Source organism: Taurulus bubalis, assembly GCF_910589615.1.
Source record: "Taurulus bubalis genome assembly, chromosome: 7".
In the NCBI taxonomy this organism is placed as follows: domain Eukaryota; kingdom Metazoa; phylum Chordata; class Actinopteri; order Perciformes; family Cottidae; genus Taurulus; species Taurulus bubalis.
The window spans coordinates 528879-662500 of record NC_136595.1 but is presented as its reverse complement, the minus strand read 5'-3'; the positions used below and the strand labels follow the sequence as shown (position 1 = coordinate 662500).

Here is a 133622-nt window from a genome sequence, read left to right as displayed (position 1 = left end):
CAGGATGTCAGTAGTCTCAGTAGATAACTGTGTTACAGGATGTCAGTAGTCTCAGTAGATAACTGTGTTACAGGATGTCAGTAGTCTCAGTAGATAACTGTTACAGGATGTCAGTAGTCTCAGTAGATAACTGTGTTACAGGATGTCAGTAGTCTCAGTAGATAACTGTGTTACAGGATGTCAGTAGTCTCAGTAGATAACTGTTACAGGATGTCAGTAGTCTCAGTAGATAACTGTGTTACAGGATGTCAGTAGTCTCAGTAGATAACTGTTACAGGATGTCAGTAGTCTCAGTAGATAACTGTGTTACAGGATGTCAGTAGTCTCAGTAGATAACTGTGTTACAGGATGTCAGTAGTCTCAGTAGATAACTGTTACAGGATGTCAGTAGTCTCAGTAGATAACTGTGTTACAGGATGTCAGTAGTCTCAGTAGATAACTGTGTTACAGGATGTCAGTAGTCTCAGTAGATAACTGTGTTACAGGATGTCAGTAGTCTCAGTAGATAACTGTGTTACAGGATGTCAGTAGTCTCAGTAGATAACTGTTACAGGATGTCAGTAGTCTCAGTAGATAACTGTTACAGGATGTCAGTAGTCTCAGTAGATAACTGTTACAGGATGTCAGTAGTCTCAGTAGATAACTGTGTTACAGGATGTCAGTAGTCTCAGTAGATAACTGTGTTACAGCATGTCAGTAGTCTCAGTAGATAACTGTTACAGGATGTCAGTAGTCTCAGTAGATAACTGTTACAGGATGTCAGTAGTCTCAGTAGATAACTGTGTTACAGGATGTCAGTAGTCTCAGTAGATAACTGTGTTACAGGATGTCAGTAGTCTCAGTAGATAACTGTGTTACAGGATGTCAGTAGTCTCAGTAAATAACTGTTACAGGATGTCAGTAGTCTCAGTAGATAACTGTTACAGGATGTCAGTAGTCTCAGTAGATAACTGTGTTACAGGATGTCAGTAGTCTCAGTAGATAACTGTGTTACAGGATGTCAGTAGTCTCAGTAGATAACTGTGTTACAGCATGTCAGTAGTCTCAGTAGATAACTGTGTTACAGGATGTCAGTAGTCTCAGTAGATAACTGTGTTACAGGATGTCAGTAGTCTCAGTAGATAACTGTGTTACAGGATGTCAGTAGTCTCAGTAAATAACTGTTACAGGATGTCAGTAGTCTCAGTAGATAACTGTGTTACAGCATGTCAGTAGTCTCAGTAGATAACTGTGTTACAGGATGTCAGTAGTCTCAGTAAATAACTGTTACAGGATGTCAGTAGTCTCAGTAGATAACTGTGTTACAGCATGTCAGTAGTCTCAGTAGATAACTGTGTTACAGGATGTCAGTAGTCTCAGTAGATAACTGTTACAGGATGTCAGTAGTCTCAGTAGATAACTGTTACAGGATGTCAGTAGTCTCAGTAGATAACTGTTACAGGATGTCAGTAGTCTCAGTAGATAACTGTTACAGGATGTCAGTAGTCTCAGTAGATAACTGTTACAGGATGTCAGTAGTCTCAGTAGATAACTGTGTTACAGGATGTCAGTAGTCTCAGTAAATAACTGTTACAGGATGTCAGTAGTCTCAGTAGATAACTGTTACAGGATGTCAGTAGTCTCAGTAGATAACTGTGTTACAGGATGTCAGTAGTCTCAGTAGATAACTGTGTTACAGGATGTCAGTAGTCTCAGTAGATAACTGTGTTACAGGATGTCAGTAGTCTCAGTAGATAACTGTGTTACAGGATGTCAGTAGTCTCAGTAGATAACTGTGTTACAGGATGTCAGTAGTCTCAGTAGATAACTGTGTTACAGGATGTCAGTAGTCTCAGTAGATAACTGTTACAGGATGTCAGTAGTCTCAGTAGATAACAGTTACAGGATGTCAGTAGTCTCAGTAGATAACTGTTACAGGATGTCAGTAGTCTCAGTAGATAACTGTTACAGGATGTCAGTAGTCTCAGTAGATAACTGTTACAGGATGTCAGTAGTCTCAGTAGATAACTGTGTTACAGGATGGCAGTAGTCTCAGTAGATAACTGTGTTACAGCATGTCAGTAGTCTCAGTAGATAACTGTGTTACAGGATGTCAGTAGTCTCAGTAGATAACTGTTACAGGATGTCAGTAGTCTCAGTAGATAACGGTGTTACAGGATGTCAGTAGTCTCAGTAGATAACTGTGTTACAGGATGTCAGTAGTCTCAGTAGATAACTGTGTTACAGGATGTCAGTAGTCTCAGTAGATAACTGTTACAGGATGTCAGTAGTCTCAGTAGATAACTGTGTTACAGGATGTCAGTAGTCTCAGTAGATAACTGTTACAGGATGTCAGTAGTCTCAGTAGATAACTGTGTTACAGCATGTCAGTAGTCTCAGTAGATAACTGTGTTACAGGATGTCAGTAGTCTCAGTAGATAACTGTTACAGGATGTCAGTAGTCTCAGTAGATAACTGTTACAGGATGTCAGTAGTCTCAGTAGATAACTGTTACAGGATGTCAGTAGTCTCAGTAGATAACTGTTACAGGATGTCAGTAGTTGTGTTACAGGATGTCAGTAGTTGTGTTACAGGATGTCAGTAGTTGTGTTACAGGATGTCAGTAGTTGTGTTACAGGATGTCAGTAGTTGTGTTACAGGATGCTGGTTGCTGCATCAATGCTGTAACATTAAGCCTCCCAATGCAAGAAAACAAACATGCAGTTAATGCATGATGAAATGATTGTCGGTGTTAATGGATTGCTGCGTTAACGCATTTATAACGCGTTAGCGTGCCCAGCCCTAGTAAAAACATTTTACTCTTGGAATGTAACTGACGTGTGAAGGATGAAACTATCATCTCTTATCCACTTTCAAGTATTTAATAATGGCAACTAAAGCAAGTCAGGAAGTCTGTTGTGGCCAAAATGTAATCGCTGTACACAAAGCCCCCTGAAGTCTGTTGGATTTCCCGAAAACTTTGCAAGAACACTGGCGTCCAATCAAACGTGCTTTGGAACAAAATGCATACCATCCATGTTCATGCGTTCAGAGACGGCGGAGACAGCATCCCTGTGTGAACCTCTTCATAGATGTCCAGAGGACATTTTCTATAAATTGAACTTTTATAAATGAAGTGGGAGCTGCTTTGATTTTGCAGCGTTGAGCGTGACCGAGCAGATGTTGCACCAGGATGGAGGAGCATGCTCCTTTCTCTTGGTGTGATTTCCCATAGCAGTGGAGCCATTTCCAAAAATAAGTTTTGTTTTGTTTTTGTACACAGGCAGGATGGTTGTAAATGTGAGTGAATAGCACATTTATTTTAATTAACTAGTGCCATCCCTCTTATGTTTGAAAAACTGAACTTACGCCATATTTACAAGAATATCCTTCACTTCCACATGAAACTTTCCACATTATTTAGCGAAACACAAATGGCACAGAACCACAGACACCAGTAGCTGCTTTCACATTCTACGAGAGCTGAAGTACTACACAGCGGACACAGTGGCGCTCCAACAACAGACCAGAGTGTTAGCTTACAGTCACATACCAGCGCCCGTCCTGTATCAGTGTATCTGCTCACGGGAAGCTGTTTATGGGCATCTGCACATCCAACTCTGAAGCCTACTTTTTGGGGGGGGGTTGGGGTTGCTTCCGAATTATTCAGAATAATATTTTACAGCCAGGGAAATGGAAGGAAACAGAAAATGGTGCACGTTACTCCACCAGTACGGAGCACACACATGGTTTTAAGTCACAATACTTTTACACAGCCAGGGCATCTAGGTCCACCAGGACCAGTGGCAGCGTCGTTTGTGGACTACGTTTTGAATTGAGTTTATATTGTATAGCCCAGAATCACAAATGAAAATTATCCTCGGAGGGCTTTACAATCTGTACACATACGACATCCCTGTCCCAGGACCTCACATCAGATCAGGAGGAAACAGGGAGAAAAGGGGAGTTACAGCACATTCAGTGCATATGACAGAAGCCTCATGTTTTCTCAGAGCAAAAGCAGGAAAGGTCACGTCGGGTGGACGTAGGATTTCCACCATCACTGGGAACTGTCTTCATCGACATGTTTTACATCCTAAATTGTCCTTGAGAATACAAAAGACCAACCAGCCACAGCAGCTCTCCATATAACCAGACAATACTGAACAAACAAAGGATTCCCTTCTGTCTGTTGTAGGTCTTTAAAAGCAGCCAGAAGCCTGAATGATCTGTCTGATTGGAGGACTGTGTTAACGGCCCACAGCAGCGTTTCTAGTTTCTATGCCTGCCAAACTTTGCTGATCATTAGCACATTGTAGCTGCTCGCAGCTACAATGTGCTATATGTTTGCAGCATAACTCTTCCGGATACCACCCATCACTGCCCAGTTTTCCCACTAACTAACATTATGGTCTGTTCTAGAGAACTTCGCCTGGTGAAACCAAAGGTTGTCACTTCCCCGTAGAGTCTCTCCCACGAAACGACCCAATGGCCCGGTTCTATATGTTATACTTTGACCAAGAGGCTGATCTGTTCTCAGGCCGAGAGCCGATGGGATAAGAGATTTCTGCAAACCTCGGATGCCCCGAACATCAACGCTTCTGAACCCAAAATATGTTTCATGAATACATTTCATATCAGTCTCGTATCACGCTTGCAGAAATGCACAATGCCACATGGTTAACGCAGTGAAACCATTGGTTAGGTTTGGCAACCGAACTACTTGGTTCAGGTTGGAAAAGAGTTCATGGTTTGAGTTCAAAAAATAATGTAACAACTGTAGTGTTTTTTAAGCTTAGTTTGTCACATGTGGACTTGCACATCTATGTAAAATGAGTTGTTTATGTGTAGATTACAATGCATGAAATATGATAATTAATAAGGGATATTATTATGAAGGATTTGTGATTGTATGCATATTAAGGTCATTTTATTACTGTGTAATGATGTCCATGTGTACATTGCAATGCTTAAGATAGATTATTGTCGATCAGGTCACAGAGTCACTAGTTTGCTGAGGTCACATGAACTCTGTGCTGCAGAGTTCAGAGGTCATTTACACACAGACAGTGGTTGAGGGTTTTACAAAGGAGCATTTGGTCTTAAGGAACAAAGAGAATGGACCACCTGTGGTTTATGACACGAGATAAGGAACTGGAGGGGGATTCGAGCCAGTCGAGATGAAAGGTTTCTGGGGAAGGATGACTGTAGGCTCAAGTAAGATTCTCATAAGTTGTAACGTATAGAACTGAATAACAATTCCTTCTAGGTCAAATATTGCGTTAGCAAACACAGGAGGGCGGAGTGAGGACTTCAGGTACCGGAAAACATGAATGTTATGGAGCCATCTTCAAAACCTGCGCCAAAGAGAGACTCCGCCCCTGTGGGACTTTTAGCCAATCGCATGCCGTAGATTTGAACCAATGAGGCGAATGAGCTGGGATGTTAAAACCAGATTGTAGATTCCTGTTCGAGGTCTTTGAGCTGAAGCGAGACAGGAACGGTCTGTGGAGCGGAAGCTCGGAGACCCTCAGCTGAGTACATGTACTCTGTATCACCATTTGAACTTTAATTAAACCGTTAATCATAACTCTTTGATTTTCCTGTATTTCTTCTCTGCCATGAGCACACGGGGTTCTACGAATACTTTTCAATTGGTGACCCCGACGTGGACTTTGTTGCGGCTCATGGCAGGGGATAGCGATTTGGACAAGGCCGGACAAACTCAGGATTAGAGAAACACAATAAGGTGGAGCTGAGCAAACATAAGTTTGCAAAAGGACTACAGAAGTTGGTGAACTGAAGAAACGCTGGTCGTGGGAAAGAGAAAAAAGAAAAGAAGAAAAAAAGGGAAAAAACGTGGGGAGCACATGGAGAGAAGGAAAAGTAAGTAACACTTAGTCACTGAGGTAAAGTTAGGATACTACCACAGTTAGTCACTGAGGTAAAGTTAGGATACTACCACAGTTAGTCACTGAGGTAAAGTTAGGATACTACCACAGTTAGTCACTGAGGTAAAGTTAGGATACTACCACAGTTAGTCACTGAGGTAAAGTTAGGATACTACCACAGTTAGTCACTGAGGTAAAGTTAGGATACTACCACAGTTAGTCACTGAGGTAAAGTTAGGATACTACCACAGTTAGTCACTGAGGTAAAGTTAGGATACTACCATAGTTAGTCACTGAGGTAAAGTTAGGATACTACCATAGTTAGTCACTGAGGTAAAGTTAGGATACTACCACAGTTAGTCACTGAGGTAAAGTTAGGATACTACCACAGTTAGTCACTGAGGTAAAGTTAGGATACTACCATAGTTAGTCACTGAGGTAAAGTTAGGATACTACCACAGTTAGTCACTGAGGTAAAGTTAGGATACTACCATAGTTAGTCACTGAGGTAAAGTTAGGATACTACCACAGTTAGTCACTGAGGTAAAGTTAGGATACTACCACAGTTAGTTACTGAGGTAAAGTTAGGATACTACCACAGGTAGTTACTGAGGTAAAGTTAGGATACTACCACAGTTAGTCACTGAGGTAAAGTTAGGATACTACCATAGTTAGTCACTGAGGTAAAGTTAGGATACTACCACAGTTAGTCACTGAGGTAAAGTTAGGATACTACCATAGTTAGTCACTGAGGTAAAGTTAGGATACTACCACAGTTAGTCACTGAGGTAAAGTTAGGATACTACCACAGTTAGTTACTGAGGTAAAGTTAGGATACTACCACAGGTAGTTACTGAGGTAAAGTTAGGATACTACCACAGTTAGTCACTGAGGTAAAGTTAGGATACTACCACAGTTAGTCACTGAGGTTAGTTGGGGTATTACAATGACAAGAACTGACATTAAATTGTTTTCACACACACTTTTAAACACAGCATCCATAGTGAGATTACATTTTTTTTCACATTATATCATTGATGAAGAATAGACAGAGGATATTAATGATAGTTTGTATATTAATAACATTTTGGCAAATTAATATTTTTTTTCATTTTTAACAGAATTGTAGTTTCATAACTTCATTATACTAGCATGCATGAACATCCAGTTGCAGTGTGATATTGTGTTCCTTTTTGCCAGTTTTATCGCAGTGTGAGATTGTTTTTTCCTTTGTTCAGGTCGGTTGCAGTGGATTTGTTGTGTGAAGTATTTTCTCCCCATAACCTTAACCAACTGTATTCTTCCAATTACACCACATTTGCACGTTAGACACAGATGGTTTATTATTTTACTTCTACATTCACATTTCCTTATACAAGCCAAAGTTAGCACCTGATTCTTTCAAGATGTCTGGGCCAATGAGACAGGTTTCCAAGAAGGATGAGGTCTGACAATGGCACATGCACACACATTTTGCATTCAAACACGTACATGAGAGGGACATATTTAGAAATTACATAGTCACACGGAGCAGACTATGACCCACCATTCCAGGGTAGTCGAGAGAGCTAATCAGATGATGAAGTCCTTATTAGCTAAAATATCGAGCGAGATCAAACTCTGGGGAATTTTTTTAAATTAACCAATCGGGTTTGAGCTTTTTGTCTTACAGGAGCCAACCAGACACCAGCTGATGAGAACGTGTCATCAGTGGAACCAGGTGACTGGTAAGGTTGAGTGTTTGCACAAAAGAGGTTTGATATGATCTTGTAAATATTAATGGTAAATATGATGAGCTCTCTTGCGCTGAGTTCATATTGTGTAATATTATACACCACCTGACATGACACATTTTAGCATAAACACACGGGTCAACAAATGATTTGGGGTTAAAGTGGACACTGGAATAGGGCTGTTTGGAGTCGCTTCACACGCCCTCCAGAGAGGCCACAACAAATACCAAGTAATATCGTTTGACACATAATACTACTGATACTTTTGAGAAACACTTGTGCATATTTTTTAGGGTTGGGAAATGATGAGAAAGGAACTGTGAGAAGTGATTAATGAAGGACTGTATCAACATGTGATTGATTCCCTGAGCCAGAGATCCTGTGCAGCAGGACCAACCGCTGAGGGCGAATCTGACCAGGAGGGGACGGCGGCAGTTGGCAACGGTGCCGTTTGCACTAAACCCTGAAAATGATCCTGAGCGGTTCAGATGCATGCTTGGGCTGTTTAAGAACAAGCTCTGACCAGGGAGGACCAGCGGTTGATGATGCCGCTGATGGTTCCTGAGGTGGAAGTAGAGGAGCAGAGATCAGGTGTTACCTTGTTCCACTCAGCCTAACCCCCAGAGTATTATAAAATGATATCCTGTGAAGCGGAGCCCAGCTCGGAGACCTCTCCGTGCGTTTGAGTTCTTTCTACAGCCACACCGTCACTTCATCACCGACCTCCAGTATGAGAAGGCTTCACCGTCAGACCAGAGACTCCAGGTGTCACATCAGAGAGCTGCAACCCACTGGGAGCAGGTAGTATGAGGGAGTATCGTACCACTTTAGTAATAGAACAACACACTGAGGTTTGAGTTTAAATGATCATGATGCAGTGATTGAACCTGTTGTTCTGATCTGTTTTCGAGATAACTGGAGATGGAGACTGCCGGAGCTGGAGATGGTGGGAGCAAGAAACATGGAGTCAGATGAACGAGTCGACAGAGACCGGAGGGAGACGATGGAGAAGTGCGAGAGGGACTGACTGTAAGGAGAGACTAAAATTGGAGATGTCTGAAGAGGAGCGAAGGGTTTCAGGGCTTACATGACATGCACAGTGAGACATGCACCAACACCCCCGAGAACATTAGAGACACACACACACGTACACAGAGATGCAGACATAGAAGACACATAAATGTTCCTGATTTTAAGATTTTTGCCTGTGTGATGAATAGAACCACACTGATATATTTTGCGTTATTGAAACCGTATATTTTATTCGGTTTAGAGAGGGAGGGAATTTTTTCATCCACAGGTTTATGACACAAGAATGTATTAATATGTATGTTCTGTGGGAGATGAATAAAGAGTTGTTACAGATGTTTATACTATGGAATAGTATGAAGAGAGGGAATTGTAGTGTTTTTTAAGCTTAGTTTGTCACATGTGGACTTGCACATCTATGTAAAATGAGTTGTTTATGTGTAGATTACAATGCATGAAAGATGATAATTAATAAGGGATATTATTATGAAGGATTTGTGATTGTATGCATATTAAGGTCATTTTATTACTGTGTAATGATGTCCATGTGTACATTGCAATGCTTAAGATAGATTATTGTCGATCAGGTCACAGAGTCACTAGTTTGCTGAGGTCACATGAACTCTGTGCTGCAGAGTTCAGAGGTCATTTACACACAGACAGTGGTTGAGGGTTTTACAAAGGAGCATTTGGTCTTAAGGAACAAAGAGAATGGACCACCTGTGGTTTATGACACGAGATAAGGAACTGGAGGGGGATTCGAGCCAGTCGAGATGAAAGGTTTCTGGGGAAGGATGACTGTAGGCTCAAGTAAGATTCTCATAAGTTGTAACGTATAGAACTGAATAACAATTCCTTCTAGGTCAAATATTGCGTTAGCAAACACAGGAGGGCGGAGTGAGGACTTCAGGTACCGGAAAACATGAATGTTATGGAGCCATCTTCAAAACCTGTGCCAAAGAGAGACTCCGCCCCTGTGGGACTTTTAGCCAATCGCATGCCGTAGATTTGAACCAATGAGGCGAATGAGCTGGGATGTTAAAACCAGATTGTAGATTCCTGTTCGAGGTCTTTGAGCTGAAGCGAGACAGGAACGGTCTGTGGAGCGGAAGCTCGGAGACCCTCAGCTGAGTACATGTACTCTGTATCACCATTTGAACTTTAATTAAACCGTTAATCATAACTCTTTGATTTTCCTGTATTTCTTCTCTGCCATGAGCACACGGGGTTCTACGAATACTTTTCACAACGTAACAACCGTCACAACATCACTAGCGCAAATAAAGGAAAAAAGCCTGAGCAGACTTTAGTGTTACACTATGTACACTATGTAACATGTGTAACACTATGTAACATGTGTAACACTATGTAACATGTGTAACACTATGTAACATGTGTAACACTATGTAACATAGTATTACACATGTTACATAGTGTACATAGTGTTACACTATGTACACTATGTAACATAGTGTTACACATGTTACACATGTTACATAGTGTACATAGTGTAACACTATGTAACATGTGTAACACTATGTACACTATGTAACATAGTGTTACACATGTTACACATGTTACATAGTGTACATAGTGTAACACTATGTAACATGTGTAACACTATGTACACTATGTAACATGTGTAACATAGTGTAAAGTCAGAGTGGCCTTTTAGCTTCACACAGTCACTCACTCTGACTGAATGCAAAAACATACAATGCAGCATTGTTTCCTGGCGACTGGGCTGCTTGTAAGCACTTAAAGCAGCCTTGATGGTTTGATACCAACATAAACTGGGTATTTCCAGGTTCACTGTTCCAAATCAATTTCAATTGACGCTTCAGTCCTTAGTTCAGTAGACCTGACGTGGCTCAGTTTGCTGGACAGATGGAGCATTTAGCGGCGCTCCGACCGGCTCCAGCAGCGCTGTGACAGTTTGGTATTTCCACGACCTTGAGACTCTTTGTGGTATTTCAGAGCCGATGGTCTTTGAGCTGCTGTGTGTTGTTGGACACATGATGCAGAGTGGATTCATCACATGTGTTTGCTGCCAAAAGGAGCTTTAACTGTAATGCTTGTGTCATATATTTGCTGCGTATGAAACCAAAACAATGAACTAAAACACTGAAGGGATAAACAGCTCCTGGAAGTGCCTAGCTGGGAGCTCATATGAACCTGCTTAATAAACACATGGTATTCCATCATGCATTGATATTACAGTAGCATGTAGCATGTAGCATGTGTAGCCCTGCAGGACGGTCCACGCGTCCCTCTTGTAACCTCTGTCCACATGCAGCTTATCAGGTGAAAGCATGAAGTCACATTCCTCCCTGTGTAACACTCTTGGCCAAGAGATTGTGACTGTTAAACGTTGCCTCAACACATCGCAGCGCCTCCAATAGAGACTTGGACCAGCAGCTCAGCACATCAATGAGGTCCTCAGCCTGCTCCTTCATATCAGTATTCTCATCAATAAACTATATTTACAACATTCCCTAACACAACCAACAGATAACCGATAAGCGACATCATTGAATATTTCATCTCTGAATATGAGTAAAAAGAAGCAACGTGCTTGTCCCTCAGCTTTATGCTGTCAATATATATATATATATATATATATATATATATATATTATATTGTATGATATATATATATATATATATATTTATATACAATCATACAATATTATATATATTATATTGTATGATATTATATATATATATATATATATATATATAATAATAATATCATACATTATATATATAATAATATCATATAATAGTATATATATATATATATATATATATATATTATATTGTATGATATATATATATATATATTTATATACTATCATACAATATTATATATATTATATTGTATGATATTATATATATATATATATATATATATACAATAATAATATCATACATTATATATATAATAATATCATATAATAGTATATATATATATATATATATATATATATATATGTATATATATATATATATATATATATATATATATATATATATGGATATAGATATATAACAATAATATCATACAAAATCAAGAATGCTAGTGAGAAAAAAAACTATATCACTATATTATATTTAATAATTTGTACATTTGTAATTTTTTTTGCACACAGAATGATTTAACTGTACTTTTTAAAGACTAATACATAACCCACACATTGATAGCTCACGCACGCGCTCTACAGACTAATAACACAGCGTGAGCCAGACGGACATGTTGACTATTTCCTCCATAATTCTGTGTCTGTCCGTCATCAAAGTGAAGTCCTTTAAGTGATGAAGCCAACCCACAATGCAGCATACGTCTCCATGTCCGATGTGGACCTGGTCCCAGGTCAGAGCCTGTGGACCTGGTCCCAGGTGAGACCATAACTGTGGATCAGGGGACTCGTCCCGGCTTACCTCGGCCGCCGGGGCTCGCGCTCCCGGTCATGGACGCGCGTGAGGAGACGCCGGATAATCCACGCGCACTCGGGGAGGTCCGCGGAGCTGTGCGTCGGGTCCTCGTTACCTCCCGGGGAAAGGCGGCGCAGCGCCGGGCGCGGGGCTCCTCCTCCCGTCGGGAGCCATCACGAGAGGGGCGCAGACCTGGACCCGGAGCGGAGCGGACTACCGGTCTGTCAGAGAGGAGCCGAGCCGAGCCGAGCCGAGCCGAGCGTCCTGCTGCGGGACAGGTGTGGACCGACTGGAGCTTCACGTCCAGTGTGTGTGTGTGTGTGTGTGTGTGTGTGTGTGTGTGTGTGTGTGTGTGTCTCCCTACATGTTTACTTCAGTGAAGACAAAAGGACTTCTTAGACACCAGCATGATGGAACATTCATATCACTTTCATATCTTATTTCCCAAATGCTTCTTATAATAATTGCATAATAAGTTGATTGTATATGACTGTATAATTCGTTTTAATTCCCCAAAAACATGTGTGTAAATGTATTCAATATTTCAAGTCTTCTCATGCATAAGACGAAATGTGAGTAATAAAATGTGTTTTATGTCATTTTGAAGAAGATGCCTCCACTCTAAAATAAATATCTTATGTTTATGTTTCCTAAGATGTCTGACTTTCACCAAACTGACTTAATCTGTGTTCGTGTGCAAAAACAACATGTGTATAAATACATAATACTCTGTGACAAAGCAGACATAAGAGGCTCCATCCTGTGGGACTTATCAAGATGGGCTGGGACTCAAGTTAGACTCCCGTCCAGCCTTTAAACCCTCTGCTGGGTCTGGCCTTGCAGACAGGACCCCCCTCCTCCACTAAAGCACCCCACAGCCCCCCAAGCCAAGAACACAAGATGAAAGCCTCTGGAGGCTGCAGCTCCTTGTATGGGCTGCTGGAGCCCACGGACCCGCCACCCTCCACCGGCCAGGGAGTCCTCTCAGCTGGAACGGCTGTCCGATGGGTGGAGAGGTTGCAGGGGCAGCGGGGCGGGAGACAGCAGCTCAGAGGGGCACCGGGGGTGACCTGGACCCCCTGGACCTGGACCCCCTGGACCTGGACCCTCTGGACCTGGACCCCCTGGACCTGGACCCTCTGGACCTGGACCCTCTGGACCTGGACCCCCTGGACCTGGACCCCCTGGACCTGGACCCTCTGGACCTGGACCCCCTGGACCTGGACCCCCTGGACCTGGACCCTCTGGACCTGGACCCTCTGGAGCTTTGTCCAGGCCAACCTGCTCAGTGAGCTGCGTCTGCGGCAGGATGAACCAAACACACTTGGGAACAAAGCCGGGGAAACATAACCCAAACATACCCGACACCTCCTGACCTTTGACCTTCCGCCACGGTGGAGTTTCCTTCACATCACATCGGGGTCACCTTCATCCTCCTCGTCTTTTCAACAAGTTCTCTTCTCTCGTCTCCAACTATCTTTTTCAGGCACGTAACTTTTTCAAGACCTTTTTGGTGTTCATGAAGTTATGTGTCCATGTGAGGAGGAGGTGAAGGGACTGCTTCCTCATCTTATTCAGAGTATGAGACGTTTACATGAAACATAGCTTTCTGCTAGCATCTCTGTGTTAGCTTTCTGTTAGCATCTCTTGTGTTAGCATCTATTGTGTTATCTTTCTGTTAGCATCTCTTGTGTTAGCTTTCTGTTAGCATCTCTTGTGTTAGCATCTCTTGTGTTATCTTTCTGTTAGCATCTCTTGTGTTAGCTTTCTGTTAGCAACCCTTGTGTTAGCTTTCTGTTAGCATCTCTTGTGTTAGCTTTCAGTTAACATCTCTTGTGTTAGCGGGTCGGTTTTGACCAATGTCTTAAATCATCTGTAAAATACACTAAAAACTATTATCTATCATCCAATGTGTTTCTCATCTCTTGGTGACCTTGTTAGGCTTCCTTATCCATGAACATATTGTTTTAATATTTTTGGGCCTTTTCTTTGTCAGGATACCTCGATTTAAATTAAAGAAATGGTCAAATGAACTTCAAGAGAATCATATAAATAAATAAAAGGTTGTTGTGTTACCTGACTATTACTGAGGGGTATTAGAACACATCTCTTAAATACATCTGTTTTATTTATTTTTTCATTTTAATATTATTAACTATAGTAACATCTATGGTGTTACGGGTCAATTTTGATCCATATATATTTACTTCAAGAAAAATATTGTTTTCAACAATATAACTTTAATACAAACACAGAATGAAAAGCAGAACAAGTCATAACACAAAATATAGATTTGCAAGATAAAACAAACAACAAACAACAACCAAATCTTATTTTTATAACTGGGTCAAACCGACCCTAACAACACAAAGGTCATAATTTCAACCAGAGCATTTTATAATTTAGTGACATTTTTATTTTTTATTTTGTTGAAAATAACCTGACAAAGTCAGAAAGCCTTGATGCAATAAACACATATATGTGGTTCTTTTATGCATTTAAACCTAAAACGGGTCGACCCGAACACAAGAGGAAGGTTAAGACTTTGGCGAATCCAAGGTCACACTCTTTGTGTAACTCAAGTCAGTTTCTGTACTTGAATTGTCAAACTGAAGTGAAATAAATGGAAGCAGTGGTTGCTTGAATGGAAACACTGGTATACTTTGACCGGAGCTGGACCAGGAGCAGACAGCAGCAGCCACAGTGCCAAGAAGCCGGAGTCCCCCGGACCTCTGCTCTCCAGGAACATCCAGGTCTGGGCTGAGCAGCAGGGGCCGCGGCCCCCAGCGGGGGTCCCATTCTCAGCCGGGCAAAGCAGAGCCCACCTGCCCAAACCCGCCGGGCCGCGGAGGAAAACACCGGCCACCTGCTGAGGCAGGGAGGTCTGAAGGCCACAGCATTGTGATGTTCAAGGGGAAAGAAGTTTCAACATTTATAGATTTTCACGGAAAAATAATCCATAATAAAATGAGACTAGAGACCGTATGATCACACCCACTTCTTTTATTTTGTTTCCTCAGTAAACTTTGTAAACATGAGTACATGTCTCAAGTCTTCTTCCAGCATGATGTTCATTTAGTCCATGATGCTCCATCTGGAGTCCAAGGGCGGGATTACTGAGATTGACAGGTCGCTACCACGGCACTGTCCATCTTAGAGTTCTGTTTTTAGTTCATCAAAGTTAATTGTAACATTTAGGTCGCCTAAAAATGTCGTATTCAGCATTGGGTTGTTCTGATGCTGCGTTCACACCAGAGGGGTTGTGAAAGTGACGCGTGAGTAGATGACATGCAGAGTCAATGCACAGACGCCAGTGGTGGGAAAAAGCACATTTTCCAACTCGGACGTAAAATTCGCGAGGCGTAAGCCAATCAGCGTGGCTTATCTCCGTGGCTTATCTCCGTGGCTTATCTCCGTGGCTTATCTCCGCTCGCCACGGAGATAAGCCACGGAGATAAGCCACGGCCCCTTTCAGGCGCGAGTAACATTCGCAACGCGCTTGCTGTGAACGCAGCATAAGCTCCGCCCTCTGGTGGCCCAGGAGCCAGACGAGGCTTTACAGCGTCTACAAGCCGGCGTCACACGACCACGTTCAGTGAACGCTGACCCTATCTGACCTCTGGAAGGTTGAGCCTCTACCATTCCCATGAGTGAGACATCTCCATCAGCGGGGAGATCGCGTGAGAGGCTCGAAGGCCGGTAAGTAGACTCTGAGTTGAGATGGAGTCCTTCTGGGAACCTTCAGTCCGAGTCGTCCTTGGTTTCCTACTTTGGTTTGACCTCCTGTAGAAGGCTCTCTAACCGTGACCGTACCGACAGGAGAACCCTCCAGTGGGAGAGGCTGCTCTTCATCATTCAAGCTGACATAATGAGCAGATAATTACATCAAACCCTCGCCTCGGGCCCTTTGGATTCTTGAGAGCACAGTTCCTTTCAAGCCACATGTTTGTTCCTCCATCAGCGTGAGTGAGTTATACCTTCCGTCGTTACCCGACTGGACTCCTCATCCCGCGATGGGACTGACCGGCTGCACCTGATTATTTCCCCATAACTCTTTACCCAACGGAGAAGGACATCATCAATCCTTTCCTCCACACTTCCCAAAGGATGTCATTAACTTGTACTCGCTAGCAGAATGATGGGTTAACCCTTCATAAAGGAAATGATGGCTGAATTAATGTTTATTTCAGTACCCGTTTAAACTCAGTTTAGCCCCGGCGCTCTGATGTTTTTCAGGCGTACGGCCATCAGCTGCACAAACAGCGTGTGAGCGTGGGATGAATAATGCGGAGGACATGGGATCTGGGAAGAGGTCGCTCAAACCTGCGTGACCTCGCCTTCTATCAAAGTCAGAGGACGTCCACGCAGTCTTTGCTCCTAAGCCGCTACTCAACATGTGTTTTATGGAGCAAAGTGGATGAGTGAGTGGAGAAGCAAGCCGACTGCCAAACACGACATGCTTCTTCAGTCACGGCCAATTACTACTGGCAGCTGATGTTAGGGAGGGCAGGCACGGGCAGAAGCTCTGACAAGACAACCCTGATCACCACACGAGTCACCGGAACCCTGCAATCAGCACACACCCTGATCCGACCTCCCAGGATCTCTAATGGCCTCTCTGTCTGATGGAGACACGCCGCTGCTCAACCCTTCTGTCGGCCCCGGGGGGTCCATGAGGTCCGCGAGGTCCCAGGGGTCCTGGGTGGTCCCACCGGGTCCCACAGGGTCTGTGCTTGCATGCTGCCTGCATGCAGGTCAGGACATCTGCCCCTGCCGGCATTCCCAGATCTCAGTTGGAGGATTTTGGACATTATAAAATACAATGAAGCTTGTAGCTTTCACAGGTTCTGCTTTGGGTTTCCAGTATTCTCTACTTCTGGAATGGTGACAGGTGATGGTGACAGGTGATGGTACATGAGGCACGCTCAGGTCATCAGCAGTGCTGAGGTCAACCATGTGAGGTGGCATTACAGCACCTTGAGCTACAGTAAGCAGCATGCTAGCAGCAGCTGCACCTGCATGTGCGGTGCCCACTCTGTCACTAACTGGACTCTGAAGAAATAGGATCTATTTTTAGAAACACAAAAAACGATTTTAGAGAGAATCAGACAGGAGGGTGTTTAGGTTTGAGAGAAAAGAGGTTCAAACGATGAAGAAGCTGAAGCTACAGAGGACAACCACTCTGTTCCTGTAGGTCTTTATTCACTCTAACAATGGTCAACAAGCAAAAGCAGAATGTGTTTATATTCAGTCACAACATCCTTGAAAGCTCCAGCAACACAACGGCCCAGTTAGGCTCACACCACATACAGGAATGACTGAGCATGTTTTACTCAGACTCTGTACTGAAGATGCTCTCTGTGTTTAGCGGTGTGCTCGCACTGCAAACACAACTAACTCAAGCCAACGTAAGTAAACTGTTATCAGCTCATGTTTTCAGTGTGGAAGAACGAACCGCTAGAGGATTTCATACAGTCAGAAACATCAAACTAAACTCACCAAACATTTTGAAATACTTTTTTTCAAAGCAACTGCAGTTCTTTTCTTGCAGTAAGAACAGAAGATGCAGCCGCTCGTCATATTCCATATCGACATGCAGATTGTTCCGGTTCAGTCTGGACTCAGTCTGGACTTAGTCTAGACTCAGTCTGGACTCAGTCTGGTCCTTAAGGCCGTTCACTGGTGTGCTACATGTTCCAGGGGTTTCTTTGGTGTTTCATGGACACAGAGTCATTCATATACTAGCATACAGAAAACACCTGCTTTCAGCTCCACATGCAGACACAGAGATCCAGACAGAGGTCACTCATCAGTGCGTCTCTCTTGCTACCAAAGTTATGACATGTAGAAAACAGATGGCTGTTTCTAAACGTCAGACCAAAAACACGTTGGTTGAATAAAAGTTCGGACCGAGCTAGAACCTGAGCGAGCCGTTGGCTTCATCTTTGTCCTTGAGCGACACGAAGAAAGAAAAGACAGCTGGAGTCCAACAGACCTGCCATGAGACGGAGTTAAGGACTCAGCTGATCATCTCTCAGTGAAGCATGAAGCGTCACTGTTTCTCACCAAGACTCACTGGGCCGCATGCAAAGTGTTCCGAGTCGGACCCGGAAGCAAGCCTGCTTTAACTACTGTGAATGTGATTCAATTCAAAATGGCCTCTCTGTGTACGTGGTGGGGAACTGGAGCAGCTGAAGTGAAGGAACATGCGACTCACAGCTCCACCGCTAGTGTGAACCGTGGACGTCCACTTCGGCGTGGCTCAAACATATTCCAGTTAATAGAGATGGCGGCAAAACAAAACAATGAGAACAGCACACCCCTCAGAGATGTTTCTATGACAGACGCATGGCCTCCGTCTGCAGGAGCCCACATGGAGCGCAGGGCAGTCACTGGGGAGCTGCACTTCAGGGGGAATAAAGGAACGCAACCTGAGCCTGTGCAGCACTGCTTCCAGCTCCAGGATTAATTAAAGCTGAATGATGGTCTGGGACGATCCGACCCGGGTCAGGTTGCACAGATGAGTGAAGTGGAGCCGGCCGGTCCTGCAGCCTGGTATGTGGAGCGCTGCGCCGTTCCCATGTTGTCATACTCAGGCCACCTACACAGCAGTGAGGAGCTTCTGTTTGTGTGTACTCACCCAGTGACCCGCGCAGCTTGAGAAGACGTCTAGGTCAAGGAGCTCTTTTAATAGAGGCCACCTGCTCGTTCTGTTTGTGGTCTCACATTCTGAACCTGTTTGTGTCGCTGCTCTTCAGGCCTCCTGGACCTGCAACACAACCAGCTTCAAGCCTTGTGGTCTGAGAGAAACCCATGACACCTTGCTGTGCTCCTGCTCCCTGAGGATGCGTTGGCCTTCCCGGACTGACCCCAGTGCTTTTCCCCTCACTTCGGCTCCTGTGTCATCCTCTGCTCCGGATTCTGTTCTACCACCTGAGGAACATAGAACCCTGAAGAGATACAACCCTGGGAACAGAACCCTAAAGAGATACAACCCTGGGAACAGAACCCTGAAGAGATACAACCCTGGGAACAGAACCCTGGGAACAGAACCCTGAAGAGATACAACCCTGGGAACAGAACCCTGAAGAGATACAACCCTGGGAACAGAACCCTGGGAACAGAACCCTGAAGAGATACAACCCTGGGAACATAGAACCCTGAAGAGATACAACCCTGGGAACAGAACCCTGGGAACAGAACCCTGAAGAGATACAACCCTGGGAACAGAACCCTGAAGAGACACAACCCTGGGAACAGAACCCTGGGAACAGAACCCTGAAGAGATACAACCCTGGGAACAGAACCCTCTGACAGCCGGAGCCTCGGCTCCTGTGAAGGATCCTCTCGCCCGGGGCAAGAGCAGCGCAATCCTTTCAGACGCATGTTGGCTCACGTTCACATGCTGGTGGTGACAGGCTTGTTATAAAATACCATGCACAACACATACATGATGAAGGTAAATGTGGAGCTGTAAATCAGCTCTTCTCTGATTTTTAAATCATCAACGATGTTTAACATGTTTTAGCTTCACTGCCATGTTCTCCCTCTGCTAACATTCCTCTGTGTTAGTCACCGACTATCTCAAAGCTGGAAGTCACTGAAGTGTGTTTTTTAAGATTATTTTAATAATCAGCCTCCTCCCAGCAGGCAGGTAGTTCAAGGTCATGCTGGATTACATTCTGCACACGCAGTACCAACACGTGGGTCCAAACGGTGTTGATACTACACACATGCAGTGTATCCCCAACAGGAGAGCAGCCTCAAGAGGCTCTGTGCTCAGGCACAGCTAGCAGGGGGGATGTGAGGGGGGCAGGTCCAGGTACAGGTCCAGGTACAGGGTCCAGGTACAGGTCCAGATCCAGGGTCCAGGTCCAGGGTCCAGGGTCCAGGTCCAGGTCCAGGGTCCAGGTCCAGGTCTAGGTCCAGGTACAGGTCCAGGTCCAGGGTCCAGGTCCAGGTCCAGGGTCCAGGGTACAGGTCCAGGGTCCAGGGTCCAGGTCCAGGGTCCAGGTCCAGGTCCAGGGTCCAGGGTACAGGTCCAGGGTCCAGGTCCAGGTCCAGGGTCCAGGTCCAGGTCCAGGGTCCAGGGTCCAGGTCCAGGGTCCAGGTCCAGGGTCCAGGGTACAGGTCCAGGGTCCAGGTCCAGGTCCAGGTCCAGGGTCCAGGGTACAGGTCCAGGGTCCAGGTCCAGGTCCAGGGTCCAGGGTCCAGGTCCAGGGTCCAGGTCCAGGGTACAGCATCAACAACATTTGTTCTCTCTCTCCTCTCCATGTGCACATCTGTGCTCCTATTGGTCACCGTCACCAACCTGTTGGTGGTTCTTTAGGTCAGGGTGCCGTGAGGAGTCCAGGTTCTGGTCTCGGCCCTCAGTCCTTTATTGGGCTGACATTGTGTTGTCCCTGCTTCAGAGCTTTGAATAACATTGTTAACTCAAATCACATTGAGTTTTTAAAAAAAAACAAAGGCAGCTTGAGTAGATTACATTTCAAAGATTAAGTTCAGCAATCAACGTGTTATAAACGTCACCATCTAAACTGTAATTGCACATAAAAACACTTTCAATCAGGAGACCGGTGCTCGTTCCCCAAAGTGTTGTTGAGTTATCTTGAAGTTACGTGTTTTAAGTACTTAAGTTACGTTGTTGGCATTTTACTTTAGTTTTATACTTATTTTGAGCCCAAAATTATGTTTCCCTAAACATGAGACTATGGTCCTGACCTGGCCCTGACCAGGACCCCTGGTCCTGACCAAGGGTCCTGACCAGGGGTCCTGACCATCCAGCTCCACTATGTTCACCAGCTCATCAACTATGTTACTCTGTCTAAGGACCCATTAGGTCAGCGGTCGGGAACCTATGGCTCGCGAGCCATATATGGCTCTTCCGGTGACGGCATATGGCTCCCAGACAATTTTGAGTTGAAAAGAAAAAATCAGTTTGGAACTGATTTTAAAATGCTTGTGATATTTCTTAATAATACTGTGCAGTATTCATGACCAGTGTTCCCTCTAAGCTGCGGCGGCGCAGGCCAGTCGAAGTGGCCGCGCAATAGATTTTTCAGACCGCGCACATTTTTCAGACCGCACAAACGATTTTTTTTCAGGGGTTAAAAATCTTTTTTGCGCCAGTGTTTCTGAGATAGGAGTGAGCCATCTCCACAATAATAAGATCTTTGATGTGCCGTGTGGAGTCTTCTTGGCCAATCAGCGTCCCGTTTCTCGACATGCGCTCTCTGTACCTCTGCTAGCGCTCTGCCTCCGTTAGCACCCCTCCACCCCCGCTGTCCTCCTCCGGGCGCCAGGAGTGAAGCTCGCCCAGAGCGCCACATGAGCTCGGGCCGGCGCTGTTTAGGCTCCTCTTGGCGGGCCCAGCTCCAGCAGCTATAGGCTACCATGGAGAAAAGAAAGCAGAGCAGGCGCCCCAGAAAAAGGTCTGCCTAACATTCAAACATGTGTGGCTAGATGAAATAGTCCAAACTGACACAGGTAGGATGACACTTTCAGACATATTTAAATATGAAGAATATGAAGTTATTAAATTGTTTATATAGGCTACCTTTAGGAAAAATGACACCATGTCAATTTAATAGGCCTATAATTATTGTTAAGCACTGCATTAGCATTTTTCTTTCAATGAAGTTCCACTTAAATGTTGTACCTGCTGAGAAATGACCTTTTGATACTTTTATTTTTTATATATATCATTATCAGTCATAACCAGTGAACCAGTCATAACCTCCCGGTTTTGAAGTTCAACAAAGATCCTTTAAGTTCAACTAAACTGACACTAAACTAAACTGATGGTAAAACACCATCATTAAAATGTTCCCAAAGTCCAGCCATTATAAAGGATATTGAATAAATATCAACCTTGTATACATATTGATGCATTTGCTGTCATCTCAAAGCACCCGCAAAGTGCTCAACCTTACCAGTATGAACCAGACTACAAAGCCATCAGCAAAACCATGCAGAATTCGCATTAAAAGTAAGACATATTTAACTTCATTTTCATAACTTCAAGTCACTGCTCTTTTCATTGAGCTGATATTATTAGGCTATTCAAATAAGATTCCCCTGCCTACTATATCGCTCATTTACATTTCGTCTTGGAAACGATTTCCTAAACTGAAGAATTGCAGAATTTTGCCCCTTGATGTAAATTTGTGATGTGCTTAGTAAATATCTCCTCAGACAGATCAATGATAAGAGCTGCAGAGTGGTGCGCAATACTGACCTATTATTGTTATTATTATTTTCATTTCATTTGAAACTAAAGAACAAAGATTTCAGGACGATCTGATTGAATTTTACTCAAAAGCTTTAGAGGTTGTACCTCCAGACAGATTCATGTCTTGAAGTGAAATATGTGAAGACCGACTCCAGGTCAGTCACTATTAACAGATGGAGGGAGGTCTGGGTAAAACGACTCTAAAAGAGGTGAACATTATGTCTTTACCAACTCTTTGTTTCAAATGTTTCTTACTAAGCTCAGGAGGTTTCTCAGATATATTCCTCTCTGACATTCAGGCGCTGGGACGACAAAGACTAATGTGACAAAGACAAGTGCTTTCACTTAGCCTGTTTGTCTCCACTAAGTGGTCATTAAGAGCGCAGATGACTCCACTGTACTTGACTCAACACACAGTGACTCACGAGGCCTTCATGTTGACCTCCGTTCACTCATAAACATCTGACTCCTGCTTATGGAACAGCACCTGGAAGCTGACAAACATCCTCCTCTTACAGGCCAGAACAACATCCCTCTGCAAACTACAGGATGCCTTGAATGTCATGCAGGACGAGAGGAAACAGAGGGATCCACAAACAGAAGGCAGGTCTTATAAGACCGCTCGGTCCAGCTGAGTGTGGCATCAGGTCACATGACTGCTGGTTGAACACTATCTGCCGGCTGTCACCGTCAGCACACATTTATATGTTGATTAACACATTTATAAAGTACATTTAAAATGACTTTTGAATGTCTTTCCGGTTCTCCTTTTTCTCAAAAACATGATTTTACACTTTGAACGATTCTAATGCTGCAATGATGAAAAGAATAAAACGACAGACGTTAAGAATACAGCATCACTTACATCTTTATTCTTTAACACTTTCTTTTGCACAGCCTGCAATAAATATATGAATACTTTGGCTTGAGCATTTGACCAGCGTCCAGTCCATGAACACCTCCAGCGAGGCGAGTGCATGAAGCAACACACAGGTTTCACAATACAGGTGAGTAAATAAAGTGATAGATTCATAAAGCTCCATCCTGATTCAAGCCATTGAAGTCATTCAGCGCACCTGAAGTCATTTTGGATGGTTTTGGATGCAGCCTACATGTCATACATGCTGGCCCGTGTTCTAATAATAATAATAATAATAATAATAATAATAATACATCAGGTTTATATCGCGCTTTTCAAAGTTTGGTAAAGTGAAGGTCTTGACATGGATCAGTAGTGAAGGTCTTGACATGGATCAGTAGTGAAGGTCTTGACATGGGTCAGTAGTGAAGGTCTTGATATGGGTCAGTAGTGAAGGTCTTGACATGGATCAGTAGTGAAGGTCTTGACATGGATCAGTAGTGAAGGTCTTGACATGGATCAGTAGTGAAGGTCTTGATATGGGTCAGTAGTGAAGGTCTTGACATGGATCAGCAGTGAAGGTCTTGACATGGATCAGCAGTGAAGGTCTTGATATGGATCAGTAGTGATATGGATCAGTAGTGAAGGTCTTGACATGGATCAGTAGTGAAGGTCTTGACATGGATCAGTAGTGAAGGTCTTGACATGGATCAGTAGTGAAGGTCTTGACATGGATCAGTAGTGATATGGATCAGTAGTGAAGGTCTTGACATGGATCAGTAGTGAAGGTCTTGACATGGATCAGTAGTGAAGGTCTTGACATGGATCAGTAGTGAAGGTCTTGACATGGATCAGTAGTGAAGGTCTTGACATGGATCAGTAGTGAAGGTCTTGACATGGATCAGTAGTGAAGGTCTTGATATGGGTCAGTAGTGAAGGTCTTGACATGGATCAGCAGTGAAGGTCTTGACATGGATCAGCAGTGAAGGTCTTGATATGGATCAGTAGTGATATGGATCAGTAGTGAAGGTCTTGACATGGATCAGTAGTGAAGGTCTTGACATGGATCAGTAGTGAAGGTCTTGACATGGATCAGTAGTGAAGGTCTTGACATGGATCAGTAGTGAAGGTCTTGACATGGATCAGTAGTGAAGGTCTTGACATGGATCAGTAGTGAAGGTCTTGACATGGATCAGTAGTGAAGGTCTTGATATGGGTCAGTAGTGAAGGTCTTGACATGGATCAGTAGTGAAGGTCTTGATATGGATCAGTAGTGATATGGATCAGCAGTGACGGTCTTGATATGGATCAGTAGTGATATGGATCAGCAGTGACGGTCTTGATATGGATCAGTAGTGATATGGATCAGTAGTGAAGGTCTTGATATGGATCAGTAGTGATATGGATCAGCAGTGAAGGTCTTGACATGGATCAGTAGTGAAGGTCTTGATATGGATCAGTAGTGAAGGTCTTGACATGGATCAGTAGTGAAGGTCTTGACATGGATCAGTAGTGAAGGTCTTGATGTGGATCATTAGTGATATGGATCAGTAGTGAAGGTCTTGACATGGATCAGTAGTGAAGGTCTTGATATGGATCAGTAGTGAAGGTCTTGACATGGATCAGTAGTGAAGGTCTTGATATGGATCAGTAGTGAAGGTCTTGATATGGATCAGTAGTGATATGGATCAGTAGTGAAGGTCTTGACATGGATCAGTAGTGAAGGTCTTGATATGGATCAGTACTGAATGTCTTGATATGGATCAGCAGTGATATGGATCAGCAGTGATATGGATCAGTAGTTATCTGGATCATTAGTGAAGGTCTTGATATGGATCAGTAGTGATATGGATCAGCAGTGAAGGTCTTGAGATGGATCAGCAGTGTAAAGCTGAGTGTCATCAGCATAATAGCGGTGGAGGATCTGTCCATGTGGAAGCATGTGGAGGATAAAGAGAAGGGACCCAGCACTGAATCCTGGGGGACACCATGGGGACTTTGAGGGGTCAGAGACTAGAGAAACGCTATATAAACAGATCCCAACAGATCCTAATGATTTCATATAGCATCTGAATTGTAGTGATATGTTTCTGTTCATGACCATAATGATAAGTCATATCTCTAACATACTTCATGAGTCACAATGCAGCTCTAGCTGAAGGACTTGTTGCTGTCATTAATCCCTCAATCAAATCAAGCTAACCCTGTGTGATGGACAGGTGTGTGGTATGATTCACATGTTAGTCATGCAAGCAAATCATCTTCTTACTATTATAACATCTTCTTTGGGTGGAATGGGGTTAACACGGGCTGTTGAGAAGAAAACGTGATCATTCAATCCAAAAGATATGCCGGCCAAAAACTATGAGCATGTAGAGTGTGATTCACAACATGTGGCCAACAACAGTGACCCAGGGTCACTCATGAGAAAACTAACTTTTAAGACCCGTCAGGGTTTCCATTCCAGCTGACACCTTCACTGGAAGGGTTTGAGAAGGACAATGCTTGTTCCTTAACAAACATATTTCACTTATTGTTTCAGAGAATAAAGAACATAATGTCTGTTTATGACGGGGAACAGAAACAAACAAGAGAAACCGTTCAAAAGTTGTGAATCTCTTTCCCCAAAAGCGTGTTTGGGGAGTCAGATGAAGAGGACTGAACAAGGTCCAAAGAAAAACAAACAATAATAATGATCAAGGGCCACACTTTGCATTACAAACCCCGGTCCCAACAGCAGTCTCCTCCGTCCTGGACTAAAGTCACTTCATCTTTTGGGGCCAAAGCTACTTCAAATGTAAATCATACATTTAGTCTGAATTGTACGGCGCTTATCCGTTATACAAGTTATTATTGAAGGAAAGAAGAACAACATACATTTACCAGCTGTTTCCACACTTTAGAGCGACCGTGTATTTTAGGCCAAAGTCAGTAGCAAATGAAGTGCATCTTATCAACATGAGTGGAGCCACAAAGATGCTGCTGATGGTCGCATCGTGCTGCCTCGTGAACTACAGACGTGTGACTCTTCTGCATCGGTCTAGCAGTCAGTGTGTAACATGTTATCAATGTTATGGTTGTACTTTTACATTGTGTAAACAAACGGTGTTCATGCTGAGGCCTTCTGGCTGCATACTGACTGCTTGGTGACGGCCATGTGGCTCTGATGTAGGGGGTCTGGAACGGGGGTCTGGTCCAGGACGGTCACGCAGTGGGCTTTCACCCTGTTTAACATGAACTAAACTAAACTCAAACGATTGATGCAGACTACATTCAGAGGTGTGAGCAGAAGGACACTTGTAGAGGTAAACTTGGCACAGGCTCAATACTTAAACCAACATCGTTGTCCTCCCCTGCACAGTTCCAGGAGGAGGAGCCAGGACGTGCCCCATGGAGCCAGGGCACGTGGCCAAACCATGTAAATAAACACTAACCTGCAACTAGGACGAGCTAAATACAGAGGCTTGCAATATGACAATGTCCAACACTGCAGTGTGTTGTGGTCACTGAGGCTCATTGAAACACACGTGTGTGACCGCTGCTCTCTCTGGACCTCTGGAGCCTGGAGGTTCCCTCCTCAGGCGCTGGAGCCGCTGGAAGGTGAGCACAGTGCTGCATGCATCCCTCCATCCAGCGGGATGCTGAGCGAGGACCTTCAGCATCCTGAACCGCAGATCCCGTTGGTCAAGTCCTGGATGACTCCAGCCTTCACCAGCTTCAGCAGGAACTCCTTCTCTCTCGATATGTTGTGGGTCCAGGACTGCAGAGGGGACAGACACATGAGGACGGGACGGCAGGCCGTGGGATTTATTGCAGACGGCACAGAACTTTTTTATTTACACTTTCAGCAAACTAAGCATAGTACTAGTGGAATATCATCAAACAAAGTTTTCTGGCAGGGCTTGGGATGGTGATGCTGGTCGTTGATCTGTCTGCCGAAGGCTTTTTGTACCTTTACATAAAACAAACACTCGTAATGTTGGGGAACCAACAGGTGAGGAACCAACAGGCTTGGTTTGTCTCGGTTCGTCAGCTTTTGGGTTGAAAGGTTGTTTTATCCATGTTTCCATGAGCTAAAGTTGTGGATGCTACCTGGAGTCAAGACACTTCAGACCACTGATTGGTCAGGGAGAATTCATTTAGAAATAGCCATGCTAATGTTAAGATCTTTAGAAACTAAGCCGTGCAACTAACAAAGTCTGTTTGGTTTTCTTCTTTAGCAAAGTGTTAATTATTTAAGTCATATTTAAAATTGTCTCATTTAATTGAGCTTAAAGAAAGAAGATCAACATGGTGGTGTCTTGTTGGATCGGTCCATGTGGGTCTCATGATCCATGCCGGGCCGAGCCTCTGGGAGCTGAAACAAGGCCGAGGCAGTGGGTGAGACAGGATGAAGGGCTGCATGTCCGTCTCGGTGACCTGGCTAAGAGTGATTCATGAGCAGCTCCGCCGCTGCATGTAGTGCGCCGTGACCGCTCTCAAAAACTGGCACCCGGCAACGTTGCTGCACTTGAGATTTCATACACAATCCCGGGCTACTGCGCTGCATGCTGGGTAAATCCCTTATGAGAGGCCTTTCAGATGAGAGGAAAGGTCCCAGTAAACTGTTCCAGTTCAGCGTAAACCTTTCCAAAGCTAACAAATAGATGTTGGTTGACAGGTCGGTGAGAATGCTAACAAATCTAGAGGTTTTGATATCGTGTGGGAGGATTAAGTCTATTAAGAGTAAAACGAGCAGGAAATAGTGGGTCACACACCTGCGGTCGGAGGGGATGAATCATCGAGCTGAACTGTGAATTCACCACCCAGAATTCGTAAAGGTTTCAGGAGCTAATTTGCTGTGAAGAGGACACAGCCTTTTTTAGACTCATTGGACCATCTCATGCTGTGTTCACACTACCACCAACTCTGGTTGTATAGAATCCTATGCTTCATGTGTTAAAGCTGCATTCTCTCTCCTGACCACCAGGGGGCGACTCCTCTGGTTGTATAGAAGTCTATGCTGCATGTGTTAAAGCAGCATTCTCTCCTGACCACCAGGGGGTGACTCCTCTGTTTGTATAGAAGTCTATGCTTTATGTGTTAAAGCTGCATTCTCTCTACTGACCACCAGGGTGGCGACTCCTCTGGTTGTATAGAAGTCTATGCTTCATGTGTTAAAGCTGCATCCCTAAAGCGATCCAATCCACTCCGAGGATCTGAAAATGGGTTATGAATGGAAGATGTTTGTCTCCTTCTAGGAAAACTGATGAGGCATGAAGCTCAACGAGAAGACTGAAGATCCATATCTAGTGAACTGAAAAACACGTTTTTTGGACTGAATATGCTTCCTAACATGTCAATGCTTGTGTTTACTGTGATTATAATTGCAGATGTAGATGCTTTAGGTCATAATCCTTCTAAAGATGTGCAGTATTAGTCTGGGATGATGGGAAGGCACCGAACAACACAATTAAAAAACTCGGGGAGCAATGGAGGAATCATTTTTGGGGAATCTCTTGACTTTTGATCATATTTATGCTGAAAATAAGTTTATGAGTCTATGAGTTAGAGATCAAGACAATAGGGTCTGGTATTCACATCGTGGTCTATGAGTTAGAGATCAAGACAATAGGGTCTGGTATTCACATTGTGGTCTATGAGTTAGAGATCAAGACAATAGGGTCTGGTATTCACATCGTGGTCTATGAGTTAGAGATCAAGACAATAGGGTCTGGTATTCACATCGTGGTCTATGAGTTAGAGATCAAGACAATAGGGTCTGGTATTCACATCGTGGTCTATGAGTTAGGGATCTAAGACAATAGGGTCTGGTATTCACATCGTGGTCTATGAGTTACAGATCAAGACAATAGGGTCTGGTATTCACATCATGGTCTATGAGTTAGAGATCAAGACAATAGGGTCTGGTATTCACATTGTGGTCTATGAGTTAGAGATCAAGACAATAGGGTCTGGTATTCACATCGTGGTCTATGAGTTAGAGATCAAGACAATAGGGTCTGGTATTCACATCGTGGTCTATGAGTTAGAGATCAAGACAATAGGGTCTGGTATTCACATTGTGGTCTATGAGTTAGAGATCAAGACAATAGGGTCTGGTATTCACATTGTGGTCTATGAGTTAGAGATCAAGACAATAGGGTCTGGTATTCACATCATGGTCTATGAGTTAGAGATCAAGACAATAGGGTCTGGTATTCACATGGTGGTCTATGAGTTAGAGATCAAGACAATAGGGTCTGGTATTCACATCGTGGTCTATGAGTTAGAGATCAAGACAATAGGGTCTGGTATTCACATCATGGTCTATGAGTTAGAGATCAAGACAATAGGGTCTGGTATTCACATCATGGTCTATGAGTTAGAGATCAAGACAATAGGGTCTGGTATTCACATCGTGGTCTATGAGTTAGGGATCTAAGACAATAGGGTCTGGTATTCACATCGTGGTCTATGAGTTACAGATCAAGACAATAGGGTCTGGTATTCACATAGTGGTCTATGAGTTAGAGATCAAGACAATAGGGTCTGGTATTCACATCGTGGTCTATGAGTTAGAGATCAAGACAATAGGGTCTGGTATTCACATCGTGGTCTATGAGTTAGGGATCAAGACAATAGGGTCTGGTATTCACATCGTGGTCTATGAGTTAGAGATCAAGACAATAGGGTCTGGTATTCACATTGTGGTCTATGAGTTAGGGATCTAAGACAATGGGGTCTGGTATTCACATAGTGGTCTATGAGTTAGAGATCAAGACAATAGGGTCTGGTATTCACATCATGGTCTATGAGTTAGAGATCAAGACAATAGGGTCTGGTATTCACATGGTGGTCTATGAGTTAGAGATCAAGACAATAGGGTCTGGTATTCACATCGTGGTCTATGAGTTAGAGATCAAGACAATAGGGTCTGGTATTCACATCATGGTCTATGAGTTAGAGATCAAGACAATAGGGTCTGGTATTCACATCATGGTCTATGAGTTAGAGATCAAGACAATAGGGTCTGGTATTCACATCGTGGTCTATGAGTTAGGGATCTAAGACAATAGGGTCTGGTATTCACATCGTGGTCTATGAGTTACAGATCAAGACAATAGGGTCTGGTATTCACATAGTGGTCTATGAGTTAGAGATCAAGACAATAGGGTCTGGTATTCACATCGTGGTCTATGAGTTAGAGATCAAGACAATAGGGTCTGGTATTCACATCGTGGTCTATGAGTTAGGGATCAAGACAATAGGGTCTGGTATTCACATCGTGGTCTATGAGTTAGAGATCAAGACAATAGGGTCTGGTATTCACATTGTGGTCTATGAGTTAGGGATCTAAGACAATGGGGTCTGGTATTCACATAGTGGTCTATGAGTTAGAGATCAAGACAATAGGGTCTGGTATTCACATCGTGGTCTATGAGTTAGGGTCCCTAACTAACAAAAGACTCACCTGTACGGTAATGAGACCGTTGGATTGATTGAGAGAAGATGAGACTTCACAGAGACACCACTTACCTCTTTGATGGCCGCCATCCGGATCTTCTCGTAGTAGTGCAGGGGCGCGTACGGGGTGCTCATGTTGTAGCCGAAGCCGGCCACCGCCACTTCATCGCAGTTATGAAGGGCCATCGTTATGGCCACCGCCCCCAGGGTCGGGATATTCTGAAACACAGACATTATGCGGCTCAGAGAACACGTGGCGTCTGCAGAGACCGGCGTTATTTAAACGGTTATCGAGTGGAGATCTCACAGATGTGAAACCTGAAGAATGGTTCTATTTATAACAGCCTTATGGTTGCATGTTGTTTTAGGGCTGAAGCCTGCTGTGTGTCCACGGTAATGCAGACAGACAACCAGAGGCTCCGGGCCTGACTGTCAGCTCGCCGCCGGGTGAGAAGCGGCTGCTGCTGCCCCTCAACCTGAGAGGAAGGCGGCTGCCAGAGGACAGCAGGTCTCTCACCCCTCGGCCCATCTGGCCCTTGTTGTGAGGAAGACCGATGAGCTTGAAGGAGGCCTCCTGGATGAAGAACGGGTTCAGGATGCGCATGTCGCCCGGCTCTCTCGGAACGTACCGGGCCACCGACTTCCAGAAGCCATCAGTGCTGCGCTGAGACACAGAGAGCGAGGACATGTTCAGCGCTCACATTCACTGCTCACACTGAATGTTCAACATCACAAGAAATGAGTCATTTTAGGGCTGTGTGGTATACCGGTTTCACATTTCCATACGGTATGAATGTTTCATATACCGTCATACCGGTGCATAGCCGTAACGACTGTTGTCGCTCTTCAGTAGGCAGCAACATTTATTTTTCACAGCTAACCGCTGCGCCGGTCAGAGCTACTTGTATTACGTGTATTGAGACTGAGTCATGTTTATTACTTTAGTCATGTTATAACATTAGTAATCACATTAGTGATTAGTCAACATTTAGTAATGTTTATAACTTTAGTCATGTTATAACTTTAGTCATGGTTATAACTTTAGTCATGTTGTAACTTTAGTCATGGTTATAACTTTAGTCATGTTATGACTTTAGTCATGTTATAACTTTAGTCATGGTTATAACTTTAATCATGTTATAACTTTAGTCATGTTATAACTTTAGTCATGGTTATAACTTTAATCATGTTATAACTTTGGTCATGGTTATAACTTTAATCATGTTGTAACTTTAATCATGTTATAACTTTAGTCATAGTTGTAACTTTAGTCATGTTATGACTTTAGTCATGTTATGACTTTAATCATATTATAACTTTGGTCATGGTTATAACTTTAATCATGTCATAACTTTAATCATGTTATAACTTTAGTAATAGTTGTAACTTTAGTCATGTTATAACTTTAGTCATGTTCATAACTTTAGTCATGTTATAACTTTAGTCATGGTTATAACTTTAGTCATGGTTGTAACTTTAGTCATGTTATAACTTTAATCATGTTCATAACTTTAATCATGTTATAACTTTAGTCATAGTTGTAACTTTAGTCATGTTATAATTTTATTCATGTTATAACTTTATTCATGTTATAACTTTAGTCATGTTTATAACTTTAGTCATGTTGTAACTTTAGTCATGGTTGTAACTTTAGTCATGGTTATAACTTTAGTTATATTATAACTTTAGTCATGGTTATAACTTTAATCATGTTACAACTTTAGTCATGTTATAACTTTAGTCATGGTTATAACTTTAATCATGTTACAACTTTAGTCATGTTATAACTTTAGTCATAGTTGTAACTTTAGTCATGTTATAACTTTAGTCATGTTATGACTTTAGTCATGTTGTAACTTTAGTCATGTTATAACTTTAGTCATGCTATAACTTTAGTCATGGTTGTAACTTTAGTCATGGTTATAACTTTAATCATGTTATAACTTTAGTCATAGTTGTTACTTTAGTCATGTTATGACTTTAGTCATGTTATGACTTTAATCATGTTATAACTTTAGTCATGGTTATAACTGGTTATAACTTTAATCATGGTTATAACTTTAATCATGTTATAACTTTAATCATAGTTGTAACTTTAGTCATGTTATGACTTTAATCATGTTATAACTTTAGTCATGGTTATAACTTTAATCATGTTATAACTTTAGTCATAGTTGTAACTTTAGTCATGTTATAACTTTAGTCATGGTTATATCTTTAGTCATGGTTGTAACTTTAGTCATGTTATAACTTTAATCATGTTCATAACTTTAATCATGTTATAACTTTAGTCATAGTTGTAACTTTAGTCATGTTATAATTTTATTCATGTTATAACTTTATTCATGTTATAACTTTAGTCATGTTTATAACTTTAGTCATGTTGTAACTTTAGTCATGGTTGTAACTTTAGTCATGGTTATAACTTTAGTTATATTATAACTTTAGTCATGGTTATAACTTTAATCATGTTACAACTTTAGTCATGTTATAACTTTAGTCATGGTTATAACTTTAATCATGTTACAACTTTAGTCATGTTATAACTTTAGTCATAGTTGTAACTTTAGTCATGTTATAACTTTAGTCATGTTATGACTTTAGTCATGTTGTAACTTTGGTCATGGTTATAACTTTAATCATGTCATAACTTTAATCATGTTATAACTTTAGTCATAGTTGTAACTTTAGTCATGTTATAACTTTAGTCATGTTCATAACTTTAGTCATGTTATAACTTTAGTCATGGTTATAACTTTAGTCATGGTTGTAACTTTAGTCATGGTTATAACTTTAGTTATATTATAACTTTAGTCATGGTTATAACTTTAATCATGTTACAACTTTAGTCATGTTATAACTTTAGTCATGGTTATAACTTTAATCATGTTACAACTTTAGTCATGTTATAACTTTAGTCATAGTTGTAACTTTAGTCATGTTATAACTTTAGTCATGTTATGACTTTAGTCATGTTGTAACTTTAGTCATGTTATAACTTTAGTCATGCTATAACTTTAGTCATGGTTGTAACTTTAGTCATGGTTATAACTTTAATCATGTTATAACTTTAATCATGTTATAACTTTAGTCATAGTTGTTACTTTAGTCATGTTATGACTTTAGTCATGTTATGACTTTAATCATGTTATAACTTTAGTCATGGTTATAACTGGTTATAACTTTAATCATGGTTATAACTTTAATCATGTTATAACTTTAATCATAGTTGTAACTTTAGTCATGTTATGACTTTAATCATGTTATAACTTTAGTCATGGTTATAACTTTAATCATGTTATAACTTTAGTCATAGTTGTAACTTTAGTCATGTTATAACTTTAGTCATGGTTATATCTTTAGTCATGGTTGTAACTTTAGTCATGTTATAACTTTAGTCATGTTCATAACTTTAATCATGTTCATAACTTTAGTCATAGTTGTAACTTTAGTCATGTTATAACTTTAGTCATGTTATGACTTTAGTCATGGTTGTAACTTTAGTCATGTTATAACTTTAGTCATGTTGTAACTTTAGTTATGTTGTAACTTTAGTCCTGTTGTAACTTTAGTCATGTTGTAACTTTAGTCATGTTATAACTTTAGTCATGGTTATAACTTTAATCATTTTATAACTTTAGTCATGGTTATAACTTTAATCATGTTATAACTTTAGTCATGTTATAACTTTAATCATGGTTATAAATGTAATCATGTTGTAACTTTAGTCATGTTGTAACTTTAGTCACGTTGTAACTTTAGTCATGGTTAAAACTTTTGTCACGTTATAACTTTAGTCATGTTATAACTTTAGTCATGTTATAACTTCAGTTATGTTATAACTTTAGTCATGTTGTAACTTTAGTCATGTTGTAACTTTAGTCATGATTATAACTTTAGTAATAATAATAACCCACAACTAATGCTCTTTGACAGGTAAAACATCACAACACAACAGTTTGTGACACATAACCAATTTGTAACACCAATAATTGTACATTTATAAAATTACACCGCCAAACTGCATGCTGGGTAAAAGAAGAAACTCCGTCCTGTTTTTTTTTCACCTACATTCCCCTGGGTCCTAAGTCCCTCCATCTTTACTTCTTAACACCCTCTATGTACCAACGTACAAACAGCTTATATTTTGAGCTTCTTTCTTTTAAAAGCATATTAATTATTTCAAACTCAGCGTAAACGAACGTCATGAACACATGAATATAACACATTTACATGACTTTTACTAAACTTTGGGGATTAAATTTTTTTCAAGGACTTTTACCATTTTAAAATTCCATGACTTTTCCAGGTTTTCCATGACCGTAAGAACCCTGCAGTAAAACCTGCACAGCAAACACATTGGGAACGTCTGCTTTCCCAGTGAGGGACTAGCTGGTCGTCTAGTGGAGCATTCACAACTGAACAGGCAGATCTGTTGTGGAAGTTGGTGGAGCCTAAAGAGCTGAAAGCAGAGTGGACATTGGCTTGTTGCTGTGAGTAAAGAGGAACTGTTTGCGAACGTGTTTGCAATTAAAAGCTGATAATGTGTCGCATCACGACACATTAGTGTCCCAGCTGCCGCCCTGCCGCCCTGCAGGTTCCCTGCAGGTTCCCTGCAGGTTCCCTTCCAGTGTCCCGTTCCCCTCCAGGGTTCCCTCCAGTGTCCCGTTCCCCTCCAGGTTCCCTTCCAGTGTCCCGTTCCCCTCCAGGTTCCCTTCCAGTGTCCCGTTCCCCTCCAGGGTTCCCTCCAGTGTCCCGTTCCCCTCCAGTGTCCCCTCCAGTGTCCCGTTCCCCTCCAGGGTCCTCTCCAGTGTCCCGTTCCCCTCCAGGGTCCTCTCCAGTGTCCCGTTCCCCTCCAGGGTCCTCTCCAGTGTCCCGTTCCTCTCCAGTGTCCCGTTCCCCTCCAGTGTCCCGTTCCCCTCCAGGGTCCTCTCCAGTGTCCCGTTCCCCTCCAGTGTCCCGTTCCCCTCCAGTGTCTCGTTCCCCTCCAGGGTCCTCTCCAGTGTCCCGTTCCTCTCCAGTGTCCCGTTCCCCTCCAGGGTCCCGTTCCCCTCCAGGGTCCTCTCCAGTGTCCCGTTCCCCTCCAGGGTCCAGTTCCCCTCCAGGGTCCTCTCCAGTGTCCCGTTCCCCTCCAGGGTCCTCTCCAGTGTCCCGTTCCCCTCCAGTGTCCCGTTCCTCTCCAGGGTCCTCTCCAGTGTCCCGTTCCCCTCCAGTGTCCCGTTCCTCTCCAGTGTCCCGTTCCCCTCCAGTGTCCCGTTCCCCTCCAGGGTCCTCTCCAGTGTCCCGTTCCCCTCCAGTGTCCCGTTCCCCTCCAGGGTCCAGTTCCCCTCCAGGGTCCTCTCCAGTGTCCCGTTCCCCTCCAGGGTCCCGTTCCTCTCCAGTGTCCCGTTCCCCTCCAGTGTCCCGTTCCTCTCCAGGGTCCTCTCCAGTGTCCCGTTCCCCTCCAGTGTCCCGTTCCCCTCCAGTGTCCCGTTCCCCTCCAGGGTCCTCTCCAGTGTCCCGTTCCCCTCCAGTGTCCCGTTCCCCTCCAGGGTCCTCTCCAGGGTCCTCTCCAGTGTCCCGTTCCCCTCCAGTGTCTCGTTCCCCTCCAGGGTCCTCTCCAGTGTCCCGTTCCCCTCCAGGGTCCCGTTCCCCTCCAGGGTCCTCTCCAGTGTCCCGTTCCCCTCCAGGGTCCCGTTCCTCTCCAGTGTCCCGTTCCCCTCCAGGGTCCCGGTCCCCGTCAGGGTTCCCTCCAGTGTCCCGCTCTGATGGCCGTCCTCCTGGCCGCCGACCGGAGCGCGCCCTCCTGCCTGGTGGCCGTCCTTCGGCCCGCCCCCCGGACTGCTTCTGTCTCCTGGTCCCTCCTCCGTTGCCCCTCCACCCACCCTAGGGGACTACGTTTAGTTTTGGCTTGAGTTTTTGGTCCTCTGGAATCCGCCCTTTGAGGAGCGGGGGGGTACTGTAACGCCCTGTGGGTTGTCTTAATTGGTTGTGTGTATGTGTGTCTCTTGATTCCCTTCACCTGCCCTCAGCCACCCCCATGTGTGTCCTCTGATTGTGATTCCCTACACCTGTGTTTCACCTCTCCTATGTATACTCCCCCGCTTTCCCTTGCCCCCTGTCAGACTGTCTTTGTTCCTGTTGGTGTGTTCCATGTCATGTGCCACATTTTGTGCGGATACCAATAACTGTTTCATAAAGTAATACCAGCCAACGTATAGCCCCATAGCTCCTGGCCCCATTATCCATCACGGTCACTACTACTAGTTAATCACAGGATCTCATGGAATTTTAAAAAGATTTACAACTCTTGTCACCGGAGTTAACTTTATTTCCCTTTATTATTTTATTCATGTACAAAACTCTTAAACAAAAGAAACCATATGGTTATTGACAGACACATCCGTCACCATACGTGTTACTGATGAAAAACCTTCCTACATCGCCTGGCAGGATGGAACATACGATGAAAGCAATAGCTGAGCTGAAGTCAACGGCATTAAAACGATGATGAAAAACAAGCAGAGCAAACAAAGCCAGACTGAGAGGAAGTATCCGGATACCTGGGGCCATTACCCTAATGACCAGCAGCCTGGTGTCTATTTATCAGCAGTTACTGGGATACTGCCTCTCAGTTCAGGTGTGCTGCAGCGAAGGGAGCGATACGAGCTATTAGCTTTCTAGCATAGCGATGTTGCTGTTGGACTGAGCGATCAGGTGGTAATCCTGTCTGACTGAAACCCAACACCTGCTCTGCTGGCAGCACCGGTAGGACAGTGTGTGTGGAACCATCTGCCAGACGGTCCAGTGACAAGCCTCACGTCCTTCAACGAAGTCCACCTCCACTACAGACCATAGTGAACAAGTCCACCTACACTACAGACCGTAGTGAACAAGTCAACCTACAGTACAGACCGTAATGAACAAGTCAACCAACAGTACAGACCGTAGTGAACAAGTCAACCTACACTACAGACCATAGTGAACAAGTCAACCTACAGTACAGACCGTAATGAACAAGTCCACCTACAGTACAGACCGTAATGAACAAGTCAACCAACACTACAGACCGTAATGAACAAGTCAACCTACACTACAGACCGTAATGAACAAGTCCACCTACAGTACAGACCGTAGTGAACAAGTCAACCTACACTACAGACCGTAGTGAACAAGTCAACCTACACTACAGACCGTAATGAACAAGTCCACCTACAGTACAGACCGTAATGAACAAGTCAACCTACACTACAGACCGTAATGAACAAGTCCACCTACAGTACAGACCGTAGTGAACAAGTCAACCTACACTACAGACCATAGTGAACAAGTCAACCTACAGTACAGACCATAATGAACAAGTCAACTAACACTACAGACCGTAATGAACAAGTCAACCTACACTACAGACCGTAGTGAACAAGTCAACCTACAGTACAGACCGTAATGAACAAGTCCACCTACAGTACAGACCATAATGAACAAGTCAACCAACACTACAGACCGTAATGAACAAGTCAACCTACACTACAGACCGTAATGAACAAGTCCACCTACAGTACAGACCGTAGTGAACAAGTCAACCAACACTACAGACCGTAATAAACAAGTCAACCGACACTACAGACCGTAATGAACAAGTCCACCTACAGTACAGACCATAGTGAACAAGTCCACCTACACTACAGACCGTAGTGAACATGTCAACCTACACTACAGACCGTAGTGAACATGTCAACCTACACAACAGACCGTAATGAACAAGTCCACCTACAGTACAGACCGTGGTGAACAAGTCAACCAACACTACAGACCGTAATGAACATGTCAACCTACACTACAGACCGTAGTGAACATGTCAACCTACACTACAGACCGTGATGAACAAGTCCACCTACAGTACAGACCGTAGTGAACAAGTCAACCAACACTACAGACCGTAATGAACAAGTCCACCTACAGTACAGACCGTGGTGAACAAGTCAACCAACACTACAGACCGTAATGAACATGTCAACCTACACTACAGACCGTAGTGAACATGTCAACCTACACTACAGACCGTGATGAACAAGTCCACCTACAGTACAGACCGTAGTGAACAAGTCAACCAACACTACAGACCGTAATGAACAAGTCAACCTACACTACAGACCGTAATGAACAAGTCCACCTACAGTACAGACCATAGTGAACAAGTCCACCTACACTACATAACGTAGTGAACATGTCAACCTACACTACAGACCGTAATGAACAAGTCCACCTACAGTACAGACCGTAATGAACAAGTCAACCTACAGTACAGACCGTAATGAACAAGTCCACCTACAGTACAAACCGTAATGAACAAGTCAACCTACACTACAGACCGTAATGAACAAGTCCACCTACAGTACAGACCGTAATGAACAAGTCCACCTACAGTACAGACCGTAGTGAACAAGTCAACCAACACTACAGACCGTAATGAACAAGTCCACCTACAGTACAGACCGTAGTGAACAAGTCCACCTACAGCACAGACCATAGTGAACAAGTCCACCTACACTACAGACCGTAGTGAACATGTCAACCTACACTACAGACCGTAGTGAACATGTCAACCTACACAACAGACCGTAATGAACAAGTCCACCTACAGTACAGACCGCAGTGAACAAGTCAACCAACAGTACAGACCGTAATGAACAAGTCAACCAACAGTATAGACCGTAGTGAACAAGTCAACCTACACTACAGACCATAATGAACAAGTCAACCAACAGTTGACCGTAGTGAACAAGTCAACCAACAGTACAGACCGTAATGAACAAGTCAACCAACAGTACAGACCGTAGTGAACAAGTCAACCAACAGTACAGACCATAATGAACAAGTCAACCAACAGTTGACCGTAACAAACAAGTCAACCTACAGTACAGACCGTAGTGAACAAGTCAACCAACAGTACAGACCATAATGAACAAGTCAACCAACAGTTGACCGTAACAAACAAGTCAACCTACAGTACAGACCGTAGTGAACAAGTCAACCAACAGTACAGACCGTAATGAACAAGTCAACCAACAGTACAGACCGTAGTGAACAAGTCAACCAACACTACAGACCGTAATGAACAAGTCAACCTACACTACAGACCGTAATGAACAAGTCAACCTACAGTACAGACCGTAGTGAACAAGTCCACCTACAGTACAGACCGTAGTGAACAAGTCAACCTACACTACAGACCGTAATGAACAAGTCCACCTACAGTACAGACCGTAATGAACATGTCAACCTACACTACAGACCGTAGTGAACAAGTCAACCAACACTACAGACCATAATGAACAAGTCAACCTACACTACAGACCGTAGTGAACAAGTCAACCTACACTACAGACCGTAGTGAACAAGTCAACCTACACTACAGACCGTAGTGAACAAGTCAACCTACAGTACAGACCGTAGTGAACAAGTCAACCAACACTACAGACCATAATGAACAAGTCAACCAACAGTACAGACCGTAGTGAACAAGTCAACCAACAGTACAGACCGCAGTGAACAAGTCAACCTACAGTACAGACCGTAGTGAACAAGTCAACCAACAGTACAGACCGCAGTGAACAAGTCAACCTACAGTACAGACCGTAGTGAACAAGTCAACCAACAGTACAGACCGCAGTGAACAAGTCAACCTACAGTACAGACCGTAGTGAACAAGTCAACCAACAGTACAGACCGTAATGAACAAGTCAACCAACAGTACAGACCGTAGTGAACAAGTCAACCAACAGTACAGACCGTAGTGAACAAGTCAACCAACACTACAGACCGTAATGAACAAGTCAACCTACACTACAGACCGTAATGAACAAGTCAACCTACAGTACAGACCGTAGTGAACAAGTCCACCTACAGTACAGACCGTAGTGAACAAGTCAACCTACACTACAGACCGTAATGAACAAGTCCACCTACAGTACAGACCGTAATGAACAAGTCAACCAACACTACAGACCATAATGAACAAGTCAACCTACACTACAGACCGTAGTGAACAAGTCAACCTACACTACAGACCGTAGTGAACAAGTCAACCTACACTACAGACCGTAGTGAACAAGTCAACCTACAGTACAGACCGTAGTGAACAAGTCAACCAACACTACAGACCATAATGAACAAGTCAACCTACAGTACAGACCGTAGTGAACAAGTCAACCTACACTACAGACCGTAGTGAACAAGTCCACCTACACTACAGACCATAATGAACAAGTCAACCAACAGTTGACCGTAGTGAACAAGTCAACCAACAGTACAGACCGTAATGAACAAGTCAACCAACAGTACAGACCGTAGTGAACAAGTCAACCAACAGTACAGACCATAATGAACAAGTCAACCAACAGTTGACCGCAACAAACAAGTCAACCTACAGTACAGACCGTAGTGAACAAGTCAACCAACAGTACAGACCGTAATGAACAAGTCAACCAACAGTACAGACCGTAGTGAACAAGTCAACCTACACTACAGACCATAATGAACAAGTCAACCAACAGTTGACCGTAGTGAACAAGTCAACCAACAGTACAGACCGTAATGAACAAGTCAACCAACAGTACAGACCGTAGTGAACAAGTCAACCAACAGTACAGACCATAATGAACAAGTCAACCAACAGTTGACCGTAGTGAACAAGTCAACCAACAGTACAGACCGTAGTGAACAAGTCAACCAACAGTACAGACCGTAGTGAACAAGTCAACCAACAGTACAGACCGCAGTGAACAAGTCAACCTACAGTACAGACCGTAGTGAACAAGTCAACCAACAGTACAGACCGCAGTGAACAAGTCAACCTACAGTACAGACCGTAGTGAACAAGTCAACCAACAGTACAGACCGCAGTGAACAAGTCAACCTACAGTACAGACCGTAGTGAACAAGTCAACCAACAGTACAGACCGTAGTGAACAAGTCAACCAACAGTACAGACCGTAATGAACAAGTCAACCAACAGTACAGACCGTAGTGAACAAGTCAACCAACAGTACAGACCATAATGAACAAGTCAACCAACAGTTGACCGCAACAAACAAGTCAACCTACAGTACAGACCGTAGTGAACAAGTCAACCAACAGTACAGACCGTAATGAACAAGTCAACCAACAGTACAGACCGTAGTGAACAAGTCAACCTACACTACGGACCATAATGAACAAGTCAACCAACAGTTGACCGTAGTGAACAAGTCAACCAACAGTACAGACCGTAATGAACAAGTCAACCAACAGTACAGACCGTAGTGAACAAGTCAACCAACAGTACAGACCATAATGAACAAGTCAACCAACAGTTGACCGTAGTGAACAAGTTAACCAACAGTACAGACCGTAGTGAACAAGTCAACCAACAGTACAGACCGTAGTGAACAAGTCAACCAACAGTACAGACCGCAGTGAACAAGTCAACCTACAGTACAGACCGTAGTGAACAAGTCAACCAACAGTACAGACCGCAGTGAACAAGTCAACCTACAGTACAGACCGTAGTGAACAAGTCAACCAACAGTACAGACCGCAGTGAACAAGTCAACCTACAGTACAGACCGTAGTGAACAAGTCAACCAACAGTACAGACCGCAGTGAACAAGTCAACCTACAGTACAGACTGTAGTGAACAAGTCAACCAACAGTACAGACCGCAGTGAACAAGTCAACCTACAGTACAGACCGTAGTGAACAAGTCAACCACAGTACAGACCGTAGTGAACAAGTCAACCAACAGTACAGACCGCAGTGAACAAGTCAACCAACAGTACAGACCGTAGTGAACAAGTCAACCTACACTACAGACCATAATGAACAAGTCAACCAACAGTACAGACCGTAGTGAACAAGTCAACCAACAGTACAGACCATAATGAACAAGTCAACCAACAGTTGACCGTAGTGAACAAGTCAACCAACAGTACAGACCGTAGTGAACAAGTCAACCAACAGTACAGACCGTAGTGAACAAGTCAACCTACACTACAGACCATAATGAACAAGTCAACCAACAGTTGACCGTAGTGAACAAGTCAACCAACAGTACAGACCGTAGTGAACAAGTCAACCAACAGTACAGACCGCAGTGAACAAGTCAACCTACAGTACAGACCGTAGTGAACAAGTCAACCAACAGTACAGACTGCAGTGAACAAGTCAACCTACAGTACAGACCGTAGTGAACAAGTCAACCAACAGTATAGACCGCAGTGAACAAGTCAACCTACAGTACAGACCGTAGTGAACAAGTCAACCAACAGTACAGACCGCAGTGAACAAGTCAACCAACAGTACAGACCGTAGTGAACAAGTCAACCTACACTACAGACCATAATGAACAAGTCAACCAACAGTTGACCGTAGTGAACAAGTCAACCAACAGTACAGACCGTAATGAACAAGTCAACCAACAGTACAGACCGTAGTGAACAAGTCAACCAACAGTACAGACCATAATGAACAATTCAACCAACAGTTGACCGTAGTGAACAAGTCAACCAACAGTACAGACCGTAGTGAACAAGTCAACCAACAGTACAGACCGTAGTGAACAAGTCAACCTACACTACAGACCATAATGAACAAGTCAACCAACAGTTGACCGTAGTGAACAAGTCAACCAACAGTACAGACCGTAGTGAACAAGTTAACCAACAGTACAGACCGCAGTGAACAAGTCAACCTACAGTACAGACCGTAGTGAACAAGTCAACCAACAGTACAGACTGCAGTGAACAAGTCAACCTACAGTACAGACCGTAGTGAACAAGTCAACCAACAGTATAGACCGCAGTGAACAAGTCAACCTACAGTACAGACCGTAGTGAACAAGTCAACCAACAGTACAGACCGCAGTGAACAAGTCAACCTACAGTACAGACCATAGTGAACAAGTCAACCAACAGTACAGACCGCAGTGAACAAGTCAACCAACAGTACAGACCGCAGTGAACAAGTCAACCAACAGTACAGACCGCAGTGAACAAGTCAACCTACAGTACAGACCGTAGTGAACAAGTCAACCAACAGTACAGACCATAATGAACAAGTCAACCAACAGTACAGACCATAGTGAACAAGTCAACCAACAGTACAGACCATAGTGAACAAGTCAACCAACAGTACAGACCGTAGTGAACAAGTCAACCAACAGTACAGACCGTAGTGAACAAGTCAACCAACAGTACAGACCATAGTGAACAAGTCAACCAACAGTACAGACCGCAGTGAACAAGTCAACCAACAGTACAGACCGTAGTGAACAAGTCAACCAACAGTACAGACCGTAATGAACAAGTCAACCAACAGTACAGACCGCAGTGAACAAGTCAACCAACAGTACAGACCGTAGTGAACAAGTCAACCAACAGTACAGACCGTAGCTGTATAGAAGCAACGTCGACCGTTGGTTATGGACCACGGTGTTGAAGTTGAGTTGGTCACTTTTTAAATCTTGGTTCATGGCGGTGGACATCTTGGTTGTTTCTAAACCACCTTGTGACACAAGAGGGAGAAGCAAAGTACGATTCATGAAGTGAAACCACACTGCGAAAGGCTGAAAGTTATAAGACGAAAACAGACAGTGGACAACGTCGTGGTAACGACCTCAATCCCCAGAAGCCCCGCCCTAGAGCATCCCCTGCATTATGGTCTGTTTGACTCTAAATGACCATCATCATTGATCATGTATCTCCCTCTCCACAGGGACTAATCAAGGAGTTGGGACTGCACAAGGCATTCACACCGTTCAGCATGTCATCTTTTGTCTGCAGCCTCACTCGTTGTTCTGCTGAGTACAAACGGACTGAACATCAGCATGTCAACACTGTCATGGGGAGTATAGTAGCATGCTAATGTTAGCATTCAGCTGCGTCCCAGGGAGTCGGCCATGATGGATGTCCTGTGTGTGCTAACAGTACAGTACATGTCCAGCTCTCGGGTCTGATCTGCACCTTCCTCATCTTATTGCAGTCAGCTTTCTTCCACCAACACTGGCCATTCATAGTGTGTGTCCATAGTGGCGCTGTCTGCCCCGCTGCCCTCTGCTGCACGACCATGAAGCGTGAGTCACAGCAGGAGAGGAGGCAGAGCAGGTGTGTTGTGACTGCTGCAAAGAGTCGCTCTCTACACAGTGAAGGAAAAGAGTCGCTCTCTACACAGTGAAGGTAAAGAGTCGCTCTCTACACAGTGAAGGTAAAGAGTCGCTCTCTACACAGTGAAGGAAAAGAGTCTCTCTCTGCACTGTGAAGGAAAAGAGTCGCTCTCTGCACTGTGAAGGAAAAGAGTCGCTCTCTACATAGTGAAGGAAAAGAGTCTCTCTCTACACTGTGAAGGAAAAGAGTCTCTCTCTACATAGTGAAGGAAAAGAGTCTCTCTCTACATAGTGAAGGAAAAGAGTTGCTCTCTACATAGTGAAGGAAAAGAGTCTCTCTCTACATAGTGAAGGAAAAGAGTCTCTCTCTACACAGTGAAGGAAAAGAGTCGCTCTCTACACAGTGAAGGAAAAGAGTCGCTCTCTACATAGTGAAGGAAAAGAGTCTCTCTCTACATAGTGAAGGAAAAGAGTCTCTCTCTACACAGTGAAGGAAAAGAGTCGCTCTCTACGCAGTGAAGGAAAAGAGTCTCTCTCTACACTGTGAAGGAAAAGAGTCGCTCTCTACACTGTGAAGGAAAAGAGTCGCTCTCTACACAATGAAGGAAAAGAGTCGCTCTCTACACAATGAAGGAAAAGAGTCTCTCTCTACACAGTGAAGGAAAAGAGTCGCTCTCTACACTGTGAAGGAAAAGAGTCGCTCTCTACACAATGAAGGAAAAGAGTCTCTCTCTACGCAGTGAAGGAAAAGAGTCGCTCTCTATACAATGAAGGAAAAGAGTCTCTCTCTACACAATGAAGGAAAAGAGTCTCTCTCTACACAATGAAGGAAAAGAGTCTCTCTCTACGCAGTGAAGGAAAAGAGTCGCTCTCTACATAGTGAAGGAAAAGAGTCTCTCTCTACACAATGAAGGAAAAGAGTCTCTCTCTACACAATGAAGGAAAAGAGTCTCTCTCTACGCAGTGAAGGAAAAGAGTCGCTCTCTACATAGTGAAGGAAAAGAGTCTCTCTCTATACAATGAAGGAAAAGAGTCTCTCTCTACACAATGAAGGAAAAGAGTCTCTCTCTACATAGTGAAGGAAAAGAGTCTCTCTCTACACAATGAAGGAAAAGAGTCTCTCTCTACGCAGTGAAGGAAAAGAGTCGCTCTCTACACAATGAAGGAAAAGAGTCGCTCTCTACACAATGAAGGAAAAGAGTCTCTCTCTACGCAGTGAAGGAATAGAGTTGCTCTCTACACAATGAAGGAAAAGAGTCTCTCTCTACGCAGTGAAGGAAAAGAGTCGCTCTCTACACAATGAAGGAAAAGAGTTGCTCTCTACACAGTGAAGGAAAACAGTCGCTCTCTACGCAGTGAAGGAAAAGAGTCGCTCTCTACACAGTGAAGGAAAAGAGTCGCTCTCTACACTGTGAAGGAAAAGAGTCGCTCTCTACACAGTGAAGGAAAAGAGTCGCTCTCTACACTGTGAAGGAAAAGAGTCTCTCTCTACGCAGTGAAGGAAAAGAGTCGCTCTCTACACAATGAAGGAAAAGAGTCGCTCTCTACACAATGAAGGAAAAGAGTCTCTCTCTACGCAGTGAAGGAATAGAGTTGCTCTCTACACAATGAAGGAAAAGAGTCTCTCTCTACGCAGTGAAGGAAAAGAGTCGCTCTCTACACAATGAAGGAAAAGAGTTGCTCTCTACACAGTGAAGGAAAACAGTCGCTCTCTACGCAGTGAAGGAAAAGAGTCGCTCTCTACACAGTGAAGGAAAAGAGTCGCTCTCTACACTGTGAAGGAAAAGAGTCGCTCTCTACACAGTGAAGGAAAAGAGTCGCTCTCTACACTGTGAAGGAAAAGAGTCGCTCTCTACACAGTGAAGGAAAAGAGTCGCTCTCTACACAGTGAAGGAAAAGAGTCGCTCTCTACGCAGTGAAGGAAAAGAGTTGCTCTCTACACACTGAAGGAAAAGAGTCTCTCTCTACACTGTGAAGGAAAAGAGTCGCTCTCTACACTGTGAAGGAAAAGAGTCGCTCTCTACACAGTGAAGGAAAAGAGTCGCTCTCTACACAGTGAAGGAAAAGAGTTGCTCTCTACACAGTGAAGGAAAAGAGTCTCTCTCTACACAGTGAAGGAAAAGAGTTGCTCTCTACACAGTGAAGGAAAAGAGTCGCTCTCTACACAGTGAAGGAAAAGAGTTGCTCTCTACATAGTGAAGGAAAAGAGTCGCTCTCTACACAGTGAAGGAAAAGAGTCTCTCTTTACACAGTGAAGGAAAAGAGTCTCTCTCTACATAGTGAAGGAAAAGAGTCGCTCTCTACACAGTGAAGGAAAAGAGTTGCTCTCTACATAGTGAAGGAAAAGAGTCGCTCTCTACACAGTGAAGGAAAAGAGTCTCTCTCTACACTGTGAAGGAAAAGAGTCTCTCTCTACACTGTGAAGGAAAAGAGTCGCTCTCTACACAGTGAAGGAAAAGAGTCTCTCTCTACACAGTGAAGGAAAAGAGTCTCTCTCTACACAGTGAAGGAAAAGAGTCTCTCTCTACACTGTGAAGGAAAAGAGTCTCTCTCTACACTGTGAAGGAAAAGAGTCGCTCTCTACACTGTGAAGGAAAAGAGTCGCTCTCTACATAGTGAAGGAAAAGAGTCTCTCTCTACACAGTGAAGGAAAAGAGTCGCTCTCTACATAGTGAAGGAAAAGAGTCTCTCTCTACACAGTGAAGGAAAAGAGTTGCTCTCTACGCAGTGAAGGAAAAGAGTCGCTCTCTACACAGTGAAGGAAAAGAGTCTCTCTCTACACAGTGAAGGAAAAGAGTCTCTCTCTACACAGTGAAGGAAAAGAGTCTCTCTCTACACAGTGAAGGAAAAGAGTCGCTCTCTACACAATGAAGGAAAAGAGTCTCTCTCTACGCAGTGAAGGAAAAGAGTCGCTCTCTACACAATGAAGGAAAAGAGTTGCTCTCTACGCAGTGAAGGAAAAGAGTCGCTCTCTACACAGTGAAGGAAAAGAGTCGCTCTCTACACTGTGAATGAAAAGAGTCGCTCTCTACACAGTGAAGGAAAAGAGTCGCTCTCTACGCAGTGAAGGAAAAGAGTCTCTCTCTACACAGTGAAGGAAAAGAGTCGCTCTCTACGCAGTGAAGGAAAAGAGTCTCTCTCTACACAGTGAAGGAAAAGAGTCGCTCTCTACACAGTGAAGGAAAAGAGTCGCTCTCTACGCAGTGAAGGAAAAGAGTCTCTCTCTACACAATGAAGGAAAAGAGTCTCTCTCTACACTGTGAAGGAAAAGAGTCTCTCTCTACACTGTGAAGGAAAAGAGTCGCTCTCTACACAGTGAAGGAAAAGAGTCTCTCTCTACACAGTGAAGGAAAAGAGTCTCTCTCTACACAGTGAAGGAAAAGAGTCTCTCTCTACATAGTGAAGGAAAAGAGTCTCTCTCTACACTGTGAAGGAAAAGAGTCTCTCTCTACACTGTGAAGGAAAAGAGTCGCTCTCTACACTGTGAAGGAAAAGAGTCGCTCTCTACATAGTGAAGGAAAAGAGTCTCTCTCTACACAGTGAAGGAAAAGAGTCGCTCTCTACATAGTGAAGGAAAAGAGTCTCTCTCTACACAGTGAAGGAAAAGAGTTGCTCTCTACGCAGTGAAGGAAAAGAGTCGCTCTCTACACAGTGAAGGAAAAGAGTCTCTCTCTACACTGTGAAGGAAAAGAGTCTCTCTCTACACTGTGAAGGAAAAGAGTCGCTCTCTACACTGTGAAGGAAAAGAGTCGCTCTCTACATAGTGAAGGAAAAGAGTCTCTCTCTACACAGTGAAGGAAAAGAGTCGCTCTCTACATAGTGAAGGAAAAGAGTCTCTCTCTACACAGTGAAGGAAAAGAGTTGCTCTCTACGCAGTGAAGGAAAAGAGTCGCTCTCTACACAGTGAAGGAAAAGAGTCTCTCTCTACGCAGTGAAGGAAAAGAGTCGCTCTCTACACAATGAAGGAAAAGAGTCTCTCTCTACGCAGTGAAGGAAAAGAGTCGCTCTCTACACAATGAAGGAAAAGAGTTGCTCTCTACGCAGTGAAGGAAAAGAGTCGCTCTCTACACAGTGAAGGAAAAGAGTCGCTCTCTACACTGTGAATGAAAAGAGTCGCTCTCTACACAGTGAAGGAAAAGAGTCGCTCTCTACGCAGTGAAGGAAAAGAGTCTCTCTCTACACAGTGAAGGAAAAGAGTCGCTCTCTACGCAGTGAAGGAAAAGAGTCTCTCTCTACACAGTGAAGGAAAAGAGTCGCTCTCTACACAGTGAAGGAAAAGAGTCGCTCTCTACGCAGTGAAGGAAAAGAGTCTCTCTCTACATAGTGAAGGAAAAGAGTCTCTCTCTACACTGTGAAGGAAAAGAGTCGCTCTCTACACAGTGAAGGAAAAGAGTCTCTCTCTACATAGTGAAGGAAAAGAGTCGCTCTCTACATAGTGAAGGAAAAGAGTCTCTCTCTACATAGTGAAGGAAAAGAGTCTCTCTCTACATAGTGAAGGAAAAGAGTCTCTCTCTACACTGTGAAGGAAAAGAGTCTCTCTCTACATAGTGAAGGAAAAGAGTCTCTCTCTACACAGTGAAGGAAAAGAGTCTCTCTCTACACAGTGAAGGAAAAGAGTCTCTCTCTACACAGTGAAGGAAAAGAGTCTCTCTCTACATAGTGAAGGAAAAGAGTCTCTCTCTACATAGTGAAGGAAAAGAGTCGCTCTCTACACAGTGAAGGAAAAGAGTCTCTCTCTACACAGTGAAGGAAAAGAGTCTCTCTCTACACAGTGAAGGAAAAGAGTCTCTCTCTACGCTGTGAAGGAAAAGAGTCTCTCTCTACACTGTGAAGGAAAAGAGTCTCTCTCTACGCTGTGAAGGAAAAGAGTCTCTCTCTACACTGTGAAGGAAAAGAGTCTCTCTCTACACAGTGAAGGAAAAGAGTCTCTCTCTACATAGTGAAGGAAAAGAGTCGCTCTCTACATAGTGAAGGAAAAGAGTCTCTCTCTACATAGTGAAGGAAAAGAGTCTCTCTCTACATAGTGAAGGAAAAGAGTCTCTCTCTACACTGTGAAGGAAAAGAGTCTCTCTCTACATAGTGAAGGAAAAGAGTCTCTCTCTACACAGTGAAGGAAAAGAGTCTCTCTCTACACAGTGAAGGAAAAGAGTCTCTCTCTACACAGTGAAGGAAAAGAGTCTCTCTCTACATAGTGAAGGAAAAGAGTCTCTCTCTACATAGTGAAGGAAAAGAGTCGCTCTCTACACAGTGAAGGAAAAGAGTCTCTCTCTACACAGTGAAGGAAAAGAGTCTCTCTCTACACAGTGAAGGAAAAGAGTCTCTCTCTACGCTGTGAAGGAAAAGAGTCTCTCTCTACACAATGAAGGAAAAGAGTCGCTCTCTACACAGTGAAGGAAAAGAGTCGCTCTCTACACAGTGAAGGAAAAGAGTTGCTCTCTACGCAGTGAAGGAAAAGAGTCGCTCTCTACACAGTGAAGGAAAAGAGTCTCTCTCTACGCAGTGAAGGAAAAGAGTCTCTCTCTACACAGTGAAGGAAAAGAGTCTCTCTCTACACAGTGAAGGAAAAGAGTCGCTCTCTACACAGTGAAGGAAAAGAGTCTCTCTCTACACAGTGAAGGAAAAGAGTCTCTCTCTACACAGTGAAGGAAAAGAGTCTCTCTCTACACAATGAAGGAAAAGAGTCGCTCTCTACATAGTGAAGGAAAAGAGTCGCTCTCTACGCTGTGAAGGAAAAGAGTCTCTCTCTACACAATGAAGGAAAAGAGTCGCTCTCTACACAATGAAGGAAAAGAGTCTCTCTCTACATAGTGAAGGAAAAGAGTCGCTCTCTACACTGTGAAGGAAAAGAGTCTCTCTCTACATAGTGAAGGAAAAGAGTCTCTCTCTACACAGTGAAGGAAAAGAGTCGCTCTCTACACAGTGAAGGAAAAGAGTCTCTCTCTACACAGTGAAGGAAAAGAGTCTCTCTCTACATAGTGAAGGAAAAGAGTCTCTCTCTACATAGTGAAGGAAAAGAGTCTCTCTCTACATAGTGAAGGAAAAGAGTCTCTCTCTACATAGTGAAGGAAAAGAGTCTCTCTCTACACAGTGAAGGAAAAGAGTTGCTCTCTACGCAGTGAAGGAAAAGAGTCGCTCTCTACACAGTGAAGGAAAAGAGTCTCTCTCTACACTGTGAAGGAAAAGAGTCTCTCTCTACACTGTGAAGGAAAAGAGTCGCTCTCTACACTGTGAAGGAAAAGAGTCGCTCTCTACATAGTGAAGGAAAAGAGTCTCTCTCTACACAGTGAAGGAAAAGAGTCGCTCTCTACATAGTGAAGGAAAAGAGTCTCTCTCTACACAGTGAAGGAAAAGAGTTGCTCTCTACGCAGTGAAGGAAAAGAGTCGCTCTCTACACAGTGAAGGAAAAGAGTCTCTCTCTACGCAGTGAAGGAAAAGAGTCGCTCTCTACACAATGAAGGAAAAGAGTCTCTCTCTACGCAGTGAAGGAAAAGAGTCGCTCTCTACACAATGAAGGAAAAGAGTTGCTCTCTACGCAGTGAAGGAAAAGAGTCGCTCTCTACACAGTGAAGGAAAAGAGTCGCTCTCTACACTGTGAATGAAAAGAGTCGCTCTCTACACAGTGAAGGAAAAGAGTCGCTCTCTACGCAGTGAAGGAAAAGAGTCTCTCTCTACACAGTGAAGGAAAAGAGTCGCTCTCTACGCAGTGAAGGAAAAGAGTCTCTCTCTACACAGTGAAGGAAAAGAGTCGCTCTCTACACAGTGAAGGAAAAGAGTCGCTCTCTACGCAGTGAAGGAAAAGAGTCTCTCTCTACATAGTGAAGGAAAAGAGTCTCTCTCTACACTGTGAAGGAAAAGAGTCTCTCTCTACACAGTGAAGGAAAAGAGTCTCTCTCTACATAGTGAAGGAAAAGAGTCGCTCTCTACATAGTGAAGGAAAAGAGTCTCTCTCTACATAGTGAAGGAAAAGAGTCTCTCTCTACATAGTGAAGGAAAAGAGTCTCTCTCTACACTGTGAAGGAAAAGAGTCTCTCTCTACATAGTGAAGGAAAAGAGTCTCTCTCTACACAGTGAAGGAAAAGAGTCTCTCTCTACACAGTGAAGGAAAAGAGTCTCTCTCTACACAGTGAAGGAAAAGAGTCTCTCTCTACATAGTGAAGGAAAAGAGTCTCTCTCTACACAGTGAAGGAAAAGAGTCGCTCTCTACACAGTGAAGGAAAAGAGTCTCTCTCTACACAGTGAAGGAAAAGAGTCTCTCTCTACACAGTGAAGGAAAAGAGTCTCTCTCTACGCTGTGAAGGAAAAGAGTCTCTCTCTACACAATGAAGGAAAAGAGTCGCTCTCTACACAGTGAAGGAAAAGAGTCGCTCTCTACACAGTGAAGGAAAAGAGTTGCTCTCTACGCAGTGAAGGAAAAGAGTCGCTCTCTACACAGTGAAGGAAAAGAGTCTCTCTCTACGCAGTGAAGGAAAAGAGTCTCTCTCTACACAGTGAAGGAAAAGAGTCTCTCTCTACACTGTGAAGGAAAAGAGTCGCTCTCTACACAGTGAAGGAAAAGAGTCTCTCTCTACACAGTGAAGGAAAAGAGTCTCTCTCTACACAGTGAAGGAAAAGAGTCTCTCTCTACACAATGAAGGAAAAGAGTCGCTCTCTACATAGTGAAGGAAAAGAGTCGCTCTCTACGCTGTGAAGGAAAAGAGTCTCTCTCTACACAATGAAGGAAAAGAGTCGCTCTCTACACAATGAAGGAAAAGAGTCTCTCTCTACATAGTGAAGGAAAAGAGTCGCTCTCTACACTGTGAAGGAAAAGAGTCTCTCTCTACATAGTGAAGGAAAAGAGTCTCTCTCTACACAGTGAAGGAAAAGAGTCGCTCTCTACACAGTGAAGGAAAAGAGTCTCTCTCTACACAGTGAAGGAAAAGAGTCTCTCTCTACATAGTGAAGGAAAAGAGTCTCTCTCTACATAGTGAAGGAAAAGAGTCTCTCTCTACATAGTGAAGGAAAAGAGTCTCTCTCTACATAGTGAAGGAAAAGAGTCTCTCTCTACACAATGAAGGAAAAGAGTCGCTCTCTACACAGTGAAGGAAAAGAGTCGCTCTCTACACAGTGAAGGAAAAGAGTTGCTCTCTACGCAGTGAAGGAAAAGAGTCTCTCTCTACATAGTGAAGGAAAAGAGTCTCTCTCTACACAGTGAAGGAAAAGAGTCGCTCTCTACACAGTGAAGGAAAAGAGTCTCTCTCTACACAGTGAAGGAAAAGAGTCTCTCTCTACATAGTGAAGGAAAAGAGTCTCTCTCTACATAGTGAAGGAAAAGAGTCTCTCTCTACATAGTGAAGGAAAAGAGTCTCTCTCTACATAGTGAAGGAAAAGAGTCTCTCTCTACATAGTGAAGGAAAAGAGTCTCTCTCTACACAATGAAGGAAAAGAGTCGCTCTCTACACAGTGAAGGAAAAGAGTCGCTCTCTACACAGTGAAGGAAAAGAGTTGCTCTCTACGCAGTGAAGGAAAAGAGTCTCTCTCTACATAGTGAAGGAAAAGAGTCGCTCTCTACACAATGAAGGAAAAGAGTCTCTCTCTACACAATGAAGGAAAAGAGTCGCTCTCTACACAATGAAGGAAAAGAGTCTCTCTCTACACAATGAAGGAAAAGAGTCGCTCTCTACATAGTGAAGGAAAAGAGTCTCTCTCTACACAGTGAAGGAAAAGAGTCGCTCTCTACACAGTGAAGGAAAAGAGTCTCTCTCTACACAGTGAAGGAAAAGAGTCTCTCTCTACACTGTGAAGGAAAAGAGTCGCTCTCTACACAGTGAAGGAAAAGAGTCTCTCTCTACACAGTGAAGGAAAAGAGTCGCTCTCTACATAGTGAAGGAAAAGAGTCTCTCTCTACACAGTGAAGGAAAAGAGTCTCTCTCTACACTGTGAAGGAAAAGAGTCTCTCTCTACACAGTGAAGGAAAAGAGTCTCTCTCTACACTGTGAAGGAAAAGAGTCGCTCTCTACATAGTGAAGGAAAAGAGTCTCTCTCTACACAGTGAAGGAAAAGAGTCGCTCTCTACATAGTGAAGGAAAAGAGTCGCTCTCTACGCAGTGAAGGAAAAGAGTTGCTCTCTACGCAGTGAAGGAAAAGAGTCGCTCTCTACACAGTGAAGGAAAAGAGTCTCTCTCTACACTGTGAAGGAAAAGAGTTGCTCTCTACGCAGTGAAGGAAAAGAGTCGCTCTCTACACAGTGAAGGAAAAGAGTCTCTCTCTACACTGTGAAGGAAAAGAGTCGCTCTCTACATAGTGAAGGAAAAGAGTCTCTCTCTACACAGTGAAGGAAAAGAGTTGCTCTCTACACAGTGAAGGAAAAGAGTTGCTCTCTACGCAGTGAAGGAAAAGAGTCGCTCTCTACACAGTGAAGGAAAAGAGTCTCTCTCTACACTGTGAAGGAAAAGAGTCGCTCTCTACACAGTGAAGGAAAAGAGTCGCTCTCTACACTGTGAAGGAAAAGAGTCTCTCTCTACACAGTGAAGGAAAAGAGTCTCTCTCTACACTGTGAAGGAAAAGAGTCGCTCTCTACACTGTGAAGGAAAAGAGTCTCTCTCTACACAGTGAAGGAAAAGAGTCTCTCTCTACACAGTGAAGGAAAAGAGTCTCTCTCTACACAGTGAAGGAAAAGAGTCTCTCTCTACACAGTGAAGGAAAAGAGTCGCTCTCTACACAATGAAGGAAAAGAGTCTCTCTCTACGCAGTGAAGGAAAAGAGTCGCTCTCTACACAATGAAGGAAAAGAGTTGCTCTCTACGCAGTGAAGGAAAAGAGTCGCTCTCTACACAGTGAAGGAAAAGAGTCGCTCTCTACACTGTGAATGAAAAGAGTCGCTCTCTACACAGTGAAGGAAAAGAGTCGCTCTCTACGCAGTGAAGGAAAAGAGTCTCTCTCTACACAGTGAAGGAAAAGAGTCGCTCTCTACGCAGTGAAGGAAAAGAGTCTCTCTCTACACAGTGAAGGAAAAGAGTCGCTCTCTACACAGTGAAGGAAAAGAGTCGCTCTCTACGCAGTGAAGGAAAAGAGTCTCTCTCTACATAGTGAAGGAAAAGAGTCTCTCTCTACTCTGTGAAGAAAAAGAGTCGCTCTCTACACAGTGAAGGAAAAGAGTCTCTCTCTACATAGTGAAGGAAAAGAGTCTCTCTCTACACTGTGAAGGAAAAGAGTCTCTCTCTACACAGTGAAGGAAAAGAGTCTCTCTCTACACAGTGAAGGAAAAGAGTCTCTCTCTACATAGTGAAGGAAAAGAGTCGCTCTCTACATAGTGAAGGAAAAGAGTCTCTCTCTACATAGTGAAGGAAAAGAGTCTCTCTCTACATAGTGAAGGAAAAGAGTCTCTCTCTACACAGTGAAGGAAAAGAGTCTCTCTCTACACAGTGAAGGAAAAGAGTCTCTCTCTACACAGTGAAGGAAAAGAGTCTCTCTCTACATAGTGAAGGAAAAGAGTCTCTCTCTACATAGTGAAGGAAAAGAGTCGCTCTCTACACAGTGAAGGAAAAGAGTCTCTCTCTACACAGTGAAGGAAAAGAGTCTCTCTCTACGCTGTGAAGGAAAAGAGTCTCTCTCTACACAATGAAGGAAAAGAGTCGCTCTCTACACAGTGAAGGAAAAGAGTCGCTCTCTACACAGTGAAGGAAAAGAGTTGCTCTCTACGCAGTGAAGGAAAAGAGTCGCTCTCTACACAGTGAAGGAAAAGAGTCTCTCTCTACACAGTGAAGGAAAAGAGTCTCTCTCTACACAGTGAAGGAAAAGAGTCTCTCTCTACACTGTGAAGGAAAAGAGTCGCTCTCTACACAGTGAAGGAAAAGAGTCTCTCTCTACACAGTGAAGGAAAAGAGTCTCTCTCTACACAGTGAAGGAAAAGAGTCTCTCTCTACACAATGAAGGAAAAGAGTCGCTCTCTACATAGTGAAGGAAAAGAGTCGCTCTCTACGCTGTGAAGGAAAAGAGTCTCTCTCTACACAATGAAGGAAAAGAGTCGCTCTCTACACAATGAAGGAAAAGAGTCTCTCTCTACATAGTGAAGGAAAAGAGTCGCTCTCTACACTGTGAAGGAAAAGAGTCTCTCTCTACATAGTGAAGGAAAAGAGTCTCTCTCTACACAGTGAAGGAAAAGAGTCGCTCTCTACACAGTGAAGGAAAAGAGTCTCTCTCTACACAGTGAAGGAAAAGAGTCTCTCTCTACATAGTGAAGGAAAAGAGTCTCTCTCTACATAGTGAAGGAAAAGAGTCTCTCTCTACATAGTGAAGGAAAAGAGTCTCTCTCTACACAATGAAGGAAAAGAGTCGCTCTCTACACAGTGAAGGAAAAGAGTCGCTCTCTACACAGTGAAGGAAAAGAGTTGCTCTCTACGCAGTGAAGGAAAAGAGTCTCTCTCTACACAGTGAAGGAAAAGAGTCTCTCTCTACATAGTGAAGGAAAAGAGTCGCTCTCTACGCTGTGAAGGAAAAGAGTCTCTCTCTACACAATGAAGGAAAAGAGTCTCTCTCTACACAATGAAGGAAAAGAGTCGCTCTCTACATAGTGAAGGAAAAGAGTCGCTCTCTACACAATGAAGGAAAAGAGTCTCTCTCTACACAATGAAGGAAAAGAGTCGCTCTCTACACAATGAAGGAAAAGAGTCTCTCTCTACACAATGAAGGAAAAGAGTCGCTCTCTACATAGTGAAGGAAAAGAGTCGCTCTCTACGCTGTGAAGGAAAAGAGTCTCTCTCTACACAATGAAGGAAAAGAGTCGCTCTCTACACAATGAAGGAAAAGAGTCTCTCTCTACATAGTGAAGGAAAAGAGTCGCTCTCTACACAGTGAAGGAAAAGAGTCTCTCTCTACATAGTGAAGGAAAAGAGTCTCTCTCTACATAGTGAAGGAAAAGAGTCTCTCTCTACACAGTGAAGGAAAAGAGTCTCTCTCTACACAGTGAAGGAAAAGAGTCGCTCTCTACACAGTGAAGGAAAAGAGTCTCTCTCTACATAGTGAAGGAAAAGAGTCGCTCTCTACATAGTGAAGGAAAAGAGTCGCTCTCTACACAGTGAAGGAAAAGAGTCTCTCTCTACACAGTGAAGGAAAAGAGTCTCTCTCTACATAGTGAAGGAAAAGAGTCTCTCTCTACATAGTGAAGGAAAAGAGTCTCTCTCTACATAGTGAAGGAAAAGAGTCTCTCTCTACACAATGAAGGAAAAGAGTCGCTCTCTACACAGTGAAGGAAAAGAGTCGCTCTCTACACAGTGAAGGAAAAGAGTTGCTCTCTACGCAGTGAAGGAAAAGAGTCTCTCTCTACATAGTGAAGGAAAAGAGTCGCTCTCTACATAGTGAAGGAAAAGAGTCGCTCTCTACATAGTGAAGGAAAAGAGTCGCTCTCTACGCTGTGAAGGAAAAGAGTCTCTCTCTACATAGTGAAGGAAAAGAGTCTCTCTCTACATAGTGAAGGAAAAGAGTCTCTCTCTACATAGTGAAGGAAAAGAGTCTCTCTCTACACAATGAAGGAAAAGAGTCGCTCTCTACACAGTGAAGGAAAAGAGTCGCTCTCTACACAGTGAAGGAAAAGAGTTGCTCTCTACGCAGTGAAGGAAAAGAGTCTCTCTCTACATAGTGAAGGAAAAGAGTCGCTCTCTACACAATGAAGGAAAAGAGTCTCTCTCTACACAATGAAGGAAAAGAGTCGCTCTCTACACAATGAAGGAAAAGAGTCTCTCTCTACACAATGAAGGAAAAGAGTCGCTCTCTACATAGTGAAGGAAAAGAGTCTCTCTCTACACAGTGAAGGAAAAGAGTCGCTCTCTACACAGTGAAGGAAAAGAGTCTCTCTCTACACAGTGAAGGAAAAGAGTCTCTCTCTACACTGTGAAGGAAAAGAGTCGCTCTCTACACAGTGAAGGAAAAGAGTCTCTCTCTACACAGTGAAGGAAAAGAGTCGCTCTCTACATAGTGAAGGAAAAGAGTCGCTCTCTACATAGTGAAGGAAAAGAGTCGCTCTCTACATAGTGAAGGAAAAGAGTCGCTCTCTACACAGTGAAGGAAAAGAGTCTCTCTCTACACAGTGAAGGAAAAGAGTCGCTCTCTACACAGTGAAGGAAAAGAGTTGCTCTCTACGCAGTGAAGGAAAAGAGTCGCTCTCTACATAGTGAAGGAAAAGAGTCTCTCTCTACGCTGTGAAGGAAAAGAGTCTCTCTCTACATAGTGAAGGAAAAGAGTCTCTCTCTACACAGTGAAGGAAAAGAGTCGCTCTCTACACAGTGAAGGAAAAGAGTCTCTCTCTACATAGTGAAGGAAAAGAGTCGCTCTCTACATAGTGAAGGAAAAGAGTCTCTCTCTACATAGTGAAGGAAAAGAGTCGCTCTCTACATAGTGAAGGAAAAGAGTCTCTCTCTACATAGTGAAGGAAAAGAGTTGCTCTCTACGCAGTGAAGGAAAAGAGTCTCTCTCTACATAGTGAAGGAAAAGAGTCTCTCTCTACATAGTGAAGGAAAAGAGTCTCTCTCTACATAGTGAAGGAAAAGAGTCTCTCTCTACATAGTGAAGGAAAAGAGTCTCTCTCTACACAGTGAAGGAAAAGAGTGTCTCTCTACACAGTGAAGGAAAAGAGTCGCTCTCTACACAGTGAAGGAAAAGAGTCTCTCTCTACACAGTGAAGGAAAAGAGTCGCTCTCTACACAGTGAAGGAAAAGAGTCTCTCTCTACACAGTGAAGGAAAAGAGTCTCTCTCTACACTGTGAAGGAAAAGAGTCGCTCTCTACACAGTGAAGGAAAAGAGTCTCTCTCTACACAGTGAAGGAAAAGAGTCGCTCTCTACATAGTGAAGGAAAAGAGTCTCTCTCTACACAGTGAAGGAAAAGAGTCTCTCTCTACACAGTGAAGGAAAAGAGTCTCTCTCTACATAGTGAAGGAAAAGAGTCGCTCTCTACGCTGTGAAGGAAAAGAGTCTCTCTCTACACAATGAAGGAAAAGAGTCTCTCTCTACACAATGAAGGAAAAGAGTCGCTCTCTACATAGTGAAGGAAAAGAGTCGCTCTCTACACAATGAAGGAAAAGAGTCTCTCTCTACACAATGAAGGAAAAGAGTCGCTCTCTACACAATGAAGGAAAAGAGTCTCTCTCTACACAATGAAGGAAAAGAGTCGCTCTCTACATAGTGAAGGAAAAGAGTCTCTCTCTACACAGTGAAGGAAAAGAGTCGCTCTCTACACAGTGAAGGAAAAGAGTCTCTCTCTACACAGTGAAGGAAAAGAGTCTCTCTCTACACTGTGAAGGAAAAGAGTCGCTCTCTACACAGTGAAGGAAAAGAGTCTCTCTCTACACAGTGAAGGAAAAGAGTCGCTCTCTACATAGTGAAGGAAAAGAGTCTCTCTCTACACAGTGAAGGAAAAGAGTCTCTCTCTACATAGTGAAGGAAAAGAGTCGCTCTCTACGCTGTGAAGGAAAAGAGTCTCTCTCTACACAATGAAGGAAAAGAGTCTCTCTCTACACAATGAAGGAAAAGAGTCGCTCTCTACATAGTGAAGGAAAAGAGTCGCTCTCTACGCTGTGAAGGAAAAGAGTCTCTCTCTACACAATGAAGGAAAAGAGTCGCTCTCTACACAATGAAGGAAAAGAGTCTCTCTCTACATAGTGAAGGAAAAGAGTCTCTCTCTACACAGTGAAGGAAAAGAGTCTCTCTCTACACAGTGAAGGAAAAGAGTCGCTCTCTACACAGTGAAGGAAAAGAGTCTCTCTCTACATAGTGAAGGAAAAGAGTCGCTCTCTACATAGTGAAGGAAAAGAGTCTCTCTCTACATAGTGAAGGAAAAGAGTCTCTCTCTACATAGTGAAGGAAAAGAGTCTCTCTCTACACAATGAAGGAAAAGAGTCGCTCTCTACACAGTGAAGGAAAAGAGTCGCTCTCTACACAGTGAAGGAAAAGAGTCTCTCTCTACACAGTGAAGGAAAAGAGTCTCTCTCTACACTGTGAAGGAAAAGAGTCTCTCTCTACACTGTGAAGGAAAAGAGTCGCTCTCTACACAGTGAAGGAAAAGAGTCGCTCTCTACATAGTGAAGGAAAAGAGTCTCTCTCTACACTGTGAAGGAAAAGAGTCTCTCTCTACACAGTGAAGGAAAAGAGTCGCTCTCTACACTGTGAAGGAAAAGAGTCTCTCTCTACACTGTGAAGGAAAAGAGTCTCTCTCTACATAGTGAAGGAAAAGAGTCGCTCTCTACATAGTGAAGGAAAAGAGTCTCTCTCTACACAGTGAAGGAAAAGAGTCGCTCTCTACACAGTGAAGGAAAAGAGTCTCTCTCTACACAGTGAAGGAAAAGAGTCTCTCTCTACACAGTGAAGGAAAAGAGTCGCTCTCTACACAATGAAGGAAAAGAGTCTCTCTCTACGCAGTGAAGGAAAAGAGTCGCTCTCTACACAGTGAAGGAAAAGAGTTGCTCTCTACGCAGTGAAGGAAAAGAGTTGCTCTCTACACAGTGAAGGAAAAGAGTCTCTCTCTACACAGTGAAGGAAAAGAGTTGCTCTCTACGCAGTGAAGGAAAAGAGTTGCTCTCTACACAGTGAAGGAAAAGAGTCTCTCTCTACATAGTGAAGGAAAAGAGTCGCTCTCTACACAGTGAAGGAAAAGAGTCTCTCTCTACATAGTGAAGGAAAAGAGTCTCTCTCTACATAGTGAAGGAAAAGAGTCGCTCTCTACACAGTGAAGGAAAAGAGTCTCTCTCTACATAGTGAAGGAAAAGAGTCTCTCTCTACACAGTGAAGGAAAAGAGTCTCTCTCTACATAGTGAAGGAAAAGAGTCTCTCTCTACACAGTGAAGGAAAAGAGTCTCTCTCTACACAGTGAAGGAAAAGAGTCTCTCTCTACACAATGAAGGAAAAGAGTCTCTCTCTACATAGTGAAGGAAAAGAGTCGCTCTCTACGCTGTGAAGGAAAAGAGTCTCTCTCTACACAATGAAGGAAAAGAGTCGCTCTCTACACAGTGAAGAAAAAGAGTCTCTCTCTACACAATGAAGGAAAAGAGTCGCTCTCTACACAGTGAAGGAAAAGAGTCTCTCTCTACACTGTGAAGGAAAAGAGTCTCTCTCTACATAGTGAAGGAAAAGAGTCGCTCTCTACATAGTGAAGAAAAAGAGTCTCTCTCTACACTGTGAAGGAAAAGAGTCTCTCTCTACACTGTGAAGGAAAAGAGTCGCTCTCTACACAGTGAAGGAAAAGAGTCTCTCTCTACATAGTGAAGGAAAAGAGTCTCTCTCTACACTGTGAAGGAAAAGAGTCGCTCTCTACACAGTGAAGGAAAAGAGTCTCTCTCTACATAGTGAAGGAAAAGAGTCTCTCTCTACATAGTGAAGGAAAAGAGTCTCTCTCTACATAGTGAAGGAAAAGAGTCGCTCTCTACACAGTGAAGGAAAAGAGTCGCTCTCTACACAGTGAAGGAAAAGAGTCTCTCTCTACATAGTGAAGGAAAAGAGTCTCTCTCTACATAGTGAAGGAAAAGAGTCTCTCTCTACACAGTGAAGGAAAAGAGTCGCTCTCTACGCAGTGAAGGAAAAGAGTCTCTCTCTACACTGTGAAGGAAAAGAGTCTCTCTCTACATAGTGAAGGAAAAGAGTCGCTCTCTACACAGTGAAGGAAAAGAGTCTCTCTCTACACAGTGAAGGAAAAGAGTCTCTCTCTACACTGTGAAGGAAAAGAGTCTCTCTCTACACAGTGAAGGAAAAGAGTCGCTCTCTACACAGTGAAGGAAAAGAGTCTCTCTCTACACAGTGAAGGAAAAGAGTCTCTCTCTACACTGTGAAGGAAAAGAGTCTCTCTCTACATAGTGAAGGAAAAGAGTCTCTCTCTACACAGTGAAGGAAAAGAGTCGCTCTCTACACAGTGAAGGAAAAGAGTCTCTCTCTACATAGTGAAGGAAAAGAGTCTCTCTCTACATAGTGAAGGAAAAGAGTCTCTCTCTACACAGTGAAGGAAAAGAGTCGCTCTCTACACAGTGAAGGAAAAGAGTCTCTCTCTACATAGTGAAGGAAAAGAGTCTCTCTCTACACAGTGAAGGAAAAGAGTCTCTCTCTACATAGTGAAGGAAAAGAGTCTCTCTCTACATAGTGAAGGAAAAGAGTCTCTCTCTACACTGTGAAGGAAAAGAGTCGCTCTCTACATAGTGAAGGAAAAGAGTCTCTCTCTACACTGTGAAGGAAAAGAGTCTCTCTCTACATAGTGAAGGAAAAGAGTCTCTCTCTACACAGTGAAGGAAAAGAGTCTCTCTCTACATAGTGAAGGAAAAGAGTCTCTCTCTACACAGTGAAGGAAAAGAGTCTCTCTCTACATAGTGAAGGAAAAGAGTCTCTCTCTACATAGTGAAGGAAAAGAGTCTCTCTCTACACAGTGAAGGAAAAGAGTCTCTCTCTACGCAGTGAAGGAAAAGAGTCTCTCTCTACACTGTGAAGGAAAAGAGTCTCTCTCTACGCAGTGAAGGAAAAGAGTCTCTCTCTACATAGTGAAGGAAAAGAGTCTCTCTCTACACAGTGAAGGAAAAGAGTCTCTCTCTACATAGTGAAGGAAAAGAGTCTCTCTCTACATAGTGAAGGAAAAGAGTCTCTCTCTACATAGTGAAGGAAAAGAGTCTCTCTCTACACAGTGAAGGAAAAGAGTCTCTCTCTACATAGTGAAGGAAAAGAGTCTCTCTCTACACAGTGAAGGAAAAGAGTCTCTCTCTACGCAGTGAAGGAAAAGAGTCTCTCTCTACACAGTGAAGGAAAAGAGTCTCTCTCTACGCAGTGAAGGAAAAGAGTCTCTCTCTACATAGTGAAGGAAAAGAGTCTCTCTCTACATAGTGAAGGAAAAGAGTCTCTCTCTACACAGTGAAGGAAAAGAGTCTCTCTCTACACAGTGAAGGAAAAGAGTCTCTCTCTACACTGTGAAGGAAAAGAGTCGCTCTCTACGCTGTGAAGGAAAAGAGTCTCTCTCTACACAATGAAGGAAAAGAGTCGCTCTCTACACAGTGAAGAAAAAGAGTCTCTCTCTACACAATGAAGGAAAAGAGTCGCTCTCTACACAGTGAAGGAAAAGAGTCTCTCTCTACACTGTGAAGGAAAAGAGTCTCTCTCTACATAGTGAAGGAAAAGAGTCGCTCTCTACATAGTGAAGAAAAAGAGTCTCTCTCTACACTGTGAAGGAAAAGAGTCTCTCTCTACACTGTGAAGGAAAAGAGTCGCTCTCTACACAGTGAAGGAAAAGAGTCTCTCTCTACATAGTGAAGGAAAAGAGTCTCTCTCTACACTGTGAAGGAAAAGAGTCGCTCTCTACACAGTGAAGGAAAAGAGTCTCTCTCTACATAGTGAAGGAAAAGAGTCTCTCTCTACACTGTGAAGGAAAAGAGTCTCTCTCTACACTGTGAAGGAAAAGAGTCGCTCTCTACACAGTGAAGGAAAAGAGTCTCTCTCTACATAGTGAAGGAAAAGAGTCTCTCTCTACATAGTGAAGGAAAAGAGTCTCTCTCTACATAGTGAAGGAAAAGAGTCGCTCTCTACACAGTGAAGGAAAAGAGTCGCTCTCTACACAGTGAAGGAAAAGAGTCTCTCTCTACATAGTGAAGGAAAAGAGTCTCTCTCTACATAGTGAAGGAAAAGAGTCTCTCTCTACATAGTGAAGGAAAAGAGTCTCTCTCTACACAGTGAAGGAAAAGAGTCGCTCTCTACGCAGTGAAGGAAAAGAGTCTCTCTCTACACTGTGAAGGAAAAGAGTCTCTCTCTACATAGTGAAGGAAAAGAGTCGCTCTCTACACAGTGAAGGAAAAGAGTCTCTCTCTACACAGTGAAGGAAAAGAGTCTCTCTCTACACTGTGAAGGAAAAGAGTCTCTCTCTACACAGTGAAGGAAAAGAGTCGCTCTCTACACAGTGAAGGAAAAGAGTCTCTCTCTACACAGTGAAGGAAAAGAGTCTCTCTCTACACTGTGAAGGAAAAGAGTCTCTCTCTACACAGTGAAGGAAAAGAGTCGCTCTCTACACAGTGAAGGAAAAGAGTCTCTCTCTACATAGTGAAGGAAAAGAGTCTCTCTCTACACAGTGAAGGAAAAGAGTCTCTCTCTACATAGTGAAGGAAAAGAGTCTCTCTCTACATAGTGAAGGAAAAGAGTCTCTCTCTACATAGTGAAGGAAAAGAGTCTCTCTCTACATAGTGAAGGAAAAGAGTCTCTCTCTACACTGTGAAGGAAAAGAGTCTCTCTCTACATAGTGAAGGAAAAGAGTCTCTCTCTACATAGTGAAGGAAAAGAGTCTCTCTCTACATAGTGAAGGAAAAGAGTCTCTCTCTACACAGTGAAGGAAAAGAGTCTCTCTCTACATAGTGAAGGAAAAGAGTCTCTCTCTACATAGTGAAGGAAAAGAGTCTCTCTCTACATAGTGAAGGAAAAGAGTCTCTCTCTACATAGTGAAGGAAAAGAGTCTCTCTCTACACTGTGAAGGAAAAGAGTCGCTCTCTACATAGTGAAGGAAAAGAGTCTCTCTCTACACTGTGAAGGAAATAAGTCTCTCTCTACATAGTGAAGGAAAAGAGTCTCTCTCTACACAGTGAAGGAAAAGAGTCTCTCTCTACATAGTGAAGGAAAAGAGTCTCTCTCTACACAGTGAAGGAAAAGAGTCTCTCTCTACACAGTGAAGGAAAAGAGTCTCTCTCTACACTGTGAAGGAAAAGAGTCGCTCTCTACGCTGTGAAGGAAAAGAGTCTCTCTCTACACAATGAAGGAAAAGAGTCGCTCTCTACACAGTGAAGAAAAAGAGTCTCTCTCTACACAATGAAGGAAAAGAGTCGCTCTCTACACAGTGAAGGAAAAGAGTCTCTCTCTACACTGTGAAGGAAAAGAGTCTCTCTCTACATAGTGAAGGAAAAGAGTCGCTCTCTACATAGTGAAGAAAAAGAGTCTCTCTCTACACTGTGAAGGAAAAGAGTTGCTCTCTACATAGTGAAGGAAAAGAGTCTCTCTCTACATAGTGAAGGAAAAGAGTCTCTCTCTACACTGTGAAGGAAAAGAGTCGCTCTCTACACAGTGAAGGAAAAGAGTCTCTCTCTACATAGTGAAGGAAAAGAGTCTCTCTCTACACTGTGAAGGAAAAGAGTCTCTCTCTACACTGTGAAGGAAAAGAGTCGCTCTCTACACAGTGAAGGAAAAGAGTCTCTCTCTACATAGTGAAGGAAAAGAGTCTCTCTCTACATAGTGAAGGAAAAGAGTCTCTCTCTACATAGTGAAGGAAAAGAGTCGCTCTCTACACAGTGAAGGAAAAGAGTCGCTCTCTACACAGTGAAGGAAAAGAGTCTCTCTCTACATAGTGAAGGAAAAGAGTCTCTCTCTACATAGTGAAGGAAAAGTCTCTCTCTACATAGTGAAGGAAAAGAGTCTCTCTCTACACAGTGAAGGAAAAGAGTCGCTCTCTACGCAGTGAAGGAAAAGAGTCTCTCTCTACACTGTGAAGGAAAAGAGTCTCTCTCTACATAGTGAAGGAAAAGAGTCGCTCTCTACACAGTGAAGGAAAAGAGTCTCTCTCTACACAGTGAAGGAAAAGAGTCGCTCTCTACACAGTGAAGGAAAAGAGTCTCTCTCTACACAGTGAAGGAAAAGAGTCTCTCTCTACACTGTGAAGGAAAAGAGTCTCTCTCTACACAGTGAAGGAAAAGAGTCGCTCTCTACACAGTGAAGGAAAAGAGTCTCTCTCTACATAGTGAAGGAAAAGAGTCTCTCTCTACACAGTGAAGGAAAAGAGTCTCTCTCTACATAGTGAAGGAAAAGAGTCTCTCTCTACATAGTGAAGGAAAAGAGTCTCTCTCTACATAGTGAAGGAAAAGAGTCTCTCTCTACACTGTGAAGGAAAAGAGTCTCTCTCTACATAGTGAAGGAAAAGAGTCTCTCTCTACATAGTGAAGGAAAAGAGTCTCTCTCTACATAGTGAAGGAAAAGAGTCTCTCTCTACACAGTGAAGGAAAAGAGTCTCTCTCTACATAGTGAAGGAAAAGAGTCTCTCTCTACACAGTGAAGGAAAAGAGTCTCTCTCTACACAGTGAAGGAAAAGAGTCGCTCTCTACACAGTGAAGGAAAAGAGTCTCTCTCTACATAGTGAAGGAAAAGAGTCTCTCTCTACACAGTGAAGGAAAAGAGTCTCTCTCTACATAGTGAAGGAAAAGAGTCTCTCTCTACATAGTGAAGGAAAAGAGTCTCTCTCTACATAGTGAAGGAAAAGAGTCTCTCTCTACACAGTGAAGGAAAAGAGTCTCTCTCTACACAGTGAAGGAAAAGAGTCTCTCTCTACACTGTGAAGGAAAAGAGTCTCTCTCTACGCAGTGAAGGAAAAGAGTTGCTCTCTACACAGTGAAGGAAAAGAGTCTCTCTCTACGCAGTGAAGGAAAAGAGTTGCTCTCTACACAGTGAAGGAAAAGAGTCTCTCTCTACATAGTGAAGGAAAAGAGTCGCTCTCTACACAGTGAAGGAAAAGAGTCTCTCTCTACATAGTGAAGGAAAAGAGTCGCTCTCTACACAGTGAAGGAAAAGAGTCTCTCTCTACACAGTGAAGGAAAAGAGTCTCTCTCTACACTGTGAAGGAAAAGAGTCGCTCTCTACACAGTGAAGGAAAAGAGTCTCTCTCTACACAGTGAAGGAAAAGAATCGCTCTCTACATAGTGAAGGAAAAGAGTCTCTCTCTACATAGTGAAGGAAAAGAGTCTCTCTCTACGCAGTGAAGGAAAAGAGTCGCTCTCTACATAGTGAAGGAAAAGAGTCTCTCTCTACACAGTGAAGGAAAAGAGTCGCTCTCTACACAGTGAAGGAAAAGAGTCGCTCTCTACACAGTGAAGGAAAAGAGTCGCTCTCTACACAGTGAAGGAAAAGAGTCGCTCTCTACGCAGTGAAGGAAAAGAGTCGCTCTCTACGCAGTGAAGGAAAAGAGTCTCTCTCTACATAGTGAAGGAAAAGAGTCGCTCTCTACACAGTGAAGGAAAAGAGTCGCTCTCTACACAGTGAAGGAAAAGAGTCGCTCTCTACACAGTGAAGGAAAAGAGTCGCTCTCTACACAGTGAAGGAAAAGAGTCGCTCTCTACACAGTGAAGGAAAAGAGTCTCTCTCTACACAGTGAAGGAAAAGAGTCGCTCTCTACGCAGTGAAGGAAAAGAGTCTCTCTCTACATAGTGAAGGAAAAGAGTCGCTCTCTACACAGTGAAGGAAAAGAGTCGCTCTCTACACAGTGAAGGAAAAGAGTCGCTCTCTACACTGTGAAGGAAAAGAGTCTCTCTCTACACTGTGAAGGAAAAGAGTCGCTCTCTACGCAGTGAAGGAAAAGAGTCGCTCTCTACATAGTGAAGGAAAAGAGTCTCTCTCTACACAGTGAAGGAAAAGAGTCGCTCTCTACACAGTGAAGGAAAAGAGTCGCTCTCTACACAGTGAAGGAAAAGAGTCGCTCTCTACACAGTGAAGGAAAAGAGTCTCTCTCTACACAGTGAAGGAAAAGAGTCGCTCTCTACGCAGTGAAGGAAAAGAGTCTCTCTCTACATAGTGAAGGAAAAGAGTCGCTCTCTACACAGTGAAGGAAAAGAGTCGCTCTCTACACAGTGAAGGAAAAGAGTCGCTCTCTACACTGTGAAGGAAAAGAGTCTCTCTCTACACTGTGAAGGAAAAGAGTCGCTCTCTACGCAGTGAAGGAAAAGAGTCGCTCTCTACATAGTGAAGGAAAAGAGTCTCTCTCTACACAGTGAAGGAAAAGAGTCGCTCTCTACACAGTGAAGGAAAAGAGTCGCTCTCTACACAGTGAAGGAAAAGAGTCGCTCTCTACACAGTGAAGGAAAAGAGTCGCTCTCTACACTGTGAAGGAAAAGAGTCTCTCTCTACACTGTGAAGGAAAAGAGTCGCTCTCTACACAGTGAAGGAAAAGAGTCTCTCTCTACGCAGTGAAGGAAAAGAGTCGCTCTCTACATAGTGAAGGAAAAGAGTCTCTCTCTACACAGTGAAGGAAAAGAGTCGCTCTCTACGCAGTGAAGGAAAAGAGTCGCTCTCTACATAGTGAAGGAAAAGAGTCTCTCTCTACACAGTGAAGGAAAAGAGTCGCTCTCTACACAGTGAAGGAAAAGAGTCGCTCTCTACACAGTGAAGGAAAAGAGTCGCTCTCTACACAGTGAAGGAAAAGAGTCTCTCTCTACACAGTGAAGGAAAAGAGTCTCTCTCTACACAATGAAGGAAAAGAGTCTCTCTCTACACAGTGAAGGAAAAGAGTCTCTCTCTACACAATGAAGGAAAAGAGTCTCTCTCTACACTGTGAAGGAAAAGAGTCTCTCTCTACACTGTGAAGGAAAAGAGTCGCTCTCTACACTGTGACCATCTGAGCAAATGTATTTCTAAAAAAGGACAAATCTAGAGAGTTATTTGGACGAACAAATCTCTGTATTCCCTGTTCTTAAATAAATATGATGACATGTATTCCCTGCTCTTCTGGCAGCATCTCCCCCTCTCCTCACTTACTGTGATGTGATGAGTCTGCAGATCATGAATGCTAATGCTCAATGCTAACCTCTAGTAATGACACATCACATTCGAACAATGCAGAAAAGACAGTAAAATCAGCGTGTTGTCGTGATATTTGTACATGCTTGGTGTTTTAACTGGCACCAATCAGAAAGCTGCATAACAGCTCCTCTCAGCGGCCTTACCAGCCTCTGGTTGAAGACCATGTGACGGAGCCACTTGAAGTCCAGCGCCTTGAAGGCGGAGAGGACGAACAGGGACTCGGCCTCGTAGCGCTCCGTCTTCTGGATGGCCCCCTCCGGGTAGGTGATCCTCATGGTAGTCTTGGAGCCCACGTCCCTCTCGAAGCCCCTCACCGGGGCCTCGTTCAACCTGCAACACACAGCTGCTAAATCAATCAAGGAATGCCCAAAATAACTAGACACAGGCAGTGGTGAAGTCACATAAGTATATTATAGTTCATCATTTACACTGTATAAGGTCCATTACGTCACCGAAGAGATGGGTCATGATTATGTTATGCAACGAGCAAATAAATGAACGAACAGCATGAAATGTTGTCAATAACTTAACATCAAAGACAACATCACAGATGCCTAGAGCAATAGAATAAAGGAATGCGCTCTGAACGAGTGCTGTCGGCATGGTAACGCACCTGACCACCACATGGAACTCATCGATCCTCGGCCCCAGGGACCGGTTGGCCAGGATCCCTCCGTTCCCCACGACGATGCACGTCTTACAGCTGCCGCTGTAACACAGAGCTGCTTAGTCCTGTACCCAGTGTGTGTTTGTCTCATGACTCTAAACCAGTGTGTGTTTGTCTCATGACTCTAAACCAGTGTGTGTTTGTCTCATGACTCTAAACCAGTGTGTGTTTGTCTCATGACTCTAAACCAGTGTGTGTTTGTCTCATGACTCTAAACCAGTGTGTGTTTGTCTCATTACTCTAAACCAGTGTGTGTTTGTCTCATGACTCTAAACCAGTGTGTGTTTGTCTCATGACTCTAAACCAGTGTGTGTTTGTCTCATGACTCTAAACCAGTGTGTGTTTGTCTCATGACTCTAAACCAGTGTGTGTTTGTCTCATGACTCTAAACCAGTGTGTGTTTGTCTCATGACTCTAAACCAGTGTGTGTTTGTCTCATGACTCTAAACCAGTGTGTGTTTGTCTCATTACTCTAAACCAGTGTGTGTTTGTCTCATGACTCTAAACCAGTGTGTGTTTGTCTCATGACTCTAAACCAGTGTGTGTTTGTCTCATGACTCTAAACCAGTGTGTGTTTGTCTCATGACTCTAAACCAGTGTGTGTTTGTCTCATGACTCTAAACCAGTGTGTGTTTGTCTCATTACTCTAAACCAGTGTGTGTTTGTCTCATGACTCTAAACCAGTGTGTGTTTGTCTCATGACTCTAAACCAGTGTGTGTTTGTCTCATGACTCTAAACCAGTGTGTGTTTGTCTCATGACTCTAAACCAGTGTGTGTTTGTCTCATGACTCTAAACCAGTGTGTGTTTGTCTCATGACTCTAAACCAGTGTGTGTTTGTCTCATGACTCTAAACCAGTGTGTGTTTGTCTCATGACTCTAAACCAGTGTGTGTTTGCCTCATGACTCTAAACCAGTGTGTGTTTGTCTCATGACTCTAAACCAGTGTGTGTTTGTCTCATGACTCTAAACCAGTGTGTGTTTGTCTCATGACTCTAAACCAGTGTGTGTTTGCCTCATGACTCTAAACCAGTGTGTGTTTGTCTCATGACTCTAAACCAGTGTGTGTTTGTCTCATGACTCTAAACCAGTGTGTGTTTGTCTCATGACTCTAAACCAGTGTGTGTTTGTCTCATGACTCTAAACCAGTGTGTGTTTGTCTCATGACTCTAAACCAGTGTGTGTTTGTCTCATGACTCTAAACCAGTGTGTGTTTGTCTCATGACTCTAAACCAGTGTGTGTTTGTCTCATGACTCTAAACCAGTGTGTGTTTGTCTCATGACTCTAAACCAGTGTGTGTTTGTCTCATGACTCTAAACCAGTGTGTGTTTGCCTCATGACTCTAAACCAGTGTGTGTTTGCCTCCATGACTCTAAACCAGTGTGTGTTTGTCTCATGACTCTAAACCAGTGTGTGTTTGTCTCATGACTCTAAACCAGTGTGTGTTTGCCTCATGACTCTAAACCAGTGTGTGTTTGTCTCATGACTCTAAACCAGTGTGTGTTTGCCTCATGACTCTAAACCAGTGTGTGTTTGCCTCATGACTCTAAACCAGTGTGTGTTTGTCTCATGACTCTAAACCAGTGTGTGTTTGTCTCATGACTCTAAACCAGTGTGTGTTTGTCTCATGACTCTAAACCAGTGTGTGTTTGTCTCATGACTCTAAACCAGTGTGTGTTTGTCTCATGACTCTAAACCAGTGTGTGTTTGCCTCATGACTCTAAACCAGCGGAGGAGGGAACTGAATCCTTCTTCTTCACTCGTCCCTGAGGACCAGGTCCTCTTTTTGCCAGATCAGTTCACTTGATTCCAGCCTCAAACTGGTGGAAACCTTTCATCTTAAACCTGACAGCTGTTCTTTTGTGGCGCCGATGTCCTTTTTGCCAGGAAATGAACTAAATCTAAAAGGAAATAAAGCGCCTGCTGGACCAAAAATCAACTAACGACAAAAGGCAGCACAAAAGGAAGCACTTCCCTATTCATTCCTTCTTCAAGGCCGCCACTGAGATTCTGATATTGAAAACTAAGAGTTCTGAGGACTGTTAACACCACAGTTCTGTAGTCACTATTGTACTCAAGTAAGCGACTCTCTCTCTCTGTTAACAATGTGTCACACTTGGGTTCATACTAGGATCATAATATTGTATCGTAGACTCAGTAAGACATTGTGCAGTGTTTAGTCTGCGCCGCTTAATTCTGGGTGGAAAAATAAACACATTCCTAATTGTGTCCACTGGCTGATGAAACCCTCTGCCAGACGGATATATATATATATATATATATATATATATATATATATATATATATATCACTTGGTTTTCTGACTTTATATGGATATATATATTTATATATATATCCATATAAAGTCAGAAAACCAAGTGAGTCAAACAACGCTGTTACTCGAGCAGCTGATCTGGGATCGGTCATAATGGTGGACTTTCAGGGCACCTGTTTGGAATCTATAACACATGGTTTTAAGAAGAGAGGCATTCAGGTTATTCATGAAAGGAAGAGATGAAAGAGAGGAAAGGGGACGTGTTGGTTTAAATATGGCTGAAAAAGTACAGCATTTGTTATTTTTTACCCATTGATGAGTTCAGATGAAATATAGTATGTATATAGGCTGTATGTTTTGTATTTATTGGCTTTTTTTTTTTTTTTGTTAACTTTAGTTAAGAATATGATGACATTTTAGTTTTCTATTAGGGGTGGGAATCACCAGAGGTCCCACGAGGCGATATTACCACGATACTTAAGTCACGTTACGATATGATCACGATACTTAAGTCACGTTACGGTATTATCAGGACACTTAAGTCACATTACGATATTATCACGATACTTAAGTCACGTTACAATATTATCACGATACTTAAGTCACATTACGATATTATCACGATACTTAAGTCGCGTTACAATATTATCACGATACTTAAGTCACATTACGATATTATCACGATACTTAAGTCACGTTACGATATTATCACGATACTTAAGTCCCGATACGATATTATCAGGATACTTAAGTCACGTTACGGTATTATCACGATACTTAAGTCACGATACGATATTACCACGATACTTAAGTCACGATACGATAATAATCACGATACTTAAGTCACGTTACGATATTACCACGATACTTAAGTCACGTTATGGTATTATCACGATACTTAAGTCACGTTACGATATTACCACGATACTTAAGTCACATTACGATATTATCACGATACTTAGTTAAGAATATGATGACATTTTAGTTTTCTATTAGGGGTGGGAATCACCAGAGGTCCCACGAGGCGATATTACCACGATACTTAAGTCACGTTACGATATGATCACGATACTTAAGTCACGTTACGGTATTATCAGGACACTTAAGTCACATTACGATATTATCACGATACTTAAGTCACGTTACAATATTATCACGATACTTAAGTCACATTACGATATTATCACGATACTTAAGTCGCGTTACAATATTATCACGATACTTAAGTCACATTACGATATTATCACGATACTTAAGTCACGTTACGATATTATCACGATACTTAAGTCACGATACGATATTATCAGGATACTTAAGTCACGTTACGGTATTATCACGATACTTAAGTCACGTTACGATATTATCACGATACTTAAGTCACGTTACGATATTATCACGATACTTAAGTCGCGTTACGATATTATCACGATACTTAAGTCACATTACGATATTATCACGATACTTAAGTCACATTACGGTATTATCAGGACACTTAAGTCACATTACGATATTATCACGATACTTAAGTCACATTACGATATTATCACGATACTTAAGTTACGTTACGATATTACCACGATACTTAAGTCACGATACGATAATAATCACGATACTTAAGTCACGTTACGGTATTATCACGATACTTAAGTCACGATACGATATTATCACGATACTTAAGTCACGTTATTATCACGATACTTAAGTCACGTTACGATATTATCACGATACTTAAGTCACGATACAATATTATCACGATACTTAAGTCACATTACGATATTATCACGATACTTAAGTCACGTTACGGTATTATCACGATACTTAAGTCACGATAAAATATTATCACGATACTTAAGTCACGTTACGATATTATCACGATACTTAAGTCACGTTACGGTATTATCACGATACTTAAGTCACGTTACGATATTATCACGATACTTAAGTCGCGTTACGATATTATCACGATACTTAAGTCACATTACGATATTATCACGATACTTAAGTCACATTACGGTATTATCAGGACACTTAAGTCACATTACGATATTATCACGATACTTAAGTCACGTTACGATATTATCACGATACTTAAGTCACATTACGATATTATCACGATACTTAAGTTACGTTACGATATTATCACGATACTTAAGTCACGATACGATATTATCAGGATACTTAAGTCACGTTACGGTATTATCACGATACTTAAGTCACGTTATTATCACGATACCTAAGTCACGTTACGGTATTATCACGATACTTAAGTCACGTTATTATCACGATACTTAAGTCACGTTACGGTATTATCACGATACTTAAGTCACGATACGATATTATCACGATACTTAAGTCACGTTATTATCACGATACTTAAGTCACGTTACGATATTATCACGATACTTAAGTCACGATACAATATTATCACGATACTTAAGTCACATTACGATATTATCACGATACTTAAGTCACGTTACGGTATTATCACGATACTTAAGTCACGATAAAATATTATCACGATACTTAAGTCACGTTACGATATTATCACGATACTTAAGTCACGTTACGGTATTATCACGATACTTAAGTCACGTTACGATATTATCACGATACTTAAGTCACGTTACGATATTATCACGATACTTAAGTCGCGTTACGATATTATCACGATACTTAAGTCACATTACGATATTATCACGATACTTAAGTCACATTACGGTATTATCAGGACACTTAAGTCACATTACGATATTATCACGATACTTAAGTCACGTTACGATATTATCACGATACTTAAGTCGCGTTACGATATTATCACGATACTTAAGTCACATTACGATATTATCACGATACTTAAGTCACATTACGGTATTATCAGGACACTTAAGTCACATTACGATATTATCACGATACTTAAGTCACGTTACGATATTATCACGATACTTAAGTCACATTACGATATTATCACGATACTTAAGTTACGTTACGATATTATCACGATACTTAAGTCACGATACGATATTATCAGGATACTTAAGTCACGTTACGGTATTATCACGATACTTAAGTCACGATACGATAATAATCACGATACTTAAGTCACGTTACGATATTACCACGATACTTAAGTTACGTTATGGTATTATCACGATACTTAAGTCACGTTACGATATTACCACGATACTTAAGTCACGATACGATATTATGAGGATACTTAAGTCACGATACGATATTATCAGGATACTTAAGTCACGTTACGGTATTATCACGATACTTAAGTCACGTTACGGTATTATCACGATACTTAAGTCACGTTATTATCACGATACTTAAGTCACGTTACGGTATTATCACAATACTTAAGTCACGTTATTATCACGATACCTAAGTCACGTTACGGTATTATCACGATACTTAAGTCACGTTATTATCACGATACCTAAGTCACGTTACGGTATTATCACGATACTTAAGTCACGTTATTATCACGATACTTAAGTCACGTTACGGTATTATCACGATACTTAAGTCACGATACGATATTATCACGATACTTAAGTCACGTTATTATCACGATACTTAAGTCACGTTACGATATTATCACGATACTTAAGTCACGATACAATATTATCACGATACTTAAGTCACATTACGATATTATCACGATACTTAAGTCACGTTACGGTATTATCACGATACTTAAGTCACGATAAAATATTATCACGATACTTAAGTCACGTTACGATATTATCACGATACTTAAGTCACGTTACGGTATTATCACGATACTTAGGTCACGTTACGATATTATCACGATACTTAAGTCACGTTACGATATTATCACGATACTTAAGTCGCGTTACGATATTATCACGATACTTAAGTCACATTACGATATTATCACGATACTTAAGTCACATTACGGTATTATCAGGACACTTAAGTCACATTACGATATTATCACGATACTTAAGTCACGTTACGATATTATCACGATACTTAAGTCACATTACGATATTATCACGATACTTAAGTTACGTTACGATATTATCACGATACTTAAGTCCCGATACGATATTATCAGGATACTTAAGTCACGTTACGGTATTATCACGATACTTAAGTCACGATACGATATTACCACGATACTTAAGTCACGATACGATAATAATCACGATACTTAAGTCACGTTACGATATTACCACGATACTTAAGTTACGTTATGGTATTATCACGATACTTAAGTCACGATACGATATTATGAGGATACTTAAGTCACGATACGATATTATCAGGATACTTAAGTCACGTTACGGTATTATCACGATACTTAAGTCACGTTACGGTATTATCACGATACTTAAGTCACGTTATTATCACGATACTTAAGTCACGTTACGGTATTATCACGATACTTAAGTCACGTTATTATCACGATACCTAAGTCACGTTACGGTATTATCACGATACTTAAGTCACGTTATTATCACGATACCTAAGTCACGTTACGGTATTATCACGATACTTAAGCCACGTTATTATCACGATACTTAAGTCACGTTACGGTATTATCACGATACTTAAGTCACGATACGATATTATCACGATACTTAAGTCACGTTATTATCACGATACTTAAGTCACGTTACGATATTATCACGATACTTAAGTCACGATACAATATTATCACGATACTTAAGTCACGTTACGGTATTATCACGATACTTAAGTCACGTTACGGTATTATCACGATACTTAAGTCACGTTACGATATTATCGCGATACTTAAGTCACAAACTGTTTGCATTACAGTCTACACGTAGTCGCGTCATTATTACAGTCTAAATAGTCGCGTCGGACCGGGGGCGGGGCTTATCTCCGTGAGATATAGTTATCATATCCGCCATCCATCATGGAAATAACCACTCTTTCTACTTTCTACTTGTTGTGGAAATCCCAGAAACGTCGGAACATCACGATTTTTTCCCCCACCCCTAGTTTCTATACTTTTACGGGTGACTTCAAGTCGAGATGAAATGAAAAATTGCTTTGTAATTCTTATCTTGGAGAACACAACGCAGAAGCTGAAGATGCTCTACCTTCCCATTCATGGGACTCATTGGCGGACTAAAGAGATTAGAAACGCACAGAGTTCATGAACACAAACACCTTTGGTGAATAAAGCGTGGCGTACGAGAGCAGAGAATTACCAATGGACTGTGTGTGTGTGTGTGTGTGTGTGTGTGATGGCTGACCTGCGTGGACCAGAGCATGACTCACCTGTCGAGTTCTTCACCAAGGCCATAGCTCTTAGTAGCGGACAGGAGAATATCTATGATCTTCTCTGCAGGTTGAAAAGAGAGAAAACAAGTGAGATGACAAAGAAACAGAAATAATTATCCTACTCCACACTCCATCCAGCTACGATGCCCTCATCTATCACAACTACACGAGCTGTGATAGATGAGGCGGCTGGGAGCCACGACCTCCTGTCATAATGTTATACAAGTGTTACTGGTGGGAGCCAATAATGCTTGTTACTAGGAGGACAGAGGTGAGAGTCCTGAACGTCATTTTGATTCTTAGGCCTGCTCCTGGAGTTCCTCCAGAACACAGACTCATGTTGTTGCTGCTCAAGAGGTTCAATCACAATAAATCATTTCAAAACTTCTTTTCTGAGAGACAGGTGAGAAGATTGATACCAAATGTCTTTGTATAAAGCACGGAGCAAAGTTAGCCTAGTTAGCATAAAGCGTGGAAGCTAGCCTGGCTCCGCCAAAGGTTTGACAACAGGAGGTTAAACCTCGTGCCACTCAAACATCAAAATGTATACCAACATCCAATCATCTTTTCTTCCTGTGTAACACAATATGACATATGCTTATGTAAGCTAGTGTCATCCAATTTTGCATCAAGTCTACTTTTTAGCTGTCCAATGAAATGCACAATATTGTATGTATATCACTCTCTAACTGTACGACCTGCAGCCGGCTCAGCTCACTGACGCGTGGCATTAACGTGAGTCCTTGCTGATCACTAGTGGAGGGTGCAGCAAGTGATGCGTTGAGGACACACTCAGAAGCCTTAAGAAGAGGCTGCAGTCAAGAAAGTATGGCAATATCAGCAAACAACTGGACGGCCAAGTTGAGAAGAAACTTTTGGCACACATCATGGCATCACAGTTTTTGGGTATTCAGAGGATAGAGTGGACCAGTGGCGAATCTAAAGAAAGATTATTGATGAGGGGTGAAAGGTGAAAGGCATCCCTTTAAAGCACCCACCACCACCACAAGGTTACTGTTGGGCCTAAACAAAGCATGCTTCAACAAAACAACCCACTCATATGTATCCACCGACATTCTGTATTTCTACGAGTGGAAGTTGGCAACATGACACACACATTGAGCAGGAAAGGGCTTGTGTGCGCCGGTGTTTGGTCCTCTTGTGGATTGTTGGAGAGTTCAGAAGGCGTTGGGATGCGGCAGGGAAAATACTGTATTCCCTTCAGGACACACACTTCCTCACACAAGGTCGGACGACACGTTGTACAAACTGGTTTGAGGCATACTGAGGCCTTGACAGTGCTAGAGTATCTTCCCAGCTAGTGGTGAGAACCATCCAGTCTTCACTGGTGAGACATCAGCATCGAGTTGTGTGAATGAACTGCTAGACAAGAAAGTGTAATCATACCTTGTGATTTGACACCAAACGGGGGGGAGTAGTCACCGATCTTGGAGAACCGTTTGTAGTTTGGGTCGAGGAACATGGGTGCCAGTTTGGAGAACCTGTTGATACAAAAGAAAACAACAAGTAAGAAAGAAGAAGTGGAATCGTGGATATGGTATCTGTCCAAGACCCGTACGGCTCCGATCCGAGGCCGAATGCTGAAGAGAATTCAGGCATGGTGCTTCCAGCTCATCCACAGTCCTTCTGAATTCACCTTCACCAAAACAAACTCACAGCTCAGTAACTGGAAGGGGCGACATGGCCCATCAGACTTAAAGGGAGGACATTGCTTGCCTGTTTCCGACCACCAGTGTAGTCCGGGGACTGCGCACCAGCACCGGAGGCGCCTGACTGCTGCCAGAATAAAACCCATTCTGTCTGTGTGGCAGCAGAGGAACAGTGTAAAGGGAAACGTTCACCTGATGGTGATGGTGATGGTGGGAGACCATTAAAACCACAGACTGGATACAAGAAGAGAACACAGCTGTGACGTCACCCATTGGTTTGTGGAGTGCGGTTTTGAAGCTTAATAATTTGGCCTTCGCCAACTTTTTTGCAACCAGTGAAAGGAAGTGACTGCGGAGAGACACAGTGATATATCTATATATAAGGAAGTAGTAATGTAAATAGTAATAAGATATAATCGGATGATGATTGAGTCATGAACATGTCCAACTGGCTGGTTACATCTCTAATGACGTGTGCTCAACATTGCATGTAAAAGAAGAATTACACAGTTAAGTATTCTGTGAGTTTGTGGCTGCACAGCATTAAACATGCTATGCTCTATTGAGTCTGTACATCTGTCTCCACTTTGGGGGGTCAGGCGTTCACAGCTGAGCTTCGTGTTAAGCACAACTGGACATGCATGTACTGTACGGACTGTACGGACGTCTACATCCCCGGGTGAGAAGTCCCAAAACAAACACAGAAAATAAATTGACCACGACGTCCTGAGTGTCCTCAGACTTCTTCATCTCATGGGACAAAATGTTTAGATTTACAATCGAAGTGACATGAAACATAGCAGCAAAAAACTGGAAAAGATCAGTAACTAATAAAAAGAAATAAACTAAAAACAAACATTTTAGGGAGAAAGTCTCCCCAATAAGTGACAGAAACTTAAACTCATCAAAAACAGTTAACCGTCTTGCTTTGAAGGTTGTACAAACTAAAATAATCAGAGTCTAATTTTGACTAATGAAGCATCCGAATGGCCACATGCGCATCCACCTATGCTGTGAGGGAAGTGAAACAGAAGGAACTGTTTCTTTAACCCGGCAGCTCTAGCAGCTCGCTTCCTTCATGGGTAACATCACGAAATGAACTGCGAATGAGCTCGGTATGGTAACACGAAACAGCTGCTAATCAGCCGACGCTGGAAACAACCTGAAAACACTTTGACACAGGGAAGGAATCAGCTGCTAATTATGCAGCTTTCCTTTCTGTCTCAATACCATGATATGGTAGGATACATTTAAATAACATGAGATAGGATACCGCTGGGTGCAGCAGCCCAATGACAACAATACTACAATTAAAAGAAAGAAAAAATAAGTAATGTGTTCAGGTGTCTGACGGTGTATTTCAATGCATTTCCACAGCTTGAACGTTGCTATGAAGGCGGTTTAGGTTGGTTCGTCCCCATGAATCAGGAAGAACGGACTTCATTCCTCCAAATCACAAAATACATTGAACAGCTACACAAACACCAACACCTGTTTGTGATTTGAAATTGCTCCAGGTGAAAAGAATGGAAACACTAAACTGTCTTAAACACATAACTATGACTATAGGCGTTTATTAAAAATATGTATTTAGAAAATCAAGTGTTGCTCAAATGGAGGTTTGTGTGAATGACAACATTTCCACAGGTGGAGGTCTACTTCCCACTGCTGGTTATGAGCACTTCTGGTACCAGCTGATGAGCTTATTACACTGAATCAACTAAATGTCGTCAAATTGTTAACCTCGAGCATTTTGGTTGTAAAGAGTTAAAATAAGAAAGTTTAGAGTGTTTCTCTCACGGCACAGTGAGACACAGTGAGACATGAGACTGCCAGGTTCCCGGACTGACCACAGCGAGCTACGCAGCAACGGCCTTGTTTTTAAACACGCAGACATTTAATAAATACTTGCTTTTCTTCAGAGGGTTGCAAACCTTTTCAATGGAGTCAATTACACTAAAACATTCCTAATAAAATGAGTCCTCTTCAGAATGACCCTTACTACGACAATGTCAAATGTAAGATATTTTAATGTCAATAATTGTTCCCATAGCAACATTAAAGGGACAATCACCTCCAATGACATTGTAACACACTGAAACTGTTCCACAGTGCTATATTTGAAATATCTTTACATTTCCCTCTGAGTGTCGATCTGAGTCGATCTGAGCTTCTCTGTGCTTTGCTTACTTAGCCGTCCACTGCTAGCACCATTAGCTGCTAGTCGCCGGCTCAACCATCTCCATGTTGAGAGCTGTGTGGAGGCAATCCCTCAATCATAGATTTGCATAGTTTGGTTGTGTTTCTGTATTTGTGTTTCCTGTGTTTGGTTGTGTTTCTGTATTTGTGTTTTCTGTGTTTGGTTGTGTTTCTGTATTTGTGTTTTCTGTGTTTGGTTGTGTTTCTGTGTTTGTGTTTCTGTGTTTGGTTGTGTTTCTGTATTTGGTTGTGTTTCTGTATTTGTGTTTTCTGTGTTTGGTTGTGTTTCTGTGTTTGTGTTTCTGTGTTTGGTTGTGTTTCTGTATTTGTGTTTCTGTGTTTGGTTGTGTTTCTGTATTTGTGTTTTCTGTGTTTGGTTGCGTTTGTGTTTCTGTGTTTGGTTGTGTTTCTGTGTTTGGTTGTGTTTCTGTGTTTGGTTGTGTTTCTGTATTTGTGTTTCTGCATTTGTGTTTTCTGTGTTTGGTTGTTTTTCTGTATTTGTGTTTTCTGTGTTTGGTTGTGTTTCTGTGTTTGGGTTTCTGTGTTTGTGTTTCTGTATTTGGTTGTGTTTCTGTGTTTGATTGTGTTTGTGTTTCTGTATTTGGTTGTGTTTCTGTGTTTGGTTGTGTTTCTGTATTTGTGTTTCTGTGTTTTCCGTATTTGTGTTTCTGTGTTTGCGTTTGGTTGTGTTTCTGTATTTGTGTTTCTGTGTTTGGTTATGTTTCTGTGTTTGTGTTTCTGTGTTTGGTTGTGTTTCTGTATTTGTGTTTCTGTGTTTGGTTGTGTTTCTGTATTTGTGTTTGGTTGTGTTTCTGTGTTTGTGTTTCTGTGTTTGGTTGTGTTTCTGTATTTGGTTGTGTTTCTGTATTAGTGTTTCTGTGTTTGGTTGTGTTTCTGTATTTGTGTTTTCTGTGTTTGGTTGTGTTTCTGTGTTTGCGTTTCTGTGTTTGGTTGTGTTTCTGTATTTGTGTTTCTGTGTTTGGTTGTGTTTCTGTATTTGTGTTTTCTGTGTTTGGTTGTGTTTCTGTGTTTGCGTTTCTGTGTTTGGTTGTGTTTCTGTGTTTGTGTTTCTGTGTTTGGTTGTGTTTCTGTGTTTGTGTTTCTGTGTTTGGTTGTGTTTTTGTGTTTGGTTGTGTTTCTGTATTTGTGTTTCTGTGTTTGGTTGTGTTTCTGTATTTGTGTTTCTGTGTTTGGTTGTGTTTCTGTGTTTGGTTGTGTTTCTTTATTTGTGTTTTCTGTGTTTGGTTGTGTTTCTGTGTTTGGTTGTGTTTCTGTGTTTGTGTTTCTGTATTTGTGTATTCTGTATTTGTGTTTCTGTGTTTGTGTTCCTGTATTTGGTTGTGTTTCTGTGTTTGTGTTTCTGTATTTGTGTTTTCTGTGTTTGGTTGTGTTTTTGTGTTTGGTTGTGTTTTTGTGTTTGGTTGTGTTTCTGTATTTGTGTTTCTGTGTTTGGTTGTGTTTCTGTATTTGTGTTTTCTGTGTTTGGTTGTGTTTCTATGTTTGTGTTTCTGTGTTTGGTTGTGTTTCTGTATTTGTGTTTTCTGTGTTTGGTTGTGTTTCTATGTTTGTGTTTCTGTGTTTGGTTGTGTTTCTGTATTTGTGTTTTCTGTGTTTGGTTGTGTTTCTATGTTTGTGTTTCTGTGTTTGGTTGTGTTTCTGTATTTGTGTTTCTGTATTTGTGTTTCTGTGTTTGGTTGTGTTTCTGTATTTGTGTTTCTGTGTTTGGTTGTGTTTCTGTATTTGTGTTTTCTGTGTTTGGTTGCGTTTGTGTTTCTGTGTTTGGTTGTGTTTCTTTATTTGTGTTTCTGTATTTGTGTTTTCTGTGTTTGGTTGTGTTTCTGTGTTTGTGTTTCTGTGTTTGGTTGTGTTTCTGTATTTGTGTTTCTGTATTTGTGTTTCTGTGTTTGGTTGTGTTTCTGTATTTGTGTTTTCTGTGTATTGGCGGCAGCTCTCCGTCAGAACGAGCCACAGAGGAACCAGCTGAGCAAAGACAGCAGACTAAATGGGTCAAGGATGCCCTGTGCGCTCCACCGCTCCGCCCTCCTGAGGAAAACCCTCCTGTGTTATTGTACATGTTACAATCTGGACACTTTTTAAAACCGCCGTCTGAGCCCCGCTGGGTTGCAGGATTGCGTGTCTCCGCTGCTCAGCGACTATGTGGGGAAGCGAACCGGACAGAAGGTTTTCTCACGCACTGGGACGACAGCAGAGCAGAAGAGGACCAAAATAGATCTGCCCACACATGCCCAGTCAGACCACTGCGTCTTCCACTCATTTTACACACCGTGCTGAAAACATGTGCAGGCGAAGAGCCTCACGGGTGGGGACTTCGTCAGCCTTTAATAATGCAGAGGTGGAAATGGGATCTTTACTCTACCGTACCACTCTGGGCTCAAAATAGCAGAGTGCTTGATGTAGGCCAGTGTTTAGGCATGCAGGAGGTGAATTATAATAGCAGGAAGTTAGGAAGTTAAACGGGTCATAATTCCATGTCTATTATTGATTTTATATTGCTGTGAAAACATCTCCTCAAAACAACTGGATTTATTCAAGTCCCTCGCCAAAAACTCAATATCCATGACCTGCATTTGAACAGCGGCGGGCCGTGCATGTTCTACCTGGGCCTTCAGTGTGTCTGATATCGTTTACATAAACACACGCATGACGGGATGCTGCGCCATTAACGGACAATGCATGAGGTCCACATCAACAACTTGTCGAGGAGAACCCCTGCTGGACCAGTGGGTGCTGATCACGTCTAACAGTGTTTCACATCTAGAAAGATCTTTTCCATTGTGTGCATTTCTTACTTTGGATAAATGGCTGTCATCTTGGCAGCTGCAAAGCCAGGCCTGCAGGCTCCCTCGCTTAGATTGCCGTACTTGTAGATCAGCTCCAGCGGCCTGTGGACATGGAGGCGATGGTCAAATATTCACACACAAACTATACATACACATACATGTGTTACACAGCAATGTCAACAACAGCAGGGACCATTCAAGAGTGCTGGCACCTCGAGGTGTTATTACAGTATTAAAGAGTCAAATGAATACTTACAGACTAACACCATCTAGCTTCAGAAGGAACCCTTGTTGGTCATACACTGGACAAAGAGAAGAATAATGATTTAGAATATCACGGTTATTTAAATAGGAGGAAGTGAAGCGGTTTCTGTTAAGGAATCATGTTCAGAGGCAACACAGAGTGGCAGTGGTTTCAGAGAGGGCTGTCTTTATGCTGCTGTCACATCAGAGTTTATGGACAGTAATCAACAGGGACAAGAGCTTTTCCTCCATACTGGTGGTCACCGGCAGAGGACGGATCAGCAGTGCAGACTTCCTGTCGGAGGGTCTGTTGTCCACTTGCACTCAACTACAGCAACTCATTGGTTTAATCCCTTCAGCCAACTCTACGCACAATGTGCAACGGAGGCCAAGCCAACATATATGTGTGTTATTACAAGGCTACTACCAACAGTGTCAAGTCTTTTCATGTAAACATGTATTTGTAAATAGAATTGTCACGCTGCAGTTCCACTGAGCGTCTGTATGGATGCCACAAGGAGCCCTCAGAGCAGCTTCCACGTCACTGAGGTCGCTAGCTTAACGACTGGAGCGCAGCAGAAACAGGACCTTCAGTGCTGTTAAGTTCCTGTTTGAGAACTTCAACTGTAACCAGAGTTCACTTCTTTATGTGTCGCACTGGGTAGTGGGCCATTTATACTCGTGGACGTTTACATCAGTGTCTGCACGGTAATAAGGGAAACTCATGAGACTCAGTAACGTATGGCACCTTTCACATCAGATAGCCACTGCTTCAGTTAGTTTGATTAAAAGAATAAACATTTATATAGATGCCTGTATGTATGCCTGCTTATATTTTGAGTCTTTCTTTTAAAAGCATATTCATGATTTTAAAGTCAGCGTAAATGAACGTCATGAACACATGAATATAACACATTTACATGAACACATGAATACAACACATTTACATGAACACATGAATACAACACATTTACATGACTTTTACTAAACTTTTGGGACTTTATTGAACAATTGTTTAACCATTTTAGAATTCCAGGTTCTCCATGTAATGCGTTCACTAGGCGACAGACCACATGATCCTGGTCTCTTGTTCAGAGTCTGGTTCTAATAAGATCATGTGTATTTGCCGGTACCGATATAAATCGTGACATTCTGGTATTTAGGTTTGTTCTATGCTCCTTTCCCTCGATGTGTCTTTGGGCTCGTTACTCGAGTGAACAGAAACGTCCTCTGCTCAGAGAGGTTCATGTTTGAGTCACAGCGGCTTGTGGAGGAGAGAGAAGATCAGATCACTGCAGCTGCTACCGATCAATGACATGAATGAGCTACGGTCCTACGGCCCGACACGGTCGTATCAGAGGAGAACTCACCGGAGTCGAGGGCCCAGCCGGGGACGCTGATCCTGCCCGAGTAGTAGAGGAAGCCCAGGGCCAGCATGGAGCTCAGGCCCAGGAAGAGCTGGCGGCTGGGCTTCATCCTCATCTCCAGCCAGCGCCTGCTAGCGGAGGAAATAACCGGGTTAGTCCTTCCTGACAACAACGCCTGAGCCTCTGCTCCAGTCTATGTACACAAAGTCATCCGTTGTCCTGCGGAGGACTTCATCTGTAGAGGCTCCGTCAGGACGGGCCCTGGTCTAGTCAGCGTGAGCGCCTCTGAACAACCAATCAAAGCCTTCGGGCTGCACAGGTTGACAGCTGCCGGACGCTGTGTTGCTGAACAATGGCTCTGCTCTTCTTTGATGGGAACAGCTGGAGAGCCCCGCCTACTGTCTGTTAGTCAATGGAGCTTAGAGGACAATTGTGATACGCCACGTGCATTTAATTAACCTTAATGTCTGTGCGCGAGCCATTTCATGAGGATGGCATGGAAAATGAATTAGAAAGTTGGTGACAAAACAAGGAGCCGCCTGGAGGCAGCGCCTGCATTGTGTACGGATCGTTAGGCTCCTAACACGGTCATGTAGCTCATGTGTACATGTTGCACCACGCACACGTGTGTTGAGTGTACACACCATGGAGTAGACCCTGTTTATTACTTTTCATACTCCATCTGCACCAAAAAGAAATAAAGAAATACAAATGAAATGTAATCATATTATACATTATAGTGATTTATTAGCAATCGTATTATAATTTATATTCATTAGTTGATTTAAAATGTTTACCAAACTGTTTCACCAGTTATTAACCATTGTTTACTATCCGGATCACGCAGTGTTCTGTCAACTGTATTATTATTATTATTATTATTATTATTATTATTATTATTATAATACTCTACTTGAGATGCAACATGTGACAAATTGACAAATACAGACACCAGTGGAGTCAGTCAGTAACGAGCTTAACCACTGACCCCAGGTCAGTTAACGGCAGTGGAGGCAGTAACGAGCGTAACCACTTACGCTCGTTACTGCCTCCACTGCCGCTCCATCGGCAGCAGAGTACGACTGACTTCAGGTCAGTTAACGACCTCCACCGATGGAGCAGCAGTAGTCAGTAACGAGCGTAACCACTGACCTCAGGTCAGTTAACCACGTTAACCGATGGAGCAGTAGTAGTCAGTAACGAGCGTAACCACTGACCTGAGGTCAGTTAACGACGTTAACCGATGGAAACCCACGGGGTTTCCCTGTCGGAACCCCACCGACAGTGCACGCGCCGTTAGAACGGTCCCCGTGACGATGGGACGTCTCCCCGCTAGCGGCTACGTTAGCGGGGAGACGTCCCGCAGTAATGGCAGCGGTAGCTCCGGTAACCACCGGCGGTGGGAGATGAAATAAACACGCCATGATATGCCGACATGTCAGGGGGACAGGGAGCGTCATAACGGGCTACCGAGCAGCCATAGTCCCACTAGCCGCTCCGCTAGCGAGCAGCCATTCACGGACTCTTACCGGACGGATACCGTTAACGTTCAGGTTGACCTCGAGCCTCCTGCCGCCGCGTTGCTACCGACAGCAGCGGGCAGCGCGGGCACGAGCGTGACGTGGAAGCATCGGTGCTCACGGCGTCTGTCCACACGCGACCCAGCGGCTGGAGCCTCCGTCCGGCCGGCTGCGGGCTGTCAGTGGGGGGCACGCGCCGGGCAGCCACTGGCACGCGCTCCATCCGAACGGGGAGGCGTCACGACAAACTTCAGCGACACCGACACGTTATTACTGACGCAGCGACACAGACCCGCTATGACGCAGCGACACAGACCCGCTATGACGCAGCGACACAGACCCGCTATGACGCAGCGACACAGACCCGCTATGACGCAACAACACAGACCCGCTATGACGCAACAACACAGACCCGCTATGACGCAACAACACAGACCCGCTATGACGCAACAACACAGACCCGCTATGACGCAGCGACACAGACCCGCTATGACGCAACAACACAGACCCGCTATGACGCAACAACACAGACCCGCTATGACGCAACAACACAGACCCGCTATGACGCAACAACACAGACCCGCTATGACGCAGCGACACAGACCCGCTATGACGCAGCGACACAGACCCGCTATGACGCAACAACACAGACCCGCTATGACGCAGCGACACAGACCCGCTATGACGCAGCGACACAGACCCGCTAACTGACGCAACAACACAGACCCGCTATGACGCAACAACACAGACCCGCTATGACGCAACAACACAGACCCGCTATGACGCAACAACACAGACCCGCTATGACGCAACAACACAGACCCGCTAACTGACGCAGCGACGCAGCGATAGAGATCCCTTTAAATGACTTTATATGAAAGACTTCACAATGAGGAGCAGGAAGCGGACGAGCTGGACGTGATCCTCTTTCTAGACGTCTTCAGTTCACAGAGCGATTCCATGTAGAAGGTTTTCTCCAAACCCAATAGCAAACGATTTATAATCATTATTGAGTAACTATCGGCCTCCAATTGTCAAGAATGAGCAAATCTTGTTGGGGTTCAGGGATCAGACCAATGGCTCACTGTGAACACATGAACGCTTCCTCTAGGTGATCGGTGAACACATGAACTCTTCCTCTAGGTGATCGGTGAACACATGAACTCTTCCTCTAAAGTGATCGGTGAACACATGAACTCTTCCTCTAGGTGATCGGTGAACACATGAACGCTTCCTCTAGGTGATCGGTGAACACATGAACGCTTCCTCTAGGTGATCGGTGAACACATGAACGCTTCCTCTAGGTGATCGGTGAACACATGAACTCTTTCTCTAAAGTGATCGGTGAACACATGAACTCTTCCTCTAGGTGATCAGTGAACACATGAACGCTTCCTCTAGGTGATCAGTGAACACATGAACGCTTCCTCTAGGTGATCAGTGAACACATGAACGCTTCCTCTAAAGTGATCGGTGAACACATGAACTCTTCCTCTAGGTGATCGGTGAACACATGAACGCTCCTTGCTAACTGAGTTCACACATTCACAATACTTAGAAAGATGACCATGCGTCCCTATTGAACTCTGCATAAAGTAAATAATGCTTATAACAGAACTTTGAAATATCATGTTTATCATCAGTAACAGTCTCCTCAATATTCAACTGTGACTTTCTAGTTTAGAGCATTCGGCTCCAACCATTCCTGCCTTGATCTAACAGACGCTGCCTTTATTCCAAACATGTCATCTATAACTACTTTGTGGCTCAGTTAATTGTAATGTGTCTTCAGAAGTCTTCTGGCTCAGAGAGGATGTGATTCTGGAATAAACTCCTCTTCCTGGATTCCTCTGGATTCAGCTAGCGCTGTTAGCTCTGCTAGGTAGCAGGCGTCTCAGGACAGAGGCCCATTGTCTTCTCTTTGCCTTGAGCCTTCAAATCCCTTCTTGCTAACGTCAGAAGTACTTGTTCATTAGACACAAACCATTTCTCTCTGTAACTTTTAAAACCTGTTGCAACATAAGCAGTGCTATATTTAACCACTACAGGCTGACCAACCCCGTCTCCTCAAAGTTGCTAACACTACTAACTACCGATCAGAAACGTTTCTCCTCTCTGATCACGTGTTTGACGTGTTACACATACGTTTACAACCGTGTTTGTGTTTCCCGCTGAATTTAAGCATATTTTAATTTCTAAATCAGTTTTTATCTGTTTAGCAAAGAGAAACAAGGCCTTACGTTTTAGAGTGTCTCTTAACCCCGTGGCATCTAGAGCGAAAACAGAAAAAGACATGAACAAACAACTATATATAAAGTAAACAGTCGCTTACAACCTCTTTCGTGTTGTAATAGAGAAGCTCAGTAAAAAGGTCAGCAGCGAACACAGCACCATGATATTTATAATTATGTGAAAATAAATACCTCTACCTGAGTAATATTTAGACGTAGATTTAGTAACGCTAATTATGACTTTTACAATAACAAAACGTGTTCCTCATTGTCTTGCCAACTTAATAACGACAGCAGCGGATATAATAGACTGATAATGATAATAAAAACATGTATAGAAACTGAAATGTCCCTCATAATAATCATCTGCAAGTAGATTGAATAACTTAGTGCATCCTAGTCCAGACCTGAAACAAGAGCCCACATTTAAAATAGATGAACTTAAGATAGCTATCTGGAAAAGTTATCAAAATATGAACCACAGTATAGAGTGGTAACTACGAACCACGTAATGGGCAGCTCTACCTTTCTGAAGCACAGCTAACGAACATGAACAGATTGCTAAATACATGGAGCTATACTCAGATGGAGGAGGAGAGTGGACATTCATTGACATTTAGTCATCATCATCCTGGTAGAGCACGCAGTACTTTACTTTGCTTTGTGACACACTGCCTATGTTATTTATTAAATGTAATATTGAGTTTGTTCACTGGCTCAGTTGTAAAATAAAAGAATGTGGCGTTAGTTTGACATTTGAATCTTTTATTAAACTTCCAGTCTTCCCTCGGACAGTGTGAGTGACAGTGGACATTAAGATACAGCTGAGAAAAGATGGAGGGTTGACATTGAGGTGAAGAGCTCAGTCACTCTTCTTCATTGTCTTTTCTTTACAGCAGACGAACAGCATCGACACCGACTACCAAATTATCATTAGTAGGAACCGAGTAGAAAAACAATCAGAAAAATGGATTGAAAGAGCTTAATCATTTCTTCTTAGTGGATTTTTAAAGCTAAATACTGTAACACTTATTTTCTGTAAATTCAGTTTGTTTTCCTTTTATATTCTCATGTTTTAGTTGAAGAGTGAAGACCCTATGTCTGCATGCTAATCCGTTGATTTGCTGGGTCTATCTACAACCATCTCTTACATAAACCAAAGACACAACTTGCACACTCAACACACCGTCACAAGATCTCCACGCTCATCATTCACTGGGATTTTACAGAGAAATGAACTCAAACACATGGACATATTCATACCTCATGAAGTCAGTTGTCAAACGAGGGACAGGTTCGTTCTGTTGATTGTGTTTTCTAACAGGATGTTTCTCTCAGAACCATTGGTCTGTCTGAGCAGATGAGTTCTAACCAGATCATGATGTGAACACGTTAACATGTAACACTAGGAGGTGGCCGCTGCAGGCCGGTTCAATGTCTCTGATAGAGGACGGAAGCTTCACACATTGGATCTCGTGAGTTGGGAGGTCGTCTCAGGGTCACCGGCATGGTGTGTAGTTAGGACAGTTTAAACCTGGCAACCCCACTATGAGGACAGGACGGCTCGTCGGATTATAGAAGGTGGTTGACCTCAGCGGGAGGGCCAGACTCTTATGAGTTCTAGCCCTAAACCAAGGCCCCCTTCTGGAGCCAGACCCTTTATGAGTTCTAGCCCTAAACCAAGGCCCCCTTCTGGAGCCAGACCCTTTATGAGTTCTAGCCCTAAACCAAGGCCCCCTTCTGGAGCCAGACCCTTTATGAGTTCTAGCCCTAAACCATGGCCCCTTCTGGAGGCAGACCCTTATGAGTTCTAGCCCTAAACCAAGGCCCCCTTCTGGAGCCAGACCCTTTATGAGTTCTAGCCCTAAACCATGGCCCCTTCTGGAGGCAGACCCTTATGAGTTCTAGCCCTAAACCATGGCCCCTTCTGGAGGCAGACCCTTATGAGTAAGCCAGGAAGAGTTCTAGCCCTAAACCAAGGCCCCTTCTGGAGCCAGACCCTTATGAGTTCTAGCCCTAAACCAAGGCCCCTTCTGGAGCCAGACCCTTATGAGTCAGCCAGGAAGAGTTCTAGCCCTAAACCAAGGCCCCCTTCTGGAGCCAGACCTGGAAGCGGAGCTTGCCGGCAAGCTTCTGATGGCCGGGCATTGACACACGGGGTTCGGCGGGGCACAGCCCGAAAAATCTTTATGGAGCCGTCCCCATGTGGGCCCTCACTCTCAGGGACGGGCATTGGGGGCATTGAGAGCCGGGGGAAACGTAGACCTAAGTGTGCTGACCCCTGGTGTCACCTGGCTCTATGGCTGTGGAAGGTCAACTCTGGCTGGGAAGGAACAAGAGCTGGTGGAGCAGAACCAAGTAGATATAGTCGTTCTCACCTCCGCACAGCACTGGGCCTGGAACCAACCTCCTGGAGGGGGTCAGAGGTGCTCAGGGTGAGAATACTTACTGTGTAAGAGTTTTCTGCAGGGAAAGTCTTTGACTGCTGGTTGTGATTATGCACCGAGCAGCAGCTCCAAGTACCCGATCTCCTTGCAGCCTCTGGGTGGCGCTGACTGGGAACCGCACTTCAACGTCGTTCACGTGAGCAACGAGGGAGGAACCTAGACGGGGAAGATTGGGAGTAACGGCCTGATCTGAACCCTAGTGGTGCTCTGTTGTTGTTGTTCTGTGCTGGTCATTGATTGTCCATAACAAACACCGTATTCCAGCATTGGGCGGTTCCAAGACACACAGCTGCAGATCCCTCCCTCAATGAAGCCTCCATTGATGACAGCTGTCAAGAGGAAGAGCGAGGCCTTTCGGGCTCGGCTGGCCGGGGGTCCCTGAAACAGCAGACAGATACCGGGCGGTCAGAAGGGCTGCAGAGGTTGCCAAAGCAAAAACCTCGGTATGAAAGGAATTCAAGGAAACTATGGAGAAGGGCTTTCGGTTGGTCTTAAGGAAGGTCTGACTTTTGGACGGCCCAGAAAGAGAAAGCAGGGCATAGGAGGCTGCGATCAGCAGGAGGAGAGCTGTACTGAGGATACTGGGAAGCAGTTGAAAGAGAGGAACTGCTGAACCGACCTCCGGTCCTCAGTGGAGGAGGCAGAGTTTGAAAACTAGGGTCAGACCCGTCCATGTCCCTGCAGAGGTAAACCAAAAAGCTCCTGGGCAGCAACCCGCCAGGGGTGGAGGAAATGCAACCCCTGAATGTTGTGCCATGCACCTGTAGTGTCACATGGAGGTCTGGAGAGAGGCACGCCGGGCTGGTGGAGTGATCGGGGTCACACTGCTCAGCCTCCCTGGGGCAGTTCATTCCAGGGCATCTTCCTCTGCACATGTATGGCTTACCCAGACCATAACAAATTCCTGCAGATTCCTCCAGACAAATCACTTCTTTTTAGAGTATGAATCAGACGTACAATTACAGTTAGGGGCTTAAAAACACTCTGTGGCACCGGCATCGGGAGGAAACCTGTGTCGTCCACAGACTGTTGGGAGATGGGTGGAAATTACACTTTCAAACTCAATGTGAGAAAAATGTACACTGACAAGACTTGTGGGAGGGGATGGAAATAAAAATGAAAGCCCCCACCCTGTCACAATGACTTCCACAGCAATGTCCACTATTACATACGGGGCTTTCCTTCTCTTGCTTCCTTATATACGTATTTTTACAGAGTCTGTACAGTGTCAATGTACATGTTATCTATGTGGAGTCAGGTGTATGTCAGAGTGAGTGAGCCCCACACACACACACACACACATACACACACACACACACACACACACACACACACACACACACACACACACACACACACACACACACACACACACACACAAATAAAAAAAGGCTCATTTGGCCAAAGATGAACTGAGACTGAGTGTCATCTGGACCTTTAAGGTGAAAGTCAGTGTTTTTTTCCGGATGGTGTGTGTGTGTGTGTGTGTGTGTGTGTGTGTGTGTGTGTGTGTGTGTGTGTGTGTGTGTGTGTGTGTGTGTGTGTTCACAGTCCTTTCAGTTGTGTCAGAAAAAAAACAAATGAATGAAGCTGGAAGATTCACAGTCACATCAAGACGTATGTGCCCTACCATATTGAAAACTACAGTCGATCGCACGCACACACACACACACACACACACACACATACAATACAATATCTTGAGAAGGCATTGAGGAAATCTCCTCAAATAAATATAAATAAATAAAATCATATAAAAAGAATGGGTTAAAAAACATAGAAATTCTGTTAAATACTGCGAAAATCTCAAACGAATACAATAAACAACAGTACTTGCTTGTAGACAAAGACCATATGGATGCAGAGAGACGCTTTGTAAACAATGACAGACAGGTAGACAGACAGACAGACAGACACACACATCATTAGCTCATGGTCAGGAGGCCGTGGCCCACCGGACACAATACTGTGATGAGGGACGGACACGGCCAGAGTTCCTCAAGAGTACCCGATGCTGACGGTTACAGACCGTAGATGAAGTTAGCAGACGCTGGAGAAAGGGTGCCACCTTGAGGCAGGATCCCTCTGCTGAGTGGTGGCAGTGTAAAACATGGACTTCAGCTTCACGCAGCTGTCTGAGGCTGACAGACATTGGGCTTTACGTCTTGAGGAAATCTGCTGTCGGCCCCTCTGGATCGCTGCTGGGCCAGTGCACGTGAGAGGCTTGAACACCTGGGCATACATGTTTGAATAACCATCCATCTGATCAGAGATGCTATGTTACACCACAGGAGGAGGAATCCCAAAGACGGTCAGTGGAAGTGTTTGAGTTGATATGCGTGTGTTGAAGCACCAGCAGGTCTTATGAAACAAGAAGCTTTATTAAAATGAACCTCCAGTCCTGAACTCAGTGACGACGAACACGCATCCGGTGAAATGATGAGATCCCTGCTGACTCCTTCATTCTGTATCGATGCGTGTGAAGGCACACAAAGTACTGTAATGTGAACACCTTGGAACTCCAACACTGCCGTCAACAAAAGGACTACGGCTACAGAAAGAGGGACAGAAAAACAGCTGGTTCAACTCAAAGTGTGCTGTGGTGAAACTCCAAACAAGGCAGTTTTGTTAGTTCCAGAAGCAAAGTGTCGGAGAGGCCGTGTGTGTGTGTGTGTTGCTGTGCTGGGTGAGTGTGTGGTCATGGAGGGAGGCCAACGGGTGTGTGTGGGGGGCTATAGGATCCCGTCCATGAAGCTGGTGTCCAGCCGCTGGATGAGCACGCGGATGAAGGACATCTCCTTGCGGGTGTTCTCAAAGATCACCCGGGGGTCGTCGGACTGGCAGCGCAGGCAGTTGGGGGCCATCACCATGGCCAGGTTGTTCACGTCCATCTTGGTGATGCTCACGTTGGCCGACTGGGCAAACACCTGAACACACGCAGAGCACACATTATATATTATAATATAATATATGGAGTTCAGTGGTGATGAGCATTAGCTTTCCAAATGGTAAAATTCCAGCATGGAAACAACACAACATAGTCAAGCTACTTCCTCTGTGACTAACATGCATTTGTTTCTCTGCCAAGAGAATCATGCTCCAGTTGTGTCTGCAAAGGAGTGTTCACTGTGTGACCGGCTGATCTGCCTCCTGCTCTGGTGACCGGCTGATCTGCCTCCTGCTCTGGTGACCGGCTGCCTGCCTCCTGCTCTGGTGACCGGCTGCCTGCTCCAGGACCTCTGAGGCCGTGCTGACGTCACGTTCTCTAAACCCTTTCTGTGTTACACGGCTCTGAAGGCCTCTGGTGACACCACAGCTGAGAGCATCTAATAACATAATAGTCTGCTCACGGCATCGTTTTGGAGGGTGTGTTTCGCTAGCAGCTAACGGAAGTACCAGTACACATTTTCGAGGGGAGGGTCAGATGAAATGTCTTTCACTGCTTTGAGTCCACTGTCTGCATTCAACGCCGCTCGGTTTCAGGTTTAAGTACAGTTTAAGTACAGTTTAAGTAAAGTTTAAGTAAGGTTTAAGTAAGATTAGCCAGTAGTTGTATTTATTCAATCAATTCAATTCAGTTTATTTTATATAGCCCAAATACAAGTTATCCTCAGAGGGAAACAGGAAGAACCTTCAGGAGAGCAACAGAGGAGGATCCCTCTCCCCGGATGGACAGAAGCACACAAGAGAACACTAGATAATGCTGAAAGAGGGTTGTTTCACCCAAAAGCAAGAAACAACAACAACAAGCTAACCCTCATTATCAGACACATAGACGTGCGTGTCAGTGTGTGTGTGTCTGTCTGTCTGCTTCCTCAGCTCGTCTTCCATGGCGGGATGGGGTTAAACGTTTCAGTTAAATAATAAAAAAGGTACGTTTGGGGGCGTATATGTTGATTGACAGCAGTCCTGTTCCAGTCCTCTGTTCTCCCCGTGTCCAAAGTCTTAACGTTGATGTAGTATCGTTAGGATGTCCCTCACACAGGTAGAGACATTAGCAGAGGTTGTGTGTAGCTGTGTGTGTTACCTGCAGGAAGCGGACCAGGTAGCAGAGGTTGTGTGTAGCTGTGTGTGTTACCTGCAGGAAGCGGACCAGGTAGCAGAGGTTGTGTGTAGCTGTGTGTGTTACCTGCAGGAAGCGGACCAGGAAGCAGAGGTTGTGTGTAGCTGTGTGTGTTACCTGCAGGAAGCGGACCAGGTAGCAGAGGTTGTGTGTAGCTGTGTGTGTTACCTGCAGGAAGCGGACCAGGTAGCAGAGGTTGTGTGTAGCTGTGTGTGTTACCTGCAGGAAGCGGACCAGGAAGCAGAGGTTGTGTGTAGCTGTGTGTGTTACCTGCAGGAAGCGGACCAGGTAGCAGAGGTTGTGTGTAGCTGTGTGTGTTACCTGCAGGAAGCGGACCAGGTAGCAGAGGTTGTGTGTAGCTGTGTGTGTTACCTGCAGGAAGCGGACTAGGTAGCAGAGCACCAGCTTGTTGATGTGCGGCAGGCCCAGCACCACGTTGACGGCGGCCTCCGGGTCGTCGTAGTGACTGATGCACTCCTCGTAGAACTCGTGGGGGATCAGCGGCTCCTCCAGCTCGCGATACCAGAGCTTCAGCAGAGACGCTGGGGACACGGAGACAGACCAGCATGAGAGCAGGTTCTCCAGCTCCTGTGAGGAACCAGAACCAGGCTCCACTTTGGTTTTTACCTGGGATGTGTGGATCTTCCAGCCCTGTGGGGATCTTCCATTGATCCACCTGCAGCTTGAGGGCATTGACTTCATCTATGTCCCCCGGTACCCTGCAGGTCAAAGGTCACACGTGGGTTACACTGCAGCTCCTTCAGCTTTACAGTCTCTGTCTGGTCTCTACATGTCTTTATACCTCTGATCTCTACATGTCTTTATACCTCTGATCTCTTTATACCTCTGATCTCTACATGTCTTTATACCTCTGATCTCTACATGTCTTTATACCTCTGATCTCTACATGTCTTTATACCTCTGATCTCTTTATACCTCTGATCTCTACATGTATTTATACCTCTGATCTCTTCATACCTCTGATCTCTTTATACCTCTGATATCTACATGTCTTTATATCTCTGATCTCTTTATACCTCTGATCTCTACATGTCTTTATATCTCTGATCTCTTTATACCTCTGATATCTACATGTCTTTATATCTCTGATCTCTTTATACCTCTGATCTCTACATGTATTTATACCTCTGATCTCTTCATACCTCTTATATCTACATGTCTTTATACCTCTGATCTCTTTATACCTCTGATCTCTTTATACCTCTGATATCTACATGTCTTTATATCTCTGATCTCTTTATACCTCTGATCTCTACATGTCTTTATACCTCTGATCTCTTTATACCTCTGATCTCTACATGTCTTTATACCTCTGATCTCTACATGTCTTTATACCTCTGATCTCTACATGTCTTTATACCTCTGATCTCTTTATACCTCTGATCTCTACATGTCTTTATACCTCTGATCTCTACATGTCTTTATACCTCTGATCTCTACATGTCTTTATACCTCTGATCTCTTTATACCTCTGATATCTACATGTCTTTATACCTCTGATCTCTTTATACCTCTGATCTATACATGTCTTTATACCTCTGATCTCTTTATACCTCTGATATCTACATGTCTTTATACCTCTGATCTCTACATGTCTTTATACCTCTGATCTCTTTATACCTCTGATCTCTACATGTATTTATACCTCTGATCTCTTTATACCTCTTATATCTACATGTCTTTATACCTCTGATCTCTTTATACCTCTGATATCTACATGTCTTTATATCTCTGATCTCTTTATACCTCTGATATCTACATGTCTTTATACCTCTGATCTCTTTATACCTCTGATCTATACATGTCTTTATACCTCTGATCTCTTTATACCTCTGATATCTACATGTCTTTATACCTCTGATCTCTACATGTCTTTATACCTCTGATCTCTTTATACCTCTGATCTCTACATGTATTTATACCTCTGATCTCTTTATACCTCTTATATCTACATGTCTTTATACCTCTGATCTCTTTATACCTCTGATATCTACATGTCTTTATATCTCTGATCTCTTTATACCTCTGATCTCTACATGTCTTTATACCTCTGATCTCTTTATACCTCTGATCTCTACATGTTTTTATACCTCTGATCTCTTTATACCTCTGATCTCTACATGTCTTTATACCACTGATCTCTACATGTCTTTATACCACTGATCTCTACATGTCTTTATACCTCTGATCTCTTTATACCACTGATCTCTACATGTCTTTATACCTCTGAACTCTACATGTCTTTATACCTCTGATCTATAGATGTCTTTATACCTCTGATCTATAGATGTCTTTATACCTCTGATCCAACAGTTCTCCTTAATGCGTCCAGATGCAGCCTGTGAGAAACCCTGGATTAAAGACCCACATAGACTACTCACCTGAAGATGCCTTCCATCTGGTCTCCGTTGAGACCCAGAACCTCTTCGGAAAGGCGGGTCTGCACCCAGGGCAGCTGGTTGTCAGGGTAACGCTCCTTCTGGAGCGCCATCACCTCATCCAGGGAGGAGCCAAACATGGAGGGGCTGAAGATGGCATTCCTGGCATGCTGAATCTCCTCCACACAGGGCTTCTGTACCCCCTTGAGAGAGAGAGAGAGAGAGAGAGAGAGAGCGAGAGAGAGAGAGAGAGAGAGAGGAGAAGAGAGGTATGTGAATACACTGTGGAGTCCTAAAAGAGACACATGATCTCCGTCCTCAGCTGCATTTTAGATTTGGGTCATTAATCAGTAAATATAGCTTTGAAAAGTCCTCAACCCAATGAATCAAGGAATTCGGTTTCCAGCAGAAGAGCTTCCTTTGTGTCAGATCACTTCTTCCCACCAGAGCTGGAACTCTACTTCCAAGCCGTTGTGACGACGCTGCCATCTGCTGGTGTACTGGAGTATCACAGCCCTTCAAAAGCAAAGCACTCAGGCTCCTAAGACATTGATATTCGAAGTTCATCTCCATCCTGCACATGTTAGTCCAGCCAAACCCTCCTGGCCTGTAGTCTTGCTCTCCAGTCTGGATTGTGGCTTTGTGGTGGAGGCCCTAGATGTCGACCTTCTCTGCAGTATCATGCAACATCAAAAACCTCTACGGCAACATCTCTTTCCACAAATAGTGATCCGGTGACTCAACTTAAGTCACACACTTTGTTGTGAAAAGTTCTAACTATTTTAATCCTGCCAAAGATCCTCCATGAAACTGCTGAAAGGTTTGTTGAACAAACCGTTTCTGAAGATGCTGCTTACTTACAACCATAAAGAACAAGTCACACCAAACCCAACCAGCCAAGAGCTGGCTCTACTGGTTCTACTGGCTCTACTGGTTCTACTGGCTCTACTGGTTCTACTGGCTCTACTGGCTCTACCGACAAGTATCATGTGTGCGTGTGTGTGTGTGTGTGTGTGTGTGTGAGCGAGTGTGTGTGTGAGCGAGTGTGAGCGTGTGTGTGTGTGTGTGTGAGCGAGTGTGAGTGTGTGTGTGAGCGAGTGTGAGCGTGTGTGTGTGTGTGTGTGAGCGAGTGTGAGTGTGTGTGTGAGCGTGTGTGTGCATGTGTGCGCGTGCATGTGCACGTGCGTGTGTGAGTGAGTGTGAGCGTGTGCATGTGTGCACGCGCGTGTGTGAGTGTGCGTTGTGATGGAAAAATGATCTCTTGAGTCACTGGAGCAGAGGCAGACGAGTTGAGAATTGTAATTTGAGGTTTCTAATGAACAGAGAAAAAAGTCTTCTGGAACACGAGTTGTAAAGAGTGATTCTTTATTGCAAGCGGAGAGCAGTTTACACAGACGCATATCACAGTGGGGTGGAAAGGACTCACACGGACTCCGTTCCTTATTTAAAGGTTCCTTCCCTGTCCGTCAGATGAAGTTAAGACCACCAATGAAAATGAGCCGCACCCTTGAAAAAGGCCAAGTCGTATGTTCTTGTTCCAACTATTAATTACATTCATCAGCAGGTGCAAATGTATCTATTCACCCTCGTCCTGTATTCGCCCTGCAGGAGAAAACAGCAATGATTCAAGATAATTGACTGGGAACCTGGTTTGTGTTTTTACTGGGAGTATTTGGGCGTGTGAGCGTGTATGTGTGTGTGCGTGTGAGTGTGCGCGTGTGAGTGTGCGTGTGTGCATGTGTGATGAGGTGGTGACACCTTCCTCCATCACCATCAATCCCACATGCGAACACAAGCAACGTTAAAGCGACAGCGACCAGCTTCCTTTAAACATATGAGGCGACACAGCTGATCACAAACACAGAAACTAAAATCAACACCGCTCTGATTCTGGACTCACCTTCTTGGCCCCGGTCAGAGCAGCTTTTGTCAGTTTCCTGTAGCAGTATTTAGCATAGCTGCTAATGGCCACTCCTGAAGAAAACAGAGACAATAAAGACATATTTACACCGTCCTGCTTGCTCATGTTTTGCATCAATACACAGAGTGGTAACGTGTTAATCAGCACGGGGTCAAAGGGCAAGCGGCCTGCAGAGGAGACCATGCATCACCACATAACCACCTCATCCTCTGACGGTGAGCAGCAGCAGTCCCTGAACCTGTTCTCAGTTATAGCCTTAATATCTAAAGAGCACAGAGCATTGTCTTACTGAGTAAAGCAAATAGATCAAAGCTGATAAATCATGTTTAGAGTTTAGCCTTATTGTCAAAATAAGAATACATATGTTGCTATGAAAGACTGACTAAATGGTTTTAAAGTCAACTTACTCTTGTTTTTGCAGGTGGACCGTGAGTTAAGATGTTTTCTATCTAAAACTAGCAAACTGATATTTTGCTCTCAATTAAAATCGTAAAAGCCATCATATAAAGAAAGAAGCCGATGTCGTCAATACTTCAATCATGAATTTTTTCTTTAACGCTTTTGTGTTGTTTTTCCATTCTCCAAACAGCTTATCCTATTCATGGTCGGGGGCGCTGGAGCCGGTCCCAGCTGACATTGGGCCCGTCCACCTCGTGGGCTTCAGGGCTCACATGGAGAAGAGTTTCAGTCTGGAGCCTCCAGTGAAGCTCCTGACCAGCCGCTCAGGGCACAGAGGCGTTCTGAAGGGTTCTGCACTGGGGAGACGCTGACGCCGTCTGGTGTTCCCTGTGTCCCCTGTAGGGGGCAGCAGAGCACCAGACTCAGAGCAGAGCGAGGAAGAAGCTTCCCAGAAGCTGCAGAACCCTGAAGCTCCAGAACCATGAAGCTCCAGAACCCAGAAGCTCCAAAACCATGAAGCTCCAGAACCCAGAAGCTGCAGAACTATGAAGCTGCAGAACCCTGAAGCTCCAGATCCCTGAAGCTCCAGAACCCAGAAGCTGCAGAACCATGAAGCTCCAGAACCCTAAGGCTCCAGAACCATGAAGCTCCAGAACCATGAAGCTCCAGAACCCAGAAGCTCCAGAACCCAGAAGCTGCAGAATCCTGAAGCTCCAGAACCATAAAGTTGCATAAGCTGCAGAACCATGAAGCTGCAGAACCCTGAACTTCCATAACCCTGAAGTTGCAGAACCCAGAAGCTGCAGAACCCTGAACTTCCAGAACCCTGAAGCTGCAGAACCCAGAAGCTCCAGAACCATGAAGCTCCAGATCCCTGAAGCTCCAGAACCCAGAAACTGCAGAACCATGAAGCTCCAGAACCCTAAGGCTCCAGAACCATGAAGCTCCAGAACCATGAAGCTCCAGAACCCAGAAGCTCCAGAACCCAGAAGCTGCAGAATCCTGAAGCTCCAGAACCATGAAGTTGCATAAGCTGCAGAACCATGAAGCTGCAGAACCCTGAACTTCCATAACCCTGAAGTTGCAGAACCCAGAAGCTGCAGAACCCTGAACTTCCAGAACCCTGAAGCTGCAGAACCCAGAAGCTCCAGAACCATGAAGCTCCAGAACCATGAAGCTCCAGAACCTTGAAGCTGCAGAACCCTGAAGCTCCAGAACCCAGAAGCTCCAGAACCCAGAAGCTGCAGAACCCTGAAGCTCCAGAACCCTGAAGCTCCAGAACCATGAAGCTCCAGAACCATGAAGCTCCAGAACCCTGAAGGTAGCTCACCTGCTCTCATGTCCAAAGCAACCTTTTGTGAATGAGATGAATGTTTTTACCACCATCAGGAGGAGGAAAGGTTTTTTAATAAATGTGTCTGCTAAATGTTTGTATCTCATTTGTTTTCTAGAAATATCTTCTCCAAGCAACTAAAGCATGACTACCTTCTGTTCTGTTCACTTCAAGGTCTATGGTTCACCACGTTGTTGCTGTCCTTTATTCATGTTGCAAGGACAGTACATCTGTCTAACACTATATATATATATATATATATATATATATATATATATTTATATATATATATAAAAATTATTTAGTTGTACCTTCTGCACTATTGAATGTCTTAGCCTGTAAGTAGTTTTTACTTGTGTGATTTTATTTTTAATCACATTTAATGAGCAGCTTTGGAGAGCTCCCAGACTTTGATTGTCAGCGACTGCTTCTTTCGTAGCGTTGTGCGATAACGATAAAGAACTACTGCTCAGCAGCCTCATGTCTGGCCCTCATGGCTCTCAGGGAGGATCTCTGAGACTCCAGGGGAATAATCAGCCCCAACGTGGCCGACAAATAGTTAATGCAGGTTCAAATACTAGTAGTAAAATAAAATAGTGACAGTGACTTTCAGCATGACCCGATGTGTTTATATTATATCATGAATATCAATAACGTTTGCACATGTTTTTGTGACAGTACCAAGGACCACGTTGCTGCTCATAGGGGCATTTTGTCTGGAGGCCATCCTCTGGAGACCATGAGTATCACATGAACCTCTCAGCGATCACAGTGGTGGACACAACAGTGGAGCGTCAGTCAGTGGCCCAGTGTGTGGCGCTGCTCACCCTTGGTGTCGTTGAGTGGGTCCGTGTGGCGGCAGATGTAGCCCTCCAGGTAGGTGTGGAAGCGGGGCGTTGGCGGGAAGAATGCCAGGCAGATGGCCATCAGCTCCCAGCCGCGCTCCAGGCTGTCGTAGCGGAAGTTCTCCGTGGTCTGGCGACACAGCTGGATGTAAAGCTCGTCACGGAGGCCCTGGTTGCTCCAGCCGCGCACCACCACCTGGCGGGAGAGGGGTAGGGTCAGCGACTAGAGAGAGACTAGAGGGGTAAGGTCAGCGACTAGAGAGAGACTAGAGGGGTAGGGTCAGCAACTAGAGAGAGACTAGAGGGGTAGGGTCAGCAACTAGAGAGAGACTAAAGGGGTAGGGTCAGTGGTCTACACGCCCCGTACGCAATGTGACCCTGAACCCAGGGGTGGTCTAGTGAGAGACTAGAGGGTTAGTAAAGGTGGTCTAGTGAGAGACTAGAGGGTTAGTGAGGTGGTCGAGTGAGAGACTAGAGGGTTAGTGAGGTGGTCTAGAGAGAGACTAGAGGGTTAGTGAGGTGGTCTAGTGAGGGACTAGAGGGTTAGGGTCAGCGACTAGAGAGAGACTAAAGGGTTAGTGAGGTGGTCAAGTGAGAGACTAGAGGGATAGTGAGGTGGTCTAGTGAGGGACTAGAGGGTTAGTGAGGTGGTCTAGTGAGGGACTAGAGGGTTAGTGAGGTGGTCTAGTGAGGGACTAGAGGGTTAGTGAGGTGGTCTAGTGAGGGACTAGAGGGTTATGAGGTGGTCTAGTGAGATACTAGAGGGTTAGTGAGGTGGTCTAGTGAGAGACTAGAGGGTTATGAGGTGGACTAGTCAGGGATTAGAGGTTTATGAGGTGGTCTAGTGAGGGACTATAGGGTTATGAGGTGGTCTAGTCGGGGATTAGAGGGTTGTGAGGTGGTCTAGTGAGGGACTAGAGGGTTAGTGAGGTGGTCTAGTGAGGGATTAGAGGGTTAGTGAGGTGGTCTAGTGAGGGACTAGAAGGTTAGTGAGGTGGTCTAGTGAGAGACTAGAGGGCTATGAGGTGGTCTAGTGAGAGACTAGAGGGTTATGAGGTGGTCTAGTGAGGGACTAGAGGGTTAGTGAGGTGGTCTAGTGAGAGACTAGAGGGTTATGAGGTGGTCTAGTGAGAGACTAGAGGGTTATGAGGTGGTCTAGTGAGGGACTAGAGGGTTAGTGAGGTGGTCTAGTGAGGGACTAGAGGGTTAGTGAGGTGGTCTAGTGAGGGACTGGAGGGTTAGTGAGGTGGGCTAGTGAGGGACTAGAGGATTATGAGGTGGTCTAGTGAGGGACTGGAGGGACTAGAGGGTTAGTGAGGTGGTCTAATGAGAGAATAGAGGGTTAGTGAGGTGGTCTAGTCAGGGACTAGATGGTTAGTGAGGTGGCCTAGTGAGGGACTAGAGGGACTAGATGTCAGGTTCTCCACAGACCTCCAGGGCCACGCCCAGGGAGTCCACCTTGGCGCGGCGGTCTCCCATGAAGGTCTGGATGAGCTTGAAGATGTCCACCGCCTCCCTCTTCACGCTGCGGTCCGAGGTCACGATCATGGGCTTCTTGATGGGCTCGCTGCTCCAGGCCAGCATGTTGGCGATGGACACCTTCCTCCTGAACAGACCCTGAGACAGGAAGCAGAGGTTAGAGGAACCAGAGGTTAGAGGAACCAGAGGTTAGAGGATCAGAGGTTAGAGGAACCAGAGGTCACAGGAAGCAGAGGTTAGAGGAACCAGAGGTTAGAGGAACCAGAGGTTAGAGGATCAGAGGTTAGAGGAACCAGAGGTTAGAGGATCAGAGGTTAGAGGAACCAGAGGTTAGAGGATCAGAGGTTAGAGGAACCAGAGGTTAGAGGATCAGAGGTTAGAGGAACCAGAGGTTAGAGGAACCAGAGGTCACAGGAAGCAGAGGTTAGAGGAACCAGAGGTTACAGGAACCAGAGGTTAGAGGAACCAGAGGTTAGAGGATCAGAGGTTAGAGGAACCAGAGGTTAGAGGAACCAGAGGTTAGAGGAACCAGAGGTTAGAGGATCAGAGGTTAGAGGAACCAGAGGTTAAAGGAACCAGAGGTTAGAGGATCAGAGGTTAGAGGATCAGAGGTTAGAGGAACCAGAGGTTAGAGGAACCAGAGGTCACAGGAAGCAGAGGTTAGAGGAACCAGAGGTTAGAGGAACCAGAGGTTAGAGGAACCAAAGGTTAGAGGATCAGAGGTTAGAGGAACCAGAGGTTAGAGGAACCAGAGGTCACAGGAACCAGAGGTTAGAGGAACCAGAGGTTAGAGGATCAGAGGTTAGAGGAACCAGAGGTTAGAGGAACCAGAGGTCACAGGAACCAGAGGTTAGAGGAACCAGAGGTTAGAGGATCAGAGGTTAGAGGAACCAGAGGTTAGAGGAACCAGAGGTCACAGGAACCAGAGGTTAGAGGAACCAGAGGTTAGAGGATCAGAGGTTAGAGGAACCAGAGGTTAGAGGAACCAGAGGTTAGAGGATCAGAGGTTAGAGGAACCAGAGGTTAGAGGAACCAGAGGTCACAGGAACCAGAGGTTAGAGGAACCAGAGGTCACAGGAACCAGAGGTTAGAGGAACCAGAGGTCACAGGAACCAGAGGTTAGAGGAACCAGAGGTTAGAGGAACCAAAGGTTAGAGGAACCAGAGGTTAGAGGAACCAGAGGTTAGAGGATCAGAGGTTAGAGGAACCAGAGGTTAGAGGAACCAGAGGTCACAGGAACCAGAGGTTAGAGGAACCAGAGGTCACAGGAACCAGAGGTTAGAGGAACCAGAGGTCACAGGAACCAGAGGTTAGAGGAACCAGAGGTTAGAGGAACCAAAGGTTAGAGGAACCAGAGGTTAGAGGAGCATGATCTGATCTGCTGGATGGTTCCAATGGGAACACATCTAATCCATCTTCAACCCAGAGGAGCCTGTTCCATGTGGAAGCAGGAAGGTTTAAATGATGCCTCTTCTCTAAAGAGGTATAAATGATGCCTGTTCTCTCTGAGACAGGACCTTTGCTCCCATGGCGTCAGCACGGCACTGACTCAGCAGTCCTTCCCTTCATGGACCCTCCATGCAGCAGATGCCCAGGGGCATTATTAACATTTATGACGGCTGCATGCCATTTCGGTTGGCCAGCTCACTGACACTTAATGGAACGGAGCCATCCTTCATGACATCATGCACAGCAGTGGGCTGTGAGAAGGCGATAGGCCGCCTCCTCCGTCCTCGTGGGTACGAAGCGCTGCAGATGCTTCTACACCGAGCTGCTCATCGGATCCGTTCAACAGCAGGATGAAGATAGAGCTGCTTCATTAATACTGTCTGTGTCTGCTGAGCTCTGATTGTTGAGCTGCACTGCTGTGGCTGTGTTCTGTCTGCTGTAAACACCGGTGCATTACCGCCTCCTGCTGGACGGAGGAGAAGCCACACTGAAGCGTGTCTGTGCAAACGGAGGTCTTTAATCTCATCTGGATGTTATGGGGCCAAACATTCAAACCACCATAGTAGCATTCAGGTGCTGTACATACATACATACATACATACATACATATACATATATATATATATATATATATATATATATATATATATATATATATATATTTACGTATATACACGTGGTACATACCTGTCCAAACCACAATCAAAAGATCCAATCAGCTCAGATATTTCCCCCAGAAAATGTCAACACTTCCATGTTTCTGAGGCTGGATCTGAGCCCAGAAACAAGATGGCCCCCGTGTTTAGAGCCCTGTATTAACCCTTGTGTTGTCTTGGGGGTCAAAATGACCCGTGTACGAGTGTATATGTATGTGTGTTGATGGGTCATTTTGACCCCAAGACAACACGAGGGTTAAGTGTTGAGCAGCTCAACCTGATTAGTGATCAGCTGATAACAGTAACACTATTCTGTACAGGAGCTGACATGTGAGCAGTGCACTAAACTGCTTCAATACCTTGCGCACACTTTTGTAAATAGTTAAAGATGTAAACACAACAAAAGTCAGACATCTTCTGGACTACCTGCGTGTGTTTGTTGAAGTGCTTGGACGCCCAGTTCTCGATGTCCGTCTCCGAGGAGGGCTTTCTCAGGGTGAATTCTGGGAAAATGCCACAGCTGGCGCTCGGCATCATGTTCCTGGCATTTCGGCTGGCCTCAAACTGGGCGCAGGCTCCGAGGTCCTCCGACTGGCGGACGAAGAACCGGAGGAGAGAGGAGGGAACACAACACGTCATCATCTGAGCTGCTGCTGCAGAACCTAGAGAGCCGAGGCTCTCGGGGATTAACACCGAGTGTTCATGCGTCAATGAGCACACGGCTCCTGCCACAAAGAGCCCTTCAGTCCCCAACCCCCGGAAGGAACAACTCAATCACGTAAGAAACCAAATCCAAAAGCAAGAGCCCATAGTACACATGGGAAGACCAGCATACCTAGAATACTGTGTTTTGAGGATGCTGTGTGGTATTCTGGTGGAACCGCCCACGTGTGGAGCTCTTTCTGCAGGTTGAGCTAGTCCACCCAGCAGACGCTGTCAGGGTCCACAGCTGGACTCGTGTACAGCATGCGGTGGGCGCTCGGCCCCCGGGGGCCTCAGAGATGAGATGCAGGTCCAGAGCGTGGGACGTTCTGCAGCATCGTGACCAGGAGCTACAGAACCTTCTGGAGACTCCTGTGCTGCTGGAGAACCACAGACACGCTGCGGTTCTCCAGCAGCACAGTAGTCCATAAGAAGGTCCATCAGGATTATACTTCACATTATGAATATGAATATTATAATCCATTACAGCCAATAGATCCTGTTGATGCTCATGTCATTATTGCCATTAGGTGTTTTGTATATTTAATTCTTTACACTTCTTATTATTTTCTTATTTGTTGATTCTTTTCCCCAATAATGATTTAGAATAATAATCAATAGAAAGATAGTTAACTATTGAGGGTACATCAGGTTATATATGTTTATATATATATATATATATATATATATATATATATATATATATATATATATATATATATATATGTATATATATATATATGTTTGTTTTTTCTTTAATTTTCTCTGTATATTGTGATTTTCTTCATGCACCTCTTGTACATGAATGTACCTACATTTAGTGATTAGTGTTTATGATTATTGTGTTTTCTTACATTTCCACTGGATGTGCAGCAGTATATTATATAGTTGTGTGTATAGTGGTCTTATTGGTGTATCTATACATAATGTATTTACTTACTCCTGTGCTTGTATATGCATTGAGTGCGTTCAAGATGTCTGAGGAAGAGAATAACAAGTAACTTGTTAGTTTCTAATGAGTCATTCCTGATGCCTGCAGGTCTGAGCTCCACCTGCCTGTCTCATGTCGTCCTGAACCGACGACATGGAGAATGTCCATCAGTCTTTCTCTGCCGGTGAGGAAAACTCTCTCTGCTCCGCCTCACGCTCACCGTAACCTGAAGCGCTGCGGCGCTCAGTTTAAAAAAGAAAGGCAAGGTGAGAGACATACAATGTCTCTGTACATCACACCTAAACTAGTGTGTGTGTGTGTGGTGTGTGGTGTGTGTGTGTGTGTGTGTGTGTGTGTGTGTGTGCTCCAGACCCACAAGTCCACCAAAACCAATGCAGTGATCTAGAATTCATAAATGGCCGACACTATGTTAATCAATAACATACTGGATCTCCAAAAAAGGAAAGTCTCGTTCCTAACCTGAGCCCTTTTGTCGTGTTGAGACTAAGTAGCCAGAGAGCTGAGATCACTTTATAAAGTGATGGGTATTGATATTCAAAAATGATAACTCTTGTTTGTCAAAGGTTGGGTCTTATTTTGATAGTTTTAATATGATTTTACTCATCAAAGTAATTGCTGGAATCTGGGAGCGTGGAGACATCCCCACAACACGAGCAAGAAACACCAGAGAAAAGGAATAATGACCAAAAAAGACCCAAGTTGTAACGCTGCTATCCTGTTAAGGTGGGCCGAGCCTCCCAGCATGCAGCAGTACCTGTGAGGGGTGGAGGTAGGGCTCGGGCGAGGCCAGGTTGGTCTGCACGGAGAGGCTTTTCTCCAGCAGGGCCTGGGGGAAGCCCAGCCGGTCGAAGGTGCTGCGTTTCCAGTGGTGTCCGTCGCTGTGCGCCAGCGCCTCGTCCTCGCTGAAGGCCCTCACCACCGGCCCCGGCAGCGGCAGCGGCAGCGCGCCGTCGCTCTCGTAGCCGTCTTTGGAGCCCTGGGCCGCCACGCCGCCGCCCTGCCCCGAGTCCCAACTGCTCCTCTGTTTCATCACCTGCTGGGCCTCCCACGCCATCCGGGCCTGGGCCAGCATGGCCTCGGACGCCGTGCCGGCCAGCTCGCCGTCCGGGCCCGCGCAGCGCGCCAGCTCCTGGGGGAGGGACGGCTTGCGGCTCTTGCGTTTGCGGTTACCGCCGGGGGAGAAAGCGCCGGGCCCGCCGGTGGAGGAAGAGGAGAGGGAGTGGGTCTGACTGGACGTCCAGGATATGGAGTCCTCGTAAAGCAACCTCTGGCCTCCCTCTCCGCCCTCCCCGCTGTAGTCCAGCAGCAGACGGGGGTCCCTGATCAGGGACTGGCTGTGCTGGAGCGTGTACGAGCCCCCGTACGAGCCCCCGTAGCCCCCGGTGGTGCCGTAGCGCAGCAGGCGGTCGGCGGTCTTGAAGCGAGGGCTGGAAGACGACTGCTCCACGTACACCAGCTGCTTGACGTACTCCTTCCCCACAGGACTGTACTCCAGACTCTGGGTCTTCTCTGGACACTTCTGCCGGGTCAAAACCAGCTGGCCGTAGGGCGACTGGCCCTGCTTGGGCGAGTGGTAGAGCGGGGCCGAAGACTTGCGAGCGGGTGACTTGCCCGAGCCGTAGAAGGAGTCGGCGAGGTGCATGTCGGTGGGCGGCTCCTCGTAGATGGGCGGGGGCTGGTACTCGGACGGCGGTTCCTCGTACAGCGGCGGCTCGTAGCCGTAGCGGGGCGACGGCGGCTGGGAGTCGGCCGAGGAGCGGCGATGGGTGCCGGTGCCGCCCAGCTCGGCCCGCTTCAGGAAGGGGGACTGGCGGCGGTCGGCGTAGAGCACGGGCGAGCCTTCGGGTTCTGGCGGCGGGTTCCCTCCAGAGGATCGGCGGGTCCGTGAGGCGGTGCCGCCCGCAGAGGGAGGGCCGGGGGTGGGTGGGTCGCAGGGGGAGTAGCCGTTGCCCTGGTGGGCCAGGAAGCTGGGCTCCCGGTCCGTCACCTTGATCAGCATTCGCTCCTTCGTACCCGTGTTCCACCTGAAGGGAGAAGTCCTGAGAGAGAGGACAGGAGATCAGATACATGCACACAGGACCTGGCAGTACCTTCAATGATCAGATCCTTTGGGCCAACTGTAATATTAATCTACATGGCTCCAACGTTTTGCCAGAATATCCTGCTGTTCTAGTCGGGTTATGCATAATTACTAGTAATCTGCATTAAAAAACTAAACGCAAGAGTCTGCCAAGATGTGGACATGTCTCCTGGTACCGGCCGGCCAGTGACGTTGGATCCAGGACGTCCAACGTGGGTCCTGGATCCAAGAGTTTAAAGGCTTATCAAATGCCACAAGATTTAAAAAGGGTTTTCAACTATGATAATCCAACACTCAGGCCCACTCTCACCAGTGTGAAGGTTCAAACCTCTCTCTCATTCACACTACTTCTGCCTCTGGTCCAGTACAGCATGGATGTCTAAGGAGGGACTATTCAAAAGTAAGCTCCTTATCCACATTTGTTCAACTGATTGCATGATTGTATTTAACCAGTTGAAATCGATTGAGATAAAATCCCTTTTGCAATGGCGATCCAGCAGTGAAGGTTAACAGGACACAGTGTACAAGCTTATCACACCTGCTGTTGAGCGAGAGAGATGAGCGACTGATCTCAGATCATTCCATGATAGAAAAGACTCATTTTCCAAACCAAGCCAGACCATCATCAGATTCTACCAGTAACCGGTTCAGATACAGACTTTGTGCCTCGTAGGTGGAAACCTGTGCTGCACGGCTTTGTACCAAGTCACACAAAATGAGGAGGAGGAGGGAGAGGAGAAGGAGGAGGAGGGAGAGGAGGAGGAGGAGGAGGAGGGAGATGAGGAGGAGGAGGGAGAGGAGGAGGAGGAGGAGGAGGGAGATGAGGAGGAGGAGGGAGAGGAGGAGGGAGAGGAGGAGGGAGAGGAGAAGGAGGAGGAGGGAGAGGAGGAGGGAGAGGAGGAGGGAGAGCGGTGTGGGACGCTGGAACAAGAAGAGAACTGGGCGTGAGGGAGGAAGTGTGACATCGATTGGGCATTTGGCCGCCCCTTTGTTTCCAAGTACTGATCCTCAGGCCAGCGCTTAACTGTTGGCAGAGAGAGAGTTTGTGTACTTGTGAGTGTTTGTGTACTTTGAGTGTTTGTGTCCTTTGAGAGTCTGTGTAGTTGTGAGTGTTTGTGTACTTTGAGAGAGGGAGGAAACAAAGAGCAGGATTAAGCATGAGGGCTGAGCTGGCAGCATCACAACCCGTTCAGAGTCTAACCACTTGCTCCATCATGCGTCATCCCTTCCTCTGTTCTCTCCCTCTGCCGGCCTCTCCTCCTCCTCATCATCATCAGATATGAAGAGCAACTTCTGGTTCTGAAACATGAAGCCTGCTGAAGCATATCATGCACATCATAAAGCTACATTTTAATTTGCACTTTATTTAAATGTTATTTACAGTTTATTTAATTAGAAAATTATTATTTTGAATTGTGTGCACACTAATAGTTGCCCAATAACTGTGAACACACAGATATTCTCCTAAGAAAGTAAAACCCTCACTTTTACTGTCTTAATATTCAGGTTTGAGGTTTATTAACACTTTGGATTAACCGAGAGCACTGTAGTAGTTCAATAATACAATTAATCCTCAAAAAAACTACTTTCCTAATAATTGTGCAGTTTATTTTATTACCACATATTATTCATCAAAATAAAAGTCTCCCTTGTTTTTGAAGAACAATCTCATAATTAGTTATTGTTGTGTTAATACACCTGACTCTAAATGAGTTCTTGTATCAGCTTGACAGGTTGGGCCCGAGGTCCAAAGGGTTAGAACCCCTGCTCTCCTGGTTCCTCTCTACGGGTTCTGGTGTTTACTGTCATTTCTAAACCAGCACCACCCTACAGGTGACTCATGCGCCTGGCTGTACCTCCATGTCTTCATTTAAACATCCATAACAACTCAGCTGCATCAGTTTGGATGTGTGTTGATTTTTGTCAGACGATGTCGTGACCGTACCATTGCGTAAAATAATAATGAATCTGCAGCTCAGCAGCTGGTTAGCGTAGCATTTAAGAGTCTCGATGAGACAGAAACAAAGAAAAACTAAATGCACATGAAAGCAACTGAACGGTCCACACGTCTGGTTGTTGTAAAAACAGACAGAGACACGTCCTTAATGAACTGCACTCCTCCTGCGCTACGAGCAGAGCGCTGCTAGCTTCTGGAAGCTAGCATCAATACATCAAGTTCTGTGAACACACCACCATACCATCCCGGACTGTGCGCTGCTTCCCCAACAACAAGCCCTGGATCACCAGGGACCTGAAGGCTCTTCTTAACACACTGAACACTGGAGGTCATTTTCAGTCGATTTTCTCGATTTGACATTATTTTCTTAGATTCACCTTTTAAGGCACTTTAATATAAAGATACATGCTTTACATCATAAATTGCAAAACAATCTCAGCTATCTATATAAGGAGGCACCATTGTCATAAGGCAAAAGTGTAAAGAGAAAAACTTTATAATATGACACTAAAGCTGAAGAATGGAATCTCGATTTTTTTGAAATTATTCAGATCGTTTGAAAAAAACCTAACTTTACTCATGTGGTAACTCTGTTTAGGTGATGGGAATTGGTTTACCAAAGGTTTTAGATTCACAAAAGCAGTGAAATATATGAATAAAATGGTAGACATATGTAAATAAATGTCTAAAACAAAAAAAAATTATTATCGTTTTTTGAGTAGATATAATATGGTCTTTCAGACCTTTCACCAAAATGATAAAAATGGGACTGAGAAATGACTTCATACTACAGATAAAGCTTCATGGAGTGTGTGCAAATGAAAAATGACCTTCACAACAATTTTTTTTTTGGAAATAAAAATATGTATTATATAAAAAAAAAAATGTACATAATATATATTGAGAAATATAAAACAGAACAAAAACTAGTCAGACTTTTTACAATATACAAGTATGGCTTGCTTTGCTTCAATGGCATAGTGGAGCAGGAGGATGTGGAGCAGGAGGATACTTGCTTCGTGTCCATCCACTTCACATAAACGATGGGGCCTTCACGGATCCATCTCACGGATCCATCTCACGGATCCATCTCACGGATCCATCTCACGGATCCATCTCACGGAGCCTCTCGGTGACTTCTCTGTGGCTGGTACTCCTCTCTGTAAAATGAATGAATACTAGTCAGTTGAAAGAAAGATGACGTAAATATTACTCAGATCACGACTGTGGTAGTAATCTGAGCAGAGTGCTCCGCATACTATGTGTAAATATTACTCAGATCAGGACTGGTGTAACGTGAGCAGCAGTGTGGCGCGGTCTTGTGCTCTCGTGCTCAGTGACACATTACTAGTCTGCACCATGCAGTCTTACAGACACGTCACAAAGTTTAGTAACTACACTTACCATCTTCCTCAGAAGAACTAAAGCCTTCGAGCTCTGATGACGATGCCTCTTCCTCCTCCTCCTCCTCGCTGCTCTCCAGAATCATGCGTCTTGCTTCCTCCGTGTTGAATCTCTTTCTCGTCATGATGTCGCTTTTCTCTGACTACAACCTGTAGCGTGTGTCTATGCTCAGGTGGGTAGTGCTTTGAGACTTCCTGAGTGTACATTGGTTGTTTAGTTCACGAAATGGCGATGGACATATGATTCAACAAATCACAGAGAAGGATTTTCGTTTTTTTTTTTTACCAGCGTCAGATGACACACTGCTGCCCTTTCGCTTGCTTGATGATGTTAAAATTATGCTGGGCTCTGCCTGGACAGGCACCCGGAAGCAGGAAGTCTCCTCTTTCCGCCACAAAATTATCAAAAAATTGTCACCACGCGAAACCGCGGGCTCAGTGGCCAGACGTTTAATAAGAAGAAAGCTGCTTTCAGGTCTGGGGACAGGGATGAGCTCAGGAGAGTCCAGCGCAACCTGAAGGTGAAGATCAGGGAGGGCAGGGACTCCTACAGGAGGAAGCTGGAGGCCAAACTCCAGCAGAACAACACGAGGGAGGTGTGGACCGGGATGAAGCAGATTACCAGCTTCAAGGTGGGAGGGAGACAACCAGGGGGCTCCCTGGAGAGGGCCAACGAGCTGAACTGTTTCTTCAATAGGTTTAGTTCACAGCCCTCATCCGTCTCCTCCTCTCACCACACCTCCACACCTCCCCTTCTGCCCCCCCCCCCCCCCGTTGAGCTGCACCTTCGCTGAGCCCTCAACACCCGATGGCTCTTCCAATGAGCCCTCAACAACAATGGGCTCCTCCACCCTCCCACCTCTCTCTGTGACGACTGACCAGGTGAGAAGACAGCTGGAGAAACTCCACCAATGTAAAGCTGAAGGACCTGATGGCATCAGCCCCAGGGTCCTAAAGACCTGCGCCACCCAGCTGTCTGGTGTCCTGCAGCACCTCTACAACCTCAGCCTGAGGCAGGAGGAGGTCCCGGTGCTGTGGAAGACGTCGTGCCTGGTCCCTGTCCCGAAGAAGTCGATTCCATTCGTCCTCAACGACTACCGACCGGTAGCCCTCACCTCCCATGTGATGAAGGTGCTGGAGAGGCTGGTCTTGGCTCACCTCCGACCGCAGGTGAAATCGTCGCTGGACCCTCTACAATTTGCTTACCAGCCTCATGTGGGTGTGGACGACGCCATCATCTACCTGCTGCAACGAGCTCAGTCGCACCTGGATGGAACATGTGTCTCTGTGAGAGTCACTTTCTTTGACTTCTCCAGTGCATTTAACACCATCCAACCACTGCTACTGGGGGAGAAGCTGCGGGTGGTGGGGGTAGACTCGTCCACCGTCTCCTGGATCACTGACTACCTCACAGGCAGACCACAGTGTGTCAGACTGGGTCGTGTGCTGTCTGGGACGGTGGTCAGTGATGTTGGAGCCCCACAGGGAACTGTTCTGTCTCCCTTCCTGTTCACCTGTACACCACTGACTTCCAGTACAACACGGAGTCATCACATGGTGGAGTACAGGTACCTCGTGTCTCATCACACAGTGGAGGAGTACAGGTACCTGGTGTCTCATCACATGGAGGAGGAGTACAGGTACCTGGTGTCTCATCACATGGAGGAGTACAGGTACCTGGTGTCTCATCACATGGACGAGTACAGGTACCTGGTGTCTCATCACATGGTGGAGGAGTACAGGTACCTGGTGTCTCATCACATGGAGGAGGAGTACAGGTACCTGGTGTCTCATCACATGGTGGAGGAGTACAGGTACCTGGTGTCTCATCACATGGTGGAGGAGTACAGGTACCTGGTGTCTCATCACATGGTGGAGGAGTACAGGTACCTGGTGTCTCATCACATGGTGGAGGAGTACAGGTACCTGGTGTCTCATCACATGGAGGAGTACAGGTACCTGGTGTCTCATCACATGGTGGAGGAGTACAGGTACCTGGTGTCTCATCACATGGTGGAGGAGTACAGGTACCTGGTGTCTCATCACATGGAGGAGTACAGGTACCTGGTGTCTCATCACATGGAGGAGTACAGGTACCTGGTGTCTCATCACATGGAGGAGTACAGGTACCTGGTGTCTCATCACATGGAGGAGGAGTACAGGTACCTGGTGTCTCATCACATGGTGGAGGAGTACAGGTACCTGGTGTCTCATCACATGGTGGAGGAGTACAGGTACCTGGTGTCTCATCACATGGTGGAGGAGTACAGGTACCTGGTGTCTCATCACATGGTGGAGGAGTACAGGTACCTGGTGTCTCATCACATGGTGGAGGAGTACAGGTACCTGGTGTCTCATCACATGGAGGAGTACAGGTACCTGGTGTCTCATCACATGGTGGAGGAGTACAGGTACCTGGTGTCTCATCACATGGTGGAGGAGTACAGGTACCTGGTGTCTCATCACATGGAGGAGTACAGGTACCTGGTGTCTCATCACATGGAGGAGTACAGGTACCTGGTGTCTCATCACATGGAGGAGTACAGGTACCTGGTGTCTCATCACATGGAGGAGTACAGGTACCTGGTGTCTCATCACATGGAGGAGTACAGGTACCTGGTGTTTCCATCGACAGCCGACTGAACTGGAAGGCCAACATCAACGCTGTGTACAAGAAGGGGATGAGCCGACTCTTTTTCCTGAGGAAGCTTGGATCCTTCAATGTGTGCAGAAGATGCTGGAGATGTTCTACCAGTCGGTGGTGGTCAGCGCCCTGTACTTCTCCATCGTCTGCTGGGGAGCAGCATTGGAGCCGGTGACGCCAACAGACTTAACAAGCTAGTGAAGAAGGCTCCATCATCGGCTGCAAGCAGGAGTTTGTGGAGCAGGTGGTGGAGAGGAGGACGCTGAAGAAACTTTTGTCCATATTGGACAACCTGGACCACCCTCTCTACCACCTGCTGCAGGGCCAGAGGAGCACTTTCTCTAAGAGGTTCCTCACGCTCCGCTGCACCAAGGACCGCTACAGGAGAACATTCCTGCCGTCAGCTATACGGCTTTACAACAAGTCACCGCTTGCTAGATCCTCTGTGGATTAATTCATCACTGTACCATACTTACTTTGCACTTTACACTGTTTATCTAGTTTACTTATTTACTTAATTAATGAATACACTCTTCAGCTGTAAATATAAATATATTTCATTCCAGTTAGTTGTATTCTATTCTATTTTATTGTGTATATTTAAATATATATAGATATATGACTTTATTTTAATTTGTATATATCTCTCATCCCTGTTGCTTCTTTATATATTTTATCTTTTATCTTGTGTGTTTGTATTTCAAGTGGTAAGGCGCTACTGATGACGACAAAAAAATTTCCCCTTGGGGATTAATAAAGTATATATTCACTCATTCATTCATTCATTCATTCATTCAAGCTAGCAGAGCTCTGCTAGCTTCTGGAAGCTAACGGCCGGGAGCATCCAGTGGCCGCCTGTCTAACATCATCAGTTGATGAATCATCGATTAGACATAATGTTGACACCATGTATATGCATGTTTCAGATTGATGCATTAATCAATAATACAAACTATTAATTACAGGACAAAGCCTCTGAATAATAATCACAACAAAAGGATAGAAGACGCATAACGCTGCAGAAGTGATGAGGGAAGAGTCTGGATGCTGGAGACGCTTCTGACACTAAAACAGCTTCAAATAGAGTTACACAAACTAAAACAGCTTCAAATAGAGTTACACAAACTGAAGCAGCTTCAAATAGAGTTACACAAACTGAAACATCTTCAAATAGAGTTACACAAACTGAAGCAGCTTCAAATAGAGTTACACAAACTAAAACAGCTTCAAATAGAGTTACACAAACTGAAGCAGCTTCAAATAGAGTTACACAAACTGAAGCAGCTTCAAATAGAGTTACACAAACTGAAGCAGCTTCAAATAGAGTTACACAAACTGAAGCAGCTTCAAATAGAGTTACACAAACTGAAGCAGCTTCAAATAGAGTTACACAAACTGAAGCAGCTTCAAATAGAGTTACACAAACTGAAACATCTTCAAATAGAGTTACACAAACTGAAACATCTTCAAATAGAGTTACACAAACTGAAACATCTTCAAATAGAGTTACACAAACTGAAACATCTTCAAATAGAGCTACACAAACTGAAGCAGCTTCAAATAGAGTTACACAAACTGAAGCAGCTTCAAATAGAGTTACACAAACTGAAACAGCTTCAAATAGAGTTACACAAACTGAAGCAGCTTCAAATAGAGTTACACAAACTGAAACATCTTCAAATAGAGTTACACAAACTGAAGCAGCTTCAAATAGAGTTACACAAACTGAAGCAGCTTCAAATAGAGTTACACAAACTGAAGCAGCTTCAAATAGAGTTACACAAACTGAAGCAGCTTCAAATAGAGTTACACAAACTGAAGCAGCTTCAAATAGAGTTACACAAACTGAAGCAGCTTCAAATAGAGTTACACAAACTGAAGCAGCTTCAAATAGAGTTACACAAACTGAAGCAGCTTCAAATAGAGTTACACGAACTGAAACAGCTTCAAATAGAGTTACACAAACTGAAGCAGCTTCAAATAGAGTTACACACTAAACGCATGTTTCAACGTCTCATCCACGCGACAGGAAGAAGGGTTGGTGTGTATGAGGTTTACACGCAGTGCAGACCACATGGGGACTCCATGGCTAGCTGCCCACCGCTCCTGTGTGTGTGTGTGTGTGTGTGTGTGTGTGTGTGTGTGTGTGTGTGTGTGTGTGTGTGTGTGTGTGTGACTGAAAGACTTGGTAGACACTTCACACACAACCAGATCCAATAAGGAATGCGTGAGAGCAGATCTCCAAAGCCATCTGGACTGACAGTCTGCAGCTGTGCCACCAGGCCTCACACACACACACACACACACACACACACACACACACACACACACACACACACACACACACACACACACACACACACACGCACACAAAATGCAGCATCAAAGAGTGTCTTGGACCTTCATGAATAATTCCCTTTCACAATAAAAGCCCCGTTCACAGTTCAGATGTGTGTGTGCATGTTGGCATGAAGCTGGATGTGTTTTAGCCTCATTGATTAGAGATTGACTCACCAAGCCACATCTCACACAGCACACTATTCCAGAGATCATGTTCTTCCACTATGTAAACAGAATCACAAAGTTATAGCTATTTTATAATTGAATTGCATGTTTCCCTATTAGCTTATTTTGTCATTGCTCAGCTCCGTCTTCATCTGTTGCTCTGCTCCTTCAGGCCTAAGGCTCGGCTTGGTTTGAACAGCTTTATATCTGGGGCTTTTATTGTGAAGGGAAAAACAGAAGAAGAGAAGGAGAGGAAACAATCTAGTGAAGTGTGGAACGTGAATAAAAGTGGTTTCCGTCTTGTGAAAACTACGCTGCATCGTGTTGTTTTATTAGTAAAGTGCATGCTCCGTTAATGACGCAGCACGTCATGCACGTATTTATATCACACGGCACTGAAGGCCCAGGTCCAAAATGCACGGCCCGCCACTGGTTTTTAGTAATGCTTGAGTTCATCTGATACACTCGTCCATCTATGAGTCAAACTGGACTTCCTGGATTGTATTTCTCTGTCTCACTTCATGGTAGCTTGCTGGCTAGCAGCTAGCTCACCACGAGGCACACTTTGTTTTTGACCACTAAATGGATCCATTAGGCGAATTAAAGAATGATGTCTGCTTATGGCAGGACAACAGGGTTCCTTTCTGTCTGAATATGACATAATGTGCCCGAGCACATCGGCCCATATCTCCATGTTACTCCTGTGATTTCCCTGGAAGAGGCTCCAGCTCGGGTATCCCTGTGAGGTGGCGGCTCCAGGACCCCGTGTCCACCGCACTGAGCCGCTGTGAGAGGAGGACCAGTGGATCCTGCTCTCTTTAAGGGGAGCTGTGGAGGTCACATCCTGGCTCTGGACTGACTCATCATCAGGATGGTATTCTTATACTGGACCATTTTTATTCCAGACCCGCCCATAAAAAACAATTAAATCAGGCTCCGCCTCCAGCTACTGTGTGCAGAGCATATATATATATATATATACATATACATACATATACACACACACACCACTTCACTGTTGTGCTTCTTCTTCTTCCTCCCTGAAGGAGGAACAGGACTTTTTTCCCATCTCTGCTTCCGTGTTTCGAGGTCCTGTGATCTCATTGGCCTTCAGACTCATCTGAGAGCGCTGACTGAGACGGTCATTGCTTGTGATTATTATTGCAGATGTGGATGCTTTAGGTCTTAATCTTTCTAAAGAGGTATTACTATGATGGGAAGGCACCAATACCATTCAAAAAACTCGGGGAGCGATTGAGGAGTCATTTCTTTATCAGACTCTTGACTATTTTATTTTATTTGAAGGCAATGAGTTGCTGATTCTTTAGAGATCAAGGACAATAGGGGCTGGTATTCATATCAAGGTCATATAAGCTGTAGAACACCGAGGGTCCCCTAATTAGGGTTGATGAGGTGGTCCCTACAGGAGCTACTCTAACACCTGTCAACACCTCAGGTGTCTCCACTCTAACCCAGAAGAAGGACTCACCTGTCGGCCTCGTCCCTGCCGCCCTGCTTCTCGGACAGCTCCTGGTCCAGGGAGGAGGAGGTGCTGCCCTCGCGGCTGACCCCGCTGGTGCGTCCCGGGCTGTTCTCTGCCGACGCCCCGCTCCCTCGGGGGTTGGCGGCGTCGCTGTGCTGCTTCAGCGTCTGCAGCTTGGCCAGCGGGATGATGTCGCAGGCCTGCGGCCGGTGCCACACGGTGCGCTGCGTGGAGGCGTTGTAGTAGTAGAAGCGCGAGGTGTTGGGGTCGAACAGCTCCCACCACTGGTTGTCTCCGGTGCGCTTGATGCAGACGCCCTGCGGTGCGTCCCACACGCACTCGCCCGTCAGCAGGTTGGCGTACATGCGCTCCCGCGTGCGCGGCTCGATGATCTCCACCCACTCCAACCTGCAGGGGGCGGTCACGGGTCAGTCTCAGCCTTCTGGAAGACTCCTTGTGGTCATGACTTCTTCTTTCCGGGGCGATATCGGTTGCTGATTAGTGGGAAATGCAGATCGAAAGATCCACTAATCAGCAACCGATATCGCCCCGGAAAGAAACCGCGACATTAGTTATGTCATCATTAGTGATGTCATCATTAGTGATGCGTTCTAAAACCACGGAGACAAATTCACTCACATTCACATCATGAATGATATCATGACGACGTGTCCTCGGGCAACACACTTGACCCCAAATAACCCCAAATGTGGGAATGTTGTATTGTTCCTTCTGATGGACAGGTGGAACCGTAGCTCCTCCCATTAGCGTATGAATGGGTGAATGATGTCATGTCCTGTTAAAGAGCGCTGAGTGGCCGTTAAGGCAGAAAAGATCAACAAGAACATTCATTACTATGAAGAGATGAAAGGCCCTCAGACTGCAGGAACTCTGCATGCCATCACATGTCTGTTAAACCATCACATGTATGTTAAACCATCACATGTGTGTGAAACCATCACATGTCTGTTAAACCATCACGTCTGTTAAACCATCACATACGTGTTGAACCATCACATGTGTGTTAAACCATCACACGTCTGTTAAACCATCACATGTATGCTAAACCATCACGTCTGTTAAACCATCACATGTGTGTTAAACCATCACATGTGTGTTAAACCATCACATGTGTGTTAAACCATCACATGTCTGTTAAACCATCACATGTGTGTTAAACCATCACATGTCTGTTAAACCATCACATGTGTGTTAAACCATCACATGTGTGTTAAACCATCACGTCTGTTAAACCATCACATGTGTGTTAAACCATCACATGTCTGTTAAACCATCACATGGGTGTTAAACCATCACATGTCTGTTAAACCATCACATGTGTGTTAAACCATCACATGTCTGTTAAACCATCACATGTGTGTTAAACCATCACATGTGTGTTAAACCATCACGTCTGTTAAACCATCACATGTGTGTTAAACCATCACATGTCTGTTAAACCATCACATGGGTGTTAAACCATCACATGTCTGTTAAACCATCACGTCTGTTAAACCATCACATACGTGTTGAACCATCACATGTGTGTTAAACCATCACACGTCTGTTAAACCATCACATGTATGCTAAACCATCACGTCTGTTAAACCATCACATGTGTGTTAAACCATCACATGTGTGTTAAACCATCACATGTGTGTTAAACCATCACATGTCTGTTAAACCATCACATGTGTGTTAAACCATCACATGTCTGTTAAACCATCACATGTGTGTTAAACCATCACATGTGTGTTAAACCATCACGTCTGTTAAACCATCACATGTGTGTTAAACCATCACATGTGTGTTAAACCATCACATGGGTGTTAAACCATCACATGTCTGTTAAACCATCACATGTCTGTTAAACCATCACATGTGTGTTAAACCATCACATGTCTGTTAAACCATCACATGTGTGTTAAACCATCACATGTGTGTTAAACCATCACATGTGTGTTAAACCATCACATGTGTGTTAAACCATCACATGTGTGTTAAACCATCACATCACCGTCTCTTGCTCTCACATGAACTGCTCAGTAAATGAGCTGCATTACAACACGGACTACACACGTATGCTATTATGAATTTAAAAAACAGAAGCCCACTCGCATAGATCTGCACCTAGCAGTCTGCTCTTACATATGCCCCCCCGACACACACACACACACACACACAGTTTATAAATACGCACTAAACGGATACGAGGTGGATCGATAAGTGCTGGCAGAGTGGGAGCACTTCTATCTGAGGTTACGTAACAGAGGAAGAGGAGGAGGAGTAGGAGGAGGAAGAGGAAGAGGAAGAGGTGTGGACACAACACATTGGACATGAGTTTGGAGGAATGTCCAAGAAGTTGCACAAACGGAGGTTCTTTGTCACAAAGGTGCAGAACACGGTTCATGTGGTGGTGAAGTGATGAGAAGGTTTGACCCCGAGGAGAACCGTGCACTCCAACAGAACACTGAGGTGAGGCCTGGACTCAGCAAAGACGTTGCTCCCTGGGTCCAGACCTCTCTGAAGCAGCCTGAGGCGGTGTGAACGCGGCCTTACTCCAGATATCCACTCTGAACTCCTATCTGACAGACGCACACTTCACTGAGAGCCACACACACACACACACACACACACACACACACACACACACACACACACACACACACACAGTACAGCTGCTGAGCGGTGGTGAGGTGAGGCTGAAGGGTGAATCTGATGATCCACTGGACCAGAGCAGCTTAACAGGTTCATCCTCTCCTCTTCATCCTCTCCTCTTCATCCTCTCCTCTTCATCCTCTCCTCCTGACAGCAGGAAAGGAGGACTGAAGAGCAGCCGCAGCCGGACTCTCAATACCCATGATGCACCGGGTCCTGTAAGACTAAATGATTTCAATTGTTGCCCGTCCTCTGGAAGCATGTCCCGATTAATATTCATATAAAATGAAATGTCCAAAAGCCTGAGAATGAACCTGTGACAACCGTGTTTCTTTGTGGTTTTATTGGCGGGTTCTTGCCGATTGCCAGACTGCCCATGCTGACAGCCACAGGTAGCGCTAGCTGCTGCAGGCGCTAGCCGCTGCTTGTGTGCGAGGAGGCGGGAGGAAGACATGGCTGTCGCAGCGAAAGCTCGTCAAGCGGAGCAGAACGGGTTTAAATAGAGAGATCCAGAGCGGAGATAGCAGGATTAATTGGCCATAATTGCGCGACGTGTTGTGTTCCAAGTGACCCATTTAGCTGGTGAGCTCCTCCCGATCAGACTCTGGAGACTCATGAGGGAACACTGAGACCAGCCTCCAGTCACTGGTGTCTGTCTCTGATGTCTTCAGTGTTACAGCTACAGATCCTATTGTTCTTGTGATCTTAGCGATACTGGTACTCTTATCAATACACTTTTAGGTTCTTTTTGATTATTTTGTGAAAAAAACAACAATTAATGAAGTAAGGAACCGATGGACACGGCTGTATGGATCTAGTGTGTGAACAGTCTTTCTGAAGCAGCGATACACATCCTGGTACACACTGGTCACTCAGCGTCTGTGGAGGTTAACTGAGCTTACAGAGGGAGACATGGCTCTATCTATCTAACCTCCCATTCAAAAAGAAAAGGAAAACCAGTAAGTGATTGAAGTTACACCTTTTATTTGAAACGGGCTCCTGACAGATGTGTCATGAGAAAAGCCTCACTGTTCTCCTGATATGCTTCTGTTTTAATGTGCAGTGACTAAACTTCCTCCATGCTCACCTGGTGTCTTATGATGTATATGTTACACTATCATCTAGCACCCATGGGCGCTACCATAGAAACACCCACCTGCCTAATGTACAGTGCAGTGATCATAGTGTTTGTGGACATGCTGTACGTGTTGCCCTAAAGACACAATGGATGGTTCCTCTCTGTCCTCACCTGCACCACCTCTCTATCAAATAGACCACAGTCTGTATCTCCTGCAGCAGAGACGTCAGTAACACAACCACCACTGAGATGTGCTCATCAGAGCTACATCACATGTATGATATGAGATGTGCTCATCAGAGCTATATCACATGTATGATATGAGATGTGCTCATCAGAGCTACATCACATGTATGATATGAGATGTGCTCATCAGAGCTACATCACATGTATGATATGCGATGTGCTCATCAGAGCTATATACATCACATGTATGATATGAGATGTGCTCATCAGAGCTACATCACATGTATGATATGAGATGTGCTCATCAGAGCTACATCACATGTATGATATGCGATGTGCTCATCAGAACTATATACATCACACGTATGATATGAGATGTGCTCATCAGAGCTACATCACATGTATGATATGAGATGTGCTCATCAGAGCTACATCACATGTATGATATGAGATGTGCTCATCAGAACTATATATATCACATGTATGATATGCGATGTGCTCATCAGAGCTACATCACATGTATGATATGAGATGTGCTCATCAGAGCTACATCACATGTATGATATGAGATGTGCTCATCAGAACTATATACATCACACGTATGATATGAGATGTGCTCATCAGAGCTACATCACATGTATGATATGAGATGTGCTCATCAGAGCTACATCACATGTATGATATGAGATGTGCTCATCAGAGCTATATCACATGTATGATATGCGATGTGCTCATCAGAACTATATATATCACATGTATGATATGCGATGTGCTCATCAGAACTATATATATCACATGTATGATATGCGATGTGCTCATCAGAACTATATATATCACATGTATGATATGCGATGTGCTCATCAGAACTACTGCATCACACATGTATGATCCATAGAAACCCTTTTTGGAAGATACCCCACCTCCCCAAAAAAAAACGTTGATTGGGAACCATAATTGTTGTGGGTTGCGCCATACAACAACATTAGGGGCCTCATCAGGACCCTGGGCGGGTTCTAGAAGAAACCCACTAAATATAAAAGGGTTCTCTATAGCACCCCTAGGTCAGTTCTAAATGAAACCCAAAGAACATGAAAGGGTTCTCCATAGCGCCCCATGGGTGGGTTCTTGTGCTTAGAAGGTGGAAAGTTTCTGGATAGAACGTCAAAAGAGAGTTCTGGGTGGAACGATTACACCATAGAAGAGTTGGGGGTTCTGGGTGGAAGCTTTATGTCGAGGCTGTAGGTAGTGGAACCTTTATTAATGGTTCTAGCAGGGACCAGAACAAGCTGAAGAACCTCCAGTATCTGGTGCTAGTTAGCAGCTGTATTTCTCAGTGGTTGTCCAGCACGGCTCTACAGGAACCGGATCAATAGCCCAGTGGAACACGTTGCACTGCGTCCTCAGTGTAAACATGCTGATGCATATTGAGCTGGAGCACGTGACGGGTGACATTTGGTGCCTGTAATCAATAACGGTCCAGCTTTGACCTAAATCCTCTGACCCTCAGCAGACTGACAGTGAGCAGTCAATGGGGTTCTGGCGTTGAGTGATGAGGTGAATAGTTCATCTCCTATGTCACTGAGTTACTGTTTGTACATCACACTTCATTTAGCTGAGGCTTTTCTCCAAAGAGACTTAAAATAAGTGATTCAACCATGAGACCAAACTCACAATAACAAGAATCAAGAAAGTACAATTTCTTCAATAAAGTGAAACTACAAAGTGCTATCAGTAAGAGACATGCAAGTGCTACTAGGTGCTACTTTCTTTATTCAAGGTGTAGTTGAACTCCGCTAACTACCACTTGGAGCCTTTTGTCGTTGCTGAAGGACTAATTAACGCCTTTTAGGCACTACCACAGGAGAAGATCCTCCTCCCTGCGTTGCCACAGCTGCCCCGTCGTTTGGGCCTTAGTGTGCAGTGAAGTGTTCCCAGCTTGTGAGCACTCTGGGAGTTCTGTGTTTGCAGCGCTGCCTTCGTCTCAAAGGAGCGAGTGGAAGGAGTGTGCCGGATCGTTTTCACTTTTTCTCTGAGTTTAAACACATCCGTCTCGTACGCATGGACATCATTTCTTATTTCTGGCTAACAGACCCATATTATTTCTATGTCTGTATATAAGTACGAAGAGCTAAGTGAAGCCAGAGTCCAATCCATGTGTGTGTAAACACACATGGCCAAGGAACTTTATGACTCTCATCCCGAGGGAAAGTTGAAGTTGACAATTAACTCAAATGACTCACTGTGTATCCAAATATAAATGAATAATACAATAAAAATGATTGCGTTCTTTCTGTCCATTATAGCAGCGGTGGAAGACACTGATTTGACCCACATTGAACGTACGGTCCTTGTAATCAGCTTGTAAGTTGTTATGCTAGACCAGAGCGCTGCGCCTCCACACAGACAACGCTGGCCTGTTGTTTAGATTCCAGATAAAGAAGAAGTGAACAACCATGTATTATGTAAATGAGAAGGAAGGATCCCCCGGGGAACACCTCTTCCTTGAACCACAAAGAAAGAGATGGGCAACGCGAGGCCCTCTGGCAATACCCTGCAATGTATGTTCGGTGTAGCACATTGACAGCCAGCACCATTGACGCCTTTGACTAGAGACGGATGAGTTCCACCTCACGTGGGCCTCGGTAGGGGAACCCTAGGGGACCACGCGAGGAGATCATCCGTCTCTAGGGCCTCTCCGTTGCATCTGGCTGTTTGGATAGCTGTCCAACCACCTGATGCAGTACGTCTGACGCAGCTCAGAGGAAAAGGGGTAATAGAGGAAAGACACCTGGCTGACACGACTCCAGGTGCGTTGGCAAGAATCTGCCGATACGATACGTAACGTGAAACAGGGGTTACGATTCAATGTACTGCGGTACACTAGAATAGACTAGAATACATTCAACTGAGACAGATCCCTGATCAATACGTTCTCAAGCACTCAGCTAGACCGTATGCCGGTGAATGGCTCCAAACACAATGAGGCCTGATTAGATATGTGAGCTCCTCATCTCCTGCCTCAGATACGATCAGCGAACACTGTAGTCTTCCACATGAGCAGACTGTGGATAACAAGTGGACGTAGTGACATCACCCGTTGGTTTCTGGACTGACGTTTTCAAGTCTGGAGTTTGCCGATTTGGCTGTCGCCATCTTGAGTAACGGCCGTCACCATGTTATTGTTTTTTTCCCAGTCGATGAACAGAAGTTATCGTATCTGGACTGCGGACGAGTGACGAGTGAAACTTAACCTCATTCTTCAGCCACACACTCCTGTGTTTTCAACAGATGAGTGACAGCTCTGTCCGGCTCATCTACACACGTGTAGCATTAAATCATGGTGGAATTAACACGTTAGCTCGGAGGCAACGCACGTGTGAAGACACTTCTGCACTGGCTGCACTCAACGAGACAAAAACAGCAAGGATGTGACAACCGTTCTGCCTCAAATTAAAATGTGAGAGATCTCTAACTGAGCTTCTGGTCACCACAGATTGGTTCTAAGCAGTGTAAACCTCCACAGACTCTAAACGATAGAACAATGTCTTGTAACTAGGGATTTGTATCGCTGCTTCAGAAAGACTATTTGTTCACACACAAGATTCAATTTGCGGGAGTTGAAATTTTCCAACTCAGCCGAAAGATTTGCGTGACGCTGAGTTGTCTCTGCGTCAGCCGACACAGAGAGGAAGTACAAAGTACACGGACATAGAGCGTCGTCACGCCGTTGACAGGTTACGCTGCGCATCTCGCCGATTCCTGGTGTTTTGCTAAAAGCCTCCATGAGATCTCTGTGAGGTCTTTTCTGCTCTCAAAACAGAAAACAGATCTCAGCTCAACATGGAGCATGAATTGAGAGCCGTATCAAATCTATAAAAGATGTGTAGAGGAAAGCAGCTCTGCAGCCACTATTACTGATACAACCTGATGCTCACACATCTCACTCATTCTGTTTGGCACAGGTTGAACGTTATTGTTTTATCTTGAAAATATATTCAGTGATAAACAGGTTAATTGCAGCCACAATAGGCCATTTTTTGTGGTGGGGCATGAACATTGTTCTTCCTCCAAAGAGGAGCGTGACAAAAAAAGTTTGAGAACCGCTGACTTAATGAGGAGGAGGAGGAGGAGGAGGAGGAGGAGGAGCTGCTATTAGCAGATGAATGAGGCAGCCGGCAGGATAATGGACAAGGAGGCAGAGCGGGAACGAAAGACAACAGAGGACATTCTCTGAGTCACTTTGTGTGTGTAGAGGGGTGTGTGCGTGTGTCTGTGTAGGAGTTAGAAGACATACAACCCTGATGCATTGTGGTCCGGTGACCACTAAAAGGAGGATCAGTGGGCGCGTGACTGAAGGAGACTTTTCAAGGAGCTGATTGGCTAAAAAACGGCAACTGCTACACCCAGTAGCAGTTGCCTCAGTGAATTCCTGGAATTCCTCCTGGAATGTCAGCTGTGATCCTGAGCCAGCTGTTACTGTGTGTGTGTGTGTGTGTGTGTGTGTGTGTGTGTGTGTGTGTGTGTGTGTGTGTGTGTGTGTGTGTGTGTGGCAACGAATTGGCAATGAATTTCATCATCAATTTGTTGTGTCGCGAGATTATTACGTCAGTCAATAAGTCGCGGAGAGAAAAAAAAAAGAGCAGAGCAACTGACCGCCAGCGTTTCTGAGATTGGAGTGAGACACGGAGAAAAGCTGAGGTCTGATCTTCAATAGAACATCTTTGATGTGACGTGTTGAGTCTTGGCCAATCAGCGTAAAGATGTCTACAGCGTCTTCATTTCCCTCAAACTTGTTTTTAATGGAAGCTAGTCAGCTTGCTATCACGTTAGCTAACGTGTTTGGGTTGTAAAGTTACTCTATGTTCCGCTACAGTTCAGTCTTGCTTGTAAAAACCGTAACGTGATGAAACATGCCGTCACCCCCCGGTCTGGTTCAGTTCACCAGTCACTCTTAACGTTAAACCGGCTCACCGGAGGATCTGATGAAGGTTTTTATGACTCAAAGTAGAATGAAGCAAATCACGTAGTACTAAAGTAGTGTTGGTTCTTAAAGTACTGAACTAGTGTTGGTTCTTACAGTACTGAAGTAGTGTTGGTTCTTACAGCACTGAACTAGTGTTGGTTCTTACAGTACTGATGGTTCTTAAAGTACTGAAGTAGTGTTGGTTCTTAAAGTACTGAAGTAGTGTTGGTTCTTAAAGTACTGAAGTAGTGTTGGTTCTTACAGTACTGAAGTAGTGTTGGTTCTTAAAGTACTGAAGTAGTGTTGGTTCTTACAGTACTAAAGTAGTGTTGGTTCTTAAAGTACTGAAGTAGTGTTGGTTCTTACAGCACTGAACTAGTGTTGGTTCTTACAGTACTGATGGTTCTTAAAGTACTGAAGTAGTGTTGGTTCTTAAAGTACTGAAGTAGTGTTGGTTCTTAAAGTACTGAAGTAGTGTTGGTTCTTACAGTACTGAAGTAGTGTTGGTTCTTACAGTACTGAAGTAGTGTTGGTTCTTAAAGTACTGAAGTAGTGTTGGTTCTTACAGCACTGAACTAGTGTTGGTTCTTACAGTACTGATGGTTCTTAAAGTACTGAAGTAGTGTTGGTTCTTAAAGTACTGAAGTAGTGTTGGTTCTTACAGCACTGAAGTAGTGTTGGTTCTTAAAGTACTGAAGTAGTGTTGGTTCTTACAGCACTGAAGTAGTGTTGGTTTTTACAGCACTGAAGTAGTGTTGGTTCTTACAGCACTGAAGTAGTGTTGGTTCTTACAGCACTGAAGTAGTGTTGGTTCTTACAGCACTGAAGTAGTGTTGGTTCTTAAAGTACTTAAGTAGTGTTGGTTCTTAAAGTACTGAAGTAGTGTTGGTTCTTAAAGTACTGAAGTAGTGTTGGTTCTTAAAGTACTGAAGTAGTGTTGGTTCTTACAGCACTGAAGTAGTGTTGGTTCTTACAGCACTAAAGTAGTGTTGGTTCTTAAATAACTGAAGTAGTGTTGGTTCTTACAGCACTGAAGTAGTGTTGGTTCTTAAAGTACTGAAGTAGTGTTGGTTCTTACAGCACTGAAGTAGTGTTGGTTCTTACAGCACTGAACTAGTGTTGGTTCTTACAGTACTGATGGTTCTTAAAGTACTGAAGTAGTGTTGGTTCTTACAGTACTAAAGTAGTGTTGGTTCTTACAGTACTAAAGTAGTGTTGGTTCTTAAAGTACTGAAGTAGTGTTGGTTCTTACAGCACTGAACTAGTGTTGGTTCTTACAGTACTGATGGTTCTTAAAGTACTGAAGTAGTGTTGGTTCTTAAAGTACTGAAGTAGTGTTGGTTCTTACAGTACTGAAGTAGTGTTGGTTCTTACAGTACTGAAGTAGTGTTGGTTCTTAAAGTACTGAAGTAGTGTTGGTTCTTACAGCACTGAACTAGTGTTGGTTCTTACAGTACTGATGGTTCTTAAAGTACTGAAGTAGTGTTGGTTCTTAAAGTACTGAAGTAGTGTTGGTTCTTACAGTACTGAAGTAGTGTTGGTTCTTAAAGTACTGAAGTAGTGTTGGTTCTTACAGCACTGAACTAGTGTTGGTTCTTACAGTACTGATGGTTCTTAAAGTACTGAAGTAGTGTTGGTTCTTAAAGTACTGAAGTAGTGTTGGTTCTTACAGCACTGAAGTAGTGTTGGTTCTTAAATAACTGAAGTAGTGTTGGTTCTTACAGCACTGAAGTAGTGTTGGTTCTTAAATAACTGAAGTAGTGTTGGTTCTTACAGCACTGAAGTAGTGTTGGTTCTTAAAGTACTGAAGTAGTGTTGGTTCTTACAGCACTGAAGTAGTGTTGGTTCTTAAATAACTGAAGTAGTGTTGGTTCTTCCAGTACTGAAGTAGTGTTGGTTCTTAAAGTACTGAAGTAGTGTTGGTTCTTAAAGTACTGAAGTAGTGTTGGTTCTTACCGTACTGAAGTAGTGTTGGTTCTTAAAGTACTGAAGTAGTGTTGGTTCTTAAAGTACTGAAGTAGTGTTGGTTCTTACAGTAATGATGGTTCTTAAAGTACTGAAGTAGTGTTGGTTCTTAAAGTACTGAAGTAGTGTTGGTTCTTAAAGTACTGAAGTAGTGTTGGTTCTTACAGTACTGAAGTAGTGTTGGTTCTTACAGCACTGAACTAGTGTTGGTTCTTACAGTAATGATGGTTCTTAAAGTACTGAAGTAGTGTTGGTTCTTAAAGTACTGAAGTAGTGTTGGTTCTTACAGCACTGAAGTAGTGTTGGTTCTTACAGCACTGAAGTAGTGTTGGTTCTTACAGCACTGAAGTAGTGTTGGTTCTTACAGCACTGAAGTAGTGTTGGTTCTTAAAGTACTGAAGTAGTGTTGGTTCTTAAAGTACTGAAGTAGTGTTGGTTCTTACAGCACTGAAGTAGTGTTGGTTCTTACAGCACTGAACTAGTGTTGGTTCTTACAGCACTGAACTAGTGTTGGTTCTTACAGCACTGAACTAGTGTTGGTTCTTACAGCACTGAACTAGTGTTGGTTCTTACAGTAATGATGGTTCTTAAAGTACTGAAGTAGTGTTGGTTCTTAAAGTACTGAAGTAGTGTTGGTTCTTACAGTACTGAAGTAGTGTTGGTTCTTACAGCACTGAACTAGTGTTGGTTCTTACAGTAATGATGGTTCTTAAAGTACTGAAGTAGTGTTGGTTCTTAAAGTACTGAAGTAGTGTTGGTTCTTACAGCACTGAACTAGTGTTGGTTCTTACAGTAATGATGGTTCTTAAAGTACTGAAGTAGTGTTGGTTCTTAAAGTACTGAAGTAGTGTTGGTTCTTACAGCACTGAAGTAGTGTTGGTTCTTACAGCACTGAAGTAGTGTTGGTTCTTACAGCACTGAAGTAGTGTTGGTTCTTACAGCACTGAAGTAGTGTTGGTTCTTACAGCACTGAAGTAGTGTTGGTTCTTAAAGTACTGAAGTAGTGTTGGTTCTTAAAGTACTGAAGTAGTGTTGGTTCTTACAGCACTGAAGTAGTGTTGGTTCTTACAGCACTGAACTAGTGTTGGTTCTTACAGCACTGAACTAGTGTTGGTTCTTACAGCACTGAAGTAGTGTTGGTTCTTACAGCACTGAAGTAGTGTTGGTTCTTACAGCACTGAACTAGTGTTGGTTCTTACAGCACTGAACTAGTGTTGGTTCTTACAGCACTGAACTAGTGTTGGTTCTTACAGTAATGATGGTTCTTAAAGTACTGAAGTAGTGTTGATTCTTAAAGTACTGAAGTAGTGTTGGTTCTTACAGTACTGAAGTAGTGTTGGTTCTTACAGCACTGAACTAGTGTTGGTTCTTACAGTAATGATGGTTCTTAAAGTACTGAAGTAGTGTTGGTTCTTAAAGTACTGAAGTAGTGTTGGTTCTTACAGTACTGAAGTAGTGTTGGTTCTTAAAGTACTGAAGTAGTGTTGGTTCTTACAGCACTGAACTAGTGTTGGTTCTTACAGTAATGATGGTTCTTAAAGTACTGAAGTAGTGTTGGTTCTTAAAGTACTGAAGTAGTGTTGGTTCTTACAGCACTGAAGTAGTGTTGGTTCTTACAGCACTGAAGTAGTGTTGGTTCTTACAGCACTGAAGTAGTGTTGGTTCTTAAAGTACTGAACTAGTGTTGGTTCTTACAGTACTGATGGTTCTTAAATAACTGAAGTAGTGTTGGTTCTTACAGTATTGAAGTAGTGTTGGTTCTTAAATAACTGAAGTAGTGTTGGTTCTTACAGCACTGAAGTAGTGTTAGTTCTTACAGCACTGAAGTAGTGTTGGTTCTTAAAGTACTGAAGTAGTGTTGGTTCTTACAGCACTGAAGTAGTGTTGGTTCTTACAGTACTGAAGTAGTGTTGGTTCTTACAGTACTGAAGTAGTGTTGGTTCTTACAGTACTGAAGTAGTGTTGGTTCTTACAGTACTGAAGTAGTGTTGGTTCTTACAGCACTGAAGTAGTGGATCATAAGTTATGTTAAATGAATTCAACAATACAACACTGTAGTTCTGGTTCGTCACCTCAAGTGGACCAGCACCGGTTGTGTTACTGATCCACAACACGGTCCTTGTCCCCTAAATGGATGAAAAGTGAATGCTCTGGTTGGTCAGAATAAACCAGACATCTCAGAACCAGAACCATTTATTGCCATGTATGTTTTCACAGAAGTTGTGATGGCATGTTAGTTTTACCATGCTCTGACGTGTCACAGACCAACGCTGGATCCATTAAGCCAGACCATAATGCACAGACTGATCAGTGGACCTCTTCAGCACATGGAGACCAGACGTGTTGTAGACCCGTCCTCAGCTGCTGCAGACCCAGCAGACGTGGTGGAGCCTGTTGGGTCCCTGCACAGCCTCAGGAGGTGTGACTCCCTTCACTTTGCACCCCTCAGTCTCTTACTACACATCTACACTTGGTTGACCATCACCTCCTGATCTCTTCAGGATATTCTCCTAAATAAAAGGGCCTTTGCATTAGGGCTGAACCCAAATCTGAATTCATCAATCTGAATCAGATTTGGCTTTTAATTACAAAGATTTTCTCACATAGATTATCTGGCAATCTGAAAATCTCCTAACCCGTTTCAGGGATGATGTCTTGACCTCAACATGGCCGATGGCCCGCCACAGTTAACAATGACCTGGACATGTGCTCGCTAACCCACTAACCAGAGACCATTCTGCTTTTAGAAATGTGATACAAGAGACATGACATCATAATACCAGTGCTGTTGGTAATACAGTAACTGATTCCCGACATTGCAGCATCTTATCATACTACACGCTTTGACGCTAGAGTCAGCTCCTCGTGGCAGACAGCTGTGAAGCAGCACAGTGACAGACTCATGACGGGTGTGAACGTCTCGGCTCCTGTACTGACTTCAGGTGATGACATCATGACCGACTAATGTCTACAGTGTATTGGTACTAGAAAGGTACCCGTACGTTACAAACTATACGATTTTGCATATTTTTAGGATTGACACTTAAAAATGGCGCGGACCAGAGCTTACTCACTGGTCCGCTCCCTGTCATGCTGCCTGCACGCATTAGGCTCGTCCGTTAGAGCTGCGCCTCGCCTGCAGCCCAGAGAGAGCAGCGGACCAGCAGGAGGCGCTGACAAAAATCTGCAATCAAGTCGGACAGTTGTCAGCTGTGTTTACGCAGGAAGTCACAGAAAAAAGTACTTCCTGTTAGTTCCGAACTTTTGTTTACTTGTAGTTTACAGATCACGTTTGGATTTATTATATGTGTTTATAAATATATATTTATGTAAAAATGAGTGTGTAGCTGCATCCTTTGGTTTTTTGATGTCTGCCTGTGAAATACATTACTACTAGTTTTGATGAGTGTTGTATAAATACGATTTTGTATTAACAACCACACAATAACTGTTTTTAGATCAAACATGAGACTAATAGTCAATAATCCACCGTTAAGTATTACAACTACACATAAAATGCGAATTTTCTACAACACGTGGTGTTTGCTGTCA

General features: G+C 44.1%; 2 protein-coding genes across 2 annotated transcripts in view; both read right to left on the bottom strand.

Moving 5' to 3' along the window:
* Window positions 1-26811: 26811 nt before the first annotated feature.
* Window positions 26812-86341, bottom strand: st3gal3a (ST3 beta-galactoside alpha-2,3-sialyltransferase 3a; the record flags this gene model as incomplete). The annotated part of the gene is made up of 11 exons (XM_079220712.1): window positions 86282-86341; window positions 84756-84883; window positions 83399-83444; window positions 83152-83244; window positions 77880-77974; window positions 76470-76533; window positions 68861-68956; window positions 68391-68577; window positions 31120-31266; window positions 30675-30821; window positions 26812-26916 (listed from the first exon to the last, which is right to left on the bottom strand). Exons 2-11 carry the CDS (start codon window positions 84865-84867, stop codon window positions 26812-26814), a joined length of 1092 nt encoding a protein of 363 aa, XP_079076838.1. The 5' UTR covers window positions 84868-84883; window positions 86282-86341.
* Window positions 86342-93682: 7341 nt separating this feature from the next.
* Window positions 93683-133622, bottom strand: part of arhgap39 (Rho GTPase activating protein 39) — a gene marked incomplete at its 3' end in the record, with an annotated part of 48006 nt that continues 8066 nt past the window's right edge. The window contains exons 2-11 of the mRNA XM_079221471.1: window positions 119227-119628; window positions 107903-109187; window positions 105921-106085; window positions 103342-103527; window positions 101893-102106; window positions 99313-99386; window positions 97416-97615; window positions 95641-95732; window positions 95386-95555; window positions 93683-93877 (exon numbers count right to left, since the gene is read on the bottom strand). Coding sequence (XP_079077597.1) covers window positions 93683-93877; window positions 95386-95555; window positions 95641-95732; window positions 97416-97615; window positions 99313-99386; window positions 101893-102106; window positions 103342-103527; window positions 105921-106085; window positions 107903-109187; window positions 119227-119628 — 2983 coding nt within the window. The remainder of the gene's footprint in view (window positions 93878-95385; window positions 95556-95640; window positions 95733-97415; window positions 97616-99312; window positions 99387-101892; window positions 102107-103341; window positions 103528-105920; window positions 106086-107902; window positions 109188-119226; window positions 119629-133622) is intronic.